The following is a 126,204-nucleotide window of genomic DNA, read 5'->3' as shown; positions in this document are numbered from 1 at the left end:
TGAAATCACCCTAGGTATGTCATATTTATATCATGTTTGATTAACTAAAATCACCCTAGGTATGCCATATTCATATCATGTTCATTAACTGAAATCACCCTAGGTATGCCATATTCATATCATGTTCATTAACTGAAATCACCCTAGGTATGTCATATTTATATCATGTTCATTAACTGAAATCACCCTAGGTATGTCATATTTATATCACGTTTGATTAACTGAAATCACCCTAGGTATGTCATATTCATATCATGTTCATTAACTGAAATCACCCTAGGTATGTCATATTTATATCATGTTTGATTAACTGAAATCACCCTAGGTATGCCATATTCATATCATGTTCATTAACTGAAATCACCCTAGGTTTGGCATATTGATACCATGTTCATTAACTGAAATCACCCAAGGTATGTCATATTTATATCATGTTCATTAACTGAAATCACCCTAGGTATGTCATATTTATATCATGTTTGATTAACTGAAATCACCCTAGGTATGGCATACTCACATCATATTTGATTAACTGAAATCACCCTAGGTATGTCATATTTATATCATGTTTGATTAACTGAAATCACCCTAGGTATGCCATATTCATATCATGTTCATTAACTGAAATCACCCTAGGTATGCCATATTCATATCATGTTCATTAACTGAAATCACCCTAGGTATGTCATATTTATATCATGTTCATTAACTGAAATCACCCTAGGTATGTCATATTTATATCATGTTTGATTAACTGAAATCACCCTAGGTATGTCGTATTCATATCATGTTCATTAACTGAAATCACCCTAGGTATGTCATATTTATATCATGTTTGATTAACTGAAATCACCCTAGGTATGCCATATTCATATCATGTTCATTAACTGAAATCACCCTAGGTTTGGCATATTGATACCATGTTTGATTAACTGAAATCACCCTAGGTGTGGCATATTCAAATCATGTTGATTAACTGAAATCACCCTAGGTATGTCATATTTATATCATGTTTGATTAACTGAAATGACCCTGGGTATGTCATATTCATATCATGTTCATTAACTGAAATCACCATAGGTATGTCATATTTATATCATGTTTGATTAACTGAAATCACCCTAGGTATGCCATATTCATATCATGTTCATTAACTGAAATCACCCTAGGTTTGGCATATTGATACCATGTTTGATTAACTGAAATCACCCTAGGTGTGGCATATTCAAATCATGTTTGATTAACTGAAATCATCCTAGGTATGTCATATTCATATCATGTTCATTAACTGAAATCACCCTAGGTATGTCATATTTATATCATGTTTGATTAACTGAAATCACCCTAGGTATGCCATATTCATATCATGTTCATTAACTGAAATCACCCTAGGTTTGGCATATTGATACCATGTTTGATTAACTGAAATCACCCTAGGTGTGGCATATTCACATCATGTTTGATTAACTGAAATCACCCTAGGTATGTCATATTTATATCATGTTTGATTAACTGAAATCACCCTGGGTATGTCATATTCATATCATGTTCATTAACTGAAATCACCCTAGGTATGTCATATTTATATCATGTTCATTAACTGAAATCACCCTAGGTATGTCATATTTATATCATGTTTGATTAACTGAAATCACCCTAGGTATGCCATATTCATATCATGTTCATTAACTGAAATCACCCTACGTTTGGCATATTGATACCATGTTTGATTAACTGAAATCACCCTAGGTGTGGCATATTCAAATCATGTTCATTAACTGAAATCACCCTAGGTTTGGCATATTGATACCATGTTTGATTAACTGAAATCACCCTAGGTATGTCATATTTATATCATGTTTGATTAACTGAAATCACCCTAGGTATGTCATATTCATATCATGTTCATTAACTGAAATCACCCTAGGTATGCCATATTCATATCATGTTCATTAACTGAAATCACCCTAGGTATGTCATATTCATATCATGTTTGATTAACTGAAATCATCCTAGGTATGCCATATTCATATCATGTTCATTAACTGAAATCACCCTAGGTATGTCATATTTATATCATGTTTGATTAACTGAAATCACCCTAGGTATGCCATATTCATATCATGTTCATTAACTGAAATCACTAGAGGTTTGGCATATTGATACCATGTTTGATTAACTGAAATCACCCTAGGTGTGGCATATTCAAATCATGTTTGATTAACTGAAATCATCCTAGGTATGTCATATTCATATCATGTTCATTAACTGAAATCACCCTAGGTATGTCATATTTATAACATGTTTGATTAACTGAAATCACCCTAGGTATGCCATATTCATATCATGTTCATTAACTGAAATCACCCTAGGTTTGGCATATTGATACCATGTTTGATTAACTGAAATCACCCTAGGTGTGGCATATTCAAATCATGTTTGATTAACTGAAATCACCCTAGGTATGTCATATTTATATCATGTTTGATTAACTGAAATCACCCTGGGTATGTCATATTCATATCATGTTCATTAACTGAAAACACCCTAGGTATGTCATATTTATATCATGTTCATTAACTGAAATCACCCTAGGTATGTCATATTTATATCATGTTTGATTAACTGAAATCACCCTAGGTATGTCATATTCATATCATGTTTGATTAACTGAAATCACCCTAGGTATGTCATATTCATATCATGTTTGATTAACTGAAATCATCCTAGGTATATCATATTCACTTCATATTTGATTAACTGAAATCACCCTAGGTATGTCATATTCATATCATGTTCATTAACTGAAATCACCCTAGGTATGTCATATTCATATCATGTTTGATTAACTGAAATCACCCTAGGTATGTCATATTTATATCATGTTTGATTAACTGAAATCACCCTAGGTATGCCATATTCATATCATGTTCATTAACTGAAATCACCCTAGGTATGTCATATTTATATCATGTTTGATTAACTGAAATCACCCTAGGTATGCCATATTCACATCATATTTGATTAACTGAAATCACCCTAGGTATGTCATATTTACATCATGTTTGATTAACTGAAATCACCCTAGGTATGCCATATTCATATCATGTTCATTAACTGAAATCACCCTAGGTATGTCATATTTATATCATGTTCATTAACTGAAATCACCCTAGGTATGTCATATTTATATCATGTTTGATTAACTGAAATCATCCTAGGTATGGCATACTCACATCATATTTGATTAACTGAAATCACCCTAGGTATGTCATATTTATATCATGTTTGATTAACTAAAATCACCCTAGGTATGCCATATTCATATCATGTTCATTAACTGAAATCACCCTAGGTATGCCATATTCATATCATGTTCATTAACTGAAATCACCCTAGGTATGTCATATTTATATCATGTTCATTAACTGAAATCACCCTAGGTATGTCATATTTATATCATGTTTGATTAACTGAAATCACCCTAGGTATGTCATATTCATATCATGTTCATTAACTGAAATCACCCTAGGTATGTCATATTTATATCATGTTTGATTAACTGAAATCACCCTAGGTATGCCATATTCATATCATGTTCATTAACTGAAATCACCCTAGGTTTGGCATATTGATACCATGTTCATTAACTGAAATCACCCAAGGTATGTCATATTTATATCATGTTCATTAACTGAAATCACCCTAGGTATGTCATATTTATATCATGTTTGATTAACTGAAATCACCCTAGGTATGGCATACTCACATCATATTTGATTAACTGAAATCACCCTAGGTATGTCATATTTATATCATGTTTGATTAACTGAAATCACCCTAGGTATGCCATATTTATATCATGTTTGATTAACTGAAATCACCCTAGGTATGCCATATTCATATCATGTTCATTAACTGAAATCACCCTAGGTATGCCATATTCATATCATGTTCATTAACTGAAATCACCCTAGGTATGTCATATTTATATCATGTTCATTAACTGAAATCACCCTAGGTATGTCATATTTATATCATGTTTGATTAACTGAAATCACCCTAGGTATGTCATATTCATATCATGTTCATTAACTGAAATCACCCTAGGTATGTCATATTTATATCATGTTTGATTAACTGAAATCACCCTAGGTATGCCATATTCATATCATGTTCATTAACTGAAATCACCCTAGGTTTGGCATATTGATACCATGTTTGATTAACTGAAATCACCCTAGGTGTGGCATATTCAAATCATGTTTGATTAACTGAAATCACCCTAGGTATGTCATATTTATATCATGTTTGATTAACTGAAATCACCCTGGGTATGTCATATTCATATCATGTTCATTAACTGAAATCACCCTAGGTATGTCATATTTATATCATGTTCATTAACTGAAATCACCCTAGGTATGTCATATTTATATCATGTTTGATTAACTGAAATCACCCTAGGTATGTCATATTCATATCATGTTTGATTAACTGAAATCATCCTAGGTATATCATATTCACTTCATATTTGATTAACTGAAATCACCCTAGATATGTCATATTCATATCATGTTCATTAACTGAAAGCACCCTGGGTATGTCATATTCATATCATGTTTGATTAACTGAAATCACCCTAGGTATGTCATATTTATATCATGTTTGATTAACTGAAATCACCCTAGGTATGGCATACTCACATCATATTTGATTAACTGAAATCACCCTAGGTATGTCATATTTATATCATGTTTGATTAACTGAAATCACCCTAGGTATGCCATATTCATATCATGTTCATTAACTGAAATCACCCTAGGTATGCCATATTCATATCATGTTCATTAACTGAAATCACCCTAGGTATGTCATATTTATATCATGTTCATTAACTGAAATCACCCTAGGTATGTCATATTTATATCATGTTTGATTAACTGAAATCACCCTAGGTATGTCATATTCATATCATGTTCATTAACTGAAATCACCCTAGGTTTGGCATATTGATATCACGTTTGATTAACTGAAATCACCCTAGGTATGTCATATTCATATCATGTTTGACTAACTGAAATCACCCTAGGTATGTCATATTCATATCACGTTTGATTAACTGAAATCACCCTAGGTATGGCATATTCATATCATGTTCATTAACTGAAATCACCCTGGGTATGTCATATTCATATCATGTTCATTAACTGAAATCACCCTAGGTATGTCATATTTATATCATGTTCATTAACTGAAATCACCCTAGGTATGCCATATTCATATCATGTTCATTAACTGAAATCACCCTAGGTATGTCATATTTATATCATGTTCATTAACTGAAATCACCCTAGGTATGTCATATTTATATCATGTTTGATTAACTGAAATCACCCTAGGTATGTCATATTCATATCATGTTCATTAACTGAAATCACCCTAGGTTTGGCATATTGATATCACGTTTGATTAACTGAAATCACCCTAGGTATGTCATATTCATATCATGTTTGACTAACTGAAATCACCCTAGGTATGTCATATTCATATCACGTTTGATTAACTGAAATCACCCTAGGTATGGCATATTCATATCATGTTTGACTAACTGAAATCACCCTAGGTATGTCATATTCATATCACGTTTGATTAACTGAAATCACCCTGGTATGCCATATTCATATCATGTTCATTAACTGAAATCACCCTAGGTATGCCATATTCATATCATGGTCATTAACTGAAATCACCCGAGGTATGTCATATTCATATCATGTTTAATTAAGTGAAATTTCCCATCAATCATCACATCCAAGCCATTTTATAACCTATGTACAATGTCTCAAATTTGTTCGAAACCTACTAGTTGATGTTATACTAGTGATAATGTCTTGAAACATATCTCTTGAAAGAAATAAACATAGGAAAATTATTGCTTACAACTCTTGCAAGGGGGATTCAAATTAAAACATGATACTTCATCCAAATAGGGAATAGCCAAAGCACCGTTATGAGGAAAATGTGAAAACTCAATTGATTATTTATGTTATTACATGTAATATTAAATTTTGTAGGCTACTAAAGTACAGTAAAGTACAGTAAATGAGTCAAAAAGCATGTATTAAAGACAAACCTATGTAAACTTGGCGACTTTACTGACATTGGCTATTAATTCTATTAATTTAGCACTTGAGGTAACATTAGCTAACTAATATCAGATGTACAAAACATGCACAGAATGGTCAAATGCACAGGTTTCATACTGATTAAAAAAAAAGAGTTGTAATCAGAAATTTTCATGTACCTAATATTTTCTTGATCTTGGTATGTGTGTCGTGTAACTTCTCTTGACTTATTCTTGCATATCAAATGTTAAAAATCAAATAGCAATAAATGTTACATCAAACAAATTTCTGTGTGTCTTTTTTTTAGACCTACCTGTACAGCTGTGAGTATGTTTGCCAATGCTTGTCCATATGTGTCATGACAATGTACTGCTATTTTTTCAACTGGGATTTCTTTCATGACAGCCTCCAGCATAGCCTTGATTGAACCAGGTGTTCCAACTCCTATCGTGTCTCCAAGTGAGATCTCATAACATCCCATTGTATACATCTTCTTTGCCACCTAATAAGGTTAATCAATTCCCAAATATTGAAATGTAGTATAATCACATGATATCAGCTGATCAATTTTGATTAACTAATTCCCAAATATGGCATTGTAGTATAATCACATGATATCAGCTGACCAATTATGATTAACTAATTTCCAAATATGGGAATCTAGTAGTGTGTCATGATATCAGCTGACCAATTGTGATTAACCAATTACCAAATATATTACACATAATTTGTTGACAAATTACCTGAGCCACAGCTTTGGGTTCTATTTTTCCTTGATATGGACAACCAACAACACATGATATATATCTGTAATTTTAAAATAAAAAAGACATCATTTATCTTGACTGGTTACAATCAAAAGAGACTGGTAACAGTCAGAATGGACTGGTAATAACCAGAAGAGCCTTGTAACAACCAGAAGAGACTTAACTCTGCAAATGGTCAACATAACTCTGCTGATGACCGGCTGAGCTCTGCAGATGGCCAACCTAGCTTTGCTGATGGCCAACATAACTCTGCTGATGGCCAACATAGCTCTGCTGATGGCCAACATAGCTCTGCTGACGGCAAACATAGCTCTGCTGATGGCAAACATAGCTCTGCTGATGGCAAACATAATTCTGCTGATGGCAAACATAGCTCTGCTGATGGCAAACATAACTCTGCTGATGGCAAACATAACTCTGCTGATGGCCAACATAACTCTGCTGATGGCAACCATAGCTCTGCTGATGGCCAACATAACTCTGCTGATGGCCAACATAACTCTGCAGATGGTCAACATAGCTCTGCTGATGGCAAACACAAATCTGCTGATGGCCAACATAGCTCTGCTGCTGGCAAACATAGCTCTGCTGATGGCCAACATAACTCTGCTGATGGCAAACATAGCTCTGCTGATGGCAAACATAACTCTGCTGATGGCCAACATAGCTCTGCTGATGGCCAACATAACTCTGCTGATGGCAAACATAGCTCTGCTGATGGCCGACATAACTCTGCTGATGGCAAACATAGCTCTGCTGATGGCCAACATAACTCTGCTGATGGCCAACATAGCTCTGCTGATGGCCAACATAACTCTGCTGATGGCCAACATAACGCTGCAGATGGCCAACCTAGCTTTGCAGATGGCCAACATAACTCTGCAGATGGCCAACCTAGCTTTGCTGATGGCCAACATAACTCTGCTGATGGCCAACCTAGCTTTGCTGATGGCCAACATAACTCTGCTGATGGCCAACATAGCTCTGCTGATGGCCAACATAGCTCTGCTGATGGCCAACATAGCTCTGCTGATGGCCAACATAGCTCTGCTGATGGCCAACATAACTCTGCTGATGGCCAACATAACTCTGCTGATGGCCAACCTAGCTTTGCTGATGGCCAACATAACTATGCTGATGGCCAACCTAGCTTTGCTGATGGCCAACATAGCTCTGCTGATGGCCAACATAGCTCTGCTGATGGCAAACATAACTCTGCTGATGGCCAACCTAGCTTTGCTGATGGCCAACATAACTCAGCTGATGGCCAACATAGCTCTGCTGATGGCCAACATAACTCTGCTGATGGCCAACATAGCTCTGCTGATGGCCAACATAACTCTGCTGATGGCCAACATAGCTCTGCTGATGGCCAACATAACTCTGCAGATGGCCAACATAGCTCTGCTGATGGCCAACATAACTCTGCTGATGGCCAACATAGCTCTGCTGATGGCCAACATAACTCTGCTGATGGCCAACATAACTCTGCTGATGGCCAACATAGCTCTGCTGATGGCCAACATAACTCTGCTGGTGGCCAACATAACTCTGCTGATGGCCAACATAACTCTGCAGATGGCCAACATAACTCTGCAGATGGCCAACCTAGCTTTGCTGATGGCCAACCTAGCTTTGCTGATGGCCAACATAACTCTGCTGATGGCCAACCTAGCTTTACTGATGGCCAACATAACTCTGCTGATGGCCAACATAGCTCTGCTAATGGCCAACATAACTCTGCTGATTACCAACATAGCTCTGCTGATGGCCAACATAACTCTGCTGATGGCCAACCTAGCTTTGCTGATGGCCAACATAACTCTGCAGATGGCCAACATAGCTCTGCTGATGGCCAACATAACTCTGCAGATGGCCAACATAACTCTGCTGATGGCAAACATAACTCTGCTGATGGCCAACATAACTCTGCTGGTGGCAAACATAGCTCTGCTGATGGCCAACATAACTCTACCGATGGCAAACATAGCTCTGCTGATGGCAAACATAACTCTGCTGATGGCCAACATAACTCTGCTGATGGCAACCATAGCTCTGCTGATGGCAAACATAGCTCTGCTGATGGCCAACATAACTCTGCTGATGGCCAACATAACTCTGCAGATGGCCAACATAACTCTGCAGATGGCCAACCTAGCTTTGCTGATGGCCAACCTAGCTTTGCTGATGGCCAACATAAGTCTGCTGATGGCCAACATAAGTCTGCTGATGGCCAACCTAGCTTTGCTGATGGCCAACATAACTCTGCTGATGGCCAACATAGCTCTGCTAATGGCCAACATAACTCTGCTGATTACCAACATAGCTCTGCTGATGGCCAACATAACTCTGCAGATGACCAACATAACTCTGCTGATGGCCAACCTAGCTTTGCTGATGGCCAACATAACTCTGCAGATGGCCAACATAGCTCCGCTGATGGTCAACATAACTCTGCAGATGGCCAACATAACTCTGCTGATGGCAAACATAACTCTGCTGATGGCCAACATAACTCTGCTGATGGCAAACATAGCTCTGCTGACGGCCAACATAACTCTGCCGATGGCAAACATAGCTCTGCTGATGGCAAACAAAACTCTGCTGATGGCCAACATAACTCTGCTGATGGCAACCATAGCTCTGCTGATGGCCAACATAACTCTGCTGATGGCCAACATAACTCTGCAGATGGCCAACATAGCTCTGCTGATGGCAAACATAACTCTGCTGATGGCCAACAAAGCTCTGCTGATGGCAAACATAGCTCTGCTGATGTCCAACATAACTCTGCTGGTGGCAAACATAGCTTTGCTGATGGCCAACATAACTCTGCTGATGGCCAACATAGCTCTGCTGATGGCCAACATAACTCTGCTGATGGCCAACATAGCTCTGCTGATGGCCAACATAACTCTGCTGATGGCCAACATAACTCTGCAGATGGCCAACCTAGCTTTGCTGATGGCCAACATAACTCTGCTGATGGCCAACCTAGCTTTGCTGATGGCCAACATAACTCTGCAGATGGCCAACATAGCTCTGCTGATGGCCAACATAGCTCTGCTGATGGCCAACATAGCTCTGCTGATGGCCAACATAGCTCTGCTGATGGCCAACATAACTCTGCTGATGGCCAACCTAGCTTTGCTGATGGCCAACATAACTCTGCTGATGGCCAACCTAGCTTTGCAGATGGCCAACATAGCTCTGCTGATGGCCAACATAGCTCTGCTGATGGCAAACATAACTCTGCTGATGGCCAACCTAGCTTTGCTGATGGCTAACATAACTCTGCTGATGGCCAACATAGCTCTGCTGATGGCCAACATAACTCTGCTGATGGCCAACATAGCTCTGCTGATGGCCAACATAACTCTGCTGATGGCCAACATAGCTCTGCTGATGGCCAACATAACTCTGCTGATGGCCAACATAACTCTGCTGATGGCCAACATAACTCTGCTGATGGCCAACCTAGCTTTGCTGATGGCTAACATAACTCTGCTGATGGCCAACATAGCTCTGCTGATGGCCAACATAGCTCTGCTGATGGCCAACATAGCTCTGCTGATGGCCAACATAGCTCTGCTGATGGCCAACATAACTCTGCTGATGGCCAACCTAGCTTTGCTGATGGCCAACATAACTATGCTGATGGCCAACCTAGCTTTGCAGATGGCCAACATAGCTCTGCTGATGGCCAACATAGCTCTGCTGATGGCAAACATAACTCTGCTGATGGCCAACCTAGCTTTGCTGATGGCTAACATAACTCTGCTGATGGCCAACATAGCTCTGCTGATGGCCAACATAACTCTGCTGATGGCCAACATAGCTCTGCTGATGGCCAACATAACTCTGCTGATGGCCAACATAGCTCTGCTGATGGCCAACATAACTCTGCTGATGGCCAACATAACTCTGCTGATGGCCAACATAACTCTGCTGATGGCCAACCTAGCTTTGCTGATGGCTAACATAACTCTGCTGATGGCCAACATAGCTCTGCTGATGGCCAACATAACTCTGCTGATGGCCAACATAGCTCTGCTGATGGCCAACATAACTCTGCTGATGGCCAACATAGCTCTGCTGATGGCCAACCTAGCTTTGCTGATGGCCAACCTAGCTTTGCTGATGGCCAACATAGCTCTGCTGATGGCCAACATAACTCTGCTGATGGCCAACATAACTCTGCTGATGGCCAACATAACTCTGCTGATGGCCAACATAGCTCTGCTGATGGCCAACATAACTCTGCTGGTGGCCAACATAACTCTGCTGATGGCCAACATAACTCTGCAGATGGCCAACATAACTCTGCAGATGGCCAACCTAGCTTTGCTGATGGCCAACCTAGCTTTGCTGATGGCCAACCTAGCTTTGCTGATGGCCAACATAACTCTGCTGATGGCCAACATAGCTCTGCTAATGGCCAACATAACTCTGCTGATTACCAACATAGCTCTGCTGATGGCCAACATAACTCTGCAGATGGCCAACATAACTGCTGATGGCCAACCTAGCTTTGCTGATGGCCAACATAACTCTGCAGATGGCCAACATAGCTCTGCTGATGGCCAACATAACTCTGCAGATGGCCAACATAACTCTGCTGATGGCAAACATAACTCTGCTGATGGCCAACATAACTCTGCTGATGGCAAACATAGCTCTGCTGATGGCCAACATAACTCTGCTGATGACCAACCTAGCTTTGCTGATGGCCAACATAACTCTGCTGATGGCCAACATAGCTCTGCTGATGGCCAACATAGCTCTGCTGATGGCCAACATAGCTCTGCTGATGGCCAACATAGCTCTGCTGATGGCCAACATAACTCTGCTGATGGCCAACCTAGCTTTGCTGATGGCCAACATAACTATGCTGATGGCCAACCTAACTTTGCTGATGGCCAACATAGCTCTGCTGATGGCCAACATAGCTCTGCTGATGGCAAACATAACTCTGCTGATGGCCAACCTAGCTTTGCTGATGGCCAACATAACTCTGCTGATGGCCAACATAGCTCTGCTTATGGCCAACATAACTGCTGATGGCCAACATAGCTCTGCTGATGGCCAACATAACTCTGCTGATGGCCAACATAGCTCTGCTGATGGCCAACATAACTCTGCTGATGGCCAACATAGCTCTGCTGATGGCCAACATAACTCTGCTGATGGCCAACATAACTCTGCTGATGGCCAACATAGCTCTGCTGATGGCGAACATAACTCTGCTGGTGGCCAACATAACTCTGCTGATGGCCAACATAACTCTGCAGATGGCCAACATAACTCTGCAGATGGCCAACCTAGCTTTGCTGATGGCCAACCTAGCATTGCTGATGGCCAACATAACTCTGCTGATGGCCAACCTAGCTTTGCTGATGGCCAACATAACTCTGCTGATGGCCAACATAGCTCTGCTAATGGCCAACATAACTCTGCTGATTACCAACATAGCTCTGCTGATGGCCAACATAACTCTGCAGATGGCCAACATAACTCTGCTGATGGCCAACCTAGCTTTGCTGATGGCCAACATAACTCTGCAGATGGCCAACATAGCTCTGCTGATGGCCAACATAACTCTGCAGATGGCCAACATAACTCTGCTGATGGCAAACATAACTCTGCTGATGGCCAACATAACTCTGCTGATGGCAAACATAGCTCTGCTGATGGCCAACATAACTCTGCCGATGGCAAACATAGCTCTGCTGATGGCAAACATAACTCTGCTGATGGCCAACATAACTCTGCTGATGGCAACCATAGCTCTGCTGATGGCAAACATAGCTCTGCTGATGGCCAACATAACTCTGCTGATGGCCAACATAACTCTGCAGGTGGCCAACATAGCTCTGCTGATGGCAAACATAACTCTGCTGATGGCCAACATAGCTCTGCTGATGGCTAACATAGCTCTGCTGATGTCCAACATAACTCTGCTGGTGGCAAACATAGCTCTGCTGATGGCAAACATAACTCTGCTGATGGCCAACATAGCTCTGCTGATGGCCAACATAACTCTGCTGATGGCCAACATAGCTCTGCAGATGGCCAACATAACTCTGCTGATGGCCAACATAACTCTGCAGATGGCCAACCTAGCTTTGTTGATGGCCAACATAACTCTGCTGATGGCCAACATAGCTCTGCTGATGGCCAACATAGCTCTGCTGATGGCCAACATAACTCTGCTGATGGCCAACATAGCTCTGCTGATGGCCAACATAGCTCTGCTGATGGCCAACATAACTCTGCTGGTGGCCAACCTAGCTTTGCTGATGGCCAACATAACTCTGCTGATGGCCAACCTAGCTTTGCTGATGGCCAACATAACTCTGCTGATGGCCAACATAGCTCTGCTGATGGCAAACATAACTCTGCTGATGGCCAACCTAGCTTTGCTGATGGCCAACATAACTCTGCTGATGGCCAACATAGCTTTGCTGATGGCCAACATAACTCTGCTGATGGCCAACATAGCTCTGCTGATGGCCAACATAACTCTGCTGATGGCCAACATAGCTCTGCTGATGGCCAACATAGCTCTGCTGATGGCCAACATAGCTCTGCTGATGGCCAACATATCTCTGCTGATGGGCAACATAGCTCTGCTGATGGGCAACATAGCTCCGCTGATGGCCAACATAGCTCTGCTGATGGCCAACCTAGCTTTGCTGATGGCCAACCTAGCTTTGCTGATCGCCAACATAGCTCTGCTGATGGCCAACATAACTCTGCTGATGGCCAACATAGCTCTGCTGATGGCCAACATAACTCTGCTGATGGCCAACATAACTCTGCTGATGGCCAACATAGCTCTGCTGATGGCCAACATAACTCTGCTGGTGGCCAACATAACTCTGCTGATGGCCAACATAACTCTGCAGATGGCCAACATAGCTCTGCTGATGGCCAACATAACTCTGCTGATGGCCAACATAGCTCTGCTGATGGCCAACATAACTCTGCTGATGGCCAACATAACTCTGCAGATGGCCACCCTAGCTTTGTTGATGGCCAACATAACTCTGCTGATGGCCAACATAGCTCTGCTGATGGCCAACATAGCTCTGCTGATGGCCAACATAACTCTGCTGATGGCCAACATAGCTCTGCTGATGGCCAACATAGCTCTGCTGATGGCCAACATAACTCTGCTGGTGGCCAACCTAGCTTTGCTGATGGCCAACATAACTCTGCTGATGGCCAACCTAGCTTTGCTGATGGCCAACATAACTCTGCTGATGGCCAACATAGCTCTGCTGATGGCAAACATAACTCTGCTGATGGCCAACCTAGCTTTGCTGATGGCCTACATAACTCTGCTGATGGCCAACATAGCTTTGCTGATGGCCAACATAACTCTGCTGATGGCCAACATAGCTCTGCTGATGGCCAACATAACTCTGCTGATGGCCAACATAGCTCTGCTGATGGCCAACATAGCTCTGCTGATGGCCAACATAGCTCTGCTGATGGCCAACATATCTCTGCTGATGGGCAACATAGCTCTGCTGATGGGCAACATAGCTCCGCTGATGGCCAACATAGCTCTGCTGATGGCCAACCTAGCTTTGCTGATGGCCAACCTAGCTTTGCTGATGGCCAACATAGCTCTGCTGATGGCCAACATAACTCTGCTGATGGCCAACATAACTCTGCAAATGGCCAACATAACTCTGCAGATGGCCAACCTAGCTTTGCTGATGGCCAACTTAGCTTTGCTGATGGCCAACCTAGCTTTGTTGATGGCCAACATAACTCTGCTGATGACCAACCTAGCTTTGCTGATGGCCAACCTAGCTTTGCTGATGGCCAACATAGCTCTGCTGATGGCCAACATAACTCTGCTGATGGCCAACATAACTCTGCAAATGGCCAACATAACTCTGCAGATGGCCAACCTAGCTTTGCTGATGGCCAACCTAGCTTTGCTGATGGCCAACCTAGCTTTGCTGACGGCCAACATAACTCTGCTGATGGCCAACCTAGCTTTGCTGATGGCCAACCTAGCTTTGCTGATGGCCAACATAGCTCACATAACTCTGCTGATGGCCAACATAGCTCTGCTGATGGCCAACATAACTCTGCTGATGACCAACATAGCTCTGCTGATGGCCAACATAACTCTGCAGATGGCAAACATAACTCTGCTGATGGCCAACATATCTCTGCTGATGGGCAACATAGCTCTGCTGATGGGCAACATAGCTCCGCTGATGGCCAACATAGCTCTGCTGATGGCCAACCTAGCTTTGCTGATGGCCAACCTAGCTTTGCTGATGGCCAACATAGCTCTGCTGATGGCCAACATAACTCTGCTGATGGCCAACATAACTCTGCAAATGGTCAACATAACTCTGCAGATGGCCAACATAGCTCTGCTGATGGCCAACATAACTCTGCTGATGGCCAACATAGCTCTGCTGATGGCCAACATAACTCTGCTGATGGCCAACATAACTCTGCTGATGGCCAACATAGCTCTGCTGATGGCCAACATAACTCTGCTGGTGGCCAACATAACTCTGCTGATGGCCAACATAACTCTGCAGATAGCCAACATAACTCTGCAGATGGCCAACCTAGCTTTGCTGATGGCCAACCTAGCATTGCTGATGGCCAACATAACTCTGCTGATGGCCAACCTAGCTTTGCTGATGGCCAACATAACTCTGCTGATGGCCAACATAGCTCTGCTAATGGCCAACATAACTCTGCTGATTACCAACATAGCTCTGCTGATGGCCAACATAACTCTGCAGATGGCCAACATAACTCTGCTGATGGCCAACCTAGCTTTGCTGATGGCCAACATAACTCTGCAGATGGCCAACATAGCTCTGCTGATGGCCAACCTAGCTTTGCTGATGGCCAACCTAGCTTTGCTGATGGCCAACATAGCTCTGCTGATGGCCAACATCACTCTGCTGATGGCCAACATAACTCTGCAAATGGCCAACATAACTCTGCAGATGGCCAACCTAGCTTTGCTGATGGCCAACCTAGCTTTGCTGATGGCCAACCTAGCTTTGCTGACGGCCAACATAACTCTGCTGATGGCCAACCTAGCTTTGCTGATGGCCAACCTAGCTTTGCTGATGGCCAACATAGCTCACATAACTCTGCTGATGGCCAACATAACTCTGCTGATGGCCAACATAACTCTGCAGATGGCCAACCTAGCTTTGTTGATGGCCAACATAACTCTGCTGATGGCCAACATAGCTCTGCTGATGGCCAACATAGCTCTGCTGATGGCCAACATAACTCTGCTGATGGCCAACATAGCTCTGCTGATGGCCAACATAGCTCTGCTGATGGCCAACATAGCTCTGCTGATGGCCAACATAACTCTGCTGGTGGCCAACCTAGCTTTGCTGATGGCCAACATAACTCTGATGATGGCCAACCTAGCTTTGCTGATGGCCAACATAACTCTGCTGATGGCCAACATAGCTCTGCTGATGGCAAACATAACTCTGCTGATGGCCAACCTAGCTTTGCTGATGGCCAACATAACTCTGCTGATGGCCAACATAGCTCTGCTAATGGCCAACATAACTCTGCTGATTACCAACATAGCTCTGCTGATGGCCAACATAACTCTGCAGATGGCCAACATAACTCTGCTGATGGCCAACCTAGCTTTGCTGATGGCCAACATAACTCTGCAGATGGCCAACATAGCTCTGCTGATGGCCAACATATCTCTGCAGATGGCCAACATAACTCTGCTGATGGCCAACATAACTCTGCTGATGGCAAACATAGCTCTGCTGATGGCCAACATAACTCTGCCGATGGCAAACATAGCTCTGCTGATGGCAAACATAACTCTGCTGATGGCCAACATAACTCTGCTGATGGCAACCATAGCTCTGCTGATGGCAAACATAGCTCTGCTGATGGCCAACATAACTCTGCTGATGGCCAACATAACTCTGCAGATGGCCAACATAGCTCTGCTGATGGCAAACATAACTCTGCTGATGGCCAACATAGCTCTGCTGATGGCTAACATAGCTCTGCTGATGTCCAACATAACTCTGCTGGTGGCAAACATAGCTCTGCTGATGGCAAACATAACTCTGCTGATGGCCAACATAGCTCTGCTGATGGCCAACATAACTCTGCTGATGGCCAACATAGCTCTGCTGATGGCCAACATAACTCTGCTGATGGCCAACATAACTCTGCAGATGGCCAACCTAGCTTTGCTGATGGCCAACATAACTGCTGATGGCCAACATAGCTCTGCTGATGGCCAACATAGCTCTGCTGATGGCCAACATAACTCTGCTGATGGCCAACATAGCTCTGTTGATGGCCAACATAGCTCTGCTGATGGCCAACATAACTCTGCTGGTGGCCAACCTAGCTTTGCTGATGGCCAACATAACTCTGCTGATGGCCAACCTAGCTTTGCTGATGGCCAACATAACTCTGCTGATGGCCAACATAGCTCTGCTGATTGCAAACATAACTCTGCTGATGGCCAACCTAGCTTTGCTGATGGCCAACATAACTCTGCTGATGGCCAACATAGCTTTGCTGATGGCCAACATAACTCTGCTGATGGCCAACATAGCTCTGCTGATGGCCAACATAGCTCTGCTGATGGCCAACATAGCTCTGCTGATGGCCAACATAGCTCTGCTGATGGCCAACATAGCTCTGCTGATGGCCAACATATCTCTGCTGATGGGCAACATAGCTCTGCTGATGGGCAACATAGCTCCGCTGATGGCCAACATAGCTCTGCTGATGGCCAACCTAGCTTTGCTGATGGCCAACCTAGCTTTGCTGATGGCCAACCTAGCTTTGCTGATGGCCAACATAGCTCTGCTGATGGCCAACATAACTCTGCTGATGGCCAACATAACTCTGCAAATGGCCAACATAACTCTGCAGATGGCCAACCTAGCTTTGCTGATGGCCAACTTAGCTTTGCTGATGGCCAACCTAGCTTTGTTGATGGCCAACATAACTCTGCTGATGACCAACCTAGCTTTGCTGATGGCCAACCTAGCTTTGCTGATGGCCAACATAGCTCTGCTGATGGCCAACATAACTCTGTTGATGGCCAACATAACTCTGCAAATGGCCAACATAACTCTGCAGATGGCCAACCTAGCTTTGCTGATGGCCAACCTAGCTTTGCTGATGGCCAACCTAGCTTTGCTGATGGCCAACATAACTCTGCTGATGGCCAACCTAGCTTTGCTGATGGCCAACCTAGCTTTGCTGATGGCCAACATAGCTCACATAACTCTGCTGATGGCCAACATAGCTCTGCTGATGGCCAACATAACTCTGCTGATGACCAACATAGCTCTGCTGATGGCCAACATAACTCTGCAGATGGCAAACATAACTCTGCTGATGGCCAACATATCTCTGCTGATGGGCAACATAGCTCTGCTGATGGGCAACATAGCTCCGCTGATGGCCAACATAGCTCTGCTGATGGCCAACCTAGCTTTGCTGATGGCCAACCTAGCTTTGCTGATGGCCAACATAGCTCTGCTGATGGCCAACATCACTCTGCTGATGACCAACATAACTCTGCAAATGGCCAACATAACTCTGCAGATGGCCAACCTAGCTTTGCTGATGGCCAACTTAGCTTTGCTGATGGCCAACATAGCTCTGCTGATGGCCAACATAGCTCTGCTGATGGCCAACATAACTCTGCTGATGGCCAACATAGCTCTGCTGATGGCCAACATAGCTCTGCTGATGGCCAACATAACTCTGCTGGTGGCCAACCTAGCTTTGCTGATGGCCAACATAACTCTGCTGATGGCCAACCTAGCTTTGCTGATGGCCAACATAACTCTGCTGATGGCCAACATAGCTCTGCTGATTGCAAACATAACTCTGCTGATGGCCAACCTAGCTTTGCTGATGGCCAACATAACTCTGCTGATGGCCAACATAGCTCTGCTGATGGCCAACATAGCTCTGCTGATGGCCAACATAGCTCTGCTGATGGCCAACATATCTCTGCTGATGGGCAACATAGCTCTGCTGATGGGCAACATAGCTCCGCTGATGGCCAACATAGCTCTGCTGATGGCCAACCTAGCTTTGCTGATGGCCAACCTAGCTTTGCTGATGGCCAACCTAGCTTTGCTGATGGCCAACATAGCTCTGCTGATGGCCAACATAACTCTGCTGATGGCCAACATAACTCTGCAAATGGCCAACATAACTCTGCAGATGGCCAACCTAGCTTTGCTGATGGCCAACTTAGCTTTGCTGATGGCCAACCTAGCTTTGTTGATGGCCAACATAACTCTGCTGATGACCAACCTAGCTTTGCTGATGGCCAACCTAGCTTTGCTGATGGCCAACATAGCTCTGCTGATGGCCAACATAGCTCTGCTGATGGCCAACATAACTCTGCTGATGGCCAACATAGCTCTGCTGATGGCCAACATAGCTCTGCTGATGGCCAACATAACTCTGCTGGTGGCCAACCTAGCTTTGCTGATGGCCAACATAACTCTGCTGATGGCCAACCTAGCTTTGCTGATGGCCAACATAACTCTGCTGATGGCCAACATAGCTCTGCTGATTGCAAACATAACTCTGCTGATGGCCAACCTAGCTTTGCTGATGGCCAACATAACTCTGCTGATGGCCAACATAGCTCTGCTGATGGCCAACATAGCTCTGCTGATGGCCAACATAGCTCTGCTGATGGCCAACATAGCTCTGCTGATGGCCAACATAGCTCTGCTGATGGCCAACATATCTCTGCTGATGGCCAACATAGCTCTGCTGATGGGCAACATAGCTCCGCTGATGGCCAACATAGCTCTGCTGATGGCCAACCTAGCTTTGCTGATGGCCAACCTAGCTTTGCTGATGGCCAACATAGCTCTGCTGATGGGCAACATAGCTCTGCTGATGGCCAACATAGCTCTGCTGATGGCCAACATAGCTCTGCTGATGGCCAACATATCTCTGCTGATGGCCAACATAGCTCTGCTGATGGGCAACATAGCTCCGCTGATGGCCAACATAGCTCTGCTGATGGCCAACATAACTCTGCTGATGGCAAACACAGCTCTGCTGATGGCCAACATAACTCTGTTGATGGCCAACATAACTCTGCTGATGGCCAACATAGCTCTGCTGATGGCCAACATAACTCTGCTGATGGCAACCATAGCTCTGCTGATGGCAAACATAGCTCTGCTGATGGCCAACATAACTCTGCTGATGGCCAACATAACTCTGCAGGTGGCCAACATAGCTCTGCTGATGGCAAACATAACTCTGCTGATGGCCAACATAGCTCTGCTGATGGCTAACATAGCTCTGCTGATGTCCAACATAACTCTGCTGGTGGCAAACATAGCTCTGCTGATGGCAAACATAACTCTGCTGATGGCCAACATAGCTCTGCTGATGGCCAACATAACTCTGCTGATGGCCAACATAGCTCTGCTGATGGCCAACATAACTCTGCTGATGGCCAACATAACTCTGCAGATGGCCAACCTAGCTTTGTTGATGGCCAACATAACTCTGCTGATGGCCAACATAGCTCTGCTGATGGCCAACATAGCTCTGCTGATGGCCAACATAACTCTGCTGATGGCCAACATAGCTCTGCTGATGGCCAACATAGCTCTGCTGATGGCCAACATAACTCTGCTGGTGGCCAACCTAGCTTTGCTGATGGCCAACATAACTCTGCTGATGGCCAACCTAGCTTTGCTGATGGCCAACATAACTCTGCTGATGGCCAACATAGCTCTGCTGATGGCAAACATAACTCTGCTGATGGCCAACCTAGCTTTGCTGATGGCCAACATAACTCTGCTGATGGCCAACATAGCTTTGCTGATGGCCAACATAACTCTGCTGATGGCCAACATAGCTCTGCTGATGGCCAACATAACTCTGCTGATGGCCAACATAGCTCTGCTGATGGCCAACATAGCTCTGCTGATGGCCAACATAGCTCTGCTGATGGCCAACATATCTCTGCTGATGGGCAACATAGCTCTGCTGATGGGCAACATAGCTCCGCTGATGGCCAACATAGCTCTGCTGATGGCCAACCTAGCTTTGCTGATGGCCAACCTAGCTTTGCTGATGGCCAACATAGCTCTGCTGATGGCCAACATAGCTCTGCTGATGGCCAACATAACTCTGCTGATGGCCAACATAACTCTGCTGATGGCCAACATAGCTCTGCTGATGGCCAACATAACTCTGCTGGTGGCCAACATAACTCTGCTGATGGCCAACATAACTCTGCAGATGGCCAACATAGCTCTGCTGATGGCCAACATAACTCTGCTGATGGCCAACATAGCTCTGCTGATGGCCAACATAACTCTGCTGATGGCCAACATAACTCTGCAGATGGCCACCCTAGCTTTGTTGATGGCCAACATAACTCTGCTGATGGCCAACATAGCTCTGCTGATGGCCAACATAGCTCTGCTGATGGCCAACATAACTCTGCTGATGGCCAACATAGCTCTGCTGATGGCCAACATAGCTCTGCTGATGGCCAACATAACTCTGCTGGTGGCCAACCTAGCTTTGCTGATGGCCAACATAACTCTGCTGATGGCCAACCTAGCTTTGCTGATGGCCAACATAACTCTGCTGATGGCCAACATAGCTCTGCTGATGGCAAACATAACTCTGCTGATGGCCAACCTAGCTTTGCTGATGGCCTACATAACTCTGCTGATGGCCAACATAGCTTTGCTGATGGCCAACATAACTCTGCTGATGGCCAACATAGCTCTGCTGATGGCCAACATAACTCTGCTGATGGCCAACATAGCTCTGCTGATGGCCAACATAGCTCTGCTGATGGCCAACATAGCTCTGCTGATGGCCAACATATCTCTGCTGATGGGCAACATAGCTCTGCTGATGGGCAACATAGCTCCGCTGATGGCCAACATAGCTCTGCTGATGGCCAACCTAGCTTTGCTGATGGCCAACCTAGCTTTGCTGATGGCCAACATAGCTCTGCTGATGGCCAACATAACTCTGCTGATGGCCAACATAACTCTGCAAATGGCCAACATAACTCTGCAGATGGCCAACCTAGCTTTGCTGATGGCCAACTTAGCTTTGCTGATGGCCAACCTAGCTTTGTTGATGGCCAACATAACTCTGCTGATGACCAACCTAGCTTTGCTGATGGCCAACCTAGCTTTGCTGATGGCCAACATAGCTCTGCTGATGGCCAACATAACTCTGCTGATGGCCAACATAACTCTGCAAATGGCCAACATAACTCTGCAGATGGCCAACCTAGCTTTGCTGATGGCCAACCTAGCTTTGCTGATGGCCAACCTAGCTTTGCTGACGGCCAACATAACTCTGCTGATGGCCAACCTAGCTTTGCTGATGGCCAACCTAGCTTTGCTGATGGCCAACATAGCTCACATAACTCTGCTGATGGCCAACATAGCTCTGCTGATGGCCAACATAACTCTGCTGATGACCAACATAGCTCTGCTGATGGCCAACATAACTCTGCAGATGGCAAACATAACTCTGCTGATGGCCAACATATCTCTGCTGATGGGCAACATAGCTCTGCTGATGGGCAACATAGCTCCGCTGATGGCCAACATAGCTCTGCTGATGGCCAACCTAGCTTTGCTGATGGCCAACCTAGCTTTGCTGATGGCCAACATAGCTCTGCTGATGGCCAACATAACTCTGCTGATGGCCAACATAACTCTGCAAATGGTCAACATAACTCTGCAGATGGCCAACATAGCTCTGCTGATGGCCAACATAACTCTGCTGATGGCCAACATAGCTCTGCTGATGGCCAACATAACTCTGCTGATGGCCAACATAACTCTGCTGATGGCCAACATAGCTCTGCTGATGGCCAACATAACTCTGCTGGTGGCCAACATAACTCTGCTGATGGCCAACATAACTCTGCAGATAGCCAACATAACTCTGCAGATGGCCAACCTAGCTTTGCTGATGGCCAACCTAGCATTGCTGATGGCCAACATAACTCTGCTGATGGCCAACCTAGCTTTGCTGATGGCCAACATAACTCTGCTGATGGCCAACATAGCTCTGCTAATGGCCAACATAACTCTGCTGATTACCAACATAGCTCTGCTGATGGCCAACATAACTCTGCAGATGGCCAACATAACTCTGCTGATGGCCAACCTAGCTTTGCTGATGGCCAACATAACTCTGCAGATGGCCAACATAGCTCTGCTGATGGCCAACCTAGCTTTGCTGATGGCCAACCTAGCTTTGCTGATGGCCAACATAGCTCTGCTGATGGCCAACATCACTCTGCTGATGGCCAACATAACTCTGCAAATGGCCAACATAACTCTGCAGATGGCCAACCTAGCTTTGCTGATGGCCAACCTAGCTTTGCTGATGGCCAACCTAGCTTTGCTGACGGCCAACATAACTCTGCTGATGGCCAACCTAGCTTTGCTGATGGCCAACCTAGCTTTGCTGATGGCCAACATAGCTCACATAACTCTGCTGATGGCCAACATAACTCTGCTGATGGCCAACATAACTCTGCAGATGGCCAACCTAGCTTTGTTGATGGCCAACATAACTCTGCTGATGGCCAACATAGCTCTGCTGATGGCCAACATAGCTCTGCTGATGGCCAACATAACTCTGCTGATGGCCAACATAGCTCTGCTGATGGCCAACATAGCTCTGCTGATGGCCAACATAGCTCTGCTGATGGCCAACATAACTCTGCTGGTGGCCAACCTAGCTTTGCTGATGGCCAACATAACTCTGATGATGGCCAACCTAGCTTTGCTGATGGCCAACATAACTCTGCTGATGGCCAACATAGCTCTGCTGATGGCAAACATAACTCTGCTGATGGCCAACCTAGCTTTGCTGATGGCCAACATAACTCTGCTGATGGCCAACATAGCTCTGCTAATGGCCAACATAACTCTGCTGATTACCAACATAGCTCTGCTGATGGCCAACATAACTCTGCAGATGGCCAACATAACTCTGCTGATGGCCAACCTAGCTTTGCTGATGGCCAACATAACTCTGCAGATGGCCAACATAGCTCTGCTGATGGCCAACATATCTCTGCAGATGGCCAACATAACTCTGCTAATGGCCAACATAACTCTGCTGATGGCAAACATAGCTCTGCTGATGGCCAACATAACTCTGCCGATGGCAAACATAGCTCTGCTGATGGCAAACATAACTCTGCTGATGGCCAACATAACTCTGCTGATGGCAACCATAGCTCTGCTGATGGCAAACATAGCTTTGCTGATGGCCAACATAACTCTGCTGATGGCCAACATAACTCTGCAGATGGCCAACATAGCTCTGCTGATGGCAAACATAACTCTGCTGATGGCCAACATAGCTCTGCTGATGGCTAACATAGCTCTGCTGATGTCCAACATAACTCTGCTGGTGGCAAACATAGCTCTGCTGATGGCAAACATAACTCTGCTGATGGCCAACATAGCTCTGCTGATGGCCAACATAACTCTGCTGATGGCCAACATAGCTCTGCTGATGGCCAACATAACTCTGCTGATGGCCAACATAACTCTGCAGATGGCCAACCTAGCTTTGCTGATGGCCAACATAACTGCTGATGGCCAACATAGCTCTGCTGATGGCCAACATAGCTCTGCTGATGGCCAACATAACTCTGCTGATGGCCAACATAGCTCTGCTGATGGCCAACATAGCTCTGCTGATGGCCAACATAACTCTGCTGGTGGCCAACCTAGCTTTGCTGATGGCCAACATAACTCTGCTGATGGCCAACCTAGCTTTGCTGATGGCCAACATAACTCTGCTGATGGCCAACATAGCTCTGCTGATTGCAAACATAACTCTGCTGATGGCCAACCTAGCTTTGCTGATGGCCAACATAACTCTGCTGATGGCCAACATAGCTTTGCTGATGGCCAACATAACTCTGCTGATGGCCAACATAGCTCTGCTGATGGCCAACATAGCTCTGCTGATGGCCAACATAGCTCTGCTGATGGCCAACATAGCTCTGCTGATGGCCAACATAGCTCTGCTGATGGCCAACATATCTCTGCTGATGGGCAACATAGCTCTGCTGATGGGCAACATAGCTCCGCTGATGGCCAACATAGCTCTGCTGATGGCCAACCTAGCTTTGCTGATGGCCAACCTAGCTTTGCTGATGGCCAACCTAGCTTTGCTGATGGCCAACATAGCTCTGCTGATGGCCAACATAACTCTGCTGATGGCCAACATAACTCTGCAAATGGCCAACATAACTCTGCAGATGGCCAACCTAGCTTTGCTGATGGCCAACTTAGCTTTGCTGATGGCCAACCTAGCTTTGTTGATGGCCAACATAACTCTGCTGATGACCAACCTAGCTTTGCTGATGGCCAACCTAGCTTTGCTGATGGCCAACATAGCTCTGCTGATGGCCAACATAACTCTGTTGATGGCCAACATAACTCTGCAAATGGCCAACATAACTCTGCAGATGGCCAACCTAGCTTTGCTGATGGCCAACCTAGCTTTGCTGATGGCCAACCTAGCTTTGCTGATGGCCAACATAACTCTGCTGATGGCCCACCTAGCTTTGCTGATGGCCAACCTAGCTTTGCTGATGGCCAACATAGCTCACATAACTCTGCTGATGGCCAACATAGCTCTGCTGATGGCCAACATAACTCTGCTGATGACCAACATAGCTCTGCTGATGGCCAACATAACTCTGCAGATGGCAAACATAACTCTGCTGATGGCCAACATATCTCTGCTGATGGGCAACATAGCTCTGCTGATGGGCAACATAGCTCCGCTGATGGCCAACATAGCTCTGCTGATGGCCAACCTAGCTTTGCTGATGGCCAACCTAGCTTTGCTGATGGCCAACATAGCTCTGCTGATGGCCAACATCACTCTGCTGATGACCAACATAACTCTGCAAATGGCCAACATAACTCTGCAGATGGCCAACCTAGCTTTGCTGATGGCCAACTTAGCTTTGCTGATGGCCAACATAGCTCTGCTGATGGCCAACATAGCTCTGCTGATGGCCAACATAACTCTGCTGATGGCCAACATAGCTCTGCTGATGGCCAACATAGCTCTGCTGATGGCCAACATAACTCTGCTGGTGGCCAACCTAGCTTTGCTGATGGCCAACATAACTCTGCTGATGGCCAACCTAGCTTTGCTGATGGCCAACATAACTCTGCTGATGGCCAACATAGCTCTGCTGATTGCAAACATAACTCTGCTGATGGCCAACCTAGCTTTGCTGATGGCCAACATAACTCTGCTGATGGCCAACATAGCTCTGCTGATGGCCAACATAGCTCTGCTGATGGCCAACATAGCTCTGCTGATGGCCAACATATCTCTGCTGATGGGCAACATAGCTCTGCTGATGGGCAACATAGCTCCGCTGATGGCCAACATAGCTCTGCTGATGGCCAACCTAGCTTTGCTGATGGCCAACCTAGCTTTGCTGATGGCCAACCTAGCTTTGCTGATGGCCAACATAGCTCTGCTGATGGCCAACATAACTCTGCTGATGGCCAACATAACTCTGCAAATGGCCAACATAACTCTGCAGATGGCCAACCTAGCTTTGCTGATGGCCAACTTAGCTTTGCTGATGGCCAACCTAGCTTTGTTGATGGCCAACATAACTCTGCTGATGACCAACCTAGCTTTGCTGATGGCCAACCTAGCTTTGCTGATGGCCAACATAGCTCTGCTGATGGCCAACATAGCTCTGCTGATGGCCAACATAACTCTGCTGATGGCCAACATAGCTCTGCTGATGGCCAACATAGCTCTGCTGATGGCCAACATAACTCTGCTGGTGGCCAACCTAGCTTTGCTGATGGCCAACATAACTCTGCTGATGGCCAACCTAGCTTTGCTGATGGCCAACATAACTCTGCTGATGGCCAACATAGCTCTGCTGATTGCAAACATAACTCTGCTGATGGCCAACCTAGCTTTGCTGATGGCCAACATAACTCTGCTGATGGCCAACATAGCTCTGCTGATGGCCAACATAGCTCTGCTGATGGCCAACATAGCTCTGCTGATGGCCAACATAGCTCTGCTGATGGCCAACATAGCTCTGCTGATGGCCAACATATCTCTGCTGATGGCCAACATAGCTCTGCTGATGGGCAACATAGCTCCGCTGATGGCCAACATAGCTCTGCTGATGGCCAACCTAGCTTTGCTGATGGCCAACCTAGCTTTGCTGATGGCCAACCTAGCTTTGCTGATGGCCAACATAGCTCTGCTGATGGCCAACATAACTCTGCTGATGGCCAACATAACTCTGCAAATGGCCAACATAACTCTGCAGATGGCCAACCTAGCTTTGCTGATGGCCAACTTAGCTTTGCTGATGGCCAACCTAGCTTTGTTGATGGCCAACATAACTCTGCTGATGACCAACCTAGCTTTGCTGATGGCCAACCTAGCTTTGCTGATGGCCAACATAGCTCTGCTGATGGCCAACATAACTCTGTTGATGGCCAACATAACTCTGCAAATGGCCAACATAACTCTGCAGATGGCCAACCTAGCTTTGCTGATGGCCAACCTAGCTTTGCTGATGGCCAACCTAGCTTTGCTGATGGCCAACATAACTCTGCTGATGGCCAACCTAGCTTTGCTGATGGCCAACCTAGCTTTGCTGATGGCCAACATAGCTCACATAACTCTGCTGATGGCCAACATAGCTCTGCTGATGGCCAACATAACTCTGCTGATGACCAACATAGCTCTGCTGATGGCCAACATAACTCTGCAGATGGCAAACATAACTCTGCTGATGGCCAACATATCTCTGCTGATGGGCAACATAGCTCTGCTGATGGGCAACATAGCTCCGCTGATGGCCAACATAGCTCTGCTGATGGCCAACCTAGCTTTGCTGATGGCCAACCTAGCTTTGCTGATGGCCAACATAGCTCTGCTGATGGCCAACATCACTCTGCTGATGACCAACATAACTCTGCAAATGGCCAACATAACTCTGCAGATGGCCAACCTAGCTTTGCTGATGGCCAACTTAGCTTTGCTGATGGCCAACCTAGCTTTGTTGATGGCCAACATAACTCTGCTGATGACCAACCTAGCTTTGCTGATGGCCAACCTAGCTTTGCTGATGGCCAACATACCTCTGCTGATGGCCAACATAACTCTGCTGATGGCCAACATAACTCTGCAAATGGCCAACATAACTCTGCAGATGGCCAACCTAGCTTTGCTGATGGCCAACCTAGCTTTGCTGATGGCCAACCTAGCTTTGCTGATGGCCAACATAACTCTGCTGATGGCCAACCTAGCTTTGCTGATGGCCAACCTAGCTTTGCTGATGGCCAACATAGCTCACATAACTCTGCTGATGGCCAACATAGCTCTGCTGATGGCCAACATAACTCTGCTGATGACCAACATAGCTCTGCTGATGGCCAACATAACTCTGCAGATGGCAAACATAACTCTGCTGATGGCCAACCTAGCTTTGCTGATGGCCAACATAACTCTACTGATGGCCAAGATAGCTCTGCTGATGGCCAACATAACTCTGCTGATGACCAACATAGCTCTGCTGATGGCCAACATAACTCTGCAGATGGCCAACATAACTCTGCTGATGGCCAACATAACTCTGCTGATGGCCAACATAGCTCTGCTGATGGCCAACCTAGCTTTGCCGATGGCCAACATAACTCTGCAGATGGCCAACATAGCTTTGCTGATGGCCAACATAACTCTGCTGATGGCAAACATAACTCTGCTGATGGCAAACATAACTCTGCTGATGACCAACCTAGCTCTGCTGATGGCAAACATAACTCTGCTGATGGCCAACATAACTCTGCTGATGGCCAACATAACTCTGCAGATGGCCAACATAGCTCTGCTGATGGCCAACATAACTCTGCAGATGGCCAACATAACTCTGCTGATGGAAAACCTAGCTTTGCTAGGTTGCCAACATAACTCTGCTGATGGCCAACATAGCTCTGCTGATGGCCAACACAACTCTGCTGATGGCAAACATAGCTCTGCTGATGGCCAACATAACTCTGCTGATGGCAAACATAGCTCTGCTGATGGCAAACATAACTCTGCTGATGGCAAACATAACTCTGCTGATGGCAAACATAACTGCTGATGGCCAATATAACTCTGCTGATGGCCAACTTAACTCTGCTGATGGCCAACATAACTCTGCAGATGGCCAACATAGCTCTGCTGATGGCCAACATAACTCTGCAGATGGCCAACATAACTCTGCTGATGGCCAACCTAGCTTTGCTGATGGCCAACATAACTCTGCTGATGGCCAACATAACTCTGCAGATGGCCAACATAACTCTGCTGATGGCCAACCTAGCTTTGCTGATGGCCAACATAACTCTGCAGATGGCCAACATAGCTCTGCTGATGGCCAACATAACTCTGCAGATGGCCAACATAACTCTGCTGATGGCCAACCTAGCTTTGCTGATGGCAAACATAACTCTGCTGATGGCCAACATAGCTCTGCTGATGGCCAACATAACTCAGCTGATGACCAACATAGCTCTGCTGATGGCCAACATAACTCTGCAGATGGCCAACATAACTCTGCTGATGGCCAACCTAGCTTTGCTGATGGCCAACATAACTCTGCAGATGGCCAACATAGCTTTGCTGATGGCCAACATAACTCTGCTGATGGCAAACATAACTCTGCTGAAGGCAAACATAACTCTGCTGATGGCCAACCTAGCTCTGCTGATGGCAAACATAACTCTGCTGATGGCCAACCTAGCTCTGCTGATGGCAAACATAACTCTGCTGATGGCCAACATAACTCTGCTGATGGCCAATATAACTCTGCTGATGGCCAACATAACTCTGCAGATGGCCAACATAACTCTGCTGATGGCCAACCTAGCTTTGCTGATGGCCAACATAACTCTGCTGATGGCCAACATAGCTCTGCTGATGGCCAACATAACTCTGCTGATGGCAAACATAACTCTGCTGATGGCAAACATAACTCTGCTGATGGCAAACATAACTCTGCTGATGGCCAATATAACTCTGCTGATGGCCAATATAACTCTGCTGGTGGCCAACATAACTCTGCTGATGGCCAACATAACTCTGCTGATGGCAAACATAACTCTGCAGATGGCCAACATAACTCTGCAGATGGCCAACATAGCTCTGCTGATGGGCCAACATAACTCTGCTGATGGCAAACATAGCTCTGCTGATGGCCAACATAGCTCTGCTGATGGCCAACATAACTCTGCTGATGGCAAACACAGCTCTGCTGATGGCCAACATAACTCTGCTGATGGCCAACTTAACTCTGCTGATGGCCAACATAACTCTGCAGATGGCCAACATAGCTCGGCTGATGGACAACATAACTCTGCAGATGGCCAACATAACTCTGCTGATGGCCAACCTAGCTTTGCTGATGGCCAACATAAGTCTGCTGATGGCAAACATAGCTCTGCTGATGGCCAACATAACTCTGCTGATGGCCAACATAACTCTGCAGATGGCCAACATAACTCTGCTGATGGCCAACCTAGCTTTGCTGATGGCCAACATAACTCTGCAGATGGCCAACATAGCTCTGCTGATGGCCAACATAACTCTGCAGATGGCCAAAATAACTCTGCTGATGGCCAACCTAGCTTTGCTGATGGCCAACATAACTCTGCTGATGGCCAACCTAGCTTTGCTGATGGCCAACATAACTCTGCAGATGGCCAACATAGCTTTGCTGATGGCCAACATAACTCTGCTGATGGCAAACATAACTCTGCTGATGGCAAACATAACTCTGCTGATGGCCAACCTAGCTCTGCTGATGGCAAACATAACTCTGCTGATGGCCAATATAACTCTGCTGATGGCCAACATAACTCTGCAGATGGCCAACATAACTCTGCTGATGGCCAACCTAGCTTTGCTGATGGCCAACATAACTCTGCTGATGGCCAACATAGCTCTGCTGATGGCCAACATAACTCTGCTGATAGCAAACATAGCTCTGCTGATGGCAAACATAACTCTGCTGATGGCCAATATAACTCTGCTGATGGCCAACATAACTCTGCAGATGGCCAACACAACTCTGCAGATGGCCAACATAGCTCTGCTGATGGGCCAACATAACTCTGCTGATGGCAAACATAGCTCTGCTGATGGCCAACATAGCTCTGCTGATGGCCAACATAACTCTGCTGATGGCAAACACAGCTCTGCTGATGGCCAACATAACTCTGCTGATGGCCAACATAACTCTGCTGATGGCCAACATAGCTCTGCTGATGGCCAACATAACTCTGCTGATGGCCAACATAGCTCTGCTGATGGCCAACATAGCTCTGCTGATGGCCAACATAACTCTGCCGATGGCAAACATAACTCTGCTGATGGCCAACATAACTCTGCTGGTGGCAAACATAACTCTGCAGATGGCCAACATAGCTCTGCTGATGGGCCAACATAACTCTGCTGATGGCAAACATAGCTCTGCTGATGGCCAACATAGCTCTGCTGATGGCCAACATAACTCTGCTGATGGCCAACATAGCTCTGCTGATGGCCAACATAACTCCGCAGATGGCCAACATAACTCTGCTGACGGCCAACCTAGCTTTGCTGATGGCCAACATATCTCTGCTGATGGCCAACATAGCTCTGCTGATGGCCAACATAACTCTGCTGATGGCAAACATAGCTCTGCTGATGGCAAACATAACTCTGCTGATGGCAAACATAACTTTGCTGATGGCCAATATAACTCTGCTGATGGCCAACATAACTCTGCTGATGGCCAACATAACTCTGCTGATGGTAAACATAACTCTGCAGATGGCCAACATAACTCTGCAGATGGCCAAAATAGCTCTGCTGATGGGCCAACATAACTCTGCTGATGGCAAACATAGCTCTGCTGATGGCCAACATAACTCTGCAGATGGCCAACATAACTCTGCTGATGGCCAACCTAGCTTTGCTGATGGCAAACATAAATCTGCTGATGGCCAACATAGCTCTGCTGATGGCCAACATAACTCTGCTGATGGCAAACATAGCTCTGCTGATGGCACACATAGCTCTGCTGATGGCAAACATAACTCTGCTGATGGCAAACATAACTCTGCTGATGGCCAATATAACTCTGCTGATGGCCAACATAACTCTGCTGATGACCAACATAACTCTGCTGATGGCAAACATAACTCTGCAGATGGCCAACATAACTCTGCAGATGGCCAACATAGCTCTGCTGATGGGCCAACATAACTCTGCTGATGGCAAACATAGCTCTGCTGATGGCCAACATAGCTCTGCTGATGGCCAACATAACTCTGCTGATGGCAAACACAGCTCTGCTGATGGCCAACATAACTCTGCTGATGGCCAACATAACTCTGCTGGTGGCCAACATAGCTCTGCTGATGGCCAACATAACTCTGCTGATGGCAAACATAACTCTGCAGATGGCCAACATAACTCTGCAGATGGCCAACATAGCTCTGCTGATGGGCCAACATAACTCTGCTGATGGCAAACATAGCTCTGCTGATGGCCAACATAGCTCTGCTGATGGCCAACATAACTCTGCTGATGGCAAACACAGCTCTGCTGATGGCCAACATAACTCTGTTGATGGCCAACATAACTCTGCTGATGGCCAACATAGCTCTGCTGATGGCCAACATAACTCTGCTGATGGCAAACATAACTCTGCTGATGGCCAACATAGCTCTGCTGATGGCCAACATAGCTCTGCTGATGGCCAACATAACTCTGCTGATGGCCAACATAACTCTGCTGATGGCAAACATAGCTCTGCTATTCAAAATGTAATGAAATTCCTGTTAGAAAAGTTATAAGTTTCCCTTAATAGACAGATGTGAGTTGTTAAATAGATATTTACCCTCTAACTGGTATGTTTGTTTTATTGGCAGACTTCATAACTTCTTCAAATCGTTGTAAACTGTCAACAATAGAGCAGTTGATATTCTTCCTACAAAGAATCCAAAGTTGACACAAAATAAATACTATTACTTTCTTGTGAATGTTATAAATATACATCTAATACCGGGAAAACAAAATGTATTGTTCTATGAAAAACTCTATTTAAATTTTTTCAAAATGTATTTACATTCAATCCAAGTTTCGTCATTTCCCTTATTTGGGACGTCAATAATATTGACCACGCTTCTGAATATTGACGTCACATTCACAAACACTTCAGTTTGTTTACATTAAATGCTGTCGTAATAAATCACACAGTGGAAATAAATACATAGATACAATCTTAACATTTTGGGTCATTCCCTACAATATATTGATCGATACAATCACCACATTACCTTTGTGCATACAATACTCATGTGATAGTACAGCATTCCAAAAGGTACATCTCATTTTACCCCCAAAAAAGCAAGTAATGTTGAAAGTTGGTGGCAACACACTGTAAGTATTATTTTGACTAGACTATACTATACTAGACTAGAAGGATCGGACCAGACCGGACCGAACCGGACTGGACTGAACCGGGCCGGAACAGAATAGAATAGAACATACCAACTGAAAGCTTCAGACGCAGCCCCAAATATGGCCACTTCTTTGGCCCCAGCATTCACAGCAGCTTCAAAACCTTTTATATTAGGGGTTAATACTGGATAATTGACATTAGGATAGCACTTTATACCAGTCATCACTTCTTTATGGTCAGCCATCTGAAGTAACATCGAAAAAAATATTATGTGGACAGTGCATGAGTTAAGCAATGGTTGAGTGGTGTGAGCAGTGGGCGAGTGATTGGTACGAGCAGTGAGTGAGTGAGTGGTTTGAGCAGTGGGTGGGTGAATGGTGTGAGCAGTGAGTGATTGGTGTGAGCAGTGGGTGGGTGGTGTGAGCAGTGGGTGAGTGGTGTGAGCAGTGGGCGAGTGATTGGTATGAGCAGTGAGTGAGTGAGTGGTTTGAGCAGTGGGTGGGTGAATGGTGTGAGCAGTGAGTGATTGGTGTGAGCAGTGGGTGGGTGGTGTGAGCAGTGGGTGAGTGGTGTGAGCAGTGGGCGAGTGATTGGTATGAGCAGTGAGTGAGTGAGTGGTTTGAGCAGTGGGTGGGTGAATGGTGTGAGCAGTGAGTGATTGGTGTGAGCAGTGGGTGGGTGGTGTGAGCAGTGGGTGAGTGGTGTGAGCAGTGGGCGAGTGATTGGTACGAGCAGTGAGTGAGTGAGTGGTTTGAGCAGTGGGTGGGTGAATGGTGTGAGCAGTGAGTGATTGGTGTGAGCAGTGGGTGGGTGGTGTGAGCAGTGGGTGAGTGGTGTGAGCAGTGGGCGAGTGATTGGTACGAGCAGTGAGTGAGTGAGTGGTTTGAGCAGTGGGTGGGTGAATGGTGTGAGCAGTGGGTGGGTGGTGTGAGCAGTGGGTGAGTGGTGTGAGCAGTGTGAGCAGTGGGGGAGTAGTTGTTATGAGCAATGGGTGAGTGGTGTGAGCAGTGGGTGAGTGGTATGAGCAGCGGGTGATTATTTGTTATGAGCAGTGGGTGGGTGGTGTGAGCAGTGGGTGAATGATTGGTATGAGCAGTGAGTGAGTGAGTGAGTGAGTGAGTGAGTGGTTTGAGCAGTGGGTGGGTTAATAGTGAGAGCAGTGAATGATTGATGTGAGCCGTGGATGGGTGGTGTGAGCAGTGGGTGAGTGATTGGTATGAGCAGTGAGTGATTGGTGTGAGCAGTGGATGGGTGAATGGTGTGAGCAGTGGGTGAGTGGTGTGAGCAGTTGGTGGGTGAGTGGTTTGAGCAGTGGGTGGGTGAATGGTGTGAGCAGTGAGTGATTGGTGTGAGCAGTGGATGGGTGAATGGTGTGAGCAGTGGGTGAGTGGTGTGAGCAGTTAGTGGGTGAATGGTTTGAGCAGTGGGTGGGTGAATGTTGAGAGTAGTGAGTGAGTGAGTGAGTGAGTGAGTGAGTGAGTGAGTGGTTTGAGCAGTGGGCGAGTGATTGGTACGAGCAGTGAGTGAGTGAGTGGTTTGAGCAGTGAGTGAGTGATTGGTTTGAGCAGTGGGTGGGTGAATGGTGTGAGCAGTGAGTGATTGGTGTGAGCAGTGGATGGGTGGTTTGAGCAGTGGGTGGGTGAATGGTTTGAGCAGTGGGTGGGTGAATGGTTTGAGCAGTGGGTGGGTAAATGGTACGAGCAGTGAGTGAGTGGTGAGTGGTGAGAGCAGTGGGCGAGTGAGTGGTGTGAGCAGTGGGTGAGTGATTGGTACGAGCAGTGGGCGAGTGAGTGGTGTGAGCAGTGAGTGAGTGAGTGGTTTGAGAAGTGGGTGGGTGAATGGTGTGAGCAGTGAGTGATTGGTGTGAGCAGTGGATGGGTGAATGGTGTGAGCAGTGGGTGAGTGGTGTGAGCAGTTGGTGGGTGAATGGTTTGAGCAGTGGGTGGGTGAATGGTGAGAGTAGTGAGTGAGTGAGTGGTTTGAGCAGTGCGCGAGTGATTGGTACGAGCAGTGAGTGAGTGAGTGGTTTGAGCAGTGGGTGGGAGAATGGTGTGAGCAGTGAGTGATTGGTGTGAGCAGTGGATGGGTGAATGGTGTGAGTAGTGGGTGAGTGGTGTGAGCAGTTGGTGGGTGAATGGTTTGAGCAGTGGGTGGGTGAATGGTGAGAGTAGTGAGTGAGTGAGTGGTTTGAGCAGTGGGCGAGTGATTGGTACGAGCAGTGAGTGAGTGAGTGGTTTGAGCAGTGGGTGGGTGAATGGTGTGAGCAGTGAGTGATTGGTGTGAGCAGTGGATGGGTGGTTTGAGCAGTGGGTGGGTGAATGGTTTGAGCAGTGGGTGGGTGAATGGTGAGAGTAGTGAGTGAGTGAGTGAGTGGTTTTGAGCAGTTGGTGGGTGAATGGTGAGAGCAGGGAGTGAGTGGTTTGAGCAGTGGGTGGGTGAATGGTACGAGCAGTGAGAGAGTGAGTGGTGAGAGCAGTGGGCGAGTGAGTGGTGTGAGCAGTGGGTGAGTGATTGGTACGAGCAGTGGGCGAGTGAGTGGTGTGAGCAGTGGGCGAGTGATTGGTACGAGCAGTGGGCGAGTGATTGGTACGAGCAGTGGGCGAGTGATTGGTACGAGCAGTGAGTGAGTGGTTTGAGCAGTGGGTGGGTGAATGGTGTGAGCAGTGAGTGATTGGTGTGAGCAGTGTGAGCAGTGGGAGAGTAGTTGTTATGAGCAATGGGTGAGTGGTGTGAGCAGTGGGTGAGTGGGATGAGCAGCGGGTGATTATTTTTTATGAGCAGTGGGTGGGTGGTGTGAGCAGTGGGTGAATAATTGGTACGAGCAGTGGGTGGGTTAATAGTGAGAGCAGTGAGTGATTGATGTGAGCCATGGATGGGTGGTGTGAGCAGTGGGTGAGTGATTGGTATGAGCAGTGTGAGCAGTGGGTGGATGTATGGTGAGAGCAGTAAGTGAGTGGTTTTAGCAGTGGGTGGGTGAATGGTACGAGCAGTGGGTGAGTGAGTGGTTTGAGCAGTGGGTGGGAGAATGGTGTGAGCAGTGAGTGATTGGTGTGAGCAGTGGATGGGTGAATGGTGTGAGCAGTGAGTGATTGGTGTGAGCAGTGGATGGGTGAATGGTGTGAGCAGTGGGTGAGTGGTGTGAGCAGTTGGTGGGTGAATGGTTTGAGCAGTGGGTGGGTGAATGGTGAGAGTAGTGAGTGAGTGAGTGGTTTGAGCAGTGGGCGAGTGATTGGTACGAGCAGTGAGTGAGTGAGTGGTTTGAGCAGTGGGTGGGAGAATGGTGTGAGCAGTGAGTGATTGGTGTGAGCAGTGGATGGGTGAATGGTGTGAGTAGTGCGTGAGTGGTGTGAGCAGTTGGTGGGTGATTGGTTTGAGCAGTGGGTGGGTGAATGGTGAGAGTAGTGAGTGAGTGAGTGGTTTGAGCAGTGGGCGAGTGATTGGTACGAGCAGTGAGTGAGTGAGTGGTTTGAGCAGTGGGTGGGTGAATGGTGTGAGCAGTGAGTGAATGGTGTGAGCAGTGGATGGGTGGTTTGAGCAGTGGGTGGGTGAATGGTTTGAGCAGTGGGTGGGTGAATGGTGAGAGTAGTGAGTGAGTGAGTGAGTGGTTTTGAGCAGTTGGTGGGTGAATGGGGAGAGCAGTGAGTGAGTGGTTTGAGCAGTGGGTGGGTGAATGGTGATAGCAGCAAGTGAGTGAGTGGTTTGAGCAGTTGGTGTGTGAATGGTGAGAGCAGCGAGTGAGTGAGTGGTGAGAGCAGTTGGTGGGTGAATGGTGAGAGCAGTGAGTGAGTAGTTTGAGCAGAGGATGGGTGAATGGTGAGAGCAGTGAGTGAGTGATTTGAGCAGTTCGTGGGTGAATGGTGAGAGTAGTGAGTGAGTGAGTGGTTTTAACAGTGGGTGGGTGAATGGTGAGAGCAGTGAGTGAGTGGTTTGGGCAGTGGGTGGACGAGTTGTGCCACTTCTTCCACTGGTACACCAGTTTATTTACCTGTGGGATAGCTTATGGTGGTACAAAACTAGTCACTTCTGCCACTGGTACACCAGACTACGTACCTGTGGGATAGCTTTTGGTGATACAAAACTGATCACTTCTACCACTGGTACACCAGACTACGTACCTGTGAGATAGCTTTTGGTGACACAAAACTGGTCACTTCTACCACTAGTACACTAGAAGATTACGTACCTGTGGGATAGCTTTTGGTGATACAAAACTGGTCACTTCTACCACTGATACACCAGACTACGTACCTGTGGGATAGCTTTTGGTGATACAAAACTGATCACTTCTACCACTGATACACCAGACTACGTACCTGTGAGATAGCTTTTGGTGACACAAAACTGATCACTTCTACCACTAGTACACTAGATTACGTACCTGTGAGATAGCTTTTGGTGACACAAAACTGCTCACTTCTACCACTAATACACTAGATTACGTACCTGTGGGATAGCTTTTGGTGATACAAAACTGGTCACTTCTACCACTGATACACCAGACTACGTACCTGTGGGATAGCTTTTGGTGATACAAAACTGATCACTTCTACCACTGATACACCAGACTACGTACCTGTGAGATAGCTTTTGGTGACACAAAACTGGTCACTTCTACCACTAGTACACTAGATTACGTACCTGTGGGATAGCTTTTGGTGATACAAAACTGGTCACTTCTACCACTGGTACACCAGACTACGTACCTGTGGGATAGCTTTTGGTGACACAAAACTGGTCACTTCTACCACTGGTACACCAGATTACGTACCTGTGGGATAGCTTTTGGTGATACAAAACTGGTCACTTCTACCACTGGTACACCAGACTACGTACCTGTGGGATAGCTTTTGGTGATACAAAACTGATCACTTCTACCACTGGTACACCAGACTAAGTACCTGTGGGATAGTTTTTGGTGATACAAAACTGGTCACTTCTACCACTGGTACACCAGACTACGTACCTGTGGGATAGCTTTCGGTGATACCAAACTGATCACTTCTACCACTGGTACACCAGACTACGTACCTGTGGGATAGCTTTTGGTGATACAAAACTGATCACTTCTACCACTGATACACCAGATTACGTACCTGTGGGATAGCTTTTGGTGATACAAAACTGGTCACTTCTACCACTGATACACCAGACTACGTACCTGTGGGATAGCTTTTGGTGATACAAAACTGATCACTTCTACCACTGATACACCAGACTACGTACCTGTGAGATAGCTTTTGGTGACACAAAACTGATCACTTCTACCACTAGTACACTAGATTACGTACCTGTGAGATAGCTTTTGGTGACACAAAACTGCTCACTTCTACCACTAATACACTAGATTACGTACCTGTGGGATAGCTTTTGGTGATACAAAACTGGTCACTTCTACCACTGATACACCAGACTACGTACCTGTGGGATAGCTTTTGGTGATACAAAACTGATCACTTCTACCACTGATACACCAGACTACGTACCTGTGAGATAGCTTTTGGTGACACAAAACTGGTCACTTCTACCACTAGTACACTAGATTACGTACCTGTGGGATAGCTTTTGGTGATACAAAACTGGTCACTTCTACCACTGGTACACCAGACTACGTACCTGTGGGATAGCTTTTGGTGACACAAAACTGGTCACTTCTACCACTGGTACACCAGATTACGTACCTGTGGGATAGCTTTTGGTGATACAAAACTGGTCACTTCTACCACTGGTACACCAGACTACGTACCTGTGGGATAGCTTTTGGTGATACAAAACTGATCACTTCTACCACTGGTACACCAGACTAAGTACCTGTGGGATAGTTTTTGGTGATACAAAACTGGTCACTTCTACCACTGGTACACCAGACTACGTACCTGTGGGATAGCTTTCGGTGATACCAAACTGATCACTTCTACCACTGGTACACCAGACTACGTACCTGTGGGATAGCTTTTGGTGATACAAAACTGATCACTTCTACCACTGATACACCAGATTACGTACCTGTGGGATAGCTTTTGGTGATACAAAACTGGTCACTTCTACCACTGATACACCAGACTACGTACCTGTGGGATAGCTTTTGGTGATACAAAACTGATCACTTCTACCACTGATACACCAGACTACGTACCTGTGAGATAGCTTTTGGTGACACAAAACTGATCACTTCTACCACTGGTACACCAGACTACGTTCCTGTGAGATAGCTTTTGGTGACACAAAACTGATCACTTCTACCACTGGTACACCAGACTACGAACCTGTGAGATAGCTTTTGGTGATACAAAACTGATCACTTCTACCACTGGTACACCAGACTACGTACCTGTGGGATAGCTTTTGGTGATACAAAACTGATCACTTCTACCACTGGTACACCAGACTACGCACCTGTGGGTTAGCTTTTGGTGATACAAAACTGGTCACTTCTACCACTGATACACCAGATTACGTACCTGTGGGATAGCTTTTGGTGATACAAAACTGGTCACTTCTACCACTGATACACCAGACTACGTACCTGTCAGATAGCTTTTGGTGATACAAAACTGATCACTTTTACCACTGATACACCAGACTACGTACCTGTGAGATAGCTTTTGGTGACACAAAACTGATCACTTCTACCAAAGGTACACCAGACTACGAACCTGTGAGATAGCTTTTGGTGATACAAAACTGATCACTTCTACCACTGGTACACCAGACTACGTACCTGTGGGATAGCTTTTGGTGATACAAAACTGATCACTTCTACCACTGGTACACCAGACTACGTACCTGTGGGATAGCTTTTGGTGATACAAAACTGGTCACTTCTACCACTGATACACCAGATTACGTACCTGTGGGATAGCTTTTGGTGATACAAAACTGGTCACTTCTACCACTGATACACCAGACTACGTACCTGTGGGATAGCTTTTGGTGATACAAAACGGATCACTTTTACCACTGATACACCAGACTACGTACCTGTGAGATAGCTTTTGGTGACACAAAACTGGTCACTTCTATCACTAGTACACTAGATTACGTACCTGTGGGATAGCTTTTGGTGACACAAAACTGATCACTTCTACCAAAGGTACACCAGACTACGAACCTGTGAGATAGCTTTTGGTGATACAAAACTGATCACTTCTACCACTGGTACACCAGACTACGTACCTGTGGGATAGCTTTTGGTGATACAAAACTGATCACTTCTACCACTGGTACACCAGACTACGTACCTGTGGGATAGCTTTTGGTGATACAAAACTGGTCACTTCTACCACTGATACACCAGATTACGTACCTGTGGGATAGCTTTTGGTGATACAAAACTGGTCACTTCTACCACTGATACACCAGACTACGTACCTGTGGGATAGCTTTTGGTGATACAAAACGGATCACTTTTACCACTGATACACCAGACTACGTACCTGTGAGATAGCTTTTGGTGACACAAAACTGGTCACTTCTATCACTAGTACACTAGATTACGTACCTGTGGGATAGCTTTTGGTGATACAAAACTGGTCACTTCTACCACTGATACACCAGACTACGTACCTGTGGGATAGCTTTTGGTGATACAAAACTGATCACTTCTACCACTGATACACCAGACTACGTACCTGTGGGATAGCTTTTGGTGATACAAAACTGATCACTTCTACCACTGATACACCAGACTACGTACCTGTGAGATAGCTTTTGGTGACACAAAACTGATCACTTCTACCACTAGTACACTAGATTACGTACCTATGAGATAGCTTTTGGTGACACAAAACTGGTCACTTCTACCACTGATACACCAGACTACGTACCTGTGGGATAGCTTTTGGTGATACAAAACTGATCACTTCTACCACTGATACACCAGACTACGTACCTGTGAGATAGCTTTTGGTGACACAAAACTGGTCACTTCTACCACTAGTACACTAGATTACGTACCTGTGGGATAGCTTTTGGTGATACAAAACTGGTCACTTCTACCACTGATACACCAGACTACGTACCTGTGGGATAGCTTTGGTGATACAAAACTGATCACTTCTACCACTGATACACCAGACTACGTACCTGTGAGATAGCTTTTGGTGACACAAAACTGATCACTTCTACCACTAGTACACTAGATTACGTACCTGTGAGATAGCTTTTGGTGACACAAAACTGGTCACTTCTACCACTAGTACACTAGATTACGTACCTGTGGGATAGCTTTTGGTGATACAAAACTGGTCACTTCTACCACTGATACACCAGACTACGTACCTGTGGGATAGCTTTTGGTGATACAAAACTGATCACTTCTACCACTGATACACCAGACTACGTACCTGTGAGATAGCTTTTGGTGACACAAAACTGGTCACTTCTACCACTAGTACACTAGATTACGTACCTGTGGGATAGCTTTTGGTGATACAAAACTGGTCACTTCTACCACTGATACACCAGACTACGTACCTGTGGGATAGCTTTTGGTGATACAAAACTGATCACTTCTACCACTGATACACCAGACTACGTACCTGTGAGATAGCTTTTGGTGACACAAAACTGATCACTTCTACCACTGGTACACCAAACTACGTACCTGTGAGATAGCTTTTGGTGACACAAAACTGGTCACTTCTACCACTGGTACACCAGACTACGTACCTGTGGGATAGCTTTTGGTGATACAAAACTGGTCACTTCTACCACTGGTACACCAGACTACGTACCTGTGGGATAGCTTTTGGTGATACAAAACTGATCACTTCTACCACTGGTACACCAGACTACGTACCTGTGGGATAGTTTTTGGTGATACAAAACTGGTCACTTCTACCACTGGTACACCAGACTACGTACCTGTGGGATAGCTTTTGGTGATACAAAACTGGTCACTTCTACCACTGGTACACCAGACTACGTACCTGTGGGATAGCTTTTGGTGATACAAAACTGGTCACTTCTACCACTGGTACACCAGACTACGAACCTGTGGGATAGCTTTTGGTGATACAAAACTGGTCACTTCTACCACTGGTACACCAGACTACGTACCTGTGGGATAGCTTTTGGTGACACAAAACTGGTCACTTCTACCACTGGTACACCAGATTACGTACCTGTGGGATAGCTTTTGGTGATACAAAACTGGTCACTTCTACCACTGGTACACCAGACTACGTACCTGTGGGATAGCTTTTGGTGATACAAAACTGATCACTTCTACCACTGGTACACCAGACTAAGAACCTGTGGGATAGTTTTTGGTGATACAAAACTGGTCACTTCTACCACTGGTACACCAGACTACGTACCTGTGGGATAGCTTTTGGTGATACCAAACTGGTCACTTCTACCACTGGTACACCAGACTACGTACCTGTGGGATAGCTTTTGGTGATACAAAACTGATCACTTCTACCACTGATACACCAGATTACGTACCTGTGGGATAGCTTTTGGTGATACAAAACTGGTCACTTCTACCACTGATACACCAGACTACGTACCTGTGGGATAGCTTTTGGTGATACAAAACTGATCACTTCTACCACTGATACACCAGACTACGTACCTGTGAGATAGCTTTTGGTGACACAAAACTGATCACTTCTACCACTGGTACACCAGACTACGTTCCTGTGAGATAGCTTTTGGTGACACAAAACTGATCACTTCTACCAGTGGTACACCAGACTAAGTACCTGTGGGATAGTTTTTGGTGATACAAAACTGGTCACTTCTACCACTGGTACACCAGACTACGTACCTGTGGGATAGCTTTTGGTGATACCAAACTGGTCACTTCTACCACTGGTACACCAGACTACGTACATGTGGGATAGCTTTTGGTGATACAAAACTGGTCACTTCTACCACTGATACACCAGACTACGTACCTGTGGGATAGCTTTTGGTGAAACAAAACTGATCACTTTTACCACTGATACACCAGACTACGTACCTGTGAGATAGCTTTTGGTGACACAAAACTGATCACTTCTACCACTGGTACACCAGACTACGAACCTGTGAGATAGCTTTTGGCGATACAAAACTGATCACTTCTACCACTGGTACACCAGACTACGTACCTGTGGGATAGCTTTTGGTGATACAAAACTGATCACTTCTACCACTGGTACACCAGACTATGTACCTGTGGGATAGCTTTTGGTGATACAAAACTGGTCACTTCTACCACTGATACACCAGATTACGTACCTGTGGGATAGCTTTTGGTGATACAAAACTGGTCACTTCTACCACTGATACACCAGACTACGTACCTGTGGGATAGCTTTTGGTGATACAAAACGGATCACTTTTACCACTGATACACCAGACTACGTACCTGTGAGATAGCTTTTGGTGACACAAAACTGGTCACTTCTATCACTAGTACACTAGATTACGTACCTGTGGGATAGCTTTTGGTGATACAAAACTGGTCACTTCTACCAGTGATACACCAGACTACGTACCTGTGGGATAGCTTTTGGTGATACAAAACTGATCACTTCTACCACTGATACACCAGACTACGTACCTGTGGGATAGCTTTTGGTGATACAAAACTGATCACTTCTACCACTGATACACCAGACTACGTACCTGTGAGATAGCTTTTGGTGACACAAAACTGATCACTTCTACCACTGGTACACCAAACTACGTACCTGTGAGATAGCTTTTGGTGACACAAAACTGGTCACTTCTACCACTGGTACACCAGACTACGTACCTGTGGGATAGCTTTTGGTGATACAAAACTGGTCACTTCTACCACTGGTACACCAGACTACGTACCTGTGGGATAGCTTTTGGTGATACAAAACTGGTCACTTCTACCACTGGTACACCAGACTACGAACCTGTGGGATAGCTTTTGGTGATACAAAACTGGTCACTTCTACCACTGGTACACCAGACTACGTACCTGTGGGATAGCTTTTGGTGACACAAAACTGGTCACTTCTACCACTGGTACACCAGACTACGTACCTGTGGGATAGCTTTTGGTGATACAAAACTGGTCACTTCTACCACTGGTACACCAGACTACGTACCTGTGGGATAGCTTTTGGTGATACAAAACTGATCACTTCTACCACTGGTACACCAGACTAAGTACCTGTGGGATAGTTTTTGGTGATACAAAACTGGTCACTTCTACCACTGGTACACCAGACTACGTACCTGTGGGATAGCTTTTGGTGATACCAAACTGGTCACTTCTACCACTGGTACACCAGACTACGTACCTGTGGGATAGCTTTTGGTGATACAAAACTGATCACTTCTACCACTGATACACCAGACTACGTACCTGTGGGATAGCTTTTGGTGATACAAAACTGGTCACTTCTACCACTGGTACACCAGACTACGTACCTGTGGGATAGATTTTGGTGACACAAAACTGGTCACTTCTACCACTGGTACACCAGACTACATACCTGTGGGATAGCTTTTGGTGATACAAAACTGGTCACTTCTACCACTGGTACACCAGACTACGTACCTGTGGGATAGCTTTTGGTGATACAAAACTGATCACTTCTACCACTGGTACACCAGACTAAGTACCTGTGGGATAGTTTTTGGTGATACAAAACTGGTCACTTCTACCACTGGTACACCAGACTACGTACCTGTGGGATAGCTTTTGGTGATACCAAACTGGTCACTTCTACCACTGGTACACCAGACTACGTACCTGTGGGATAGCTTTTGGTGATACAAAACTGATCACTTCTACCACTGATACACCAGACTACGTACCTGTGGGATAGCTTTTGGTGATACAAAACTGATCACTTCTACCACTGATACACCAGACTACGTACCTGTGAGATAGCTTTTGGTGACACAAAACTGATCACTTCTACCACTGGTACACCAGACTACGTTCCTGTGAGATAGCTTTTGGTGATACAAAACTGATCACTTCTACCACTGGTACACCAGACTACGTACCTGTGGGATAGCTTTTGGTGATACAAAACTGATCACTTCTACCACTGATACACCAGATTACGTACCTGTGGGATAGCTTTTGGAGATACAAAACTGATCACTTCTACCACTGATACACCAGACTACGTACCTGTGGGATAGCTTTTGGTGATACAAAACTGATCACTTCTATCACTAGTACACCAGATTACGTACCTGTGAGATAGCTTTTGGTGACACAAAACTGATCACTTCTACCACTGATACACCAGACTACGAACCTGTGAGATAGCTTTTGGTGATACAAAACTGATCACTTCTACCACTGGTACACCAGACTACGTACCTGTGGGATAGCTTTTGGTGATACAAAACTGATCACTTCTACCACTGATACACCAGATTACGTACCTGTGGGATAGCTTTTGGTGATACAAAACTGGTCACTTCTACCACTGGTACACCAGACTACGTACCTGTGGGATAGCTTTTGGTGATACAAAACTGATCACTTCTATCACTAGTACACCAGACTACGTACCTGTGGGATAGCTTTTGGTGATACAAAACTGGTCACTTCTACCACTGGTACACCAGACTACGTACCTGTGGGATAGCTTTTGGTGACACAAAACTGGTCACTTCTACCACTGGTACAACAGACTACGTACCTGTGGGATAGCTTTTGGTGATACACAACTGATCACTTCTATCACTAGTACACCAGATTACGTACCTGTGAGATAGCTTTTGGTGATACAAAACTGGTCACTTCTACCACTGGTACACCAGACTACGTACATGTGGGATAGCTTTTGGTGACACAAAACTGGTCACTTCTACCACTGGTACACCAGACTACGTACCTGTGGGATAGCTTTTGGTGATACAAAACTGGTCACTTCTACCACTGGTACACCAGACTACGTACCTGTGGGATAGCTTTTGGTGATACAAAACTGATCACTTCTACCACTGGTACACCAGACTAAGTACCTGTGGGATAGTTTTTGGTGATACAAAACTGGTCACTTCTACCACTGGTACACCAGACTACGTACCTGTGGGATAGCTTTTGGTGATACCAAACTGGTCACTTCTACCACTGGTACACCAGACTACGTACCTGTGGGATAGCTTTTGGTGATACAAAACTGATCACTTCTACCACTGATACACCAGACTACGTACCTGTGGGATAGCTTTTGGTGATACAAAACTGGTCACTTCTACCACTGGTACACCAGACTACGTACCTGTGGGATAGATTTTGGTGACACAAAACTGGTCACTTCTACCACTGGTACACCAGACTACATACCTGTGGGATAGCTTTTGGTGATACAAAACTGGTCACTTCTACCACTGGTACACCAGACTACGTACCTGTGGGATAGCTTTTGGTGATACAAAACTGATCACTTCTACCACTGGTACACCAGACTAAGTACCTGTGGGATAGTTTTTGGTGATACAAAACTGGTCACTTCTACCACTGGTACACCAGACTACGTACCTGTGGGATAGCTTTTGGTGATACAAAACTGGTCACTTCTACCACTGGTACACCAGACTACGTACCTGTGGGATAGCTTTTGGTGATACAAAACTGATCACTTCTACCACTGATACACCAGACTACGTACCTGTGGGATAGCTTTTGGTGATACAAAACTGATCACTTCTACCACTGATACACCAGACTACGTACCTGTGAGATAGCTTTTGGTGACACAAAACTGATCACTTCTACCACTGGTACACCAGACTACGTTCCTGTGAGATAGCTTTTGGTGACACAAAACTGATCACTTCTACCACTGGTACACCAGACTACGAACCTGTGAGATAGCTTTTGGTGATACAAAACTGATCACTTCTACCACTGGTACACCAGACTACGTACCTGTGGGATAGCTTTTGGTGATACAAAACTGATCACTTCTATCACTAGTACACCAGATTACGTACCTGTGAGATAGCTTTTGGTGACACAAAACTGATCACTTCTACCACTGATACACCAGACTACGAACCTGTGAGATAGCTTTTGGTGATACAAAACTGATCACTTCTACCACTGGTACACCAGACTACGTACCTGTGGGATAGCTTTTGGTGATACAAAACTGATCACTTCTATCACTAGTACACCAGATTACGTACCTGTGAGATAGCTTTTGGTGACACAAAACTGATCACTTCTACCACTGATACACCAGACTACGAACCTGTGAGATAGCTTTTGGTGATACAAAACTGATCACTTCTACCACTGGTACACCAGACTACGTACCTGTGGGATAGCTTTTGGTGATACAAAACTGATCACTTCTACCACTGATACACCAGATTACGTACCTGTGGGATAGCTTTTGGTGATACAAAACTGGTCACTTCTACCACTGGTACACCAGACTACGTACCTGTGGGATAGCTTTTGGTGATACAAAACTGGTCACTTCTACCACTGGTACACCAGACTACGTACCTGTGGGATAGATTTTGGTGACACAAAACTGGTCACTTCTACCACTGGTACACCAGACTACATACCTGTGGGATAGCTTTTGGTGATACAAAACTGGTCACTTCTACCACTGGTACACCAGACTACGTACCTGTGGGATAGCTTTTGGTGATACAAAACTGATCACTTCTACCACTGGTACACCAGACTAAGTACCTGTGGGATAGTTTTTGGTGATACAAAACTGGTCACTTCTACCACTGGTACACCAGACTACGTACCTGTGGGATAGCTTTTGGTGATACCAAACTGGTCACTTCTACCACTGGTACACCAGACTACGTACCTGTGGGATAGCTTTTGGTGATACAAAACTGATCACTTCTACCACTGATACACCAGACTACGTACCTGTGGGATAGCTTTTGGTGATACAAAACTGATCACTTCTACCACTGATACACCAGACTACGTACCTGTGAGATAGCTTTTGGTGACACAAAACTGATCACTTCTACCACTGGTACACCAGACTACGTTCCTGTGAGATAGCTTTTGGTGACACAAAACTGATCACTTCTACCACTGGTACACCAGACTACGAACCTGTGAGATAGCTTTTGGTGATACAAAACTGATCACTTCTACCACTGGTACACCAGACTACGTACCTGTGGGATAGCTTTTGGTGATACAAAACTGATCACTTCTATCACTAGTACACCAGATTACGTACCTGTGAGATAGCTTTTGGTGACACAAAACTGATCACTTCTACCACTGATACACCAGACTACGAACCTGTGAGATAGCTTTTGGTGATACAAAACTGATCACTTCTACCACTGGTACACCAGACTACGTACCTGTGGGATAGCTTTTGGTGATACAAAACTGATCACTTCTACCACTGATACACCAGATTACGTACCTGTGGGATAGCTTTTGGTGATACAAAACTGGTCACTTCTACCACTGGTACACCAGACTACGTACCTGTGGGATAGCTTTTGGTGATACAAAACTGATCACTTCTATCACTAGTACACCAGACTACGTACCTGTGGGATAGCTTTTGGTGATACAAAACTGGTCACTTCTACCACTGGTACACCAGACTACGTACCTGTGGGATAGCTTTTGGTGATACAAAACTGATCACTTCTACCACTGGTACACCAGACTACGAACCTGTGGGATAGCTTTTGGTGACACAAAACTGGTCACTTCGACCACTAGTACACCAGACTACGTACCTGTGAGATAGCTTTTGGTGATACAAAACTGATCACTTCTACCACTGGTACACCAGACTACGTACCTGTGGGATAGTTTTTGGTGATACAAAACTGGTCACTTCTACCACTGGTACACCAGACTTTGTACCTGTGGGATAGCTTTTGGTGATACAAAACTGGTCACTTCTACCACTGGTACACCAGACTACGTACCTGTGGGATAGCTTTTGGTGATACAAAACTGGTCACTTCTACCACTGGTACACCAGACTACGTACCTGTGGGATAGCTTTTGGTGATACAAAACTGGTCACTTCTACCACTGGTACACCAGACTACGTACCTGTGGGATAGCTTTTGGTGACACAAAACTGGTCACTTCTACCACTGGTACACCAGACTACGTACCTGTGGGATAGCTTTTGGTGATACAAAACTGGTCACTTCTACCACTGGTACACCAGACTACGTACCTGTGGGATAGCTTTTGGTGATACAAAACTGATCACTTCTACCACTGGTACACCAGACTAAGTACCTGTGGGATAGTTTTTGGTGATACAAAACTGGTCACTTCTACCACTGGTACACCAGACTACGTACCTGTGGGATAGCTTTTGGTGATACAAAACTGGTCACTTCTACCACTGGTACACCAGACTACGTACCTGTGGGATAGCTTTTGGTGATACAAAACTGATCACTTCTACCACTGATACACCAGATTACGTACCTGTGGGATAGCTTTTGGTGATACAAAACTGGTCACTTCTACCACTGATACACCAGACTACGTACCTGTGGGATAGCTTTTGGTGATACAAAACTGATCACTTCTACCACTGATACACCAGACTACATACCTGTGAGATAGCTTTTGGTGACACAAAACTGATCACTTCTACCACTGGTACACCAGACTACGAACCTGTGGGATAGCTTTTGGTGACACAAAACTGGTCACTTCTACCACTAGTACACCAGACTACGTACCTGTGAGATAGCTTTTGGTGATACAAAACTGATCACTTCTACCACTGGTACACCAGACTACGTACCTGTGGGATAGTTTTTGGTGATACAAAACTGGTCACTTCTACCACTGGTATACCAGACTACGTACCTGTGGGATAGCTTTTGGTGATACAAAACTGGTCACTTCTACCACTGGTACACCAGACTACGTACCTGTGGGATAGCTTTTGGTGATACAAAACTGATCACTTCTACCACTGGTACACCAGACTACGTACCTGTGGGATAGCTTTTGGTGATACAAAACTGGTCACTTCTACCACTGGTACACCAGACTACGTACCTGTGGGATAGCTTTTGGTGATACAAAACTGGTCACTTCTACCACTGGTACACCAGACTACGTACCTGTGGGATAGCTTTTGGTGACACAAAACTGGTCACTTCTACCACTGGTACAACAGACTACGTACCTGTGGGATAGCTTTTGGTGATACACAACTGATCACTTCTATCACTAGTACACCAGATTACGTACCTGTGAGATAGCTTTTGGTGACATAAAACTGATCACTTCTACCACTGATACACCAGACTACGAACCTGTGAGATAGCTTTTGGTGATACAAAACTGATCACTTCTACCACTGGTACACCAGACTACGTACCTGTGGGATAGCTTTTGGTGATACAAAACTGATCACTTCTACCACTGATACACCAGATTACGTACCTGTGGGATAGCTTTTGGTGATACAAAACTGGTCACTTCTACCACTGATACACCAGACTACGTACCTGTGGGATAGCTTTTGGTGATACAAAACGGATCACTTCAACCACTGATACACCAGACTACGTACCTGTGAGATAGCTTTTGGTGACACAAAACTGATCACTTCTACCACTGGTACACCAGACTACGAACCTGTGGGATAGCTTTTGGTGACACAAAACTGGTCACTTCGACCACTAGTACACCAGACTACGTACCTGTGAGATAGCTTTTGGTGATACAAAACTGATCACTTCTACCACTGGTACACCAGACTACGTACCTGTGGGATAGTTTTTGGTGATACAAAACTGGTCACTTCTACCACTGGTACACCAGACTACGTACCTGTGGGATAGCTTTTGGTGATACAAAACTGGTCACTTCTACCACTGGTACACCAGACTACGTACCTGTGGGATAGCTTTTGGTGATACAAAACTGGTCACTTCTACCACTGGTACACCAGACTACGTACCTGTGGGATAGCTTTTGGTGATACAAAACTGGTCACTTCTACCACTGATACACCAGACTACGTACCTGTGGGATAGCTTTTGGTGACACAAAACTGGTCACTTCTACCACTGGTACACCAGACTACGTACCTGTGGGATAGCTTTTGGTGATACAAAACTGGTCACTTCTACCACTGGTACACCAAACTACGTACCTGTGGGATAGCTTTTGGTGATACAAAACTGATCACTTCTACCACTGGTACACCAGACTAAGTACCTGTGGGATAGTTTTTGGTGATACAAAACTGGTTACTTCTACCACTGGTACACCAGACTACGTACCTGTGGGATAGCTTTTGGTGATACAAAACTGGTCACTTCTACCACTGGTACACCAGACTACGTACCTGTGGGATAGCTTTTGGTGATACAAAACTGATCACTTCTACCACTGATACACCAGATTACGTACCTGTGGGATAGCTTTTGGTGATACAAAACTGATCACTTCTACCACTGGTACACCAGACTACGTACCTGTGGGATAGTTTTTGGTGATACAAAACTGGTCACTTCTACCACTGGTACACCAGACTACGTACCTGTGGGATAGCTTTTGGTGATACAAAACTGGTCACTTCTACCACTGGTACACCAGACTACGTACCTGTGGGATAGCTTTTGGTGATACAAAACTGATCACTTCTACCACTGGTACACCAGACTACGTACCTGTGGGATAGCTTTTGGTGATACAAAACTGATCACTTCTACCACTGATACACCAGACTACGTACCTGTGAGATAGCTTTTGGTGACACAAAACTGATCACTTCTACCACTGGTACACCAGACTACGAACCTGTGGGATAGCTTTTGGTGACACAAAACTGGTCACTTCGACCACTAGTACACCAGACTACGTACCTGTGAGATAGCTTTTGGTGATACAAAACTGATCACTTCTACCACTGGTACACCAGACTACGTACCTGTGGGATAGTTTTTGGTGATACAAAACTGGTCACTTCTACCACTGGTACACCAGACTACGTACCTGTGGGATAGCTTTTGGTGATACAAAACTGGTCACTTCTACCACTGGTACACCAGACTACGTACCTGTGGGATAGCTTTTGGTGATACAAAACTGGTCACTTCTACCACTGGTACACCAGACTACGTACCTGTGGGATAGCTTTTGGTGATACAAAACTGGTCACTTCTACCACTGGTACACCAGACTACGTACCTGTGGGATAGCTTTTGGTGACACAAAACTGGTCACTTCTACCACTGGTACACCAGACTACGTACCTGTGGGATAGCTTTTGGTGATACAAAACTGGTCACTTCTACCACTGGTACACCAAACTACGTACCTGTGGGATAGCTTTTGGTGATACAAAACTGGTCACTTCTACCACTGATACACCAGACTACGTACCTGTGGGATAGCTTTTGGTGATACAAAACTGATCACTTCTACCACTGATACACCAGACTACGTACCTGTGAGATAGCTTTTGGTGACACAAAACTGATCACTTCTACCACTGGTACACCAGACTACGAACCTGTGGGATAGCTTTTGGTGACACAAAACTGGTCACTTCGACCACTAGTACACCAGACTACGTACCTGTGAGATAGCTTTTGGTGATGCAAAACTGATCACTTCTACCACTGGTACACCAGACTACGTACCTGTGGGATAGCTTTTGGTGATACAAAACTGGTCACTTCTACCACTGGTACACCAGACTACGTACCTGTGGGATAGCTTTTGGTGATACAAAACTGGTCACTTCTACCACTGGTACACCAGACTACGTACCTGTGGGATAGCTTTTGGTGATACAAAACTGATCACTTCTACCACTGGTACACCAGACTACGTACCTGTGGGATAGCTTTTGGTGATACAAAACTGGTCACTTCTACCACTGGTACACCAGACTACGTACCTGTGGGATAGCTTTTGGTGATACAAAACTGGTCACTTCTACCACTGGTACACCAGACTACGTACCTGTGGGATAGCTTTTGGTGACACAAAACTGGTCACTTCTACCACTGGTACACCAGACTACGTACCAGTGGGATAGCTTTTGGTGATACAAAACTGGTCACTTCTACCACTGGTACACCAAACTACGTACCTGTGGGATAGCTTTTGGTGATACAAAACTGATCACTTCTACCACTGGTACACCAGACTAAGTACCTGTGGGATAGTTTTTGGTGATACAAAACTGGTCACTTCTACCACTGGTACACCAGACTACGTACCTGTGGGATAGCTTTTGGTGATACAAAACTGGTCACTTCTACCACTGGTACACCAGACTACGTACCTGTGGGATAGCTTTTGGTGATACAAAACTGATCACTTCTACCACTGATACACCAGATTACGAACCTGTGGGATAGCTTTTGGTGATACAAAACTGGTCACTTCTACCACTGATACACCAGACTACGTACCTGTGAGATAGCTTTTGGTGACACAAAACTGATCACTTCTACCACTGGTACACCAGACTACGTTCCTGTGAGATAGCTTTTGGTGACACAAAACTGATCACTTCTACCACTGGTACACCAGACTACGAACCTGTGAGATAGCTTTTGGTGATACAAAACTGATCACTTCTACCACTGGTACACCAGACTACGTACCTGTGGGATAGCTTTTGGTGATACAAAACTGATCACTTCTACCACTGGTACACCAGACTACGTACCTGTGGGATAGCTTTTGGTGATACAAAACTGGTCACTTCTACCACTGATACACCAGATTACATACCTGTGGGATAGCTTTTGGTGATACAAAACTGGTCACTTTTACCACTGATACACCAGACTACGTACCTGTGGGATAGCTTTTGGTGATACAAAACTGATCACTTTTACCACTGATACACCAGACTACGTACCTGTGAGATAGCTTTTGGTGACACAAAACTGATCACTTCTACCACTGGTACACCAGACTACGTACCTGTGAGATAGCTTTTGGTGACACAAAACTGATCACTTCTACCACTGGTACACCAGACTACGTACCTGTGAGATAGCTTTTGGTGACACAAAACTGATCACTTCTACCACTGGTACACCAGACTACAAACCTGTGAGATAGCTTTTGGTGACACAATACTGATCACTTCTACCACTGGTACACCAGACTACGTACCTGTGGGATAGCTTTTGGTGATACAAAACTGGTCACTTCTACCACTGGTACACCAGACTACGTACCTGTGGGATAGCTTTTGGTGATACAAAACTGATCACTTCTACCACTGGTACACCAGACTACGTACCTGTGGGATAGCTTTTGGTGATACAAAACTGATCACTTCTACCACTGATACACCAGACTACGTACCTGTGAGATAGCTTTTGGTGACACAAAACTGATCACTTCTACCACTGGTACACCAGACTACGAACCTGTGGGATAGCTTTTGGTGACACAAAACTGGTCACTTCGACCACTAGTACACCAGACTACGTACCTGTGAGATAGCTTTTGGTGATACAAAACTGATCACTTCTACCACTGGTACACCAGACTACGTACCTGTGGGATAGTTTTTGGTGATACAAAACTGGTCACTTCTACCACTGGTACACCAGACTACGTACCTGTGGGATAGCTTTTGGTGATACAAAACTGGTCACTTCTACCACTGGTACACCAGACTACGTACCTGTGGGATAGCTTTTGGTGATACAAAACTGGTCACTTCTACCACTGGTACACCAGACTACGTACCTGTGGGATAGCTTTTGGTGATACAAAACTGGTCACTTCTACCACTGGTACACCAGACTACGTACCTGTGGGATAGCTTTTGGTGACACAAAACTGGTCACTTCTACCACTGGTACACCAGACTACGTACCTGTGGGATAGCTTTTGGTGATACAAAACTGGTCACTTCTACCACTGGTACACCAAACTACGTACCTGTGGGATAGCTTTTGGTGATACAAAACTGGTCACTTCTACCACTGATACACCAGACTACGTACCTGTGGGATAGCTTTTGGTGATACAAAACTGATCACTTCTACCACTGATACACCAGACTACGTACCTGTGAGATAGCTTTTGGTGACACAAAACTGATCACTTCTACCACTGGTACACCAGACTACGAACCTGTGGGATAGCTTTTGGTGACACAAAACTGGTCACTTCGACCACTAGTACACCAGACTACGTACCTGTGAGATAGCTTTTGGTGATACAAAACTGATCACTTCTACCACTGGTACACCAGACTACGTACCTGTGGGATAGCTTTTGGTGATACAAAACTGGTCACTTCTACCACTGGTACACCAGACTACGTACCTGTGGGATAGCTTTTGGTGATACAAAACTGGTCACTTCTACCACTGGTACACCAGACTACGTACCTGTGGGATAGCTTTTGGTGATACAAAACTGATCACTTCTACCACTGGTACACCAGACTACGTACCTGTGGGATAGCTTTTGGTGATACAAAACTGGTCACTTCTACCACTGGTACACCAGACTACGTACCTGTGGGATAGCTTTTGGTGATACAAAACTGGTCACTTCTACCACTGGTACACCAGACTACGTACCTGTGGGATAGCTTTTGGTGACACAAAACTGGTCACTTCTACCACTGGTACACCAGACTACGTACCAGTGGGATAGCTTTTGGTGATACAAAACTGGTCACTTCTACCACTGGTACACCAAACTACGTACCTGTGGGATAGCTTTTGGTGATACAAAACTGATCACTTCTACCACTGGTACACCAGACTAAGTACCTGTGGGATAGTTTTTGGTGATACAAAACTGGTCACTTCTACCACTGGTACACCAGACTACGTACCTGTGGGATAGCTTTTGGTGATACAAAACTGGTCACTTCTACCACTGGTACACCAGACTACGTACCTGTGGGATAGCTTTTGGTGATACAAAACTGATCACTTCTACCACTGATACACCAGATTACGAACCTGTGGGATAGCTTTTGGTGATACAAAACTGGTCACTTCTACCACTGATACACCAGACTACGTACCTGTGAGATAGCTTTTGGTGACACAAAACTGATCACTTCTACCACTGGTACACCAGACTACGTTCCTGTGAGATAGCTTTTGGTGACACAAAACTGATCACTTCTACCACTGGTACACCAGACTACGAACCTGTGAGATAGCTTTTGGTGATACAAAACTGATCACTTCTACCACTGGTACACCAGACTACGTACCTGTGGGATAGCTTTTGGTGATACAAAACTGATCACTTCTACCACTGGTACACCAGACTACGTACCTGTGGGATAGCTTTTGGTGATACAAAACTGGTCACTTCTACCACTGATACACCAGATTACATACCTGTGGGATAGCTTTTGGTGATACAAAACTGGTCACTTTTACCACTGATACACCAGACTACGTACCTGTGGGATAGCTTTTGGTGATACAAAACTGATCACTTTTACCACTGATACACCAGACTACGTACCTGTGAGATAGCTTTTGGTGACACAAAACTGATCACTTCTACCACTGGTACACCAGACTACGTACCTGTGAGATAGCTTTTGGTGACACAAAACTGATCACTTCTACCACTGGTACACCAGACTACGTACCTGTGAGATAGCTTTTGGTGACACAAAACTGATCACTTCTACCACTGGTACACCAGACTACGAACCTGTGAGATAGCTTTTGGTGACACAATACTGATCACTTCTACCACTGGTACACCAGACTACGTACCTGTGGGATAGCTTTTGGTGACACAAAACTGGTCACTTCTACCACTGGTACACCAGACTACGTACCTGTGGGATAGCTTTTGGTGATACAAAACTGATCACTTCTACCACTGGTACACCAGACTACGAACCTGTGAGATAGCATTTGGTGACACAATACTGATCACTTCTACCACTGGTACACCAGACTACGTACCTGTGGGATAGCTTTTGGTGATACAAAACTGGTCACTTCTACCACTGGTACACCAGACTACGTATCTGTGGGATAGCTTTTGGTGATACAAAACTGATCACTTCTACCACTAGTACACCAGACTACGTACCTGTGGGATAGCTTTTGGTGATACAAAACTGGTCACTTCTACCACTGGTACACCAGACTACGTACCTGTGGGATAGCTTTTGGTGACACAAAACTGATCACTTCTACCACTGGTACACCAGACTACGTACCTGTGGGATAGCTTTTGGTGACACAAAACTGGTCACTTCTACCACTGGTACACCAGACTACGTACCTGTGGGATAGCTTTTGGTGATACACAACTGATCACTTCTATCACTAGTACACCAGATTACGTACCTGTGGGATAGCTTTTGGTGATACAAAACTGGTCACTTCTACCACTGGTACACCAGACTACGTACCTGTGGGATAGCTTTTGGTGATACAAAACTGGTCACGTCTACCACTGGTACACCAGTCTACTTACCTGTGGGATAGCTTTTGGTGACACAAAACTGGTCACTTCTACCACTGGTACACCAGACTACGTACCTGTGGGATAGCATTTGGTGATACAAAACTGATCACTTCTACCACTGATACACCAGATTACGTACCTGTGGGATAGCTTTTGGTGATACAAAACTGGTCACTTCTACCACTGATACACCAGACTACATACCTGTGGGATAGCTTTTGGTGATACAAAACTGATCACTTCTACCACTGATACACCAGACTACGTACCTGTGAGATAGCTTTTGGTGACACAAAACTGATCACTTCTACCACTGGTACACCAGACTACGTTCCTGTGAGATAGCTTTTGGTGACACAAAACTGATCACTTCTACCACTGGTACACCAGACTACGAACCTGTGAGATAGCTTTTGGTGATACAAAACTGATCACTTCTACCACTGGTACACCAGACTACGTACCTGTGGGATAGCTTTTGGTGATACAAAACTGATCACTTCTACCACTGGTACACCAGACTACGTACCTGTGGGATAGCTTTTGGTGGTACAAAACTGGTCACTTCTACCACTGATACACCAGATTACGTACCTGTGGGATAGCTTTTGGTGATACAAAACTGGTCACTTCTACCACTGATACACCAGACTACGTCCCTGTGGGATAGCTTTTGGTGATACAAAACTGATCACTTTTACCACTGATACACCAGACTACGTACCTGTGAGATAGCTTTTGGTGACACAAAACTGATCACTTTTACCACTGGTACACCAGACTACGTACCTGTGGGATAGCTTTTGGTGATACACAACTGATCACTTCTATCACTAGTACACCAGATTACGTACCTGTGGGATAGCTTTTGGTGATACAAAACTGGTCACTTCTGCCACTGGTACACCAGGCTACGTATCTGTGGGATAGCTTTTGGTGACACAAAACTGATCACTTCTACCACTGGTACACCAGACTATGTACCTGTGGGATAGCTTTTGGTGACACAAAACTGGTCACTTCTACCACTGGTACACCAGACTACGTACCTGTGGGATAGCTTTTGGTGATACACAACTGATCACTTCTATCACTAGTACACCAGATTACGTACCTGTGGGATAGCTTTTGGTGATACAAAACTGGTCACTTCTACCACTGGTACACCAGACTACGTACCTGTGGGATAGCTTTTGGTGATACAAAACTGGTCACTTCTACCACTGGTACACCAGTCTACTTACCTGTGGGATAGCTTTTGGTGATACAAAACTGATCACTTCTACCACTGGTACACCAGACTACATACCTGTGGGATAGCTTTTGGTGATACAAAACTGGTCACTTCTACCACTGGTACACCAGTCTACTTACCTGTGGGATAGCTTTTGGTGACACAAAACTGGTCACTTCTACCACTGGTACACCAGACTACGTACCTGTGGGATAGCTTTTGGTGACACAAAACTGGTCACTTCTACCACTGGTACACCAGACTACGTACCTGTGGGATAGCTTTTGGTGACACAAAACTGGTCACTTCTACCACTGGTACACCAGTCTCAGAAAGGAGATTGATCAGCTGTATCTTGATGTCCGTTGGAACCAAATTCTACCAAATAAAAACGACAATGAAGTTACAACCAAAACAGTCAGAAGAAAAAAAAAATGCAGTCAGTTAGTTATATATCTAGATAAAAAAATAAAGGCAATAAAAAACAAAACAAAATAAAGATATATTTTTTTCAAAATAACAAGGTAAACAATTTCAATCTCCATGTCTTAATTTCTTTTGTGAGTCTCCCTCGCAAGCCTACCAGCCTAGGGTAAATCTGTATCCCATCATAAATGAATTCTGGGTAATCTCCTCGCAAATATAGTTTGCTTTTGATGTTTTTGTAATTGGAATGGGTTCTTTTTTTTTTCAAATTTTTAAGCATGTACACCCATACTCTAATTAGAGTACCCTATGGGGAATATAGTTCAATTTCAACACTCGAACAGACAATACCAAGTACAATTTGGCTACTTGATGACATCAAAAGGTGCTATCACAACCGAACTGCAGAACTGATTTGTGTGTTCGAAAAGGCGGTTATGTTGAGAATACCGTAGCATTTATTGCAGTACACATGTTACTTATGTCAAAGCCTTCAAATAAAATTTTTCCAACATTACAACTTTAATGCATGTTTATGTTGTGTAAATTGTCGTAATAGGTCAGAGGTCACATTAGTTTTCCGTCCAGTCGCATGATGTTGGTATAATTATAAGCGACATATGGTAACACAGTTCCGATCATAGACATGACGTCTATATTTCGTTCCAATCAACATAACAATACGTCCCACATTTAGAGAAATGAGCAAACGCTATCGAACTGTACCTTGATATTCTGCAAACCATCTCGGGGTCCAACTTCCACAATTTTAACATACGACCCGAACGCATCGCCCTGCAAAAATCAAAGTCTTACCAAATAAATATAATTACAATGACAAATACATTCTGGTAAATAATCGATGGTATAGTAGTCCGTGCTTACCGCCGATGAGCTGTATGTACGCTTAAAACGCCTCAAAAGGTTTAACAACACAGACTTCCACACATTGGCGACGGCTGCCATTTTAACAAATCGTATTGGATGGCGCCCTCTTGTGGTGGGATTGTCAAATGGTCGCTCAACCATTCGTGTCTTGCATATGTGCACAATTCATTAATTATTAAACTAATATTATGTTTATATATGCCGTGAAAAATCAAATTGTAATGAAAATGAAGATTATGATACCGCTATCGCCATATCTCTCAAATTGGACTTGAGTAAAGTAGGGATTATCAGTTTTGTAGTAATAATAATAATAATAATAATAATAATAATAATAATAATAATAATAATAATAATAATAATAATAATAATAATAATAATAATAATAATAATAATAATAATAATAATAACGGCATAAAAAGTAACATACAAGTAACAACAACAAGAAAAAGACAAGAAAAACAATCTATAAAAAGCATTAATTCATACATGTAAATCATTCAGTTTCTCGTTTCTGAATTGCCATTGGTGGGTGAGAAAGTTTTGGATTTCGTTTGATGCATTATTTCCCAAATCCTTATTGATTGCCCTTAAAGTATCACTGAAAAGAAAATCAAATTTGAAATGAATTCCTCTTTTCACTATTGTATTGGTCAGTGCTGAATAGAATTTACTTCTCAAGTGGTTAGATGATTTGCAAAAAATTAAAAAGTGATAAATTTCCTTCTTTTCATCATTACAAAGCTTACATACCCCGTCACCTTTATAATTTGTCCATCCTGTTTTATTCCCTTCCAAGCCTATTGCATTTGACCTCACCTTAAAGAGGAGGGAAATGCCATGATGATCAAGGGGATCCTTTATATAATTTTCCTTTTTATTGTTGTGTTTAATCCAACCATAGTGCTTTAGGGATTTCATATCTTGAATAGTTTCAACAAAACGCTTTATTTCATTTTCTTCACTAATTTTATAGAAACTTTTAATCTAACTAATATTCTGTGGTCTTTTTAGGCCATAAACATGATCCATACCATTTTGAATTTGGATATTGTTGATATATTTTGGCCAGTTCCAAGCAAGTTTAGCCTTGTCCTGGTATGATTCATGTAGTTTAGAGAAAACTATTTTGGTCCACCTGGTATCATTCATCTTTTGTAATCTGTCCAAATACTGTATTTACGATTTATCGTGAATAAAGTTGATGTCTTGCCATCCTAAATCTCCCAATATTGCTGGGCATGCTACATTCTTATTAACTTTAAGGACAAACTTGCTAAATTGATAATGGACGCTTTTAAGTTTGTTTTTATTCACTATACTTTCTGACAGCCATGCACTAGATCCATAGTGATGGCATGATTATATTTTGCCACAGGACTTCACCATATTCAAATATATTGTAACTGTTATGTTGGTTTATGAATGATTTACAGTATGCTAATATTTCCATTGCTAGTAGAGGTTTTCCGAAAGTAAAATAACACTAATTTATTTTTTATAGAAGAATTTGTTCTTGGTGTTCGGAACAATACGACTGTGACAGAGAGTCTGTTCCATATATGATGGAGTTCTGAAATCTTAGAATAATTAGATATACTTATGTATTGCATAAAGTATAACAAGTTTATTTTGATTATCATGTGCCAAAAAAAATTCACTACACTCTCAAGTAGTTTCGGATAATTTTGTTATGTTCGACAACGTGCATTCTTTTTATCTTTCTGTTTATCATGTGGGTTCAATAATACTTTTTTAAATAAGAAGACAACGAGCTCGAGCTAAGTTGTGCATGGTGAATAAAAACCTGCCGACAGTGCATATTTATTATTGATAAAACCACCACCGAGGGCGATATATTCTCTACACCGACAACAAACGTTTTTAACCCCCCCCCCCCCCCCCCATTTTCTCGTAAATGTAACCATGGAACTATAAACCCCGGGGTTTATAGTTCCATGATGTAACGTACCAACCTTGTTATTGTTATTATTTGGTGTCTTTGACGGTCGCAGTGAACATGCAAATGATCGAACCACACCAAAAGAAATATGCCGCAGGTCGCTCACGATATTCCCCATGTAAATTACATCACCGAATATGTCATAACATCAGCTGTCCTGATATGCTGTGAAAGCTCTCCCGTGGCGACACACGACTACTAAAAATTATCAACCACGGTGCGTGGGATGTTTAGTACCGGTCACGACGGAGTCCTGGTCTTATTATCCCACAGATTGAGCATAAACGGGTGAATTTTATAGGATTGGTCAATGTGATATATCCGACTGTTGGTTTCAATATCCAGAATATCATATTAGTGTAAGCTGTGATTTGTGAGCATAACCAAACAATATTGACAGCTGTCGCACTGAATTTATCGATCAAACATATTATTAACAAAACCACAGTAGTTTAACAAATGGTGTTTCTTTGGATACAACACACTTTAGAAAATGTGAGTTTTAACTTAGTCACCATTTAAGACATTAATATATATACATTTGTACTGTGAATTACTCCGATTGCTCTGTTTTAGCTGGAATTATTTTGTTGATGAACCCTACAGTTTGTAGGTTTGACACTGGTAGTTCATTTCCCCAGATTAGTCATACATTGCATACAAACCATCTTACAACAAACAAGTATTTTCATTGATTTGCCTCTTGTTGGCGATCCGTTCCCAGAGAGAATTGTCCTCTTAATAACTACGTCCGTCCACGTGTCTATCTGTCGACACCGTGACGTACGTATTAACTCTTCTGTAATTTTATTTTAGCTGGCTGATTCTCTTTAAACTTGACAGTTAGGTGCGAACAATCTTGAAAAATATCTGCCTACCGTTGCTATGGCAACACCCAAAACCTGAATTTGTGGCCATACCATGAGCAAAATAAATCTATGAGTAAAAGATTCAGAAATAATTTCATTCTACTCAGCTTAAATGCCTCTCAAATTTTACTATTGCGTTTTTGAGTCTAGGTCAGTGTTTTCACTGGGTGGATAATACTGTACAAAGACAGTACAGCAAAGTATCGACCGACATGCAGCGGCGTACTGTCTGAGTGCATACTTTGAGGTATCCTCGTAATAACCTTATTATACATCTTTTCCTTCCAAGAATACATCATGGTTCACAGAATCAGTGAACAAACCCCAATGGCAGCCATGCATGTTTTTATTATGAACTTGAAGTCCATAAGTGTACAAATCTGGCAAGCAAGTTCACAAAGTAATTTGCTAATTAATGTAGGTCCAATGGAAATATTGTCAGGCCGAACAGTACAAGGGTTTGTATGTCTGCAAGTACTAGTATTATCTTTTAAGTGATTTTTTTACCTAGATAGACTTTGTTCAAACTTGATTGTCAACCTACAATCTACTAGTAGTAAGTGGGAAGATTCATCACAAGCAGATGACCAATCAAGTAACAATTCATTGTCAATGACATCCCAATTTGTTTTATAGCGAAGAAACGAGTCAACTCCATATAGGATTTTGCGATAGAAAATTCAACTAGTTTTGGGAAGAAACTTTTCTTTTCCCTACAGCCCAATGCCAGCATCAACTGTAAACCATTCCTATTTTCAAGCACTTTAAGCATTTTTTTCAAATTGTATAGTTATATTGATTTATAGTAACATTTGACATCATCTTCGTAAGCTATTCAAAGTATCTACTAGAGGTTACAAATGTTGCCGTTTACTACAAAACAAATGTGAATAGGAGTAACATGATGAAACGAGTTTTAACATCGAATTTGTCCAAATTTGGAGAACGCACAAAATCTATTAAAGATACGAATGAAATAGAAACTCCTTGTCCATGCACCTAATATATCTGGTTTTCTAAGAAAAGTTTCACTAAAATAAAGTACACCAAGGTTCTGGGTGAAAATACAAAACAGCTTTATTCAGCATATTCTGAAAAAAATAATTTTCAAAAGTTGTGTACAATTTCGATGTATATACTCAAAATATTGTTGTCTCCAACATAATGGAAATAAGTTGTTATACAATTCTTATCTGCGTGCATTACAGTCATGATAGCAATTTGATTAACTGCAAAACCAGTTCACTTCAATGATTGTTGGTATACACTGATCACTTTCAATAATATCTTAATAATTAACTCCAGAATTTGTCTAAAGACGACTCCTTACAAAAACATTTGTGTAAATTGCACAGTTACATTCAGGTCACTGTCAATTAAGTTTTACTGAAATAATTTCATACAAAATATATCTGTATGTAGTGCGCCCTCTATGCCGCTACAGCGTGCCACTAGTTATGCTAATTCATTGGTGCATTATTGATGAAACTAAAAATTGGTAAAATTCACACAAGCACAACCCCTTGGGAAATCAGAGGCATAAACATTTGATTGTACCCAAAGTCACCCATACTGGAATGTGCAATTTTATTTTGAAAAACAAAAAATGTGCCACCAGATTTCTGCAGTTAACACATTTTTTGTTAATAAAATGTGAATTTTATTTTACCAAATAGTGCAACTATAGCAAGATGATTTTCAAGATATCTATATTAATGTATGATTTTCTGTAGCACCAGCGAATTAGTCAACGAGTTGTATCATCACATCAAATCCATGTGCACCAGTGAAGCGTCATATTGGCATACAAGGCACACTACAGTACATGTATTAGGAATGCAAGCAGCTCGATAAGACGAGAGCCATTAAGTAAATTTTCCAGAAATGAACTAAATACAAATTCACCTGCAGTACACTTTCAAAAAGTGGCCTTTTAACGATTAATAAATAACAAATGCGTATGAATACGCACATTCATAGGCTCCACAGGAGCAAAGATGTTTGGTTTCATCAAGAAACGGTATAATTACTTAAAATAAGTAAAAATAAATAAATTATGGATAGCCATGATGTAAACTTAAGAATAGCATTGAAATGAAAAGCTTAAAGGATATAAAATATAAATCAATGTAAGAAATACAAATTATCTCGATATCAGATTTTGTGTAAATATGGAAAATGTATACAATTTCACATATCATAGTTAAATATTCAGTAAAAGGAGATAAAATATAATTTTTTTTTATATGAAAGAAAAATGTTTTGCTAATTTAATAAACAGTAGAACCAAATTGCAAAACAATAAATAGTATTTTTATGCAGCAAAGTGAAAAAAAAAACAATTTTAAATTCAGTTCTATGAAGATACAGCATGCAGGCATGCAGCAGAAAAAGTTCTCAAAACCCTGGTTTACAGAAGTTTTTGTAAATTGATATTTGGTGGTTATTGGATAAAGGCAGCAGATTTGATATCTTCCTCGTATTCTTGCTTCAGTTGAGTTTTTTGTTGACTGCAAATTAACAAGAGATTAGAGAAATTACAATGAGAACCTGCAAAATTCCCAGAACTGGGAATTATACAGAGCATGTTTACTTCCAATACCTCACCTTACAGAGGCACTCTGGTGCAAACTAGTAAATGACGTGCGACTGATCACATTTTAATGATCCAATATATGCAATTTTATTTCCTATATGCACTTTTATGAAAATACGCTGCCAACAGACCAAACCTAGTAATGTATATTATGAAAACCATTATAAGGCCCAGAAAAAATAATGACAGACCTTTCACATGATGTTGGTATTAAAAGACCAACTAGTATGTTTTTAGCTATCTACCTTTCCACCTGTTATTTTAGACAGTCGAGACACTACTAGGCTAGACAGAAATATGGACTACAGTATTGAAGTTTGTAAATGCTAGTTTTGTGAATCTGGTAATCCAAGGTTATTTATGTACTAAGTTTAATTTAAATCTGATAAAAGTTGAGATTTCAAAAAATAATTGTCTGAATTTTGAAAAGTAGGCAATAAACAAGCATGTTCCAATTTTCATTGAATTCAGCGGAATTAGTTCATAATTTCAGTGGAACAGACATGCATGCATGCATGTTTACTGGTACATACATACAGTTGCACACAGACAAGGAAATAAGAGGAATAAAAATCTGGGGGGCACTTTTCAATATTGTTCAAGAAAGCCTCGTCATTTTCCAGCCATAACCCAAGTGGACACAGGTGTAGATTTAAATTTATTAAAAATTGTATAATGCTAAATCACATAAAAACCTAAAAAAGATACGACAAACGTCTCCTTAACTGAGTATGCGATGACCAGAAACCTAGGTGTCTGGTGTAAAATTGTAACTTACTTTTTTACAGAAATTTCTTTTGATTTCAAAGCAGCAACTTCCACTGCATCTATAAGACAATTCCTAAAGCCTTGTTGTTCAAGTTTGTGAATTGCAGAGATTGTAGTGCCCAATGGAGAACAAACGTCATCTTTCAAAACCATTGGATGGCTTTCAGTTTCTAACACCATTTTAGCAGCTCCCTAGTAAAATAAAGTGATAACACATTGAATTGTATTACTAGTACTATATAAAATAGGTATAGTGATACATCATGCAACATAGCATATATTTATGGTAATAGCATGCTAGTAAATAAATATTTAGTCTACCAAAAATCTATATTGAAATGCAAGACAATGAGCTGTATTTGGAAAGAGTTCCTTTTGTACCCCCCCCCCATCCCTACCCTCCAGCACTCCCCATTTACCGTTAAAATCCTATTATAAACCGCGGTTTATATTACAATGTATCAAATAAAAAATTGGGATCAACAGCTCAAGTTCGGGGTGCGGTTTATATTAGGGACATATTGCAATCACTAAATGGGCGTGGTCATTTTTTTCCCCACATCATTCGCACAAAACAAACAATACACCGTACAATCTTTTGAATATAAGCGTAACTCCAATTTAGATGTCCGGGAAGAGTGATAAGCCTCACGTCACAAAAAAACTGTTCTCATGAAAAAAAAATACTTCGTATATTTAATGTAATATGCATTTTTTTTATTTTCTTCGTAACGGAAAGTATATTCTGACAGGAGTTTCAAATAAAAACAAACATTAATGCATTGCTTAGTAGAAAATGATCATGGTACGGCACTAAAAAAAGTACGGTACCGTGGCTACGGTAACGCAATCCGGCCATGCTTCGGCTCACAAGTGAATAACTTACTTGTTTTCGAACTGTTAAAATTGTTGATTATTACTCAGTAGTGATTATAACAACGCACGAAAATTAAATTCGTTGAATTGTTATCAAATGCAAGTAAAATTCAACTTAGTTTCACTGTAAGCGAATTATTTCGGTCACATGCAAACGATCGATGCGACATCCGCCATGTAGTTTGAATGCACACGAGACATTACTTGACCGGGTAGGTCAAGTCACTAATTAATCAATCAAAATGCTGGATGGTGCCCACGTGTTCAAATTACCTTAGTTCATTTAAATATGTTAATGACAGGTCATCGACTTCATGGTGAACGAAACCCGGAAGCGATTTACCGATAATGTAGTGCGATCTTTTGGCTTTGATTTGCATGGGAAAACGACGTGACTTTTTTTTTAATCAAGAAATTAGTTTTTTCGAAAGATAAACTGAGCATTGAAAAAGAATTTAACAGCTTTTCGGTGAGAACAGCTCATTGTCGAAAACTTGCGACACACGGACGTATTCATATGGAGTATTAACACAAGTTGTCACAAGACAAAAGCAGTTCCACTGAGTGTTTGACATCCTAAACACTACTGAACAATAAAAAGGTGTGAATATATTTAGGCACGTTGTCGAAACAAATGAATAGGATTAGGAACAATGTACCAGCTCGTTGAAACAAAGTCGGTCACGGTCTTGTTGAATTGGGGGTGCGGTTAGTAATAGGTACTTTTCATGTTTAAAATTTTTGTTGAGAACCCTTTAACACTGAAGCCAAAATCGGGGGTGCGGTTACTATTAGGTATGCGGTTTATAATAGGATTTTAACGGTAATTGTACATCTATATAGTTATCCAGAGGGGGCATATACAAATGAATTGGGTAACTGGGAGTGAGGGTTAGGGGGTACAAAAGGAACTCTTGCCCTGCATTTTATTATTTTACTCTGTGTGGTACTACAAATGACATCTTGGCCTAGTATTAAACTGACGAAACACATAAATGTCAGTTCTCATCTTTGTAAAAGAAATGCATGACTTTAGATAACATGAAGAACTGAATAGATATACTTAAATTGTGTGAAATTGTATGGAATTTGCCGAGTCCACATGTAGGATTGATTGGTTGTGAATGGAGTGTATTCGAATACTAGAAGAATGACCTACATAGATATTGAATACAAGTGCAAAAATATTCACACTATTTTGTCATGCAATGGTATGCCAAGAAAAAAGTTGCATTTCCAAATGGTAATTTTACTTTGGTGCTGACATTGAGTAATCAATAGCAAATTTCTAATAAGTGAGCGACATCAGGCTACACCGATTAATTTTAAGGATGACATCCGCGCGCACATTAGTTTTTGCCTGTTCTCAAATAAAAAAAAAAAAAAAAATCTCCTACGATGAGTCTCCACATATCGGTTTTCTGTCCGAAACTTGCCGACTCTTATTGTCGCAAAGCGCCGACTTGTCGTAAAACTAGTGTTGGACTACCTCAAAACCAAACTCCGCACAGTTAGATGCGCGTTACGTAAAGCGCAAATACCTATGGGAAAGAGATTGCCTCACAACGTGCAAATTTTGCCATAAATGATCCAACATGGCGACCACACACCACCAAAATACGCGAGCATAAAAGTTCAGAGGTGAAACTGAGGGATTGTTGTAGACTGGTACGCAATTGACATTGGCCAGGGAGACGTTTACACAGCTATATGAGAGGTCAGTAGTGGCAAGCGAGTTTCGCCCAGACAACTTTGAGAACATATTGTCCAGAATGGCTGTCCCGCGTTTCTTCTGCAATGATGAGAGAAATGGGATGGGAGAGGAGTGGAAGTGTATGGTGGCCTAAAAGTCAGTCAGGCGACAAATCAGTTCGGTTGCTTTGTTTGCATTGAAGTCAACAAAATGGCAACAAAAGCAGCAGAAGCTCCTTGGCCGAAGTCCCCTTACGGGGTGAAGAAAAGTTTCTTATTATTTTTTTTTCATTTTCTAATTCGGATAATTTCGGATAAAACACACATTCAGTAATATTTTGATCATACGACGCATTTTCATCAAGATACATGTACATAATTTTCTGCATCCAAATTTTTGTTGACTGTTTGTTTGTTTGTTTGTTTGTTTGTTTTTTCAATATCGAGCCTCTTATTTGTTACAGAGTCAAAGTAGTTCTAGAGCATTTGTGTCTACACTTAGTCTATCTGAAGTGTCACTTTAAAAGCTGTAGTTAGAATGTCAAAGAAGTTAATTTCCAGGTTGCTGTTGACAAACTTATTGTTCATTTTTAATTATTTTTTTTTCAATACAACACCAGTAAGTTTTTCTTTATTATTGAGTTGATGTATATGCCTTTGGCAAAGCTAACATCTGCCTTATCCTCTTGCCTTTTCAAAATCAAAGGTGATGATACCTGTGACAGTAATACAGTACGAAATGTGTACATCAGCATGTGCCTCTTACAAATAAAGACTTGTTTTTTTTTGATACACTGGTTAAATTCGTAATAATAGCTCCGTAGTCCTGTGGTTTTAGCAGCATTTTTTTTTTGGCCGAATTTTTTCTTCTTCGCCCTCTCGCATTAGTTTTGGGGTCTTCAGAGGATGTCATCCATAAAATTAAATCAGTGTGGCCTCATAAATTGAAAATATTTTTCTACTTACCAATAATGTCTGTGCAGCTAGTTTGATTGATAGATGCCTAGGCAACCCCATTTTGACACCACCATCTGCTATTGCATCAATAGCACAAAATGCCTACAAAAACAAATCTTATTTAAAATATGCACTAAATTGATAAACACTGGGTAAATTATTGAATTTGAATACAGATGAGAGATGCTGGGAGGTGCTACCAAGTAAAGTAAATTCAGTATCTTTTGTTTGTTTCCTGTAACAAATGTTTCTGCTTGCTAATACTGTTAAAAACAATTTCGCTAATTAGCATAGGTAGATTAATTCCAACATAGTGTTCAAGATTTAACTACATAACTCCATAATGTACTAAGTTTTAACTAAATTTAGCAAACTTGGGTATTGACAGAACACTCTGAAATCATATAGTGAAGCCTGCAGTTTATTACGAACTACTGTAAAAGGATTAATTATTCACTGTGTTTTAATTTTGCTTATTTCACTGACTGAAAAAGGCACTAAATTAAAACCCAGTGAATATGTAGTTTTTAGCATAGAACACATTATCTAAATGATAAAACCGTGAATTTGAAACCCACTGAATATGCCTGAAAATGGTAAATCAGCGAAATTTAAACCCAGTTAAATTTAGTCATTTCACAGTATGACAGATTCTCTTTGTGACCTGCACACGAAGGGGGAAGGAGGGGGGGGGGGTATATTGGACAATGGTGGCTATGCAATAAGGATATAAACAGCTTTTAAATCGCAATTACATGAAAAGTTAGTTTAGTCAATTGTTTCACATTTGCAAGGCTTGACTCGTGTTTTCTATAACCAAAGGTGGAAAATGTGATCTCAAACTATGTTTCTCAGATTGTCTATGCTGAGCCACCATTGTTCCAGCCTCGGCAATTTATGCTAATAATGTACTTTTAAGATACGTCTGCATACATGAATGTTCAGTTCTGGATTGTGCGACTTTGATACAAGTAAAACAGCCATCAGCAAATGATCTTTTTCTTCTGCCTTCATACATTATGTCCAGGCAAATGATTCGTACATCTGCGATACTACTTTTATCACCTAGTAAGTTTGCTGACAAATTTGGTTAAAAGATACTTACGTATGCTGGCCCACTTCCACTGACTCCCGTAACTGCATCAAGTATCGACTCATCGCCTTCATCACAAAATCCTAAACTTGTAAAAAATTTCTGAACAATGATAGAGTCGGTTTGTTTTGCAGCTGATCCTCTGGAGAACACTGTGGCTCCTTCCCCCACTATACAAGGAGTGTTGCACATCACACGAATCACTCTTGCATTAGCTGGCAGTTTCTGAAATTATAAATAGTATAATCTCAATATACTAAACAAGTAAAACGTATCATATCCACACATTGTGTAATTGGTTGTCTCCAAATGTAATTTAAAATATAAACACTTCTTTAAAAAACAAGCAGCCTATCGGCTGAGATAGCTCCGCTGTTAGAAATGCACATTTCAATTAAAGAACTGAAGACATCAGAAAATGAACAATATGTATAGTATCAAAGCAATCGGACTTACAGTTTTTAACAAGAAGTCGAAAATATCACTTTCTACCAAAAATGACCAAAATATTCACCAAAATTAGAGAATTGAAGATATCAACATGAAATGAACAAACCTAAGAGAGGTCTACCCAAGGTACATATAAACCAAGTATCAAAGCATTCAGGCTTGTAGTTTTCAAAAAGAAGTCGAAAAAGTAAACATTGACACGGACGACGACGGACAATCACTCATATGATAAGCTCCGCTCGACAAAGTCGACAGCGGAGCTAAAAACCCACTAATTCTCACCTGTTCTAAAAAATCAATTGTAATGCCAGCAGCTAGCGAAACTACAAGATGTCGTTCATTGATAACTGGAGCAATTTCATCAAGAACTGCCGGCATTATGTTCGGTTTTACAGCGAGGAAAACAATATTACTAGGTTTTACAGCATCCATGTTGTCGTATGTTGTTCTCACACCAAGTCTCTAAAAAAACAAAAAAACAAAAACATTTGTAATATACAAGATGATTACAAAACACTTTCCTTAGCCATGCATGACAAGTAAACAAATGTTAATTTGAACAATTTCTATTAGAATACCAAAAGAAAACCATGAATAAGCACGCTTTCTAAACATCTTCCAAATCACAGAATTTCACAGCTATGTACATAAACATATGTGAACGGGATGGTATGTAGTGCCTATATAGGGAATCCCAGATCAGGGTGGTTAACCCAGACAACCCCTCCCCCACCAAATGATCAAACATTCAATCTGAACATTTCCATGCCTACTCAATTCATAATTACACTAAGAAAACTTACCCCCATTTCTGTAAGACATTCACGACTAGGGGAGCTGGATATTATACGATCAGCTGACACAAGACCTAAATGGTAAATGCAAAAATATCTTGTTATACAAACAATATATCTACACAAATTTTTGCATAAAAAATGTACTGTCTAAAATTTTGGTAGGATAGCTCTGCTGTTAGCAATGCACATTTCAATTAAAAAACTGAAGATATTAGAAAAAGAAGAAATCTGAGAGGTCTATATCTATATGTACGGTATAGTATCAAAGCAATCAGACTTATGAAAAGCAATCAGACTTTCCAAACAAGCAGCCTATCGGCTGAGATAGCTCCGCTGTTAGCAATGCACATTTCAATTAAAGAACTGAAGACATGATTAGAAAATGAACAATATGAATAGTATCAAAGCAATCAGACTTACAGTTTTTAACAAGAAGTCGAAAATATCACTTACCAAAAATTACAAAAATATTCACCAAAATTAGAGAATTGAAGATATCATCACAAAATAAACAAATCTGAGAGAGGTCCACATGTAGTACCTATATATGTAATATCAAAGCAATCGGACTTGCGGTTTTTAACAAGAAGTCGAAAATATCACTTTTTACCAAAAATGACAAAAATATTCACCAAAATTAGAGAATTGAAGATATCATCACGAAATGAACAAATCTGAGAGAGGTCCACATGTAGTACCTATATATGTAGTATCAAAGCAATTGGACTTACGGTTTTTAACAAGAAGTCGAAAATATCACTTTTTACCAAAAATGACAAAAATATTCACCAAAATTAGAGAATTAAAGATATCAACATGAAATGAACAAACCAAAGAGAGGTCTACCCAAGGTACATATACACCAAGTATCAAAGCATTCAGGCTTGTAGTTTTCAAGAAGAAGTCGAAAAAGTAAAACATTGACACGGACGACGACGACGGACAATCACTCATATGATAAGCTCCGCTCGACAAAGTCGACAGCGGAGCTAAAAAAAGCCAAAAAAGCAAAAAGTTGATACTGACGCCAGACAATCACTCTTATGATAAGCTCTGCTTGACAAAGTTGACAGTGGAGTTAAAAGCTAGGTCAATAGGTGCATATAGTGCTGAGAGTGTAGTGTAGTGTGTACATTTATTAACATTATTTGAGCTACCTAACAAGCTTGGGTTATAACAAGAAAATGTAAGTATGCACCTGCAACCTACAAATATATGCAAATGCAAGTTAACAGTCGGTAACCACAAACTTGTTACAAATTTGTTGCTATTTATAGCTATTTTTACTGGAAATGTGCAATCCAATCAGGTTTTGTATAAATTTAGCCCCTCAAATGAGATTTTGTGCCAGTCTAATGCTATTAAAATGTTTAAATCATTGATGCGTTTATTTCGTTAATCAGCTCTTTGACTGATATACAATCAGTTTGCAATCATATTGTATCTAGAGATTTCTATTTTTATCAACTTTGATATTGTGGATTATTCTTGAACATTTTGTCTATTTTATGTCTTCAATATGCTCAGCACAAGAGTTCATGCTTTCTCTGATTCACAAAATGTAGCTTGGTACCAGTAATTTTTAATAAATTGTGTAATTTTTAAAACTGTAGTGTAATGCCTAGTATAAAATTTCTTTCTTAAAAATTAAAATTGTTGATGTTTGCATTAAACAGACTGCATAATAGTGAGAGGGTAAACCGGTTCATCGAACTTTAATGGAAGCTCTCACTACCATTCACCAACAGTTTTACATATTAGTAACATTTTCCATCACATGTCTTTCTTCATCAGACCAAACCTTTAGCAGGTATTAAACAATCTATGTCTACTTGCCAACTTTAAATGTTAATGTTTCAAATGAGAATAAATTGAATCGAACTACAAATTTTCAAAAATGCCCATTTCAATTTGTTCTCTTAACTCAACGTTAGAAACTATTACCATTAACACAGACGTTTTTGTAATTTTTTGTAAAGCTTTGTCAGTTAATTGTTATTACTTATAAGCAGTGTGTTAAACATAATGTTTAATCTAATCATAGGTTCAATGCGCACTCAAAAACCCTGTTGATGGGAAACAATTTGTAAATGAACCAGTGCTAACTGTTTCCCATCCTATATAACCCCAAGGTTGTAGGCACTTGTCACTGCCTAGCATCACAAAATTGTCCACCATTGGTCAACATTTGCCAGCCTGCCTGTCCACAAGATTACAAGACTGATATCCTCACAAGATCAACAAGATCACAAGACTCTCCTCACAGACCTGATACATATCCATTCTGATCAATAAGATCACAAGACTTGCAGCAGAGACTGCTAGATCACAAGACCAACACAAACAAGATCACCAAGACAAATTTAATAACTTTTTTTTACAAACAGACAAATCATTTTCTGCAAACTATCAACTAAATTTGTATTAATGGACAAATATAAAATTCATACATTAATATCTTGTATACAAATCAGAATATGTAAATATAATTTTCAAATGAGCCATTCCAGATCAGCCCACTATAGAATAATTTTTAAAAATAAAATCTTTTGACTATAGAGGGCGCTATATTCTACAGAAAAACAGAAAATATTGTCGGAAAATTCCACGGAAATCCAGATTTGTTTTCTTCTAAACAAGGCGCGGGAATAGGATGAATACAGGTATGAATTCCCCTACATGTACATGATTTTACAACCAATGAGTTGCCGTACTATTCATTCCACAAGTAACTGCATAGATCCAATGCCCTGTGTATTCTAGCTGTCAGCCTGTTGACAGAATTCCATTTTTTCTGTTTGACAGGCATTTAGTTTTGATCTTTGACAATTACATCAAATATAATGACCCAAAATCAAACATGGTTTTTTCCAGGCACTTTTAAAACATAAGCAGTTTTCTCAGACACTAGATTTACTTTGGGTTAATATTTTTGACCCATGTTTTTTTTTCCACTCATGAGAAATGTTCTTATAAAAATCAGGAAATGCAAACATCAATTTATAAATTTAAAAGGAAAATTCAAAATTCAGCTGTTTTCATATTAAACATCTTGATATTAGTTATTTTACAACAAACAAAACGCGTATTTGTGAACGATGATGCCTCTACTATAGGTGAAACAAAATACTATGCACGTCTGTTTCAAGTTTTACGTGAACAGGACTTTCTAAACCGATAGAACGATTCTGCCTTCATATTTTATTCATGGTGAGAACACTGGATATTTGCTTATCCACGAAAGATATAGTCGCAGCCGATAAACTGTACGACGGTTAACTATTAGTCATTTGCCTAACCCTGCGTACAGGACTGTCAGTGCATATCCGTTACACACGGTATATCCCGACTTGTGACATAGTATTGTACTGTACACAGGTATTACTTTCCACACGTGTGCTCTGCGTTGTACTGCAGTCGAGTTATCCGTTGTTGTACATTTAGACAAATAATGACGTTAGAATAAATCGAAATGTGAAAATGAATTGAATGGTCGCACATCACCAGAAAAATCTCAAAATAGAAGAGAACAACTCACCTGCTCGAACAAATCCCCGTGCTATCGCCTGCCCAATCTTGCCGGCACCTACGATGGCTATTGGCATCTTTGATATTTAAGTATCTTCACAAAAGCAGAGCACTGACTGTACTCTTAACTAAAACTTGATTATTACTCTTCATATATCAAAGCAAAGCAGAAGTAAAATCTCGTGTCACAAGAAAGGAATCTAGACGTCGACTGATTTCCAATGCAAATGACACAGGAGTCCGTAGGCAGTGAACGAAGCAAACGAACGATGCTGATTGGTCGCTGCGCTGCATTGTTATCACTCAATGCCGGCGTGATGGAGAATTCTGGAAAACCACCAGAAAACAAAGAAACTGGAATATTACGACACCTTTCGCGGATGTTTTGAATAGGCCAATGGGAGTTCGAGATGTCGATCATGCCAGATTTCACACAAATCTAAAATAATTTAACTCGTAAAAACTGCCATTGTTTCTTTGTTCATGACGTCACCATACATAATTTGTCTGCTTTCATTGGATGCTAAAACAGGATTAACATACCCCAAACGTTGGGTTCCCATTCCCATAGTAACGGGCGATTACATAAGCTCGAATAGGAGACACTGAGATAGGCTCCTAAATTTCTTCTAAATTAAAAAAAAATGAGCATTGCGAAAAAGTTGCACAATTTTACTTATTTTATAGCCATGTTGTTTTCGTTTTGTTTTGGAGACACTCCAATATTCAATAATAATAATAATTATATTCAATACTCAATTCAGTTTTAATCCACGGAATGTTACACCATGGTTACTCCCACCTCCAAGTGTTGCGTTGCTGACAGCTTGTAAGTATTTGTACTAGCACGTGTTCAGCGGGTGTGTGCTAAACAGTTGACCACGTGATTTATCGAATGTTTGTTTACACAGCTGACTGTATTTGCGCGATGCACGATTCCCAGTACCAGTGAAGGATTTAGAGGGGCGCACCCACTAAAACCGGCGTTACTCGTACCAAAGACTATAGAGAAGAGTCTTTGCTCGTACCATGGTTTCTACTTCCATGCTCGTACACGTATATCGCACAATACATTGGGCGACAATGACATCTCCGACATCTACAGGAGTACTTTTTTCCTGCTGGCGTGCACGCAACTGTCTGATTAATCCTATGGCCAATCATCAGCGTTAGTAAAAAGTCGGGTTACCACTAGCTGCAGTAGGTTACCACCATTTATACATCCATGCATAATATGAGCTGCTCGTATTTTGAAAATGAAAAGAAAAATCTTACTGAAAAACTGCGAAATTACCTCAAGTGAAGTGAAGAGAACAAAGACTTAATGCTCTGAAAAATAACATTGGTTTTTCACTACATCTGAAAAATACAAAGCATCGCCTGTGCATGGAAGCATGGAGGTAAAAAGATGATGGAAGGTACTAACGGACTATGTAAACCCCTGGGTGGGGAGACCTTTTCTTTGATTTACTTTGATTTATATATTACTGTATTTTTATTACTTTCTGATTTGTTTGTAGTTATTAGACTTATTTTATTTTACACTATTTTTACCTTACTGTATCCACAGCAGATTACAGTTGCGTAATAAACTATTATTACCAAACGCTTCAGCGTGGTATTAAGAGTTTGTTTTCAGGGGTGGGTGATACCAAGGTGGGAAATGGATGCACATATGGGGTTAATTCCTTGAATTGCAATATAGAGGGTTCAGGCTGAAATACAATATATAGTGTTTTCATGTTTCGTCTGATATTTCTGTGGTATTCTGCTGCTGTAAGTAATGCACGATTTGTTCCGAAATTCAGTATATTGTGTGTATTCCAGGGTTATTCGTTTTTTGCTGAAAACACCCCTATTTTTTAGTGGCAGAGTTTGAATAGTCTCACTCCCACTGGGAAATCTGCATTGTTGCTTGAATGTGAGTTAATTAAACACATTTTCCAGACCGGCGAAAGAGTATGCAACAGCCAATTTTAACAGCCTGTCACGTGATTTTAGTCTGAGTGTCAACATGAAGAGGCTAGTCCATTTTACGCAGGAGTAATTGGGAGTAGAATATGTGAGGAATAGTATCAACAGAGATGTGTATAGTGAAAAGTAATATCTATCCTTCATTTACATCTCTGAGCATTTCTGTTTTAGTATATTGGTTTGAAAATGTTGAACTTGCATGATTTGCAATGTGTTTTTTTAATGGGACTCCCCTATTGATCGAATCCCGGGTTTGAACGAGAACGGCACACCACGTGATTCGTTTGAATACAATGCTGATGGCAAACATGCCGTGTTACTGCGTTACTCCACTGACGGGATGACTTACTGCATGCTACAACTTCGCTTGTGATGTTGCTTGTTAGCCATGGATTACATGAATCTTGATTACCAGTCAAATGTTGCTCATTTGACGTTGGTAATCTTTATTTGGAACTGAGTAACTTCCTGGTACTTCGTACTATGATAAAAATCAGTCAACATACATCAAGTTCTCTCAATCGTAGTATTCCATGTGATGTACACTTAATATGCCAAAAATGTTGCTGAACGATTTGAACTGAATAAAAATAGCAGACGAAAATTTGTTTACAAAATAAAAATACTTCGGTTGCCAATGAAAACCGGTAAAAAACAAGCAATATGTTTTCGGCTGTTATCATGGAAGGGACATGAACGTGAAGCTAACGTCTGTTTATAACTAAAACCGGGCACCTTATACGAGGTTTGCAAAATAACATGGCAGTCATTAGAAGTCACTTTATTTTATTGTTAGGACGTATTCAGCCGTTAAATGTATAATTTCCAATCGTTTTGCGATAGTATTTTCTAGATTGGAAGCAGCATTTACATTTTATTCAAAGTTCAAAGCTGCGTTGGGATTCCGTTGACAGTGGTAACAATGTCGGCGCCGGTGATCTCTTACCAGTGCGCAACGTAGCCAAAATAAAAGGCATGATCATTTGGGCACTGCTATTACAAGACTTTGGCTGTTGCCATGGTAGCGGTGGGTCAGGATTGTTTTTCCCACTAGTGATGGTACGACCTGCCTGTCAAGTATGAACCGTGACAAAATCAGCCAAGCCAAAAAAAAATCACAGAAGAGTTAAAAAGCCATTCCTGCTGAACAGTTACTCTAACTTCGGGGTCAACTTTCTCATTAATGAAAAAAGATATCAAAAATTCAAATAGTAACTTTTTGCTCACACTCCAGCCGAGTACAATGAGCTATGTCTGAGGTGTTGTATCACAGGGAGTTGGACAAACTTGTGTATTTTAATAAATTATTGAATAATAAAATGTTATATAACTTTTCTTTTACCCCCCTCCCCTTCCTGGTATCTATTTCAAGTATTTTTATCAGGTTCAAATCGTTCACCAGCATTTTTGGCATGTTAGATGTACATCACATAGAATACTAGGATTGGGAGAACTTAATGTTTGTTGACCACCTGGAATCTGAGTTTTATAAATCTTGAAGGGCTCTCGGAAGATCCACCCGCTGCCTGGACCCGCAGTAAAATCTCCGATTAATATGGAGCCGCAACCATCAACATCGATATACCATGAGGTTTCTGCTGGCGACGTTGCGGCGTTACTCAGTTCCAAATAAAGATTACCAACGCCAAATTAGCAAAATTTAACCGGTAACCAAGACTCAGTCTATCCACGACAAGCAAGCAACATCACAAACGAGGTTGTAGTGTGCAGCTCACGAGTCAGCGACGACCGATTTCAACGAAAGTCATTCCGTCAGTGGAGTACCGCAGTTGCACGGCATGTTTGCCAATGCACAGATCTGTGGAGGAACTTTTAACTTCAACATCAACGGTGTATCGTAGTCGCCCAGTTTAAGTTCTGGTTCTGTCGTGGTCCCAACTAAAGGGCGACAGTCGTCGTGTCGCGTCCTGTTCGATATGGGACTCACAGCGACGTATACAACGCGTGTAAAATGCATTGTTTATTTACATGAAATTCGAACACGCGTTGTGCTACGACCACCGCGCTTAAACATCCACGAGTTATTTATTCGGACAATGACTTAAATTAGACGTCTGATTATTTTATTTTCACACGTACAGCGACACGCGTTCTACACTGACAAGCGTTGCTAGGTCGCAGCACTGTCTTGGAGCATATTAATGGGCAATTGGGTTCCCCGATCTAAATTTCTATCCCGGTTTGTTGCACGTTCTTTTTTTAATATAAAATAATCAAATATGGGACATGTGTATAATAACAGAACCCCACACCCTCCCCGTGGCTTCGCTCGTGAAAGTACGGCAGCAGGATACGCCGCATCACTCGTGAAAATAACTTCCATACGCAATGAAAGCCACGGGGAGGGTATCTGTCATAATACTTCATTATCACTGAAAACATTTTTCCCCTGAAATAAATTCCAGTGAATATGCCATTTCCCTCATACTATATTGAGACACAGCGCAGTGAAAATTAGATTCACATGTAATGCTTGAAAACATGTCAGCAAAAATAAATTAAGTGAAATTCTACGTGACTTCATAATAGTTGGAAATGAACACATTACACCCGACCCTACCACTCCATATACAATGTAAACTACACCCCAAAACATCCTTTCACCCACAGTTACTACCGTGTTTCACCAGTGTATTCTATTTGACGTCAGGAGAAATTGAAATAAACAATAATTTCAGCCTCTAGTTTACCACTGATTAAATAAACTACCTCGTCTTTATGTCAACTTGCAGTTATTCGTTGCCTACATCAGTGACTTCAAAATATATGTTTCAATCCCAGGAATTTCACTCGCTGTTAATTGCATGGGAGTGACAGTCTTTAATGAATTTCTATTGTCATGTCAATTTCTTGCGATTACTCGAACATTAAGCTGTAACCACATACCGCCTAGGTGCTGTAATTAAATCCTGGTGTAAGCACCATATGAACTATGAACAATGCATGTGAAGCCAGCTGTGGGGTATATTCAATCCTATAGATTTCTCATTGTTTGGTAACTATTTGCTGCAAATGCAACAAAAATCAATATAAAAAATATTACCCACACAGTATTCTACAGGTTACTTGTTATTATTATTAATTTATTTATTTAAAAAACACACACAAAGAGACTGTATGCAAGTGTTCCAAAAGGAATTACTAGTAGTTGTATCATGCGTTGCCCTCGTGTAAAGATGTATCATGGAAGTTTCATGTTTGCGTACACTTTGTACTTCCGCATTGGTAAGCGTTTGTTATAAAGATTATTCCTATTTCCTACAACGACCAAAAATTCCTGCGGATGAGCGATTTTGTAAAAAATGTAATACAAATTCAGTTGAGGACGAACAACATTTTATCCTAGATTGTGAATTTCTCAATAAAGAAAGAGGGGAGCTGTTTCAGGAAATAGGAATTAAAAATAAACTAAATAAAACAGATAATTTCATTAAAATAATGACGTCCTTCATACCCCTGGCAAAGTTTCTAAATAAGGCAAAACAGAAATCAGGTATATGATAGCTATCACCTTTACATTGGGAGAATCCTGTAACTACTAGTATCCTTAATTTGTTTTTCCTATTAAGCTTTTAACATCTTTTATTTTTAATTTTATCTTATAGTCTAGCTACTGTATTTTTTCTTATGATTTGTATTTTATTTACCATACTGCGCCCTCTGATGGCATAGTAGTGTAATAAAGTTATTATTATTATTATTATTATTATTATTATTATTATTATTATTATTATTATTATTATTATTATTATTATTATTATTATTTTAAATATGCACAAATTTCAATGTCAGTTGGATTAAATTAGCAAACAACGAGCACAGTGCGCAGCGACGTCATTTGAAATGCTCCAATAATATTCAATCGGCCAATATAAAGCTCTCGTTTCAGTTTTAATTGTGAAATTTATAAATATTTATAAAAATGAAGTGAATGCCTTTGCTGTGCCGAGAGTACAGGCGAATGTAGTTATTTGTTTTATCTTCCAAATCATTTATATGCAATCTTTTCCTCCAACAACCGAACCGAGACGTGAGCTCAGGCGGCTAGCACGTGCCAAGAGCATTTTTATGAGCGCTGTAATTATTGTGCTTAGCAGTTATTTTTGAGGCCATTCACGATGTGCAACCAAGGATGGTAAATAGCGTGTAAAGTCATGTAAATAGCCGTGTTCAGGCTACACCAAGTACGGGCTAATCTCCATGACGTGGAACTGTCGAGAACGAGCCTTAGTTGTGTCACAGTCCCTCAGAGGTGCTTCGGGTTATCTCGGGAACGCTCGAATATCGAATTTTTATTATGATGTATTGTAACTTGTTGGTAGATAATACATCTAGATATTCACCTTTATCCTGGAAGTGATCTGAATTATTTGATAACACGACAGGGGGGTGTAAAATAAATAGTTAAATACTTTAATTTTTAATAAAGATTCATTTAGGTTATTTCAAGTGCATGTGGTCCATGGTAGGTATATACAAATTTACATCCCAGAAATATAGAATCATTCATTTATTATTTATTAGTTTGAGATATGTATTTATTTCATTTATTTACAGTATTATTAGTATTTTCTTTTATTTGTTTTTTTATTACATGTATTTAACTTTATTGTATTTTATGTAATAAATTATTATTTTAGTTAAGATCTCAAAATGGATACGATAGCAATAAAGATTTACTTCCTCACAAATACATGTACTTTAATTTTAGATACGTATTAAAGTAAGCATGCAGTGTTGTGTGGTTCAGTAAGTTTCACGTAGAATAGAATAGAATTTTTATTGCTAACATACTCCATTTTGAGGTTTTGATGAAAAGTACAATAAAGTACTACATTCTGAATGTGTGATAAAAGTCAATTTGTCTGTTGGAAAAATAAAATCTTGATCGTCATATGGACGGAACACCAAATTCGACACAAAACATTCGAACAGATCGCAGCCCGGTTAAGAGACTGAGACTGGGACTGAAAGAACGACAGCACAAGTGAAAACAAAGTTGCGATTTCTTTTTCGCCCATGCCCCCAAGACTTTTTGTGTCTACAACTTATTATCTCGTTCTAATGTAAATTATTATACATCTGTCACCGTAACGCCACAAGTTACAGCGTGTCGTAATTTTGCGGTATTTTACGGGGTATTTTCATCCTACAGACTCTCAGACAGTACGCCGCACATCGACCTCCACTGCGCGTCGGTCGATACTCCAGCTGTACTGTCTTCGTATATATTTTGAAGTATCCTCGTAATAACCACTCACCACTGTCACAGAGTTTACAGTCAACAGTTGAAAACATATCACAAATCACCCCGCCTTCCACAACTCAAATTATTTGGGAGAACTCCGGGACGATTTAAGGTAGAAGCCTACTCATAAATTCCAAAACCCAGAATTTATTCATTTTGCAATAAATTGTACTTCAAGGCAATATAAGGTTATTGACCTAAAAAAGTTGGGGGTCACCGGCCTTTTCTTCGAGAAATTGATGGTTGTATTTTAGTGGGAAGTCGCCATTTTGACACTATTATAACACTTTTACCACAGGTTCCTATGGCAGAGATATTATGCAATATCTCGAAATCTAGCCTGGTGACATAGGCTGAAAAAAATCATATATTGTTAATGATGGAGTACTTTTTGTTGTTCTGAATTATTTAAAAAATCTGGGTTTTAAAAAGTGTCAAAAAATGCAACATTGTGTTCTATGGAATTGTTCTAAAAATAGCAATTTTTAAGAAATGAAAACTGCTGACAAAACAAATCTGCATTCCAACGACAAGAAAACGTTTCGGGCACAGCTTCTTCGCACGGGCTAAGAAAACGTGCGTGAACGTTTAGCACGGGATAAACGCCCAAAAGGCACGTGTATCCAATGTTCATTTGGAAAAAATGAACTGACGATGAGGCTCCTTGCTACTTCCTGTTATTCTGCAATCTGCACTTTCTGAATTTGCTTTGATATTGTTTTATAACCGTATAACTAACGAATATACCTTCCCAGTTTCTGTACTAAGTAATTAAAGTCAAAATGACTGAATATTTTTGGATATTCTTAACAAGTTTGGGCGTACCTTAGCCAGTGTTACACCCCCTCCCTTCCCGGTGCGTGAACATATTTGGGTCAATCCGATATGCAAACATATGTGATTAGCTTAACTTCTAGCCTTCGTGTAGCATGAACACGTTTTGACTGCGTGAAAGCGAATTTGGACCGGCTTTAGACAAGCTAAATGTGAAACAGTATATTTTTGCCTCTGGGGATTATTGTTATCAGCTTGTCAATAAACTACGAGGGGTTCTGTAAGAATATGCTGTGCAAGTGAATAACAACACTCCTGACAAGTGCCCGGGCGAATGAACTGAGCGTTAACGTTTGCCTTTTTTACGCAAATCTGCAAGATGAATGTGACGCTAAGCACGTAGGAGGAAAATACACATTTGTTTTTTTGGCGATAGTTCCGCCTTTAACAGTGTTCTATTTTTTCTTTGAAGCATCACCGCTTTGTTTACAATAATTTTATATTCCAGGTAAAATGAAGTATGAACATTTATTAATCCAATTTCCAAATTATAAATTTTAAATATACTTAGACTTGTATTGTAACACGTGGTCTTGAGTATGTGGGAGGTAATACACTTCTGTTGATTCTATTGTTAATTCGGCCTTTAAGTCGGAAAATAATTATTTATAATTTTGGGGGGGAAAAATGCATGACCTTTGTACACATGTATCTCTAGATGATATTTAGATTGTCCATGGAGCTAAAAAAAAAAAGAAGATTAACTCGTTAGAAACAATGCATTTTAATCCTTTTACTTTGCCAAACAAATCTGAGTCAAACAAGTCCGAAATGTGAATCTGTTTTACTCTAACTCCCAACCCCCAATTCTATGTAAGTAATGAATCCATGGTGCTAAGCGACCTTTAGTAACAGCATGGAGCTATTTTTTAGCTCCATGGTAACAGTCTGAACAAGATTCAGGATTATTCACAGTTAGACTGTCAAGAATGTGATAATTATGACTGAAATAAGACAATAATTTAAAGAAACAAAGAATCTAGAGCAGATCCCATTAGCACACAATTGAAATAAAACTACATAAGTAGTGTTCAGGCTACACCATAGACCTGTAGGTCTATGATTTGCATATCGACTAGACCCATTTGTGTTCATGCACGCGAGGAAACAGGGGTTAGCACGGGCTAACGAACGCCCAAACTTGTGTATCAGGTCAACCAGCTTATTCAGTCTGCCAAAAATGTTATATGGAGTTATAAATTATACCCACATTTTCATTTACCTTTATCGGAATAAAATTCAAAGGAAAGCCGACATTCCACGATGCCCAGCCATACTACTTCACCGCCTGATTACATGTACCTTTATCAATAAGTACATTTACTTAGTAAACAGTGCAAACTGTGCCCAATATACACATATATAACGGAAGCTCTCGGCCAACATGTATGGAACGCCAATGCTGCCTTATATGGCTATCTAAATTTATATTATTAACACACCCCATTATATGGTTGTGTAACATCGTTATATTATATGCTAACACCATTATATTATATGCAAACACCATTATATTATATACAAACACCATTATATTATACACAAACACCATTATATTATATGCAAACACCATTATATTATATACAAACACCATTATATTATACGCAAACACCATTATATTATATATAAACACCATTATATTATATGCTAACACCATTATATTATATGCAAACACCGTTATATTATATGCTAACACCATTATATAGTGATGTAACGTCATTATATTATATGCAAACACCATTATATTATATGCAAACACCATTATATTATATGCAAACGCCATTATATTATATGCAAACGCCATTATATTATATGCTGACATCATTATATTATATGCAAACACCATTATATTATATGCAAACACCATTATATTATACACAAACACCATTATATTATACACAAACACCATTATATTATATATAAACACCATTATATTATATGCTAACACCATTATATTATATGCAAACACCGTTATATTATATGCTAACACCATTATATAGTGATGTAACGTCATTATATTATATGCAAACACCATTATATTATATGCAAACACTATTATATTATATGCAAACACCATTATATTATATGCTGACATCATTATATTATATGCAAACACCATTATATTATATGCAAACACCATTATATTATATACATACACCATTATAGTATATGCAAACATGGTTATATTATATGCGAACACCATTATATTATATACAGACACCATCATATTCTAACACTAATGCATAGTCTCTCTATCCCGGTCGGGAAACGGTCATTGTATTAGGTGTGAATTGGCCTTTCCTGGCAAAGGCGCGTTGCAGGTATGGGCAAAGCATTGTCAGTACACAGCCCGTCACTATTTTTGACATCGTCAGCGCTATGTGTTTTTTTTTACAACTTAGTTGTTTATTCCAGAATTCGAGCTTTTTCACAATTTTTTTTTAATCAGGATATCTGTATAAGGTCATATTTTAGCCAGCGAGTTGTTCTTTAATTCATCTATATTACAAGCAGCGACACATTTTCGCAACAAATTTTCATACCTTTATCCAGAAATTGTTCGTGTTTGATTTTTTGGTGATTGAAATGAACCCTACTTTATTTACCCTACTTTTTGGCGCGAAACAAATATTTGTCTTCGATTTTGACATTTTATGGTCGAAACATATTAAAAATTGGTGGGCTGATGTGTCACACCGCATTTTATTAATGTTAAATTGGGCGATTTTTATGGATGATTTTTCGATCGTAAATGAAAATGGCGACGTTTTGAAATGACAATGTACGCTATTCAGTGCTAAAAAAAGCATTTATATACAAAAATTGAAGCATTGTTTTATACTTTTGCATCGAATAAAGTCATTAGTTGTTGTATAGTTGACTTGAACTGTTATGATCCTCAAGAATCAGAAATATCACAGGTTTTTCGATCGATCACGTTAACATGAAGGACGCCATTTTACCAAATTTGTTTAGTTGGTAGGCTGGTTTTAATGCGTATCAGGGTTAAAAAACGCAAAATTTCATAGTGCTAATTTTGTTTACATGCCCGAAGCGGGGATAGAGGGACTGTGACTAATGCCACATGCTGTGATGTACCCCCAGGATGTACCATAACATTTTAAAATAAGACCCCTGAATGGCAATTGTGAGCATGCTCAGTTGCTATCGTGGATGCTCATCCATATGTGTGTTTCCTCATTCATTAATATTACTTGTTGTTTATTCAGTTTTATTCTCTCGTGTTCGTAATTTAGCGATATTATTAGACTATATTTTACTGTATCTTTTCGTCTTTATTTTATATAATTCCAAGCTGTATTAGCTGAGATACAACAATTAAAAGTTGTTACATGTCTGATATCATACCATAATGCATGTATCTCTATTGTAAAGAAACACAGATTCGAGTTACATAAGCCATTTAGTAATAACTACTATCAGCACGAATGCAATAGAAATCAGTTCAAGGTCAAGTTAAAGCTGATATATCAATATTACTATCCAATCATTGTGTTTCCTTCCAATCTTTAATCTAGAGGTGTGAATCCTACTCAACCCTATAAAATGACGAATAAAAAGTGTATTGTTTAGATCACAGTGGAGGGACTGTGTTTAGATGTACATTACGCTGCCTTTATTATCTGAACCTGATCGAATATCATCCACAGTTGTGACCATAAACTATTTTTACTCAAAGTATGGAGCATTCTTCTATGTCACAAGTTCTGAAGACACTGAATTTGGATCGTTTAGAAAATGCGTTTCTTAGAGAGAAAATATCACCCGACATAGTTTGCAAGCTCTCAGTCAGTGAACTGGAATCTTTAGGTATACATAGTCGAAATGATATGATGGCACTCAGAACTGCGTGTACCACATTTGGAGGTCAAGCTCCTGTGCGAAATGAAGTATCTGAATTTCTCATTCCAAAGAGTACACTGGAAAACTTCCTAGAAGAAGGATTCACGATAAGAGAAATTTCAGGCATATTGGCAGTATCAGAAAGAACTGTCTATCGCCGGATGTCAAGGTATGGTTTAAGTAAGATGGTGTTTGCTGAAATATCAGACGAAAACTTAGATGCTAATGTACAGGAAGTTACAGATGATTTTCCTTTCTGTGGGGAGGTGATGCTAAGACAGATTCTGCGAGGGCGAGGATTAAAGGTGCAGCGAATGAGACTTAGAGACAATTTGCACAGAGTTGATGAACAGGGAATACAAGAAAGAAAAAGGGGGAGATTGCAAAGGAGAGTTTACAATGTGCAGGGGCCAAACCATTTATGGCACATTGATACCAACCATAAATTAATTCGCTGGAATCTAATAATATTTGGAGCAATTGATGGATTTAGCAGACTACCGGTAGCATTAACTTGTTTAGATAATAACAAGGCAGATACACTACTACATCACTTTGTAAATGCAGTTGAGGCGTATGGTTTACCAAGTCGTGTCAGAAGTGACATGGGGATGGAGAATGTTGCCATAGCTGATTACATGTTGATGAAGCGCGGGACAGAGGAAGCATCATTGTGGGAAAAAGTGTCCACAACCAACGCATCGAGAGACTATGGCGAGATGTTTTTGAAGGTGTTCTAAGTGTATACTACCAGCTGTTTTACTTCATGGAAGATGAAAGTATTCTGGATCCCCTACAAGTTCGCCATCTCGCTGCACTTCATTATGTATTTCTCCATAAAATAAATGCAAAATTGGAGTTGTGGAGAAATGCTTGGTCACATCATCGGCTAAGAACTGCTCGATCATCACCAATACGCCTGTTTGTTGCTGGACAATATCAAAACCCCATTGGAATTGAGTTACAGCCAAATGAGGCCTTACATTATGGTATTTCTGGCATTGTCGGTCAAGATGAATTAGAGGAAAATACCAGGCCTGTTGTTCATTCTATCACTTATCAATTTCCACAACAATGTTTAGATGAACTGACAGCACGCATACCAGATGATTGGCATTCTGACAATTATGGGATTGATGTATACATAAAAGCATTGGAGATAATGTCTCACTATAATGTAGCTTAAGTGTTTTGAAGTGTTTATATATATATATACATGGATACATGTTTTTTTTATTATATCATCAGAATGCAATGACTAGAAATCCTTGCCTTTCAAACATTGCTGTGTTTGCACAATTAGTATTATTACAAATTTATATTGGTTTATGTGCACCCTTTTTGAATAGTAAATATTGCCCAGGTGATATAATCAGTTTTGTTTGGTACACATTCAGAGTTGTCATAGTGTTACTAAGTTTGCCAGTTTTTACCAGCACACATGGTGACTGTACAAGTACAAACAAACACATTATATTTCATAAACGAATTTATTTGGTATTAAAACCTGTGTAGAATCTTGACTCAGCACATAACAAAGTTTTGATCACCAAATTACCCTTAAGTCTAAACTTTAAGAACATATGTTGCTATCGTTTCAACAGAAGTTGTCTTCAATGTATGTATATACACTTCTTTCTCACTAATAAATTTTGACCAGACTGTTCACTTATTGTCATATTATGTCTATTTTGGTGATTTTGATTATGCCATGGGTACCGATTGTTTACATAGTAGCAAAAACTGACACAAATCAGAGCAAAGATAGACACAAATTACATTCTGTATGCTATACTCTAAACAGAGTCTGGGTTATGTACAAAATTAGTTTAATCATAGGTGTTTAAACATCATTCAAAAATCATGTGATAACTTAAACTGTCTTTTGACATCTTGAAAGATAATAGTGGCGTTCACGCTAGAGATCTCGGCACGTGCCAATACTCAAGACCGAGTCGGCACATGCCGAAACTTGTGTGTGGATGGTCAGGACCGAGTTGGCACATGCCGAAAAAAACTCGATTTTGGTCCAGATAGATGCTTGAGACCAAAACTCGGCACGTGCTGAGATTTGCTTGAACGCTTGGCAAGAGCCGAAATCACGCCCTCGGTGGTAAATTTAAGAGAACATATGCTAATTCATGACAGGAAATGCAGATATACTAGTATATGGTCGGATGCTGTAGTTATGAATGAAATGAATGCAAACAGTCGTCAGCATATTTATGTGCTGCTGCAACCGCTATTTTCTTGCAATGCTACATTGACGTAAAAATACTTGTTTTTCAAATCTTCATTGCCGTCCATGTGCACGATAATAAATACCAACAAATGGATATAATTTCAATATAGCAATTAATATTATCATCGTATGGTATCCTTTTCCATGTTTGGGCCAAATAACAGAACGACGAATAAGGGCGTAATTTTGGCACAAGCTGAGTCGGTCGTAAGTGGGTCCCGAATAATGTGAACGCAACTGCTGTAATCCCTCTGCAAACACAAAGAATTAAAAATTCCGACACGTGCCGAGATCCCGTAACGTGAACGTAGTAATTGTCACATTTTATCTAATCAACAATAAAGTCAGAAGCTGTTTACAGTGTATGTTACCAAGACAATCCAACACTTCAGGACAAATTAAATTTACATTTATGAGTCAGTCATTTTCTTTCAAGGTGCATTCTGGTTAAGGATATCTATTAACATAACTTAACAGCCACAGATTGTCTGCACCTCTTCTATAGTACTAGCTACAATCAAAACACATTATCAGTATAGCACAAATTCAAAAAACGGCTGCTTCGTTTATATAAACTGATTTGAGTATGTAAACAAACTGCTGTACTGCTAGTATATGATATCACAACAGGCGTTAAAATCGTCAATTAGATACAAATAAATAAACAATCCGATGTTGGAAAAGGCTCTAGTTGGTTTTACTATTTAAATGTTGGTATGTGACAAGTGCTGTGGTTACATCAGAACCATTTAATCTTGTCAATCATTCATCAACCTACTTGAATGCATTTTAGTGTAACAGGCTATATACATGTAGCTTTAAAAACTGCCAGCTATACACGATTTGATTGATTGCTGAGCCCATGATGCTTGAACAGGTATGACATAAGTTGCTGGTCAGATGTACTGAGAAGCACCTGCAACAGTGTATTAAAATTGACTAGAACATCTACCTACAATTAATTCTACAATTATGTCTTTAAAAACTGAAACACTACTAGTATGTTAATCTTTTGTTAGAATAGTATAAGTGTGGCAAAAATGCAAATAAACTACATTTATAAATGCAGTTGAACAACAAATACAATACTTATCTCAATATTTCAACACAATATTGAATATTCCTAACTTAGTATAATACATGTACAAAATTACTCTTCCTAATCAAGTTTCATCCCATATTGGTGTATGCAGTAAATTATGTGGTATGTAGAGTATACCTGAGCACTCTCTAAAAGTTGGTTTGAAATGTTGTTAAATGAGCATTCATCCTCTCTCATCTTCTTCTCCTCAGGGTATTATTTTTTTTTAATAATCCTAAACCACTCCAAAAAAATTGCCACTAAATGCCATGTCATATTGCTCAAAGAGTGTATCCTTTGGAGGTAGTGGGTGCTCGCATGTTGGGGTTGGCAATAGCATTTTATTTGTACAGGTGTTGGCTAACGGGAAAAATGTTTCATTGACTTCAATAAACTCCATCATTGCTCATGTGCAAACCCCAAGATTGGTTCTTCATGCGAACAAGTTACAAAATTTAGTACATCAGAAAGGGTAATACCATGTCTCCTTCCACCTAAGAAAAATAAACATCAATGGAATTACAGAATGAACATCTCAAAACAAGAGAAAAAACACAGTTGCTGATGGACGACTGACAATTGCCAAGTATGAACAATTGTCACAAAATAACTGAGATTGTGCTTGCCAATACATTAACAAACATGGATAGAATTGTTAGGTTCCTAAATATCATAAGGAGCCAGCCATATTCAATAAAATCACAAAGCATGTTTATGAGTATGTTTATCATATGATGTATGTGTGAATACAATAGGTAGATATGATCCATGCATGACCAAAGTACAGGTGCGAATGCATGCATGCATGCATATAGACAGAAAGATTGATGTATACACGATAATAGCAATGATGAACAAGGTTTAGGCCAGTAATATGCGGTACATACTGTTCATCTAAGAGACATGGAGAAAATGATATACTTACTTGAAACTTCTCTTAAGTACATAAGCAGCATGGAATAAACTGATCTTTCTTGCATGAATCGGTTAGATCCTTCTGGACTAAAGAAAGGTTTTAATAGAAGTGTAATCTTCTTTAGTGTAATGGCACTTGCAGGGTTTGGTCGTAGAAGAAAAACAAATCCAGGGATATGTTGACACAACTGTAAAAACAAACAAAACATACAGTCAGAAAATGTACACTTGTATAGATCATGATTTATCTTATAGTTCTGCACAACTTTTTTGTGTGTGTAGCATCCTTGGGATGTCCCTGCTAGATATCACCAGTAAAAACTTTAGCAGTCATGTGACTTTTCCTACCATATTACTCGAACATGTGCAACATCTTTAACAAGCATCTCCTCTAGAAGTGCTGATTTGCTCACGGTGTCATGACCAGTCACATGCTTTGGCTGCCATCTTTAATTTATGCAAAAGTGAAAATAGCTTCAATCTCAGGAACTAAAAATCCAATTGAGTTGGAATTTCACATGTAGCTTTCTGTTGACATGATATTAAAGGGCAACTTGATGACCTGTTGTTAGGATTAGGGTTTTCAAAAAAATACATAAACATTTCAATCAAAGAAAGCTTAGAAAGAACTCCCATATGCTGAGAGTATTGGAGACACATTAAATATAATTCGAAATTACTTAGCTGAAAACTAATTATGCAAATCAGGAAATTAATATGACCAGATTTGAGTGTAAAACTAATGAGGTCTGCGCAATGTAACAGAAAATCTATGTCTCCAAGTTTAATTGAAATGTGATTAGAACCAAAAAATTATGAATTATTATGCTTATTAGGGAATTAATATTAACAGATTTTTACCCCAAACTAATTAGGTTTGTACATTGTCCTAGAGCATCTTTGTACTAAGTTTCATTGAAATGGAATAATTAGTACCGTGAAAACTCCAAAATTTCGACCCCTCTGAAAATTCGGCCGCCTATTTATTTGCCGGGTTTCGGTGTTTTATTTACCTACAAATTTTCGACTCCACTAAAAATTACCGACTCATTCTTATTCGAAAATTGCGACCAGTTTTAGTTTTCCCCCAAACGAATAAAAAACCGATGTGAGCGTTCAAACGAGACCTTCCTCGAAGGCATGAATCCGGGTTTCTGATTGACTGAGAGATTTTTATTTTATTGGTAACGAAAATATATTCTAAATAAACGAAGTTTCAAATAAAAACGAACACAAAAATCTCGGCATGCTGCGTTTCTGAATTGTTGATTATTACTGTACTCAGTAGTGATTATAATAATGTACACAAAATAAATTTGTTGAATGGTTATGAAATACAAATAAAAGTCAACTTAGTTTCATCGTAAGTGAATGATTCCGGTCTCGTATAAACGTTTGATGCTGTAGGATATCCGCCATGTTCTCTTAGGTCAAATAGGTCAAAACGCTAATTAACCAATCAAAAAGCTGGATGATGCCAACGTGTTCAAATTACCATAGCTTATTTAAATATGTTAATGTTATTGAACGCAATGCGGAAGAGATTGATGTTGTAGTACGATATTTTGGCTTGGATTTTGATGCGAAAACGGCATGATTTTTTTTAAATAAAAAAATTAGTTGTTTTTAAAAAATAAACTGGTCATCTGAAGAATAATTTAACATTGTTCACAGTGATAACAGCTCATTCTCGAAAGGAAGCTTACCCGTTCACGCTAGTCACGATAAAAATCATACACGTGTACTCTTGAATAGACAGACGTCAATGACTACGGTAAAACTTAGACTCTATTTTAGCCGGCAGGATTGATTGAAATGTCTGAAAAATGACGCCAAAATACACCTTAAAAGTCCCATTTTATTTTCTTAAATCCTATTTTATTTTTTAATCCAAGGGCGAATTTACGGCAGAATTTGGTCCCTCAAATAAGGGACACGTGAGCTTTGATTCTAACAGGATACATTGCACTGGGTCGGGGAGATAGTTTGCTAAACTTCTATGTATCTTTTGTCCAATGGGTACCTGTACTTCGAACATTCGCATGTTTTCCTAGGTAGTGCGAGACAGCTTTGTCTTTTGACCTATTAGTTTTGTGCTGACCTCTTCTCCGCGTCTTGATGTTTTGTTTTGCTTGTCATAATACTCACTGATTGATGACTTTGTTTAGATTTTGAGTTACAACTCGGCCACGACCTTTGCTTTTACCGTGAAACATGAGGAAGTTTACGTCAATTGACGGACATTGCATTTTTTAAAAACTAATGAAGCACACTGTCTATCATCCCCATTTTTTCATTTGCTGATTTCTATTCTGAAAAATTCGACCGTCCGAAAATGCACCTTAATTTTGACTCTAAAAACACGTCACATTTCTAACACCAATTATTCAAAACCGGTCGAAATTTTGGAGTTTTTACGGTACTTTAGATATCAGTGTGAAAGCTTAAAATTGGTTAATTATGCAAATTAGGTAATTAATATGTACAGATTTTAACCCACAATTATTCAGGTCTGTCTATTGTCCTACAGCATCCATGTACATTCATTGATATGTGATGTATAGTACCTGAGATATCAGTGTGAAAGTTGGTTAATTATGCAAATTAGGTGATTAATATGCACAAATATTTACCGGAAACTAATTGGGTCTGCATAATTCTAGATTCATTGAAATGTGATGATTAGTACTTTAGATATCAGTAGAAAAGCTGAAAATTAATTATGCAAATTAGGTAATTAATATGCACAATTATTTACCCTAAAACTAATCAGGTCTCTGCATAGTCCTAAAGGATCTATGTACCAAGTTTCATTGAAATGCGATGATTAGTACTTGAGATACCCGTGGAAAAGCTGAAAATTAACTAATTGTGCAAATTAGGTGATTAATATGCACAAATATTTATCGAAAACAATCAATCTCTGCATAGTCCTTGAGTATGTAAGTACCAAGTTTCATTGAAATGTAATGCTAACTACTTGTATCAAATGCTGAACATTAATTAATTATGCAAATTAGGTAATTAATATGTACTGATATTACCATAAAAACTATCAGGTCTGTGCAGTGTCGTATGACATCTATGTACCAAGTCTCATTGAAATGTGATGATTAGTACTTGAGATATCAGTGGAAAAACCGAGAATTGACTAATCATTATGCAAATTAGGTAATTAGTATCCATGGATTATTACCAAAAACTAATCAAAACCTAGCATTAGTGCAGAGCATCTATGTACCAAGTTTCATCAAAATCCAATGAGTGGTTCTTTAGATATCAGTGGAACAGTCATAGAACAGCTAAAAATTAGCTAATTATCATGCAAATTAGGTAATTAACGAGCATGGATTTTTACCAAAACCTAATCAAATCTGCGCATTGGCCCAGAGCATCTATGCACCAAGTTTCATCAAAAACCGATGTATGGTTCTTGAGATAGCAGTGGAACAGTCGGACACACATACACACACACACACACACACACACACACACACACACACACACACACACACACACACATACAGACACACTAACTGCAAAGACTCCCATTTTGTGCTTCGCACATGGGAGTCAAAAATGGTCTTCTCAAGAAGTACTCATCCTATTGAGCTTAAACTTGTTATGTTCCATAAAATAACTTCACATAAGTTTGAGTTAGTCACATGATTTGGTCTGCATTTTGAATTTATTCAAAGTGAAGGTATCTTATTTCTTGGAAACTGATAATCGGATTAAGCTGAAATTTGGTAGAAACTTCCTGCTGACATGTTTTATCAAATTTGTAAAATCCAAGTTGATTATATTAGTCACATGGTTTGCTTTTAGGGTTAGGGTTCCTGAAAAAACTGTGTAAATATTTAACAAATCTTTTCTCCAAAAATACTCAACCACTTGAGCTGAATGTTAGTATGTTGCATCTAGGTGACATGTACTATGAATTTTCTTAACACAATTTTGCTTGGTCATGTGCTTTGGCTGCCATCTTCAATTCATGCAAAAGTGTAAGTAGCTTATATCTCGGGAACTAATGACCCAATTGAGCTGAAATTTGGCATGTAGCTCTCAGCTGACATGTGCTATAAGACCTGAGAAGGGCAACTAGATTGGTCATGTGACTTGCCATTAAAATTGCATCATATTACACACTTTTGCTGGAACCCCGCAAATGCTGCTTGCAGCTTTAATGTATACATGGATCTACAAATGTAGCATATTGCTAAAAACTGTTATTAAAGTATGTTTATTTATGAAAGCTGTTTCACATAACACTGTACCTGATATATCCCCAGTTTCCTGAAACCATCACGCAGCTCAGAAATACAAGGAGAAGGATTTTGTCCATGTATGAATTCTTCCAAAACATCTTCTTCCATGAATTGTGGAAGTTTTCCATTCTGTAGTATACTTAGACCTGTTTGCAGGAGCACAATATTATGTTATGTGATGCAAAAGACTATGTGATCAAAAGGACTTGGTTGTCTTATTAAATACTATCAACAAAGTGTATCATGTTGCGCATATGAAGGGAGATTAACCAAATGTAGACATTGACAAGGTCATGTGTCATGGTTATTGTTATTAGTGTGCTTGCCATATACTTAGCTTTGAAATTATACGAAGAAATATAATACATTTAACAGAATACAGTAATCTTAATACTTTTGAATAATCATGTCACAAGCTCCATGTTTGTATGCATAAAAATTTAGTATCATAGATTAGAAGTAGTGACATAGATTTTGCATATTACACCCTCTGAAGCGGCAAATCTGATTGACGCTTGTGTGCAATTTCAGTTGTGTCTTCACCAACTAGTCACGCGTAAAATGTAAAAACTTCGCTCGTCTAATGACTAGACAAATTATGTTTGTGAAAACTGCTTAAAAATAATCTGTACACTCCCCCAGGATACAGTGGCTTAGACCTCTCCATTGAGTCAGAATGAGGTGCACTCATTGGATATATACAGTTAATGTTTAGATGGGAAATTCAACAAAATAGCATTCCTGTGTTAGTAGGTTATTATTAACTGTGCAAAAAATCTATGGTCTGAATTAACATTTCATGCCCTTTGTGTGAATTTGTACAGCATGATGAGCATTACTCGATAACACAATAGAAAATTTCTTACTCATAATGACACCAACTGTAAGATAATCCTTTGCTAGGTAGCTCCGTAATCCATGCTCAAAATATTTGTCCTTAATTTCCCTTAGAATGCATGAAAAAAACTCTTTTCTCGGTCCACCATAATCTTTTGCCATCTGCCAAAAAATAAGGTGCATGCACATATTTATTGAAAATATATGTAATCAATTAAAGCAGTATTACAGATGTCAAAACATAGGTTATATTGCAATTTGTGTACCTTAGTTGTGTGTGCAAAATATATCCAAACATTAGTTGAGCTATTAATGGGTATGAATATTATTATTATTATTATTAACCCTTATCTGGTCAAGTCAATGTAAAAGAACATGGGGCTGGCAGGATTAAGGATAAGGATTAAAGAACAGAAGATATCATTAGAAAATTAACAATATGTATAGTATCAAAGTAATCAGACTTGCGGTTTTCAACAAGAAGTTGAAACAAGCAGCCTGTCGGCTAAGATAGCTCTGCTGTTAGCAATGCACATTTCAATTAAAGAACTGAAGATATCATTAGAAAATGAGCAATATGTATAGTATCAAAGCAATCGGACTTGCTGTTTTCAACAAGAATTCGAAAATATCACTTTTTACCAAAAATTACAAAAATATTCATCAAAATTAGATAATTGAAGAGTTCATCATGAAATGAACAAATCTGAGGGGTCTACCCAAGGTACATATACACCAAGTATAAAAGCATTAAGGCTTGGCTTGTAGTTTTCAAGTCGAAAAAATAAAAAGTTGACGCGGACGATGGAAATCACTCATATGATAAGCTCCGCTTGACAAAGTCAACAGCGGAGTTAACAGAGCAAGGGTTGTATTTATATTTTTACATGTTTCCATTAGCTACGGCATTTTTAGTGGGAATGATTTAGTTTAAAATAATTTTAAAAAAGATGAAATTTCAGAACATGCATCAAAGAGTTATAAAATTGTTAAATAATTCAAGAGCAAACTGAAAACAAGCCAACTGTAACGCCACCAGAAATACAATTTGTGTTCAAAAACTGTGAAATACATACATGAAATATATACTTACTTCACCATAAAACTGTACTTCAAGTGTAGTTCGTAGTTCATTAATGTTTTTCAGTCCGCCAATTTCCTCAAATGCTGTTTTCAAAAGATCATACCTATCAACAGTTATATAGGTTGTTGGCCCCTCATCACAGTCACACTCATCAAGAATTTCTAATGATCTACCCATTATAATTTTAGACTGATAAATTCGTAATACATCCACAGGATCTGTAACATTGTTAATATCACAGTATTGTACAATTTCTTGAACAATATCATCAACAGACTTGACGTCTTCAACTGTATGCACAAAAGACTGAAAATGGAAACAAAATTACAAATTATTACAGTGTCATAAGACAAAAAAATCAAAGAAAAGTCAGAAAGAACTTCCACATGTTGAAGGCATTGGAAGGCATGAAGTCAGTGTTCTCCCCAGTTAAGTTAAGGATGACAGCTAATTTGCATAATAATTAGCATATGATTTACATAATTTATTCATGATGTCTGTACATTATTTTAATTTTTCGTAAACTGCTTTATATACATTTGTACACTATATTACTTTTAGTTTTATAATTTAGAATGAAAACATGAGTCATGTCTTAAATCAGTAAACAAGAAAACTCATTCGATATTTGTGCAAAAATAGTGGCAAAATATGTAACGGAGGACTTTCAATTAATTGACAACAATAATTGGACTGTATAAATAATAATATGGTAGGAGCAAATATGCAGTGTATGTGTAAGAATCATATTTGTAACGTACATTGATAACTGGTGGCTCCTCATTTGGCATATCTTCCTGTGGTGTGTTAGTAATGTCAAGTGGCATCATATTCTTAAATAAAAAGAAGAAAATAATAATAAAACAAGTCATTGTTAATGACATAGTCCCTGTTGGGATTATGGGAAATGTTATTCAAGCCAAAAATAAAGTAATAGTAATCAAAAGCATAGTTAGTTATTGAGACTAACATATACTTATAATCTTACTTCACTTACACGCATTTAAACTTCCACCATGGATAATCCAACAAACATTAAAAAACTACACATACTAGTGTACTGATATGTGACCTCCATAATTTACAAAGATGTGAACTAAGGGTATTTGAGCAGAATCATGTTGTACTATTCAGCATATGTGCAATATGGCAGAGAATTTCCCACTGAAAAAATGGAAAATATCAAACCGAATTTGCAAAAAGTTTAGGAATCATATAAACATAGTGTAACTAATACAACCTTGTCCATTGAGAATGATTAAAGAACAGATTAAATAACAATGGATGCAAGTAAAAACTAAAGATGCAATATCTTTTCTTTGCATGGAAAAATTGAGTATAAAAATCTTGAAACAATGCAATATTACATCAAAACATCTTGCACAAAAAATGCTGGCTGAAATTTAGGTGTGAAAAATTCTGAAAAATGAACAAGAATAATCCACTCATCATAAATACATAAAAAATTAAATATTATTCATGTTTCTCAAATAATATTACATGTACTGTATTAATTTCAATGTCCCTTATAAAATAAACATGAATTGTATAAAAGTTTCTAAAAAATAATGGTATAGCAACATATCTAAGCAAAATTTTGCAAGACAAATTTAGCCATTGTGTTCGCCAGTTCCCACATGTACTATTAATCTCAACGTCCCTTATAGAGTTTTATAACATGAATTGTATCAAAGTTCCCAAATAATCGTGCAGTAATATATATATATAAGCAAAAATAAAATACTAGCAAGATTTGAAATTAGCAGGAAACTACATGTGTCACTTTTTTATTTATACTCACAATGAAAACACATAATTATTTATTTCAGCCAAATTTTACCCAATATCTTGAAAATTGCACTTGCTCGTGACACCAAAATTTAACTTGGTTGATATATCATAGTAATTAATAAGATTCCCACTCCTAATATAATATCCAAATTTGAAATAAATTGGCTAAAAACAGTTCGAGTTATTGTAAGCACAAGAAAATATTTTACGAGAGGGTCAATGCAAAAAAACAAGCACATATATTTTCTCCTCACAGGGGTTATTCTAGAAAAAAACTGCAAGAGGAAGTACTGCAATTCAGCGGCGCAATCAAGTGGGGGAGATAGGATTCTCCCTTTGATAATTCTAAGTTAAAATGGAGCATTCTATGGCTTCCTTAGGGCCAAAATTACTATCAGACAGGTGACACATCATGTGATCCCTGGTCATTCAGAATTTTATGGTTACCAGAGGATCTGCTCCCCAGGGTAAGGGGTGCATGGCCATGGCATGAGAGCGCTGCTCTCCTGTTCCCTTGTTTAAAAAAATCCCTGCCAATGGTATAACCCAACCCACACATAATACTGAAAGAATGGAAAAAAATGAATTTAGGGAAACCAAACCTGTATTTAGGTTCTAATGTATGTCACAAAATTATAAACATCAAAAACCATGGTTTGTTGGCATGCTGCTGATCACATAACTCTGCTGTTTGAGATGCATAATGTGAAATCAAAGAAATCTGATTTACCGTATTCTGCTCTGATTTTTATTTTTAACAAAACACTTCCTGTGTCATCAGTGTCAGCAGAAAACAGCCATTGTTGAAATGTGGACACAGAATGCATAGCATATACGCTATGTATCAACATTGTACACTAAATCATTTGCAAATGGAACAAGATTGTCGCAGGGTTGCACCAGAGACACAGGGGGCTTCATTTTGTCAAGCAAACTACGAGGATGACATTTTACTGAGGACCCTGGAAAAAATGTCAAATACGTTACCATCTTGAGAGGCTAAGTCACTCACTTACAGCCTCCAACTGATGATTTTATGTGTTATTTATTCAGCATAATTTTCTACGGCTCCCGTTTCATAACTGATTTTCAAATAAATGGTGACTACAAAACCCTTAGTTTTCACATCACATTTCACATGACATTAGTCTTGTGTAGGGTCAACTTTGGCCATGCAATTGTGTCTAAAACAATATTTCAGTAAGATTTGTTCTACAAAAGAATTTCAAAATCATGTTCAAGGTTATATTGGATGCAGAAGCACAATAGTGCACAATAGAAATAAAATTGTATCACTAAACACAAATATTGGCGCAGCGCAAAACGTTTGAGCTCACACATCACAGAATTGTCAGAATAATATAATTATGGCAAGGTAGAGAATCACAAATCGATGAATTTAAAATGTCAATTGTATCATCTGTTTGAATTTGAATAATACTCTTTGTGCAACAAAGGCATTTCCTTCATCTTTATAAACATTTATAAATTTCAATGGCAATCAAAACATTTGAAATCATTCCATTCCAATGTTATTCAGTCAGCCAATACAAATCAAATTCATGAAGATGAAGGGAATGCATTTGTTGTGCTGAGAGTACTGATTCCAAATAAAAACAGTTCCTAAATATTTATATGCACATGCCTTAGGCGACCTCACTGAATGCAATTTCAATCAATTTGACAATCGTCGAAAACCAAAGTTTCTACATACAAGAAATCTATTGAGAGTATTTGATATGTTTTCAGGCAACTAATGGGTTGTGTGAGGTATTACAGAGCACTAAATATGCACATCTGGACTAACCTGAGACTCTCGAATGTTATCTTCAGTAGCGTTAGTACTGTTATGTGTACTTGTTGCTAGAGGTGGGCCCGGAAGTGACAAGGCATCCGGCAAGGAGGTCAATTCTTCGCCATCAGAGTCACTGCTGGCGTCCAATACCGCTAAACACTCCCACAGATGACTTCTCAGTTCACGAACATTCATCTCTTTTTTACACCCTTTGCATTTTGCCATTATCCGTGTTGTGAGAGACGCCGTTTCAGTCGGCGTTGTTTTTAGACTTTTCTGGATAGGACGGATGTATATTTTCCCCTGAGAGCTGAAGTTTTTTTTCAGTACAGCTACTGCCAATGAACAGTCGACAGCAGTAAGTTGACGACTGCCAACTTGAGCACCCATAACTTCAAAACCCCCACAGTCACAAAGTTGTGGAAATCCCTCGCCTTCAGACGATATTTTTTCAATTACCGCCTCCTCGTCATCATCAACATTGAATTTTATCCTTTTCAAACCAAGACCTGCATTGTTTAGAACACGCTTTTCAGCCAAGGAAGGTATCTTTTCGGAATGTCTATCCGCCAAACAAACTAGTGATACAGTCCATGTCCTGGTAGTACCAAGTTTATCGCCTTTTCTCTTACGCCTTACTCCTCTCCCAGAATTCGATCGGGATGGAGTAAAGAGTGTCGTACGTTCACGTAAAATGTCTTCTCTCAAACTTGAGCCGTGCCTTGCCACGCCGCGAGTAACGCCATCAACAGGAACACTGTCCGGGACCTCATCTACTTCAGCCAGTTTTTGACATTTGTCACGCAATCGCGCACGGTCTCCAATAGTACTTACTCCAAGGCGATTCAGCTGACCATCTGTCAGTGATCCAACAACAACGGGGTCTATCCGCTCATCTACAAAATTTTGCAATATATTACCGAGGCCCAACTGTTGTAATACGTCCTCCATTGCTGCGCGGCAAAAATTCATTTAGAGCGCATGCGCAAGTGCTTCACGCTCAACCTCATATAATAAAGAACTTGCACAAAATAATAAAGGTGCACCGCCCCCATATACTGTCATTAGAATATAATATAACGACATTACATATCTATATAATGATGTTAGCATATAAAATAATAAAATTATATCACTATATAATGGTGTGTGTATATAGTATAATGGTGTTACACATCCATATAATGATGTTACTATATAATATAATGATTTCAGCATATAATATAATGGTGTTTGCATATAATACAATGGTATTTGCATATAATATAATGGTGTTTGCATATAATATAATGATGTCAGCATATAATATAATGGTGTTGGCATATAATACAATGGTGTTTGCATATAATACAATGGTATTTGTGTATAATATAATGGTGTTTGCATATAATATAATGGTGTCAGCATATAATATAATGGTGTTTGCATATAATATAATGGTGTTTGCATATAATATAACGGTGTTAGCATATAATATAATGGTGTTGGCATATAATACAATGGTGTTTGCATATAATACAATGGTGTTTGCATATAATATAATGGTGTCAGCATATAATATAATGGTGTTTGCATATAATATAATGGTGTTTGCATATAATATAATGGTGTTTGCATATAATATAATGGTGTCAGCATATAATATAATGGTGTTTGCATATAATATAATGGTGTTTGCATATAATATAATGGTGTTTGTATATAATATAATGGTGTTTGTATATAATATAATGGTGTTTGCATATAATATAATGGTGTTTGCATATAATATAACGGTGTTAGCATATAATACAATGGTGTTTGCATGTAATACAATGGTGTTTGCATATAATATAATGGTGTTTGCATATAATATAATGGTGTCAGCATATAATATAATGGGGTTTGCATATAATATAATGGTGTTTGTATATAATATAATGGTGTTTGTATATAATATAATGGTGTTTGCATATAATATAATGGTGTTTGCATATAATATATTGATGTTACACAACCATATAATGGGGTGTGTTAATAATATAAATTTAGACAGCCATATAAGGCAGCATCGGCGTTCCATAGTGTTGCTCATTTGACGTTGGAAATCTTTATTTGGAACTGAGTAACTTCCTGGTACTTCGTACTATGATAAAATCAGTCAACATACATCAAGTTCTCTCAATCGTAGTATTGCATGTGATGTACACCTAATATGCCAAAAATGTTGCTGAACGATTTGAACTGAATAAAAATAGCAGACGAAAATTTGTTTACAAAATAAAAATACTTCGGTTGCCAATGAAAACCGGTAAAAAACAAGCAATATGTTTTCGGCTGTTATCATGGAAGGGACATGAACGTGAAGCTAACGTCTGTTTATAACTAAAACCGGGCACCTTATACGAGGTTCGCAAAATAACATGGCAGTCATTAGAAGTCACTTTATTTTATTGTTAGGACGTATTCAGCCGTTAAATGTATTATTTCCAACCGTTTTGCGATAGTATTTTCTAGATTGGAGGCAGCATTTACATTTTATTCAAAGTTCAAAGCTGCGTTGGGATTCCGTTGACAGTGGTAACAATGTCGGCGCCGGTGATCTCTTACCAGTGCGCAACGTAGCCAAAATAAAAGGCATGATCATTTGGGCATTGCTATTACAAGACTGGTAGGAGGCAATAAATTTGGCGAAAGTATTCAAAAAACAGATTTTGGCTGTTGCCATGGTAGCGGTGGGTCAGAATTGTTTTTTTCAATTAGTGATGGTACGACCTGCCTGTCAAGTATGAACAAAATCAGCCGAGCCAAAAAACCACAGAAGAGTTAAAAAGCCATTCCTGCTGAACAGTTACTCTAACTTCGGGGTCAACTTCCTCATTGATGAAAAAAGATATCAAAAATTCAAATAGTAACTTTTTGCCCACACTCAAGCCGAGTACAATGAGCTATGTCTGAGGTTTTGTATCACAGGGAATTGGACAAACTTATGTATTTTAATAAATTATTGAATAATAAAATGTTATATAACTTTTCTTTTACCCCCTCCTCTTCCTGGTATCTATTTCAAAGAATCACTATTTTTATTTTGTAAACACATTTCCGTTTGCTATTTTTGTCGGGTTCAAATCGTTCACCAGCATTTTTGGCATGTTAGATGTACATCACATAGAATACTAGGATTGGGAGAACTTAATGTTTGTTGACCACCTGGAAACTGGTTTTTATAAATCTTGAAAGGCTCTCGGAAGATCCACCCGCAGCCTGGACCCGCAGTAAAATGTCCGATTAATATGCAGCCGCAACCATCAACATTTAACCGGTAACCAAGACTCAGTCTATCCACGACCAGCAAGCAACATCACAAACGAAGTTGTAGTGTGGAGCTCACGAGTCAGCGACGACCGATGTCAACGAAAGTCATTCCGTCAGTGGAGTACCGCAGTTGCACGGCATGTTTGCCAATGCACAGATCTGTGGAGGAACTTTTAACTTCAACATAAACCGTGTATCGTAGTCGCCCAGTTCTGGTTCTGTCGTGGTCCCAACTAATGGGCGACAGTCGTCGTGTCGCGTCCTGTTCGATATGGGACTCATAGCGACGTATACAACGCGTGTAAAATACATTGTTTATTTACATGAAATTCGAACACGCGCTGCGCGACGACCACCGCGCTTAAACATCCACGAGTTATTTATTCGGACAATGACTCAAATTAGACGTCTGATTATTTTATTTTCACACGTACAGCGACACGCGTTCTGCACTGACAAGCGTTGCTAGGTCGCAGCACTGTCTTGGAGCATATATTAATAGGCAATTGGGGTCTCCGACCTAAATTTCTATCCCGGTTTGTTGCACGTTCTTTTTTTAATATGAAATAATCAAATATGGGACCTATGTATAATAACAGAACCCCAAACCCTCCCCGTGGCTTCGCTCGTGAAAGTACGGCAGCAGGATACACCACATCACTCGTGAAAATAACTTCCATACGCAATGAAAGCCACGGGGAGGGTATCTGTCATAATACTTCATTATCACTGAAAACAATTTTCCCCTGAAATAAATTCCAGTGAAAATGCCATTTCCCCTCATACTCTATTGAGACACAGCGCAGTGAAAATTGGATTCACATGTAATGCTTGAAAACATGTCAGCAAAAATAAATTAAGTGAAATTATACGCGTCTTCATAATAGTTGGAAATGAACAAACTACACCCGACCCTACCACTCCATATACAATGTAAACTACACCCCAAAACATCCTTTCACCCACAGTTACTACCGTGTTTCACCAGTGTATTCTATTTGACGTCAGGAGAAATTGAAATAAACAAATTAATTATAATTTCAGCCTCTAGTTGAGCACTGATTAAATAAACTACCTCGTCTTTATGTCAACTTGCAGTTATTCGTTGCCTACATCAGTGATTTCAATCCCAGGAATTTCACTCGCTGTTAATTGCATGGGAGTGCCAGTCTTTAATGAATTTCTATTGTCATGTCAATTTCTTGCGATTACTCGAACATTAAGCTGTAACCACATACCGCCTAGGTGCTGTAACTAAATCCTGGTTAGGCAGGCTTGAACTATGCATGTGAAGCCAGCTGTGGGGTATATTCAATCCTATAGATTTCTCATTGTTTGGTAACTATTTGCTGCAAATGCAACAAAAATCAATATAAAAAATATTACCCACACAGCATTCTACAGGTTACTTGTATTATGTAGATATTATTATTACTGACGTTAAAACATTTTTCATAACGATAATGATTAATATTGCTTGTTTATCGTTCTAGGTGAACAATGACGATGACTTTGCTATACCGTACTGGGACTGGAGTGGTGCACCCAACTGTGAGATTTGTACTGAAGAATATATGGGGAAGAATTCGCCTTCTCCGCCTCATAACATCCTAGGCGAGTTTTCTGGATGGAAGGATCTATGCTCTGATTTTCAACGTTTCCATGATATTGGCTTGATTTGTAGTAACAACGAGGTTTCGAATCTGCCGAGTATTACACGAAATCCCGGTGGTGACAGTCTTTTAGACGAGTTGCCTTCTCTAGAAGCACTTTATTATACGTTGAGTATGACTGATTATGATACAAGACCGTTGGTACCAACATTGAATGTGTCGATTACCTCTCCTTGTAGTTTTCGGAATATTCTAGAAGGTATAGATGTATGTTATTCCTCGTATTTAACAATATATTCGTCAAAAGATGTAGATATGTAAACCTTGTCATTATTTAAATATGTATCTTTAAACAATTAAATGTAATAATTCAATTTGTCATTAATAATTGTATTTCCAGGATTTGCTGATTCGGAAAGACAGAGTGGTCTGTTCACACCATTTGGATCACAATCACATAACCAAGTACATAGTTACATGAACGGTACAATGGGTGTCGTGGAAACGTCTCCAAATGACCCTATGTTCTGGCTGCATCACTCCAATGTAGATAGAATTATGGAGAAATGGATACGACGGTAAGTGTTTCTCTCGTCTTCACTACATACTTAATAATGCTTTGCCATACATGTGTATGCATTCATGTGGTATGATTGAGGACTATATGTAATCAATATAGCACAAACAAATCACGTACGTTATCTCTATAGTGAACAAAACAATACAATACTGGTCGAGTGAGGACGTCGTTTTTAACGCTCTGTCCGTTTTGCCAGGTTTTGGCGTCAGTAATACTGTGGCGGCATGTCTCATGGGTTGATATGGTCTCTGCGCTGGCATTGACATAGGATATTTACACGTGCAAGTCGAACCTCTGAAAATTGTTTTATGTACTGTACTCCATTTGTTACCAGACCACTGTATTACCAACGCCTTAGCTAACCACGGGCGTGTTATGAGCACGGTGGGAGCAATCCCACGTGGGTGTAAAAACAGCACTAAAACATGTAAAGTCTGTTTCACTGCCTGATTTATTTTCACTTACAAAATCTGAAAATGTCTGGCTTATTGCCTATCACTTTTCAAATACACATTGTTTGCGTTTAATCTACAACAGATATGAAACAGGTGAAAGATAATTTGAATGACACTGACGAAGTCGATGACATAACAGATAAAAATGTCACCGGTTATTGTTATACAAAATAATGAGACCCATGTTGTAACATATAACACTGAAACAGATATGGTTACTAGTCTTTCTAAGAATACGGCTAACAAACGCGTGCGTTCGAATTCGCAAGTTAACAGAGAAAAACAAAATGATGACAACACAAAAGATGAAAATATGACTGAAATAATTTTCAAAAAGCGCAAAGATGGAAATGAAATAGAAATTGATGAACGAAATAGCCTTTTCAATCCCCTTCGCCCTCCAAGCCCCTTTCACACTACTCGCTACTTTCTGAAGTCCCTCTTGATTTAAGAGGATAAACGCATCAGTCATAAGACCTTTGTTACACATCAGATCACACTGAATGTAGCGATAATGAAGGGTCTACGGTCTACTATATTTCAACGCATACTAGCAGTGATGAAACAATCATATCAAATGGAAATATCAAAGAGATGTCGGTGTCCGCGTAGACTTTCATACAGTCTCTTTTATTTATTTTTCTCAATAAAATAAAATATGAGAGTGTATAAATGGCGAAAGTCGGGTTACTGTTTACTTCGCGATAACCCGGCTTTCGCCATTTACACTCATATATAAAAATTCATTGAAAAATAAGACTCAAAAATAAAAACTGTATTCAAGTTTAGTGACCACACCGCACCCTCAAAAGTGCTTTGAATGTGTATGCACCCGTTAACGGCGCTGAACGTATGAAATGTGTTACTAAGCTTAACTAACAATTTATCAGTTATTTGAATTATGAAAGGAGATTTTAACTGAACTACTCAATGGCAATTTTCAATCGAAATATTAAGTGAAGGTTTAAAACTGATTGTAAATATTCACTTGTTATGAAACAATTGCCTAGGTTGAACAATACGTGGTCAATGGAGAGCGCGCTGTGACATATCCAGGATAACGCACTTCGCTTTTTTCTATAAATATGTCAAGTGCCGGTAAACTTGCTGGATTTCTTCTTGCACTTGGATATATATGTAATATTACATATGTCAGTGTCATTTCCGTTTCCATATGGTGTGAAACTTTGAAGGTGTTCCATTATAGGTTTGCAATACAAACAGTGGTTAGGTCACTTAGGAATTTGAATGTCTGTAGACATAAGATATTGTTCAAATGGTCAATCTATTGTTATGAAAAACGGGAACACTGAACATGAAAGCAGAGTAAATGTCAGTAAATATGTTCACGATTTATTAGCGCAATGATGGAATTCAAATAGACTAATACAACTTACCCAGTACCTAGTTTAATGGTATCTAATTTTACATAGTACTAACTATTGTTTTCCGTAGTTACAACGCAAACACGACCCACTATCCGAAGGACAGCACACCAGTAGGACACGATGCGGATTCATATATGGTACCATTTTTCCCAGTAATGACAAATGGAGAATTCCTGCAGAAATCACAAGTATTCGGATACACATACGACAATATAGATTCACAAGGTGTGAATATAAAACTTTGTTCAGTTATGCGACAGCATCGATTGTATAGCATTTTAATCTACAATTAGTTGTCCAATAGATTTAATATTGTTATGTGACATTGTTACTGAATATACATTATAAATTCTGTTTTATACAAAGGATATTATTTCACGTCGCATTTATTTCTATTTTAATCACAGGCAAACCGGTTAATAGACGTGAGAGGATAAGAGAGGGGCGTGCCATTAATGGTATGCAAGAATGTGTAGTGCCAATACTTGATAACGATCTATATTGTAAGTATTATTGATGACGTCATTTGTTTGTATTCATCTATGTGATATTAATGGTACCAATTGTATTTTATTATGTATTTTGTATTATGTATTTTATTATTTATGTTATTATGTATTACGTATTTTATTAGGTATTTTATTATGTAGTTTATTAAATTTGGATTTCCTATTGAATAGTTTTTAGTAGCGACCCTAAGGTGATGGAGGCGGAAGTAAGCGCTATTTTGAGTATGGCACCTTGGAAGGCCTTTCCAATGCAAAGTAAGTAATAATTTTTGTGTGAAAAATTCTGATATCTAATATGCAAATTAGACTATCTATCGCAATATTATATTATGACTGTTATCGAAATATATGTGTTTAATTTCATAAGTGTGATAACAGCATATTGATGTGTATCTATGGAAATAACGAAACAAGACATTTAACTACAGCTTTTGTGGGTAGTACTGGTGACTACGAATATGAACGGTTGCAGTCAGACGGGCAAAGACCCAATTATGGTAATGAACGAACATGTTACGCTTATACACTAATAAATAAGTCATATTGTTTTGTTCGTGGTCGTTCGTCGTTCGGTTATTTAATATTTGTTTGTTTGTTTGTTTGTTTGATTCTTTAGATTATTGATTATGTTTTACTGTTACAGATAAAGACAGAACGCCAATAGCAGGAATGATGATCAGTGAAGTTCTCGTAGTTGGTCTACTTGCCGTTTCTGTCGTGTTTATCGCTACAAAGGGACGAACTGTTTACCGCCGTTATAAGGGTTATCAACGTATAACAGAAAATTAAACAGAATAGCATTTACATTAAGTTTCCGAATATGCATCTGAAGATACGGATAACAATGATATAATAGTGTGTTAATATATGGACTATAATGTGAATGCAGTGTGACAGTATTTAAAAAGATAAATTGAATGTGTATAGAGCTTTAAAATACAAAATATATAAAATAAAAGAAGTGAAATAATGTTTATAATTTGTATTTATTGTAAATGTATTTTTATAATGTTTGGAGAGTGCTAAGCTTTATCGATCACATGATTTGTCAGACCTAAATGAGCCAAAGATGTATATTGTATTGACCTAGAAGGTCTTGGTCAGTCTACTGTTGTATGCCCGGGGGGGAGGCTGAACGCAAATAGAACCTTTCTTGAGTAGTATGGTTGAATTTACTTCAACTTGTGATATCATTCAGCCATAATGATTTCAAAATAAGTTACCTAGTCACCGGCGCCATTGGACAATAATGATTACAAGAAGTTGTTTAACGCCACCGTTGTCGTGAATTAGAAATACAATTTTGTGTGCACAATGTATTTTTCATTCTGTTGGAAATAAGCCCTGCAATGTGTCAATGTATTGTTAACTTTATACTATGAATGTCAACTGATATTCAATACAAGCCCTTCTCCCCAATTTAGCGAATTTTACACTCGTAGATCCGTTAGACTTGTCAGATACAATGTACATACTGGACAGTTGTGATGTACGACATGTGTATGTTTTTTTAAGGTCAATCCTAGCGGAGGGGACAACGTCCAGGTTATACTAATTCACACGTAATATTTGTTTCCCATAAATGGAATTTGTTTTATATTGAATCCACCATACGTTTAACTTACGTCTGTCATCTGACAGATACGAAGAACCACAGGCACACACACACACACACACACAGACACGCACACGTCAACTAATTTTAAGGACAATCCTAGCAGAGAGGACCGCCAATAACAGGCAGGTCACCGTCCATGATATGCACATTCACACGCAATATTTATTTCCAATTAATGGAATTTGTTTTATATTGAATCCAACATACGTTACGTCTATCGTCTGACAGATACGAAGAACCATATGTTCATGATGATTTCATATTCCAAAAGGGTCCACTAGCAAACAAAAAACTCAAATTGTTTACGAAATAAAATAGTGCTATACGAAATACAAATCTAGATGAGTTGAGTAACTAATTCTATGATGTTTAGGTGTTAAATTGTTATTTAAAGGATTGCATCGCACAATTTTTGACATATCATATAGCTGTGCGAAGGTATTGTGACTGCCGAGTAATAGAAGTCAATGTGATTCCGTACTGCAGAAAATACACATTCCTGACAACACTATCAATAAATATATGTATTCCAGTCTGTTTTCATAAATGCAAAACATATTCGCGCAAGTGCGTTTCGTACGACCCGGACGCTTGATTATACTTTGCTCGATTCCATATGTTTTATAAAGCGCGTCGAAAAACAGTTTTATGTGAGTGTCCACGAACCTGCATCTGTGCTTTGTGAATCACAAACACTGACTCAAACGCTGCATACGAACCTGCATCTATGCTTTGTGAATCACAAACACTGTCTCAAACACTGCATACGAACCTGCATCTATGCTTTGTGAATCACAAACACTGACTCAAACGCTGCATACGAACCTGCATCTATGCTTTGTGGATCACAAACACTGTCTCAAACACTGCATACGAACCTGCATCTATGCTTTGTGGATCACAAACACTGACTCAAACACTGCATACGAACCTGCATCTATGCTTTGTGAATTCCAAACACTGACTCAAACACTGCATACGAACCTGCATCTATGCTTTGTGGATCACAAACACTGACTCAAACATTGCATAACTTACTTGCATTTGTTACTTGTGTCTATTGGAAAGATCCAATGACTATACAATATGACTTTAATCTGATTCTAAAATGTGGCTCAACAAATAGTATCATTCTCTAATTAGATCCGACCAATTCATTGTTGCACGGTCGGAAGCAAGATGTATTATTAATTTTAGTATTAATTTGATCCGATTAATGATTTATTTGCATACCGGTAAATGTAATCGCACGTATTAGAACGTGTTTGTGATTGTGGGCAACACAGTTATAGTAGTCTGCATATTGCAAATGTACGAAGCCGATGGAAACGATATAGTTATATATTCAGCCATACAGTGCCGTATCACGGTTAATTTACAATAATACAAACGTCTGTTTCATTGTTTTCATATTCTCATTAATAATTCACACCACGGACATTGAAAGCGTTCGCAAAAGCTTGGATTTTAGTGATAATGATTTCTATCTGTAATTATGAGTTTACATGTGCGGTTGTCAGTGAGTTGTGCCGGTGCATAAATAACTCTAGGCAATACGTTCTCACAGAAATTGCAGATATGATTTCCAATCACAATAAGTGAAAATAAAAATCGTAATGAATAAATGGTATATTTTAAAAACAAGCAAGCGTCAATCACACATAAGCTTTCCGTTAGTGCGAGGAATTGGAATTGTTGTCATAGTAATATAGCAAGGTGTGTCAGCCGTATATGTGCTAAAATGTGACGTCATGCTTCGAACGCGGTGGTATTTCACAACTTATAATGCAGCAGTAATTTCAAACTTAAGTATATAGAAAGGATTGATTCAATAATGACAACAATTTTTTTATTGTTCTTGTATTTCATTCATTGAATAATATACACTACTAGATATTATATTCCAGTTGCTTACAATGTATATATATATTTAGACGTAAACTTGGGAATCTGATAACTGACATCTTGATAGGCCGCAACACTAGTGTGTGGGTTTAGATGAGTGTGCAAGCCCTTTTGGTACACATAGTCCTACCATCATTGCAGAAACTGACAAAAGAAAAACGTAAAAATTGCAGTTAATCTTGCTGCGGTTGATTTTAAAGCGGAGGAGTCTTCACGTGCGCATGCGTCAGATGGCCATGGCGTGTCATTGTTTTCAAACAAGCGTCTACCATGCGTTTTTAGCGTGTGTTGTTATCGTCGCAAGGGACTTCCTCGCGTGCGCAGGTGACGACCCTCCCGATTTAATATTAAATCACTGATGGACGTACAACCAGATCATACACAACACATTCACACATTTTTTTTCTAATATAAAATTGTATACTTAACTCACCATACGTTACATCCATCATCTGACGGAAAAGAAGAACCATGTTCATGATGACCTTCAGGTCCATTGCAATCCTTGGGAGGTTTCACTAGCAGAAAACAGAAACAATGATATAATAATCGACATAGTTAACTGCGGTAACGCGCCTCGCAACTGAAATGAGTGAAACCAAAAAGGGAGTCACCCTAGTGTTCAAAATGTTGAAACATGAATTTTGAGAATTAAATTTGCTTTAATAACCAGAATAAAATACACGTGGTATTACATGATATATCGACAATATTCGATATGAAACTTACCACCAATAGGTTGTAAACACATTGAAGCACATCCGTTAGAGCAGCATTTCAGTTCGTTGTCGCATTGAATGTCACTGTCACATTCATGGATACACAGAACTCGGGTCAAGTCGCTGGGTGGTTTCAGATTTGGACACTTGCCTGGTTTTTCTATTAAATTATACATAACGTCAGAGAATCGCATTGAACATTGATAAACATTGCAGCACAACAGATGATTCACATTCAATCATACAGTCTCGTAATCGGTATTAAAATACGCTTACCATTACAGTCGACTTTCTCTCCATCGTAAAAGAATTCAGCATTGCATCCGCCACAGTAATTTGCTACACATTCGGCGTAGGGATACAACGGGCATTCTTCAACTGTACAAGGATCAGCAAAGCAGTTAACAATTGTACCACCGGGACAAGGATTGCCTGTGTACAAAAACTATTATTCAGCAACAACAAAAATAATACCATGGTTTTATCTAGTTCTAAGTTTTAAGATGAATATTGAGTTCCGTGGTTGATTTGTTTAATAACATGAAATCATTCAATACAATAATGATATATAAACTACAATGCTTTCATCAAGTTCCAAATCTCTTATTGAGATGAGTACTTTGTGGCATTTTATATTGTGCAGTGACAATTAAATGCATTTCTATTAAATTAGGCAATTACCACCACAATTTTTTATAGTATCGAGGGAGGGACAATAAACGCTATTTTTAATCACGTTCAAAATTCATATCCAATTTATATTAGCTAATAAAAAAAAAACATTTTAACATAAACCGATATACAAATCAACATATTAGTATTCCAGTTGACTTTCTCTGTCTATCAATACAGAATTCAGCATTTCATCTATCATAATGACTTTCTATCTAGTGTCTGACGCAGTGGGTAATCAGTGATCTGGCGGGAATCAGAGAAAAGGTAAAAAATAGTATGACCAGGAAAAGACAATTGTCAATGAACGCAAAATACCATACTTTTATTTAAATCATATCATATCATATCTTCATATCTTGTTTTGGCAATATAATTTAAATCATTGGTGTTATACTAGGTATGTCAGTGCTCCTTCTTTTTTTACCTCCATGTACTAGGTAAGAACGCTAGTGAATACACATGAATACCCATCTATTGTCACCTACCTGCATTCTGTCTCTTCGCTATGTCAACAGCTGGTGCCTAAAACAAAATAAGTACACAAATAAAAATATTATAATGTTAAAAAGTATTCTTATTATGAAACCATTCTTATCTTTCAATTCTCAAATAACATATATATTATATATCTATAGATGTACTTACTGTTGCGGCGGCGACAAAGACAACGACGACGAGAACGGAAAGTATTCGAAACATGATAAGTGGTAACACTGATGGCTCACCAAACAAATTCTACTTATATATGTTGTATCGATACAAGTGTGACGTGGCAGGTTAAAGTTCAAATAATCTGTGAATAATAATATTAATATTAATATTAATGGTATGTTTCACTGGACCTGAAAATACATGAATAATAGATATGTTTACTCAGCAATGATTAAAAAACAGCCTTACTTCACTTTATTCAAACTATTAGAAAAATCCAATTATCATTCGGAGAACGAAATTGCCACAGAAAGAAACAAACTTGAGAAACAATATCAGAAATAAATTTGAATTTATCAGTGAGTAGATATATTCAACATAGAAATGTAAATTTTGTCATTAAAATTACCAATAAAACACTATTAAATATAAAAAAAAGAATTTCCTCTTTAAAATATTCTCTGTTTCTCCTTTTCAAAAGCTCAACACGTGTATTTTAGTGTAGATAAATACATTACTATTTGAGTATTAGTTTTTTAACTAAAATTATGTAAATGTTTGTTAAAATAATATCGACCATACCTAACGCTTTCGTTGGTAGGTGTATGTTTAAATACTCGCTGACTAAACTCCCTCACCTACTCATACACTCGTACTTATGTAATAGTGTTAGTAACCGAATGTTCTACGCCTACACATATACAAATCTGTCAACACTGTCTTTGATGGCAAACATTTCATCAGTGCCATTATCCCTGGATACAATTAGGCATATGGCATTTTCGTAAATGTAAATTTACCTAATTACACGTTATTCGATGGGATGATATTATTGTTTATATGGTAATGGCAGTAAATCCCATATGGTATATAATCTCGGTGCAACAAAAGTATTCAATTCATCTTTATAAATACTTAAAAATAATTTCATTATTCAAACCGAAGCGAGAGGTTTCTATTGAGTTAGATTGGAACGTTTCCAAATGACGTCGTTGCGCCCTTGTTCGCTGATTGGTCGATTGGTTTGATTCAACTGCCATTTAAAGTGCACCATGGTCTCCAGAGGGAAAACTATGAAGGGCTGAACCTCTCTTTCATAGCCTTTCACTTAAAATGATGTTAGTTCGTATGAATATACACCTGCGATTGTTAAAATGTACCAATAATCAATTTTAAAAAAAACGAAATTACTTGCCGCCACTGTACCAATGTTGGATAATATGTCTAGACTCCTGGTGAGTGTTCCACGGTTTTCTTCTCATGTGTGTCAGAATACGTTCAATCAACATGTTGAGTATCAATATCGGTAACACTGAGAAGTTCCTTGACAATTCACATGAAGTCATCAGTTCGAGCGAATCAAGTGTAACGATTCAAAAATAACGTATTATTATCGGATTTGTTGCAGTCTTTGTGTCACGTTTATATTTGTACCTGTTCTCAAACTAATTTATATGAGAATCGCTGGAAGTGTGCTCCGAAATGTCGCCACCGTGTCACCTGTACGTCGTTCACGACATTGTAGTTTCGAAAATATTACATCCCATAAAAATAAAACACGAAGGTACTGTTGATTAGATGGGACAACGGGTGTACTTTTGATAATAATTTAATATTTTTCAGTAGTGTCATTGTGCGACTAGTTCCATATTTATTAGTGTTGTGGTGACAACAATCAATTCTTCGAACAATATTGTTTATTTATGTAAAAGTTGATACACTTGAGTAATTAAGTTTGAATTAATTGTGCCTGAAAAAAGTGTGGTAGTGTGCTTTATGTTGTGGAATGATAAGATTGGATACCATGATGATTGGGTTAGGTATAAGCAATGTATTTTAAAGTTACAACTGTGTATTCGTTCATCATTTAAAACGGCCTTCATTTCATCAAAAAGGTCTTCGTCACCAGAGGGCGCTTTCAAGCACCACTTTCAACAAAGTCACACTCGTTAGTGAATTGATAGCGTTGGCCTCTCATCCGGGGTATGGGGCGATGGCACATTGTGAAAACGGAAACGAAAGATTAAATATTAAAACTAGTCAAAAACGACCTAAATAAGCCAAAATTAAACCAAGACTGATAAGTTTCAGTATATTCATGGCGACGTTTTCTCAAACAAATATTTAAAAAATGTTATCGTCCAATGTTATTCTTCGAGGTTCAAAAGTTGAAAAGTTCAAGTACTTTCCAAATTATATACGTAAAATTAAATAACTCAATGAAATTTAAGAACAATTACAAATTGCATTTGGGGGGAGATTTGAGTGCATTGTTAAATTAAAGAATTATTAAATCTACCTTTTTATCAATAATTTGTTTTTAGTCGTATTTATTGGACTGAAAACCTTTTAAACTAAGTGACATCTACAAAATAAATGAATGCAGAAATCCCCAAATAGATCATTATGCATAAATGTCGTCCCGTACAAATACTTGTTTATTATGGCGTGATGCCATACCTCAAAATCGGTAATTAAAATGTAAATAAAATAAATGAATGTTTATTTGATACTAAATGTAATGTAGTTGGCTAATTACATGTATAAGTGTATTCAGACTAATTTATTCCTATATGTCTACTTTTGCCGTGACGGTCTTTTGAGTGATATGTAAGCTACTATAACTGAAAAACGCCACAACGCCCGGATGACAAACTGTTTTGTACATGATAAAATTTCAACTTGAAGATTGCCGGGTTAGCAAATGTCTAATCTCACTTTTACGTCAGATTAAAAAGAGTAATTTAGGATGCATTTCATTGCCACGGGAACCCCTTCAGCCATTACAGTATTGGTATTGTAATTTAGTATAATATTAAAATTAAAATCTGAACGTATTTAATGGTATATGTTTAAGTCATTATCCTTGTAAGCGCAAGCCGAGAGCTACGCTCACCTTTCAACTTTGCACTTTGATGCCAAACAAAAGGGCATATAATAAATAAATAAAATGGCGGCCGACTTTCAACTTCGTACAGTACTATTAAGCACCTTGTTCTTCAAATGCAGTGGCCAGTTCCCGAAGGTATGTGTTTCACCAGAATCACTGTCAAGTAAGGAATGCTGTCCACAACCAGTTGGTTATGACTCGAAATGTGGAGGACCTGGTAGAGGGGCGTGTGTCGATCTGTCGCCACCAAAAGCCGACGACTCTTCGCAATTCGGTGGTGATCTCGACCGTTTGGCGTGGCCGAGTACATTCTTTACACGTGCGTGTAAGTGTGACGGTAATTTTGACGGTTATGACTGTAGTCAATGCAAGTTTGGTTATAAAGGAACGGAATGCGACAAAGAAAATCGTGTGACCAGACGAAATATCTTGTCAATGTCTCAGTCTGAAGTTAAGAAGTTCCGATCGTACTTATTAAATGCTAAAGACAAAATAAGTGACTATCAGATAGCGACAAGTCTTTATATCGATATGTTAAATGGTGATAACCCACTCTTTAATAATGTAAACGAGTATGATCGTTTTGTGTGGAACCACTATTATGCAGCGCGAGAAAATATTCGACGACCTGCCGGTGTGAATGACGGTAGCACTATTATCGATTTTGCGCACGCTGGACCCGCCTTCTTAACCTGGCACCGGGCGTATCTACTCTTATTTGAACGCATGATACAACAGGCAAGTATAGAGGGCATTGACCTCTTCTTTGGTTTTATGACCCGGGAATGATATTCAGTTAGTACGCGTGAATAATTTAGGAGTCAATTAATTGATACGTTTTGTTATAATTAAAGCGGGGGTGTCGCCGCCTGCGCATGCGTCAGTGGCCATAGCGTGTTATTGTTTACAAACAAGCGTCTACCCATGAGCCTTAGCGTTGTTAGCTTGTGTTGTTATCATTGCTTGATGACCCTCTCGCTTTAAGCTGTCAAATTATTCCCGGTATTATTCTTATACTTGTTGTTAATACCTGATTCTAACAAACTCATGGATAATTACGATATGGAATTACAGTATAATATTGTGTTTATTGGATCCCAGGTCCTGTCACGGTCCCATATATGGGACATTAGAAATTAGCCAGGATATATTGTCTACCTACTTTACAAATATAATCAAACACACAGGATATAACTGAACACCTTTTAATTAATCTTTTAAATATATTTATTTGACAAACTTTTTTTTCATGTATCTTGTACATTTCCGATGTGTTCTATCGATTTAAAAACAATTAAAAAAATGTTGGCTGTGTATTGCTGATACAAGTATTTTGAGGTCTAATAGAATCGGGAAATCAAATATACCTAGAATTTATTCAAAACAAGTTACTTTTGGACGGGATCCAATGGAAAGTAAGTCCTACAGGATGGGGAAAATAAGCAGGTGGTCCAATGGGAACCACTAGAACTGTTCTTATTGATTATTATAGGGTCTGTGATTTGTGATTGCATTATGAACACTTTGTAAATATCTTGTAACACAACAGACTTTTAATTTGATGAACTCACATAAAATCTAATTTTTCTAATAATATACTAAGTACACTATTACACTTCTTTGCTAGTAAAAGTTTTCCTAAATCATGAAAAAATATGTTCTGGTGTATAACAGTTTTTTTTAACAATGGTCTATAGGAAGATACCAAACCATCGATACAATTTTTAAAAAGGCACTATAATGCAAAACTGCATTATATGGAAATAATAAGATTACAATTTGAAAATGTTTATGAATATAGATATTAAATATGGTAATGTACCAGACTTGGTATAAGGTGATGTCGATATACACATAAGATATCAACATATATATTATAATTCCAGAATTATTATAACATTTTCTGTATGTGTCATATTATTTAGTGTTTTACTGTGACATATTTATTATTATGTTAATCATATATGTAATATTTATCTCTAAAGGTGAACAATGACGATGACTTTGCTATACCGTACTGGGACTGGAGTGGTGCACCCAACTGTGAGATTTGTACTGAAGAATATATGGGAGAAAATTCGCCTTCTCCGCCTCATAACATCCTAGGCGAGTTTTCTGGATGGAAGGATCTATGCTCTGATTTTCAACGTTTCCATGACATTGGCTTGATTTGTAGTAATGTCGACAATTCGAATCTGCCGAGTATTACAAGACATCCTGGTAGTAACAAGGTGTTGGACGAGTTGCCTTCTCTAGACGCACTTTACTATACGTTGAGTATGACTGATTACGATACAAGACCGTTGGTACCAACATTGAATGTGTCGATTTCCTCTCATTGTAGCTTTCGGAATATTCTAGAAGGTATTACAAATATTAAACAATGTATATAGCGCTTTATTTTATGTGTCCTTTATACGAGATGTTGAAATGTTCGAGTTACGAACATCGACTTACGAAAACATCTAGTTACAGAAATGACCACACCCATATATTTGAAACCACGCCCACTTCTGTGGTACCACGCCCAAATTGTAACTCGATGTTCAATTAACAGTTGACAGAGTTATGGTCAACATATATTTTGGTGTTTGTTGAACGTTCACATCCAGTAACTCGAACATTAAATAACAGTTAATCAAATTTCGAGGTACGGGCAACATTTATTTTTTGTTTTGTTTAACTTTCAAATTTCGAGTTAGTAACTCGAAATTTAATTAACAGTTAACGAAAGTTTGAGTTGTTGTTTAATGTCTGCATTCATTTTAATTAACAGTAAACGTAACTACGAGTTACGGCAACATAGATTGTTGTTATTATTCAAACATCCACATACCGTCTTTCATTTTTGACCACGCAATAAGCTTGCTTGTTTCAACTTGTCAACGTCCAATGGCGAGTGTATTTCAGTTTCGCTATGTGTTTGCAGGATTTGCCGATTCGGAAAGACAAACTGGTCTGTTCGCACCATTTGGTTTACAATCACAGAATCGAGTACATAGTTATCTGAACGGTACAATGGGAATTGTGGCATCGTCTCCAAATGACCCTATGTTCTGGCTACATCACTCCAATGTGGATAGAATTATGGAGAAATGGATACGACGGTTTGTAAATACCAAGAGTTTAAAATATGATTCCTTCGCTTATTTTACTCATTGTATGTATTGGTGTTTACACTGATTTGACACAATCTGCAATGACACTGATTGATAATTTTAATCATATTGGCAGTGGACAGTTTCAGACCATGACCAAGCACGTTCTTTTAAACGTATGTGTTAGAGTGAAATATAATCTACCCCGGTATCCAGAAAAGCAAAACGATGAGTAAATAAAACATTTTTCTAATTGTCTTGTAACCCAACATTACGACGTTAACTATAGCTATTTTGTGTGTTCCCTGTAGTTACAATGTCAATACAAACCACTATCCACCAAAGGACAGCACACCTGTAGGACAAGAAGCTGATTCCTATATGGTACCATTCTTTCCAGTAATGAAAAATGGAGAATTCCTGCAGAAATCACAAGTATTCGGATATACATACGACAATGTGGATTCAGAAGGTGCGAATATACGTATTCTCCTATCAATCGGGACAACATCGACTTATTAGTTGTTATATTTTTTTATTTCTTTTAACATGATCCCAACCAAAAATGGTTTGTAAATTAACATTATATATTTACCATTCTTGACCAACTACATTTGCCAATGGCTTGTAGGCATATTTGCTATGTCTTTGTCAAATGATAACCACTCACACTGTAGTTGTATTGATTGATAACAGGTAAACCTATAAGTGCGCTTGAAAAAGAAAGAGAAGATCAATCCATTGATAGAATGCAAGGATGCGTTCTTTCTCCCTTGGATGCAGATCTACAGCGTAAGTTAATGCCATCATTGCTGATTTCGAGCTGTGTTTTTGCTTACATCCATATAAATACATTGGTGCTGATGAAATGTCACATTTGTTAAATTTTTTGGAAAATTGTTATATAGGCTTACATACATTATCACTAACTTTCTTATTATAATTCAGTACATAAATAAATAAGAAGATAGACATTCTCAACGTTATTAAATTAAATATAATTGTACATTCTAATTGAATATATTGAATAACCAACACGTTTACGAGTATACGTTAACCTGTGGTTAACATTATTTTTTTAAACATGTGTACAATGATTTTCAAATGTGCGTAGTGTTTGATTCGACGTTTTCTACTTCTGTGCTCAAAATGTGTGTACTTTCATTATTATTTTCTTCACATAAAGTTGACCTTGGCATTCCTGAGATAACCGCAATATTGAATTTGAAACCTTGGAAAGCGTTGAAAATGAAAAGTAAGTACCTCTTGAAGTGATGTGTTGTTAATGTGCATATTTCAAACATCCATATATACCGTAATATTTTCACAATTTATTTGTTTGTTTCACTATGGAAACTGTGCACTTACCCAATATACCAAATGTATTGAAATACCAGTAATTATTAATTTCGGTCGAATGATTCTGTTTCAATTTGTCGAGCCATTCCCAAGTTATTCATTACCGGACATGCATACCGATAATCATATTACAATATTTATTGAAATGCATACAACCAGCTGGAACGATTGTCTTAGACGAACTTTTATTCTACTGATCTGTCGTCTTTTTACAAAACATTACAATAGTTGTTGTACTTCACCAATACATGATGGGATAAAACTGAACTTATTGTTTCAGATGTGAACAAAAATGATGGCAACGATGTGTTTAAAACGTTCAACCATCCATCAGCTGATCAGCAACACAGCGACGGTAATTATCGAATACAGTATATTAATTACATATATCAATGTGCGTGATTCAGACGATTCGTCGTTTTTGTGTATACTGATACACTCTAGTGAAATTGAATTACTAGTAGTCCCTGAAATTAGAATAATGAGTCGATCCGAAAGTGAAAATCAGAGACAATTTAGCTGATGATTACTATAAAGATGGTTGATGTTGATTACTCTAACTGTACGATGTCACACTACATGTAGTTATCAAAAGTGTCGATAAACATGCGCCGCCCATTTCGTCAGGTGTTCTGAAAGGGCTGAGTATGTTTGTCGTATATAAATTACAAGACAATTTCCGCTTTGAAGAGTTTACACAAGAATATTATAGAAAAAAGATATATACATTGTATTTAAGCTTGTTATTTGTCTTGAATTATGACTGAAATAAGCTTAAATGAGATTACAAACTATGTAGTGTTCAACAACTTACGTATGAACAGTAACTTTAATAAATATGATTTTATTTGGTAAAAATATTGTATTTTCCTGCATAAAAACGAAAGAATTTCACAATGTCAAAAATGGAAAATCTTTATCGCAGTGTTGATTGTGCATGACCAAGCTAACAAACTGATACCAAAACATGCCTAGCAGCAACATCCTATCAAACTAAAGTTTAGAATCAAATATTTGCTACTTGCTATTTTACTTATATTTAATTTATTTTTAGGTGCAAGAAAGCCGCCAACAGGAACCATATCTGTCGCAGTCGTTGTGATAGTCCTACTCATTGCTTCATCAGCGTTCATCTCTATAAAGGGTCGCAATGTGTATCATCGATATAGGGGTTATCAACCCATTAGAGAAATGGACACGGATAAGAAATTGTAATATTTACATTTTGTATTTAACCATCAGGCTGGATACATACATTTGTCATTTATATTTTGTCTGTCCAAATATGTTATTACAAACACAGAAATATAGTTATAAATCACTGTAATTGTGTCATTGTGTCCTAATATTTGTCTATCTTTTAAGTGATATATGGTAGGCAATAATCGGAAATCGTTGTCTAATGTAACTTCAAAATTTCTAAACGTTTCGGGCTTTTTCGGTAGTATATGAAAATTTGTAAATAAGAATTTCTTGTTTTTGTTTTACTTTTGTTGGTATTTATCAAACGAGTTAATACTTTGGAAAGACCATTTAGTAGTTGATTAATGACGGTACATTAATAATATTTTTTTATAAACTAATCATGCTACGATTTGTTACATATTTGAGTGATAATCATCTTATTATCCATATACTATTTACAGCCTCATGTCTTTCATATATGTTGTTCACATAATTTACAATAGTAACCAATAAACGTGAATTGCTCTCGTTGGTATTCGATCAAATAAATTAATTTATATTTTTTTTATGAATTTTTCGAAATAAATGCTATTTTTCACATACTTCTCTTAGCTTTTTATTATTTTTTTGAGTGGTGAATGCATTCCAATAGCTTGAATTCTTTACGCCGGATTTCTATTACAAAAGTGTTGTATATATCAGGTATGGTCCACAATCATTAAAGGGCAGCGGTCGTCGCACCGCGTTACAAAAATGATTTAATAATTATCTGTCATTTAATAATTAATTTAAATGCAACAGTCGTTGCAATGCGCCGTTGCTGTAGAAAGCCGGGGAGCTGGCGTAAGCAGCACAAACACAACTTTGCACTTGTAGGTGTAATCTTGTTACACTGTACAGGAGAGTCTCAAAAACTTTCCCAAAATACAGTTTTCTGAGAGTTTTCACACGTTTTTATCATCGGTAATGATTGCCAGGCCATGGAAATGCCTGGTTGTTCGCTCCCAAGAATACATTATTGTTGTGCACGAAATTAGAACGTGACGGCCCATTGTGTAAATTTCTAATTCTTGGTTACAATTTTAAACAGCAAATGAATACCGGTAGTTTATGTTCATATGACTGAGTCTGTCGTTGAGGGCGCATACCTCATGCCGACCATGTCACAGACACATGTGAAATAATTGCTTGTACCTCAGCCACCTAGTTCATTTAGGTTAGTTTCCCTAATGAATTAACAAATTCAATTCTATGTGAGGAATTTCAATAAGTTTTGAGTTTCAATAACCTGTATTAGCGATGCTTTTCTATGACATAGATCAACGCAGATGACAGTGGCAAGGTGACGTTTTGAAACAAAGTTGTGTACATTCCATCAATACAGCTACATAATATTGGAGAGGTACCAATTGCATGGTCGTGCCAGGAAAGATCCAATCACAATTTACTGTCTGTCGTAATGTGCACGTCCATCTAGACGACTAGAAATGTGTACGCTGGAAATCCAATATAAAATCGTACGTGGAAATATATATTATATTCAAAACAAGTCACTTCGCGATGAGCGTCTTTTGCGGTCAGTAATATTTACGAAAATTGTTGTACATTATTGGCGATCCGCTCCGCTAGGATTGCCCTTAAAATCAATTTTGTGTGTCTGTATGTGTGATTTCCAGTGTTTTCAAGTATTAATTCTGTGATTTTTTTGGCTTGGCCTATTTCCCTCAAACTTGGCAGGCAGGTCACACCATCACACTAGTTATTAGGTAAAATCTGAAAAAAACTTGGCCCACCGTTGCCATAGTAATAGCCAAAAACTGTTGTTTTTTTTTTGGATAACTTAGTGTCAAATGTATCTCCTCCTACAAATTTAGGATAAAACTCCTCAGACATAGCTCATTCTTCTCGGCTTGAGTGTGGGCACAAAGTTGAATTTTTGATATCTTTTTTTATTGCTTAGAAATTTTACTTTTCTGTGATTTTTTGGTTGGGCCGATTTGGTTCAAACTTGGCAAGTCACACCTTCACTCTAGTTAGGTTGTAAAATCTAAAAATTCTGGCCCACCGTTTCCATGGCAACAGCCAAAAAATATATTTTTTGTATACCTTCTCGCCCTACAATTCTAGGATTAAGTAGCTCATTCTACTCAGCTTGAGTGTGCATAAATTTACTGGTTGTTTTATGTCTATTTTCATTACCGAGAAACTTGACCTCAAAGTTGGGGTAACTTTTCACCAGCGGCTTTTAACCATGCCATGGCAACAGCCAGAAACTGATTTTTGAATACTTTCGCCCCAAATGTATTACCTACTAGCAGTCTT

General features: G+C 39.9%; 6 protein-coding genes across 6 annotated transcripts; 2 read left to right on the top strand and 4 right to left on the bottom strand.

Annotated features, from left to right (window-relative positions):
- Window positions 1–6,399: 6,399 nt before the first annotated feature.
- LOC102804336 (hydroxymethylglutaryl-CoA lyase, mitochondrial-like) lies at window positions 6,400–60,478 on the bottom strand. The gene is made up of 7 exons (XM_085508207.1): window positions 60,398–60,478; window positions 60,239–60,307; window positions 59,357–59,464; window positions 33,554–33,708; window positions 32,901–32,990; window positions 6,872–6,935; window positions 6,400–6,630 (listed from the first exon to the last, which is right to left on the bottom strand). Exons 1-7 carry the CDS (start codon window positions 60,476–60,478, stop codon window positions 6,400–6,402), a joined length of 798 nt encoding a protein of 265 aa, XP_085364333.1.
- Window positions 60,479–64,284: 3,806 nt separating this feature from the next.
- LOC100376525 (pyrroline-5-carboxylate reductase 2-like) lies at window positions 64,285–76,202 on the bottom strand. Its single transcript, XM_002736344.4, has 7 exons — window positions 76,000–76,202; window positions 72,468–72,532; window positions 71,947–72,126; window positions 71,227–71,439; window positions 70,131–70,223; window positions 66,607–66,788; window positions 64,285–65,742 (listed from the first exon to the last, which is right to left on the bottom strand). The coding sequence occupies exons 1-7, from the start codon at window positions 76,064–76,066 to the stop codon at window positions 65,676–65,678; spliced, it is 867 nt and encodes a 288-aa protein (XP_002736390.1). The 5' UTR covers window positions 76,067–76,202; the 3' UTR covers window positions 64,285–65,675.
- A 13,199-nt stretch (window positions 76,203–89,401) lies between these two features.
- LOC146734350 (uncharacterized) lies at window positions 89,402–102,894 on the bottom strand. The gene is made up of 7 exons (XM_085508206.1): window positions 101,956–102,894; window positions 99,119–99,190; window positions 98,367–98,663; window positions 97,303–97,435; window positions 96,446–96,582; window positions 92,179–92,356; window positions 89,402–91,747 (listed from the first exon to the last, which is right to left on the bottom strand). The coding sequence occupies exons 1-7, from the start codon at window positions 102,892–102,894 to the stop codon at window positions 91,653–91,655; spliced, it is 1,851 nt and encodes a 616-aa protein (XP_085364332.1). The 3' UTR covers window positions 89,402–91,652.
- Window positions 102,895–107,339: 4,445 nt separating this feature from the next.
- On the top strand, window positions 107,340–110,761 carry LOC146734349 (uncharacterized). The gene is made up of 6 exons (XM_085508205.1): window positions 107,340–107,428; window positions 109,341–109,498; window positions 109,681–109,776; window positions 109,954–110,037; window positions 110,211–110,279; window positions 110,426–110,761. Exons 1-6 carry the CDS (start codon window positions 107,340–107,342, stop codon window positions 110,569–110,571), a joined length of 642 nt encoding a protein of 213 aa, XP_085364331.1. The 3' UTR covers window positions 110,572–110,761.
- Window positions 110,762–113,227: 2,466 nt separating this feature from the next.
- Window positions 113,228–115,454, bottom strand: LOC146734348 (chelonianin-like). The gene is made up of 6 exons (XM_085507613.1): window positions 115,345–115,454; window positions 115,185–115,221; window positions 114,301–114,456; window positions 114,035–114,184; window positions 113,739–113,823; window positions 113,228–113,449 (listed from the first exon to the last, which is right to left on the bottom strand). Exons 1-6 carry the CDS (start codon window positions 115,396–115,398, stop codon window positions 113,395–113,397), a joined length of 537 nt encoding a protein of 178 aa, XP_085363739.1. The 5' UTR covers window positions 115,399–115,454; the 3' UTR covers window positions 113,228–113,394.
- A 2,846-nt stretch (window positions 115,455–118,300) lies between these two features.
- LOC146734347 (tyrosinase-like) lies at window positions 118,301–124,484 on the top strand. The gene is made up of 8 exons (XM_085507612.1): window positions 118,301–118,978; window positions 120,226–120,604; window positions 121,170–121,347; window positions 121,650–121,810; window positions 122,035–122,130; window positions 122,525–122,593; window positions 122,978–123,052; window positions 123,752–124,484. The coding sequence occupies exons 1-8, from the start codon at window positions 118,301–118,303 to the stop codon at window positions 123,910–123,912; spliced, it is 1,797 nt and encodes a 598-aa protein (XP_085363738.1). The 3' UTR covers window positions 123,913–124,484.
- The last annotated feature ends 1,720 nt before the right edge of the window (window positions 124,485–126,204 follow it).

Source organism: Saccoglossus kowalevskii, chromosome 14, assembly GCF_978046115.1.
Source record: "Saccoglossus kowalevskii chromosome 14, keSacKowa6.1, whole genome shotgun sequence".
In the NCBI taxonomy this organism is placed as follows: Eukaryota; Metazoa; Hemichordata; class Enteropneusta; family Harrimaniidae; genus Saccoglossus; species Saccoglossus kowalevskii.
This window is presented reverse-complemented; position numbering and strand designations above follow the sequence as displayed.

Excerpts from the sequence above, each read along its gene's own strand:
- LOC146734350 (XM_085508206.1), bottom strand. The coding sequence starts at position 102,894 with ATGGAGGACGTATTACAACAGTTGGGCCTCGGTAATATATTGCAAAAT. Across the intron at positions 92,357-96,445 it reads GGAAACTGGGGATATATCAG|TTGTGTCAACATATCCCTGG; the intron begins GTACAGTGTTAT and ends TTGTTTTTACAG. Across the intron at positions 91,748-92,178 it reads GTACTTAAGAGAAGTTTCAA|GTGGAAGGAGACATGGTATT; the intron begins GTAAGTATATCA and ends TATTTTTCTTAG.
- LOC146734347 (XM_085507612.1), top strand. The coding sequence starts at position 118,301 with ATGGCGGCCGACTTTCAACTTCGTACAGTACTATTAAGCACCTTGTTC. Across the intron at positions 120,605-121,169 it reads CTTTCGGAATATTCTAGAAG|GATTTGCCGATTCGGAAAGA; the intron begins GTATTACAAATA and ends ATGTGTTTGCAG. Across the intron at positions 121,811-122,034 it reads CGACAATGTGGATTCAGAAG|GTAAACCTATAAGTGCGCTT; the intron begins GTGCGAATATAC and ends GATTGATAACAG.
- LOC102804336 (XM_085508207.1), bottom strand. The coding sequence starts at position 60,478 with ATGGCAGCCGTCGCCAATGTGTGGAAGTCTGTGTTGTTAAACCTTTTG. Across the intron at positions 59,465-60,238 it reads ATGGTTTGCAGAATATCAAG|AATTTGGTTCCAACGGACAT; the intron begins GTACAGTTCGAT and ends TTTATTTGGTAG. Across the intron at positions 6,631-6,871 it reads AACCCAAAGCTGTGGCTCAG|GTGGCAAAGAAGATGTATAC; the intron begins GTAATTTGTCAA and ends TAACCTTATTAG.
- LOC146734348 (XM_085507613.1), bottom strand. The coding sequence starts at position 115,398 with ATGTTTCGAATACTTTCCGTTCTCGTCGTCGTTGTCTTTGTCGCCGCC. Across the intron at positions 115,222-115,344 it reads TCTTTGTCGCCGCCGCAACA|GCACCAGCTGTTGACATAGC; the intron begins GTAAGTACATCT and ends ATTTTGTTTTAG. Across the intron at positions 113,450-113,738 it reads GATGATGGATGTAACGTATG|TTTCTGCAATGATGGTAGGA; the intron begins GTGAGTTAAGTA and ends TTCTTTTGTCAG.
- LOC100376525 (XM_002736344.4), bottom strand. The coding sequence starts at position 76,066 with ATGCCAATAGCCATCGTAGGTGCCGGCAAGATTGGGCAGGCGATAGCA. Across the intron at positions 72,533-75,999 it reads ACGGGGATTTGTTCGAGCAG|GTCTTGTGTCAGCTGATCGT; the intron begins GTGAGTTGTTCT and ends TTTACCATTTAG. Across the intron at positions 70,224-71,226 it reads GTGGAAGTGGGCCAGCATAC|GCATTTTGTGCTATTGATGC; the intron begins GTAAGTATCTTT and ends TTGTTTTTGTAG.
- LOC146734349 (XM_085508205.1), top strand. The coding sequence starts at position 107,340 with ATGGGTGTCGTGGAAACGTCTCCAAATGACCCTATGTTCTGGCTGCAT. Across the intron at positions 109,499-109,680 it reads CGACAATATAGATTCACAAG|GCAAACCGGTTAATAGACGT; the intron begins GTGTGAATATAA and ends TTTTAATCACAG. Across the intron at positions 110,038-110,210 it reads GAAGGCCTTTCCAATGCAAA|CTTTTGTGGGTAGTACTGGT; the intron begins GTAAGTAATAAT and ends ATTTAACTACAG.